Below are 130,052 nucleotides of genomic sequence, written 5' to 3'. Positions count from 1 at the left end.
CTGAGCTTGTCGTGTCTGGACAGTTAAGGCTGCCTGTGTCCAGTTTCTATGTCCAGACTCTGGAAACTGATTCTCTCGTTTCTGGACACTCAGGGCTGCCTGTGTCCAATTTTCTTGTCTACACTGTGGTAAGTGAGCCTCTCGTTTCTGGACAGTCAGGACTGCCTGTGTCCAGTTTCTATGTCCAGACTCTGGAAACTGATTCTCTCGTTTCTGGACAGGCAGGTTTGCCTGTGTCCACTTTTCTTGTCTACACTGTGGTAAGTGAGCCTCTCGTTTCTGGACAGTCAGGACTGCCTGTGTCCAGTTTCTATGTCCACACTCTGGAAACTGATTCTTTTCTTTCTGGACAGACAGGTTTGCCTGTGTCCACTATACTTGTCTAAACTGTGGTAACTGAGCTTCTAGTTTCAGGACAGTCAGGGCTGCCTGTGTCCAGTTTCTATGTCCAGACTCTGTTAACTGATTCTCTCGATTCTGGACAGTCAGGGCTGCCTGAGTCCAGTTTCTATGTCCACACTCTGGAAACTGATTCTCTCGTTTCTGGACAGACAGGATTGCCTGTGTCCAGTTTCTTGTCTAAACTGTGGTAACTGAGCTTCTAGTTTCTGGACAGTCAGGGCTGCCTGTGTCCACTTTTCTTGTGCAGACCATGGTATATGAGCCTGTCATTTCTGGACAGTCAGGGCTGCCTGTGTCCAGTTTCTATGTCCAGACTCTGGAAACTGATTCTCTCAATTCTGGACAGACAGGATTGCCTGTGTCCAGTTTCTTGTCTACACTGTGGTATCTGAGCTTGTCGTGTCTGGACAGTTAAGGCTGCCTGTGTCCAGTTCTTATGTCCAGACTCTGGTAACTGATTCTCTCGATTCTGGACAGTCAGGGCTACCTGTGTCCAGTGTTTATTGTCCAGACTGTGGTAACTGAGAATGTCGCATCTGGACAGTCCGGGCTGCCTGTGTCCAGTTTTCTTGTCCACACCGTGGTATCTGAGCCTGTCATTTCTGGACAGTCAGGTCTGCCTGTGTCCAGTCTTATTTGTCCACACTGTGGTATCTGAGCTTGTCATGTCTGGACAGTCAGGGTTGCCTGTGTCCAGTTTCTATGTCCAGACTCTGGTAACTGATTCTCTCAATTCTGGACAGTCAGTGCTGCCTAAGTCCAGTTTCTATGTCCAGACTCTGGAAACTGATTCTCTCGTTTCTGGACAGACAGGTTTGCCTGTGTCCACTTTTCTTGTCTACACTGTGGTAACTGAGCCTCTCGTTTCTGGACAGTCAGGACTGCCTGTGTCCAGTTTCTATGTCCACACTCTGGAAACTGATTCTTTCGTTTCTGGACAGACAGGTTTGCCTGTGTCCACTTTTCTTGTCTACACTATGGTAAGTGAGCCTCTCGTTTCTGGACAGTCAGGACTGCCTGTGCCAGTCTCTATGTCCACACTCTGGAAACTGATTCTCTCGATTCTGGATAGTTAGGGCTGCCTGTGTCCAGTTTCTATGTCCACACTCTGGAAACTGATTCTCTCGTTTCTGGACAGACAGGTTTGCCTGTGTCCACTTTTCTTGTCTACACTATGGTAAGTGAGCCTCTCATTTCTGGACAGTCAGGACTGCCTGTGCCAGTCTCTATGTCCACACTCTGGAAACTGATTCTCTCGATTCTGGATAGTCAGGGCTGCCTGTGTCCAGTGTTTTTTGTCCAGACTGTGGTAACTGAGAATGTCATATCTGGACAGTCAGGGATGCCTGTGTCCAGTTGCCGTTCACAGTGTTACACCACTGAGCATGTCATCTCTGGACAGATAGGTTTGCTTGTGTCCAGTTTTCTTGTCCACATTGTGGTAACTGAGCGTCTCGTATCTGGACAATCAGGGCTGCCTGTGTCCACTTTCTATGTCCAGACTCTGGTAACTGATTGTCTCGATTCTGGACAGTCAGGGCTGCCTGTGTCCAGTATTTTTTATCCAGACTGTGGTAACTGAGAATGTCATATCTGGACAGTCAGGAATGCCTGTGTCCAGCTTCTATTAGCAGTGTTACACAACTGAGCATGTAGTCTCTGGACAACCAGGTTTGCTTGTGTCCAGTTTTCTTGTCTACACTGTGGTAACTGAGCCTCTCATTTCTGGACAGTCAGTACTGCCTGTGTCCAGTTTCTCTGTTCAAACTCTGGAAACTGATTCTCTCGTTTCTGGACAGACAGGTTTGCCTGTGTCCACTTTTCTTGTCTAAACTGTGGTAACTGAGCTTCTAGTTTCTGGACAGTCAGGGCTGCCTGTGTCCAGTTTCTATGTCCAGACTCTGGAAACTGATTCTCTCGTTTCTGGACAGACAGGTTTGCCTGTGTCCACTTTTCTTGTCTACACTGTGGTAAGTGAGCCTCTCATTTCTGGACAGTCAGGACTGCCTGTGTCCAGTTTCTATGTCCACACTCTGGAAACTGAATCTTTTGTTTCTGGACAGACAGGTTTGCCTGTGTCCACTTTTCTTGTCTAAACTGTGGTAACTGAGCTTCTAGTTTCTGGACAGTCAGGGCTGCCTGTGTCTAGTTTCTATGTCCACACTGTGGTATCTGAGCTTGTCATGTCTGGACAGTTAGGGCTGCCTATGTCCAGTTTCTATGTCCAGACTCTGGTAACTGATTCTCTCGATTCTGGACAGTCAGGGCTGCCTGTGTCCAGTTTCTATGTCCAGACTCTGGAAACTGATTCTCTCGTTTCTGGACAGTCAGGGCTGCCTGTGTCCAGTATTTTTTGTCCAGACTGTGGTATCTGAGCCTGTCATTTCTGGACAGTCAGGGCTGCCTGTGTCCACTTTCTATGTCCAGACTCTGGTAACTGATTGTCTCGATTCTGGACAGTCAGGGCTGCCTGTGTCCAGTATTTTTTATCCAGACTGTGGTAACTGAGAATGTCATATCTGGACAGTCAGGAATGCCTGTGTCCAGCTTCTATTAGCAGTGTTACACAACTGAGCATGTAGTCTCTGGACAACCAGGTTTCCTTGTGTCCAGTTTTCTTGTCTACACTGTGGTAACTTAGCCTCTCGTTTCTGGACAGTCAGGACTGCCTGTGTCCAGTTTCTCTGTCCATATTCTGGAAACTGATTCTCTCGTTTCTGGACAGACAGGTTTGCCTGTGTCCACTTTTCTTGTCTAAACTGTGGTAACTGAGCTTCTAGTTTCTGGACAGTCAGGGCTGCCTGTGTCCAGTTTCTATGTCCAGAGTCTGGAAACTGATTCTCTCGTTTCTGGACAGACAGGTCTGCCTGTGTCCAGTCTTATTTGTCCACACTGTGGTATCTGAGCTTGTCATGTCTGGACAGTTAGGGCTGCCTGTGTCCAGTTTCTATGTCCAGACTCTGGTAACTGATTCTCTCGATTCTAGACATCCAGGGCTGCCTGAGTCCAGTTTCTATGTCCAGACTCTGGAAACTGATTCTCTTGTTTCTGGACAGACAGGTTTGCCTGTGTCCACTTTTCTTGTCTAAAATGTGGTAACTGAGCTTCTAGTTTCTGGACAGTCAGGGCTGCCTGTGTCCAGTTTCTATGTCCAGACTCTGGAAACTGATTCTCTCGTTTGTGGACAGACAGGTTTGCCTGTGTCCACTTTTCTTATCTACACTGTGGTAACTGAGCCTCTCGTTTCTGGACAGTCAGGACTGCCTGTGTCCAGTTTCTATGTCCACACTCTGGAAACTGATTCTTTCGTTTCTGGACAGACAGGTTTGCCTGTGTCCACTTTTCTTGTCTAAACTGTGGTAACTGAGCTTCTAGTTTCTGGACAGTCAGGGCTGCCTGTGTCCAGTTTCTATGTCCAGACTCTGGAAACTGATTCTCTCGTTTCTGGACAGACAGGTTTGCCTGTGTCCACTTTTCTTGTCTACACTGTGGTAAGTGAGCCTCTCGTTTCTGGACAGTCAGGACTGCCTGTGTACAGTTTCTATGTCCACACTCTGGAAACTGATTCTTTTGTTTCTGGACAGACAGGTTTGCCTGTGTCCACTATTCTTGTCTAAACTGTGGTAACTGAGCTTCTAGTTTCTGGACAGTCAGGGCTGCCTGTGTCCAGTTTCTATGTCCAGACTCTGTTAACTGATTCTCTCGATTCTGGACAGTCAGGGCTGCCTGAGTCCAGTTTCTATGTCCACACTCTGGAAACTGATTCTCTCGTTTCTGGACAGACAGGATTGCCTGTGTCCAGTTTCTTGTCTAAACTGTGGCAACTGAGCTTCTAGTTTCTGGACAGTCAGGGCTGCCTGTGTCCACTTTTCTTGTGCAGACCATGGTATATGAGCCTGTCATTTCTGGACAGTCAGGGCTGCCTGTGTCCATTTTCTCTGTCCAGACTCTGGAAACTGATTCTCTCAATTCTGGACAGACAGGATTGCCTGTGTCCAGTTTCTTGTCTACACTGTGGTATCTGAGCTTGTCGTGTCTGGACAGTTAAGGCTGCCTGTGTCCAGTTCCTATGTCCAGACTCTGGTAACTGATTCTCTCGATTCTGGACAGTCAGGGCTACCTGTGTCCAGTGTTTATTGTCCAGACTGTGGTAACTGAGAATGTCGTATCTGGACAGTCCGGGCTGCCTGTGTCCAGTTTTCTTGTCCACACCGTGGTATCTGAGCCTGTCATTTCTGGACAGTCAGGGTTGCCTGTGTCCACTTTCTATGTCTAGACTCTGGAAATTGATTCTCTCGTTTCTGGACAGACAGGTTTGCCTGTGTCCAGTTTCTTGTCTACACTGTGGTATCTGAGCTTGTCGTGTCTGGACAGTTAAGGCTGCCTGTGTCCAGTTCCTATGTCCAGACTCTGGTAACTGATTCTCTCGATTCTGGACAGTCAGGGCTACCTGTGTCCAGTGTTTATTGTCCAGACTGTGGTAACTGAGAATGTCGTATCTGGACAGTCCGGGCTGCCTGTGTCCAGTTTTCTTGTCCACACCGTGGTATCTGAGCCTGTCATTTCTGGACAGTCAGGGTTGCCTGTGTCCACTTTCTATGTCTAGACTCTGGAAATTGATTCTCTCGTTTCTGGACAGACAGGTTTACCTGTGTCCACTTTTCTTGTCTACACTGTGGTAACTGAGCCTCTCGTTTCTGGACAGTCAGGACTGCCTGTGTCCAGTTTCTATGTCCACACTCTGGAAATTGATTCTTTCGTTTCTGGACAGACAGGTTTGCCTGTGTCCACTTTTCTTGTCTAAACTGTGGTAACTGAGCTTCTAGTTTCTGGACAGTCAGGGCTGCCTGTGTCCAGTTTCTATGTCCAGACTCTGGAAACTGATTCTCTCGTTTGTGGACAGTCCGGGCTGCCTGTGTCCACTTTTCTTGTCCACACTGTGGTAACTGAGCCTCTCGTTTCTGGACAGTCAGGACTGCCTGTGTCCAGTTTCTATGTCCACACTCTGGAAATTGATTCTTTCGTTTCTGGACAGACAGGTTTGCCTGTGTCCACTTTTCTTGTCTAAACTGTGGTAACTGAGCTTCTAGTTTCTGGACAGTCAGGGCTGCCTGTGTCCAGTTTCTATGTCCAGACTCTGGAAACTGATTCTCTCGTTTGTGGACAGTCAGGGCTGCCTGTCTCCACTTTTCTTGTCCACACTGTGGTAACTGAGCCTCTCGTTTCTGGACAGTCAGGGCTGCCTGTGTCCACTTTCTATGTCCAGACTCTGGTAACTGATTGTCTCGATTCTGGACAGTCAGGGCTGCCTGTGTCCAGTATTTTTTATCCAGACTGTGGTAACTGAGAATGTCATATCTGGACAGTCAGGAATGCCTGTGTCCAGCTTCTATTAGCAGTGTTACACAACTGAGCATGTAGTCTCTGGACAAGCAGGTTTGCTTGTGTCCAGTTTTCTTGTCTACACTGTGGTAACTTAGCCTCTCGTTTCTGGACAGTCAGGACTGCCTGTGTCCAGTTTCTCTGTCCATACTCTGGAAAGTGATTCTCTCTTTTCTGGACAGACAGGTTTGCCTGTGTCCACTTTTCTTGTCTAAACTGTGGTAACTGAGCTTCTAGTTTCTGGACAGTCAGGGCTGCCGGTGTCCAGTTTCTATGTCCAGACTCTGGAAACTGATTCTCTCGTTTCTGGACAGACAGGTTTGCCTGTGTCCACTTTTCTTGTCTACACTGTGGTAACTGAGCTTCTAGTTTCTGGACAGTCAAGGCTGCCTGTGTCCAGTTTCTATGTCCAGAGTCTGGAAACTGATTCTCTAGTTTCTGGACAATCAGGTCTGCCTGTGTCCAGTCTTATTTGTCCACACTGTGGTATCTGAGCTTGTCATGTCTGGACAGTCAGGGCTGCCTGTGTCCAGTTTCTATGTCCAGACTCTGGTAACTGATTCTCTCGATTCTGGACAGTCAGTGCTGCCTAAGTCCAGTTTCTATGTCCAGACTCTGGAAACTGATTCTCTCGTTTCTGGACAGACAGGTTTGCCTGTGTCCACTTTTCTTGTCTACACTGTGGTAACTGAGCCTCTCGTTTCTGGACAGTCAGGACTGCCTGTGTCCAGTTTCTATGTCCACACTCTGGAAACTGATTCTTTCGTTTCTGAACAGACAAGTTTGCCTGTGTCCACTTTTCTTGTCTAAACTGTGGTAACTGAGCTTCTAGTTTCTGGACAGTCAGGGCTGCCTGTGTCCAGTTTCTATGTCCAGACTCTGGAAACTGATTCTCTCGTTTCTGGACAGACAGGTTTGCCTGTGTCCACTTTTCTTGTCTAAACTGTGGTAACTGAGCTTCTAGTTTCTGGACAGTCAGGGCTGCCTGTGTCCAGTTTCTATGTCCACACTCTGGAAACTGATTCTCTCGTTTCTGGACAGACAGGTTTGCCTGTGTCCACTTTTCTTGTCTACACTATGGTAAGTGAGCCTCTCGTTTCTGGACAGTCAGGACTGCCTGTGCCAGTCTCTATGTCCACACTCTGGAAACTGATTCTCTCGATTCTGGATAGTCAGGGCTGCCTGTGTCCAGTGTTTTTTGTCCAGACTGTGGTAACTGAGAATGTCATATCTGGACAGTCAGGGATGCCTGTGTCCAGTTGCCGTTCACAGTGTTACACCACTGAGCATGTCATCTCTGGACAGATAGGTTTGCTTGTGTCCAGTTTTCTTGTCCACATTGTGGTAACTGAGCGTCTCGTATCTGGACAATCAGGGCTGCCTGTGTCCACTTTCTATGTCCAGACTCTGGTAACTGATTGTCTTGATTCTGGACAGTCAGGGCTGCCTGTGTCCAGTATTTTTTATCCAGACTGTGGTAACTGAGAATGTCATATCTGGACAGTCAGGAATGCCTGTGTCCAGCTTCTATTAGCAGTGTTACACAACTGAGCATGTAGTCTCTGAACAACCAGGTTTGCTTGTGTCCAGTTTTCTTGTCTACACTGTGGTAACTGAGCCTCTCATTTCTGGACAGTCAGTACTGCCTGTGTCCAGTTTATCTGTTCAAACTCTGGAAACTGATTCTCTCGTTTCTGGACAGACAGGTTTGCCTGTGTCCACTTTTCTTGTCTAAACTGTGGCAACTGAGCTTCTAGTTTCTGAACAGTCAGGGCTGCCTGTGTCCAGTTTCTATGTCCAGACTCTGGAAACTGATTCTCTCGTTTCTGGACAGACAGGTTTGCCTGTGTCCACTTTTCTTGTCTACACTGTGGTAAGTGAGCCTCTCGTTTCTGGACAGTCAGGACTGCCTGTGTCCAGTTTCTATGTCCACACTCTGTAAACTGATTCTTTTGTTTCTGGACAGACAGGTTTGCCTGTGTCCACTTTTCTTGTCTAAACTGTGGTAACTGAGCTTCTAGTTTCTGGACAGTCAGGGCTGCCTGTGTCTAGTTTCTATGTCCACACTGTGGTATCTGAGCTTGTCATGTCTGGACAGTTAGGGCTGCCTATGTCCAGACTCTGGTAACTGATTCTCTCGATTCTGGACAGTCAGGGCTGCCTGTGTCCAGTTTCTATGTCCAGACTCTGGAAACTGATTCTCTCGTTTCTGGACAGTCAGGGCTGCCTGTGTCCAGTATTTTTTGTCCAGACTGTGGTATCTGAGCGTGTCATTTCTGGACAGTCAGGGCTGCCTGTGTCCACTTTCTATGTCCAGACTCTGGTAACTGATTGTCTCGATTCTGGACAGTCAGGGCTGCCTGTGTCCAGTATTTTTTATCCAGACTGTGGTAACTGAGAATGTCATATCTGGACAGTCAGGAATGCCTGTGTCCAGCTTCTATTAGCAGTGTTACACAACTGAGCATGTAGTCTCTGGACAACCAGGTTTCCTTGTGTCCAGTTTTCTTGTCTACACTGTGGTAACTTAGCCTCTCGTTTCTGGACAGTCAGGACTGCCTGTGTCCAGTTTCTCTGTCCATATTCTGGAAACTGATTCTCTCGTTTCTGGACAGACAGGTTTGCCTGTGTCCACTTTTCTTGTCTAAACTGTGGTAACTGAGCTTCTAGTTTCTGGACAGTCAGGGCTGCCTGTGTCCAGTTTCTATGTCCAGACTCTGGTAACTGATTCTCTCGATTCTAGACAGCCAGGGCTGCCTGAGTCCTGTTTCTATGTCCAGACTCTGGAAACTGATTCTCTTGTTTCTGGACAGACAGGTTTGCCTGTGTCCACTTTTCTTGTCTAAAATGTGGTAACTGAGCTTCTAGTTTCTGGACAGTCAGGGCTGCCTGTGTCCAGTTTCTATGTCCAGACTCTGGAAACTGATTCTCTCGTTTCTGGACAGACAGGTTTGCCTGTGTCCACTTTTCTTGTCTACACTGTGGTAACTGAGCCTCTCGTTTCTGGACAGTCAGGACTGCCTGTGTCCAGTTTCTATGTCCACACTCTGGAAACTGATTCTTTCGTTTCTGGACAGACAGGTTTGCCTGTGTCCACTTTTCTTGTCTAAACTGTGGTAACTGAGCTTCTAGTTTCTGGACAGTCAGGACTGCCTGAGTCCAGTTTCTATGTCCACACTCTGGAAACTGATTCTTTCGTTTCTGGACAGACAGGTTTGCCTGTGTCCACTTTTCTTGTCTAAACTGTGGTAACTGAGCTTCTAGTTTCTGGACAGTCAGGGCTGCCTGTGTCCAGTTTCTATGTCCAGACTCTGGAAACTGATTCTCTCGTTTCTGGACAGACAGGTTTGCCTGTGTCCACTTTTCTTGTCTACACTGTGGTAAGTGAGCCTCTCGTTTCTGGACAGACAGGATTGCCTGTGTCCAGTTTCTTGTCTAAACTGTGGTAACTGAGCTTCTAGTTTCTGGACAGTCAGGGCTGCCTGTGTCCACTTTTCTTGTGCAGACCATGGTATATGAGCCTGTCATTTCTGGACAGTCAGGGCTGCCTGTGTCCAGTTTCTATGTCCAGACTCTGTTAACTGATTCTCTCGATTCTGGACAGTCAGGGCTGCCTGAGTCCAGTTTCTTGTCTACACTGTGGTATCTGAGCTTGTCGTGTCTGGACAGTTAAGGCTGCCTGTGTCCAGTTCCTATGTCCAGACTCTGGTAACTGATTCTCTCGATTCTGGACAGTCAGGGCTACCTGTGTCCAGTGTTTATTGTCCAGACTGTGGTAACTGAGAATGTCGTATCTGGACAGTCCGGGCTGCCTGTGTCCAGTTTTCTTGTCCACACCGTGGTATCTGAGCCTGTCATTTCTGGACAGTCAGGGTTGCCTGTGTCCACTTTCTATGTCTAGACTCTGGAAACTGATTCTCTCGTTTCTGGACAGACAGGTTTGCCTGTGTCCACTTTTCTTGTCTAAACTGTGGTAACTGAGCCTCTCGTTTCTGGACAGTCAGGACTGCCTGTGTCCAGTTTCTATGTCCACACTCTGGAAATTGATTCTTTCGTTTCTGGACAGACAGGTTTACCTGTGTCCACTTTTCTTGTCTAAACTGTGGTAACTGAGCTTCTGGTTTCTGGACAGTCAGGGCTGCCTGTGTCCAGTTTCTATGTCCAGACTTTGGAAACTGATTCTCTCGTTTCTGGACAGACAGGTTTCCTGTGTCCACTTTTCTTGTCCACACTGTGGTAACTGAGCCTCTCGTTTCTGGACAGTCAGTACTGCCTGTGTCCAGTTTCTATGTCCACACTCTGGAAACTGATTCTTTCGTTTCTGGACAGACAGGTTTGCCTGTCTCCAGTTTTCTTGTCCACACTGTGGTATCTGAGCCTGTCATTTCTGGACAGTCAGGGCTGCCTTTGTCCACTTTCTATGTCCAGACTCTGGTATCTGATTGTTTCGATTCTGGACAGCCAGGGCTGCCTGTGTCCAGTATTTTTTATCTAGACTGTGGTAACTGAGAATGTCATATCTGGACAGTCAGGAATGCCTGTGTCCAGCTTCTATTAGCAGTGTTACACAACTGAGCATGTAGTCTCTGGACAACCAGGTTTGCTTGTGTCCAGTTTTCTTGTCTACACTGTGGTAACTGAGCCTCTCGTTTCTGGACAGTCAGGACTGCCTGTGTCCAGTTTCTCTGTCCATACTCTGGAAACTGATTCTCTCGTTTCTGGACAGACAGGTTTGCCTGTGTCCACTTTTCTTGTCTAAACTGTGGTAACTGAGCTTCTAGTTTCTGGACAGTCAGGGCTGCCTGTGTCCAGTTTCTATTTCCAGACTCTGGAAACTGATTCTTTCGTTTCTGGACAGACAGGTTTGCCTGTGTCCACTTTTCGTGTCTAAACTGTGGTAACTGAGCTTCTAGTTTCTGGACAGTCAGGGCTGCCTGTGTCCAGTTTCTATGTCCACACTGTGGTAACTGATTCTCTCGTTTCTGGACAGACAGGTTTGCCTGTGTCCAATTTTCTTGTCCAGACTGTGGTAACTGAGCTTCTAGTTTCTGGACAATCAGGTCTTCCTGTGTCCTGACTTATTTGTCCAGACTGTGGTATCTGAGCTTGTCGTGTCTGGACAGTCAGGTCTGCCCGTGTCCAGTTTCTATGTCCAGACTCTGGTAACTGATTCTCTTGATTCTGGACAGTCAGGGCTGCCTGTGTCCAGATTCTAATAGCAGTGTTACAACACTGAGCATGTAGTCTCTAGACAGCCAGGTTTGCCTGTGTTGAGTTTTCTTGTCAACACTGTGGTAACTGAGCCTCTCATTTCTGGACAGTCAGGGTTATCTGTGTCCAGTATTTTTTGCCCAGACTGTGGTATCTGAGGCTGTCATTTCTGGACAGTCAGGACTGCCTGTGTCCAGTTTCTATGTCCAGACTCTGGAAACTGATTCTCTCGTTTCTGGACAGACAGGTTTGCCTGTGTCCAGTTTTCTTGTGCAGACTGTGGTATATCAGCCTGTCATTTCTGGACAGTCAGGGCTGCCTGTGTCCAGTTTCTATGTCCAGACTCTGGAAACTGATTCTCTCGTTTCTGGACAATCAGGTCTGCCTGTGTCCAGTCTTATTTGTCCACACTGTGGTATCTGAGCATAGCGTGTCTGGACAGTCAGGGCTGCCTGTGACCAGTTTCTATGTCCAGACTCTGGAAACTGATTCTCTTGTTTCAAGACAGACAGGTTTGCCTGTATCCAGTTTTCTTGTGCAGACTATGATATATGAGCCTGTCATTTCTGGACAGTCAGGGCTGCCTGTGTCCAGTTTCTATTTCCAGACTCTGGTAACTGATTCTCTCGATTCTGGACAGTCAGGGCTGCCTGTGTCCAGTTTCTATGTCCAGACTCTGGAAACTGATTCTCTCGTTTCTGGACAGACAGGTTTGCCTGTATCTACTTTTCTTGTCTAAACTGTGGTAACTGAGCTTCTAGTTTCTGGACAATCAGGTCTGCCTGTGTCCAGACTTATTTGTCCAGACTGTGGTATCTGAGCTTGTCGTGTCTGGACAGTCAGGTCTGCCCGTGTCCAGTTTCTATGTCCACAATGTGGTAACTGATTCTCTCATTTCTGGACAGACAGGTTTGCCTGTGTCCACTTTTCTTGTCTAAACTGTGGTAACTGAGCTTCTAGTTTCTGGACAGTCAGGGCTGCCTGTGTCCAGTTTCTATGTCCAGAGTCTGGAAACTGATTCTCTCGTTTCTGGACAATCAGGTCTGCCTGTGTCCAGTCTTATTTGTCCACACTGTGGTATCTGAGCTTGTCGTGTCTGGACAGTCAGGACTGCCTGAGTCCAGTTTCTATGTCCAGACTCTGGTAACTGATTCTTTCGATTCTGGACAGTCGGGGCTGCCTGTGTCCAGTTTCAATGTCCACACTCTGGAAACTTGATTCTCTCGTTTCAAGGCAGACAGGTTTGCCTGTGTCCAGTTTTCTTGTGCAGACTATGATATACGAGCCTGTCATTTCTGGACAGTCAGGGCTGCCTGTGTCCAGTTTCTATGTCCACACTGTGGTAACTGAGCCTCTCGTTTCTGGACAGTCAGGACTGCCTGTGTCCAGTTTCTATGTCCACACTCTGGAAACTGATTCTCTCGTTTCTGGACAGAGAGGTTTGCCTGTGTCCACTTTTCTTGTCTAAAATGTGGTAACTGAGCTTCTAGTTTCTGGACAGTCAGGGCTGCCTGTGTCCAGTTTCTATGTCCAGACTCTGGAAACTGATTCTCTCGTTTGTGGACAGACAGGTTTGCCTGTGTCCACTTTTCTTGTCTACACTGTGGTAACTGAGCCTCTCGTTTCTGGACAGTCAGGACTGCCTGTGTCCAGTTTCTATGTCCACACTCTGGAAACTGATTCTTTCGTTTCTGGACAGACAGGTTTGCCTGTGTCCACTTTTCTTGTCTAAACTGTGGTAACTGAGCTTCTAGTTTCTGGACAGTCAGGGCTGCCTGTGTCCAGTTTCTATGTCCAGACTCTGGAAACTGATTCACTCGTTTCTGGACAGTCAGGGCTGCCTGTGTCCAATTTTCTTGTCTACACTGTGGTAAGTGAGCCTCTCGTTTCTGGACAGTCAGGACTGCCTGTGTCCAGTTTCTATGTCCACACTCTGGAAACTGATTCTTTCGTTTCTGAACAGACAGGTTTGCCTGTGTCCACTTTTCTTGTCTAAACTGTGGTAACTGAGCTTCTAGTTTCTGGACAGTCAGGGCTGCCTGTGTCCAGTTTCTATGTCCAGACTCTGGAAACTGATTCTCTCGTTTCTGGACAGACAGGTTTTCCTGTGTCCACTTTTCTTGTCTACACTGTGGTAAGTGAGCCTCTCGTTTCTGGACAGTCAGGACTGCCTGTGTCCAGTTTCTATGTCCACACTCTGGAAACTGATTCTTTTCTTTCTGGACAGACAGGTTTGCCTGTGTCCACTATTCTTGTCTAAACTGTGGTAACTGAGCTTCTAGTTTCTGGACAGTCAGGGCTGCCTGTGTCCAGTTTCTATGTCCAGACTCTGTTAACTGATTCTCTCGATTCTGGACAGTCAGGGCTGCCTGAGTCCAGTTTCTTGTCTACACTGTGGTATCTGAGCTTGTCGTGTCTGGACAGTTAAGGCTGCCTGTGTCCAGTTCCTATGTCCAGACTCTGGTAACTGATTCTCTCGATTCTGGACAGTCAGGGCTACCTGTGTCCAGTGTTTATTGTCCAGACTGTGGTAACTGAGAATGTCGTATCTGGACAGTCCGGGCTGCCTGTGTCCAGTTTTCTTGTCCACACCGTGGTATCTGAGCCTGTCATTTCTGGACAGTCAGGGTTGCCTGTGTCCACTTTCTATGTCTAGACTCTGGAAACTGATTCTCTCGTTTCTGGACAGACAGGTTTGCCTGTGTCCACTTTTCTTGTCTACACTGTGGACCATGGTATGTACTGCCTGTGTCCAGTTTCTATGTCCACACTCTGGAAACTGATTCTTTCGTTTCTGGACAGACAGGTTTGCCTGTCTCCAGTTTTCTTGTCCACACTGTGGTATCTGAGCCTGTCATTTCTGGACAGTCAGGGCTGCCTTTGTCCACTTTCTATGTCCAGACTCTGGTAACTGATTGTCTCGATTCTGGACAGTCAGGGCTGCCTGTGTCCAGTATTTTTTATCTAGACTGTGGTAACTGAGAATGTCATATCTGGACAGTCAGGAATGCCTGTGTCCAGCTTCTATTAGCAGTGTTACACAACTGAGCATGTAGTCTCTGGACAACCAGGTTTGCTTGTGTCCAGTTTTCTTGTCTACACTGTGGTAACTGAGCCTCTCGTTTCTGGACAGTCAGGACTGCCTGTGTCCAGTTTCTCTGTCCATACTCTGGAAACTGATTCTCTCGTTTCTGGACAGACAGGTTTGCCTGTGTCCACTTTTCTTGTCTAAACTGTGGTAACTGAGCTTCTAGTTTCTGGACAGTCAGGGCTGCCTGTGTCCAGTTTCTATTTCCAGACTCTGGAAACTGATTCTCTCGTTTCTGGACAGACAGGTTTGCCTGTGTCCACTTTTCGTGTCTAAACTGTGGTAACTGAGCTTCTAGTTTCTGGACAGTCAGGGCTGCCTGTGTCCAGTTTCTATGTCCACACTGTGGTAACTGATTCTCTCGTTTCTGGACAGACAGGTTTGCCTGTGTCCAATTTTCTTGTCCAGACTGTGGTAACTGAGCTTCTAGTTTCTGGACAATCAGGTCTGCCTGTGTCCTGACTTATTTGTCCAGACTGTGGTATCTGAGCTTGTCGTGTCTGGACAGTCAGGTCTGCCCGTGTCCAGTTTCTATGTCCAGACTCTGGTAACTGATTCTCTTGATTCTGGACAGTCAGGGCTGCCTGTGTCCAGATTCTATTAGCAGTGTTACAACACTGAGCATGTAGTCTCTAGACAGCCAGGTTTGCCTGTGTTGAGTTTTCTTGTCAACACTGTGGTAACTGAGCCTCTCATTTCTGGACAGTCAGGGTTATCTGTGTCCAGTATTTTTTGCCCAGACTGTGGTATCTGAGGCTGTCATTTCTGGACAGTCAGGACTGCCTGTGTCCAGTTTCTATGTCCAGACTCTGGAAACTGATTCTCTCGTTTCTGGACAGACAAGTTTGCCTGTGTCCAGTTTTCTTGTGCAGACTGTGGTATATCAGCCTGTCATTTCTGGACAGCCAGGTCTGCCTGTGTCCAGTTTCTTTGTCCAGATTATGTCACACAATGGCCTGAGCAAGGCCAAAGTAGGACCGTTTTATCTCAGACTGGCTCCGCCGCAAAAGCACCCAAGCAAAACAAGTGCAGTCTATTCACATGGCTCCCAGTCCCCCACTCCAGAAAACAAAACCCCCCAAAAAGAAACAAAACTAATTATTCAAATAAAGGTAAATCCTCCTTACCTACCTGTTCTCTCTCTCTGTTGATATGCCACTACCTAACCACCAACAACCAACAAACCGTGAATAACATCCATTTTGAGAGCGCTCTCCATTCACACCACAATACTCACTCATACCTGTTTTAAGTATATGAATGTGTATGAAATTAGGTATGTTTATGTACGTGAATGTATATGAAATTAGGTAATAGCAGTTACTAGTCAAGCCCTGAGTGTGCACCCTCAGGGACTTATCTAGCAACCGCTCAATGGAAGGTGTATGAATGTTGTATTTTCTGTGCTACCTGTACCCCATGACAGGCTCCTCTGTCACACTATGCTATTTGAGTCTGTCGTTTCTAGACAATCAGGGATGCCTGTGTACAGTTTCTATGTCCAGTGGTAAACCACTGAGCATGTCGTCTCTGGACAGACAGGTTTACCTGTGTCCAGTTTTCTTGTCCAGACTGTGGTAACTGAGCTTTTAGTTTCGGGACAACCAGGGATGCCTGTGTCCAGTTTCTATGTCCACACTTTAGTAACTGATTCTCTCATTTCTGGACAATCAGGGCTGTCTGTGTCCAGTTTATGTGCGCAGTGTTACACCACTGAGCATGTCATCTCTGGACAGCCAGAGATCAGCCAGGTTTGCTAATGTCCAGTTTCTATGTCCAGTGTTATACTATGTCCGTTTTATATTTCCATTTCAACTGTGACTGTGTCCAGTTTCTATGTTCAGCATGTTCAGCCTTTCTGCATATCTACATCCATGGGGGCAATTTGGTTTCCATCCGGTCACAGCTGAAAGGTTTTTTTTGTTGCTAAAGTCAGAGTTTTAGCGGAGAATGCAGAGAACGGGTCCAGTAGGTCGTGGTGCTGTTTCGGTTACCGTGTTCTGGGCATGAGCATGGCCCAGGAGGTAGCGATGGTCAGCTTTGTGTCTAAGGCAAGTACCAAGGTGTGAGCTAAACTCAAAAGCATAAAATAAAAAAATATCATACCTTGTATCTCAGCTTTGTCTTCTTTCCATGGATTTTCAAGTGCTTCTCTCTTCTCTGCCTGTGTCTCTGCCTGCCTGTGCTGTCGCACCTTATTTAAGCTTCTGTAAATCTACAGATATTGACCTCGTCTGATCTGTTACACTTCACAACAGAGTCTATTCATATGCATGTTGTAATTATTACTTTCCTACCTGTGGCAACAAAGACCCCAGTTTTAACTCCTTCAATTTACAGTAATATTAATAGTCGTTATTCCCCTGAAATAATTATACAACAACAATCAATGACCTTGTTAACTAAAATGAAAAATATTTTTTTTGTCCTGTTCGTGGCATCTTTGTAATGACCATCGGTGTACCTTATCGATTTGTATTGAATTTGGTGTGGACACTGGGTCCTGTTTCTACATCTATACATAAATATAAATAACAAAATTTAATGCAAAATACCAATGAAAACATATTAAAACTGTATACATCTTACCATGTTCCCTAAATCATACTTTATGTAAGGTTCACTAAATAACTAAAATAAAGCTTATACATGGCCGCTCCTTTGTTTCTCTGTGTTAACTATAGTGCACCTTGGAATTAAAGTATAAACTTTGGGCTGCCTGCTGAAAGACTTACTACAGGATTAATACAGAATAAAAAATCAAATGTAGAAAAAAACAAACCCTCTTGACCTTTATTTCCCAATACTCTTGAAACTACTTGTGTTTTAGAGAACAATACCATTACTAATGTCTCAGTCTGCCTGTAAGGTCCAAATGCTTTATGCCGTAATTCGTGGAAACCTGCCCTCTGGCTCGTGGTGAGACCAGGGGTTTGCGATCACATGGTGATTTACAGTACTTTCACAAAGTTTGTTCTGAGGGTTTTGTGACATCTCACCAGCAGCATTCTTAGGACTGTGAACTGTCTCTGAGATCACCAGCAAAGTCCTAAAGGCTTTGCACTGTCTCTGAGACCATCACCACTGTCCTAAGGGCTTTGTGCTGTGTCTGAGATCACCAGCACTGTCCTGAGGGCTGTGCGTTGACTCTGAGATCACTTGCTCTGTCCTGTGGGCTCTGTGCTGTGCTGAGGGCTCCATGTTGTGATCAAGATCTGCTCCACCGGTAGGGGGCTGTGAGGAGGGACGCGCCTCTCCTCCAATCAGCACTGCTCCACCGGTAGGGGGCTGTGGAGGAGGGACGTGCCTCTCCTCCAATCAGCACTACTCCTCCGGTAGGGGGCTGTGGGGAGGGACGCGCTTCTCCTCCAATCAGCACTGCTCCACCGGTAGGGGGCTGTGGGGAGGGACACGCTTCTCCTCCAATCAGCACTGCTCCACCGGTAGGGGGCTGTGGGGAGGGACGCGCCTCTCCTCCAATCAGCACTGCTCCACCGGTAGGGGGCTGTGGGGAGGGACACGCTTCTCCTCCAATCAGCACTGCTCCACCGGTAGGGGGCTGTGGGGAGGGACGCGCCTCTCCTCCAATCAGCACTGCTCCACCGGTAGGGGGCTGTGGAGGAGGGACGTGCCTCTCCTCCAATCAGCACTGCTCCACCGGTAGGGGGCTGTGGAGGAGGGACGTGCCTCTCCTCCAATCAGCACTGCTGCTCCGGTACAGGGCTGTGCTGCCTGTGATGAGTGGCTGGAAGATGGGTGAGTTGGAGGAGTTGTGAAAAACACACCGTTGGACACTTTTTTGTCCCACAAACCAGTAAGTAACAAAACAAGATCAGTCTATTCTTTATTCAGACCATCAGGTTGTGGAGTTTTTAATACCAGATCATGTAGAATCACACAATGCAACGATTGCCCCTCGATGTTATATCCCTCTGTGAGATTGAGGTACTTTACCAGGATTACCAGGATTTTGAAGAAGAAGTTAAGGTGCTGACTTCATATCACAGAGTCATAATAAAACTGTGATATACAGTAAGCTTTTTTACTCACGCGTCAGCTGTACGGATCTGCTGTGCTGTGTGAGTTGGAGGCGAGAGGACGTGGGTGGTGTGGAGATCGAGGTGGACACAGTCCATGGCGAGTGGCCATGATCCTCCAATCTGTTCTGCTCTCCGACAGGTTGATCCCATGCTGACCCCCGCGGAGCGTCACCTGAGCAGGATGCAGAACCACAGTTACGAAACTCCCACCTGCAGGGCCCTGGAGCAGATGCACATCTAGCCCGGGCCGGCAGGGGGCGCGGCGGAGGCGAGAGAAAATACTCTCTCTCATCCTAGCGTTAATCCCGCATCAACGGGGCCCGCTTGTCGGCACGCCCGTCTCCATTTGGTGGTTTGAACCAAATCTTTGAGCTGACGTTGCCATTAAAGGCGACCGAGAAATACTGCAACCGGCGCGTCGCTCCGCCCGCCGTCGGAGGGGGGGAGGAGAGCAAAGTGATGTAGCCAATTCATAGAGGGGGATTATGAGGAGGCATAGGACATTTTTGGCCAGGACGCCGGGGTTACACCCCTACTCTTTTCGAGAAACGCCCTGGGATTTTTAATGACCACGGAGAGCCAGGACCTCGGTTTTACGTCTCATCCGAAAGACGGCGCTTGTTTACAGTCCAGTGTCCCCGTCACTACACTGGGGCATCAGGACCAGGCGATAGAAAACACGACTGTCCGATAACGGAGCTGCAAAGGTTTATTCCGCGCTGAGAAGAAAAGCAAAAAGACACAACTTGTCGCCCCTGAAGAAGGCTCCGCAGCCGAAACGTTGCGTCTCTTTTCTGTTCAGAAAGGAATAAACGGACTTGCTCCTCTGCGGTCTGCGCAGGCTGACGCAGCTCCTGACTTGAGCTTCACCAGCGAACCCGCTCGCCTCAGAAACAGCCCTCTTCACACATCGGGAACACACAGTCCGGGCTCGTCTAAAATATTTAAATAATGATACTACCTGCTACAATTGTCCTCTAGACCCGAATATCGTTTCTTTTTACGTGCAAACAATCATCTGGATAGAGCAATATAACATATTTAAAATTACTCTGGAACACAAACGTCAATTATTTCAAATGTCGAGTTATGACTGAATATGATTTAGTGTCCTGTTCTCGTGTGGCGGGAGGGCACTCGGTCACAGGGCAAAGCAAACGGAACAGGAACGAAATTTCGTGGGTAAGAAAAACAAAATTGCCGCTTTAACGTTTCACCTCAAACCTGTTTTCCAAATGACAAAATATATATCAAAAAGATGTCGATTTTTTAATAGATTAATTGTGTATGAAGATTCTTTGTACCGATTTTAATGTGTAGTGAAACAAAAAATTAGAAAGGAAAATGACTAATAACCCGATGATGAAGGTTTTCCGTTCACTGTCACAAACGCGAACGGGAGGAAAGGCGGTTTTCTTCGGAAATGTCTTTACCTGTTCCGTTGCTTTCCAGAGAAAACCCGGCTCAGGACGATGAGGGCTTCCCGGGAGCTGAGCGGGTCTTTTTCGGGCGGTTTTGGCGGCGGCGAGGCAGCCCTCAGGGCTCGACGCTCGGCGCCGGGCGGGAAGCGCTCCTCGCCCTCCTCGAGCTGCCGCCGCGCCTCTCGCGCCTCCTCGAGCCGCCGCGCCTGTGCCCTGTCTCGCGCTCGCTCTGGAAGGTTCGGGAACGCCCCCTGCCCGGCCGGACCCGGCTCGCGCAAGTGGTCGCGCGCACACAGGACTGCGGTTCCTAATGAGGGGGGGAGGCGCGCGCGGCGGGAGACATTGAGGTTGTGTGGTTGGGGGGGGTGTTCTGGTCCCCGGGCGCCTGTGCGGTGCGGTTATTGACTACAGTGATTTACAGTATATTAAATAACAGCTTCTCTAATACTAATCATAAGGAGCGACGTGTTTCCCCATTGACTGCAAAACCAGTCATCACAGCCTCATCACTGTTCTGTTTTCTAGGCATACAGCAGTTCACATTCTATTAACATGCGTCGCTTTTGATTTTTTAAACTGTATTCTTAAGCACTGAACTTCTGTGTGGAATCGCGTCGAGCGCCCATGGAAATACAGTATATCACGCAGTGGCACGTACTGGTATAAAGGAACTGAAGTGATTCTCTGCCCAGACACCAGCTGGAGTATAAAACATTTAGATTAACTGAATCGTTCGTGTAGTTTTTTTAAAGTTGTCTTTAGAATTTTGTCTTAAAAAATAAGAAACATCAACATTTTAACTTCTCAGACTTCACGTCTGACACTCGAAATACACGACATACAGGCTCCCCCAACTCTACTGCTCATTTTGCTTTATTTTTCCCTGTCATTCGAAAAGATGAACAAGTCATGTCAAGTCGTAAAAAAAAGGCTGGACAAACGCTTTACAAAGGCGTTTCAGTAGCTTTAATGCTTGAAATGAGAGTAAACAGGCGAACCGCCTGGTCTCGGGACTGTGACATGGCTTTAGGCTGAATAAGAGATGTACATGGCCGGTATTTTGTGTGGCCGGCCTGGTGGCTCCGCGGGCTGAACCATCGGACACGTCTAAAGTTCAGAGAGCAGATCGACTCCCGGAGAGTCGTGTGAGTTGAAGTCGAGCCCCGAGCCTCCCCGTCAGTCTGAGATCTCAACCCCGGGTGAAGCTCTCGTGCTGTCAGGGTGAGTTTGTAAAGGGGGCTGTTCTCTACCACGCCGGCCGTTTTGGGGGGCTCCATTTTCGGGGCCTTCCAAAACAGGGAAAATGGGGGGTTTAAGACCTTTATAAATGCATAGATCGGAATTCAATTCGAAAAAGCAGCCCCTTATACCACTGAGACACCTTCAGGACAGGTGTGGCACTAGCAGTGCAAGAGAGGTGCAGTCCTAACTAGGAGCGACAGGGGTCTCTCTTCGACCAGCTGGCCGCAAGCTAAACGAGTCCGGCGAACAGTTTTGTAGGGGAATGTCACTGAATTGGGTTCTCTGAAAATCCTTAGCCGTTATATGCTTTATGTGTGATTTGGTGAGTTAAATTTTCTATTTATCTTCAGAAGCGTGAGTGTTGAGCCCTTGTAACCGAGTGCAGAGCTGTCATTCAGGAGCCGAGCCCGCCCCCAGAGTGACCTTCCTCAGCGGACACGCCCCGTCCACCTGTTCCACAGGTGCGCCCGGCAAGATGGCGGCGGGGCGAGTTTCTGCGCCGTGAGGTGCGTTTGCGTTTTATTTCTAATTTTCTTATTTTAACTGCAGAAAACTCAAATTTCACTTTGAGGAAAGTTAGACAAAAATATATTGCTGTTGCAACTTTTGTTAATTCCATTTGTTCCTGTTTAATTTGTGTTTTAGGACGCCGAAATGAGTGTTCTGTTTGAGCGTGCTCTCGAAGTTTTAGAAGTCTGCGGTCTCATACTATCTTTCATGTAAGTATGTTTTTATTAGATAAGGTCTGGTTCTTTTAACGAAAAAAGGCTGTAGTTAACCTTCAAACATTTGCTTTCTAAAGTTAGTAGCTGTGAAATCTCCGCTTGTCGGATTCGGGCTATAATAACGGTTTCCGCTCCGAAATAATAAAACATTGTGATGGTTTAATATACTGATTCGTATGTTTTTGTATTTCTCCAGGTGAGAAAAAAATTTCAAGAACGAACCTCCGGTTATGAGAGTGTTTTTTCCAAGGTAAGTTCTATTTCTACCTTGCACTATACTGTTTGAATTTGTGCAACTCGACGTGGCAACACGTATTTCCCAACGTTTTAACGCCAGAACGGGTTTATACTACCTATATAACTTCTGCTCCTTTCATTGTGCTTTTGTTGAATCGAAATTGAAACTCTAAGGCGCTGGTTCTTTTATTTATCTATTTAATCCATTGGGTAAAGATGGATAATACAAAGTTTTTTGCACGATGGTTTTCAATGCGTGGAGTTAAATCGAATATGATAAACGTGACTTGTTATAGCATTTTAACATGTTTGAATATTTCTTTATTCAGGCAGCTTATTTAAAAAGTGAATAGACTTCAGAGCGTCAAGTGAATCGATTCTGCAAATCCGATATCTTGTTGACTTGATCCTTTTTCTTTTGCCTTCAGTTCTGCGGCTCCTGATCCTCTGAGCTCCGACGATCTCCTTTCCAGCTCCACTCCAGCAACTCGACGAGCGTTGGCAAGTTCTCCTTGACAACGTGTGCTTTTCCTTGAATTTTATTTTGATACCCGTGGCTTGATCTGTAGTGTACCTTTTATTTACCGATTTGCCTTATTCTTAACCTGCATGTTTCCTGTAGACTGCTGCTATTAAATTTGTTGTGCATTGTGAAATAAAAACTCTTGATTTCACAGGTGCGCCCGGCAAGATGGCGGCGGGGCGAGTTTCTGCGGCGTGAGGTGCGTTTGCGTTTTATTTCTAATTTTCTTATTTTAACTGCAGAAAACTCAAATTTCACTTTGAGTTAAGTTAGACAAAAATGTATAGTTGTTGCAACTTTTGTTAATTGCATTTCTTTGTTTAATTTGTGTTTTAGGACGCCGAAATGAGTGTCCTGTCTGAGCGTGCTCTCGAAGTTTTAAAAGTCTGCATTCAGCGTTCTTATACTACCTTTCATGTAAGTATTTTTAAAGACAGTATCTCAAGCTCTGTTTCCTTTAACGAAAAAAGCTGTAATTTATCTTCAGTCATTTGCTGTATAAAGTTAGTAACCGTGTATATCTGCTTTTCCTAATTGGGTTATATTTTGTCTTTCCGTTCCGAAATGATAAACTTTTGCAAAGATTAAATGTACTAAATCGTATGTTTTCTTATTTCTCCAGGTGACAAAGGGATTTCAAAAACCGGCCTCCAGTTAGAAAGTTTTTTTTTCCGAGGTAAGTTTATTCTTATCTTACGCTATACTATTTATATCTGTGTATGAAAGACGACTCGTATTTCATAGCTTTTTAACACCAGAACGGTTTTATTTAACGTTATCACTACTTTTCGTTTAGTTGTGCTCTTGCTGAATACAAATAGGAAACACAAAAGCGCTGGTTGTTTTTTATGGCTTCTTTTATTCATAATAGGCTGAAGCTACTTTCTAAATATTGAAGTAGTGGGACTGGGATGTATCTGTGATTTCTCATGCTGTTACCTATTGGTTTCTTGTTGAATTTGAGCGTGTTTGTATGTTTCTTTATTTGGGCAGTTTATTAAAAAAGTTAAAAGACTTCAGAACTTCAAGTGAATCGATTCTACAAGTCCGATATCTTGTTAATTTGATCCTTTTTCTTTTGCCTTCAGTTCTGCGGCTCCTGGTTCTCTGCGCTCCGACGATCTCCTTTCCAGCTCCACTCCAGCAACTCGACGAGCGTTGGCAAGTTCTTCGTGACAATGTGTGTTTTTCCCTGAATTTTATTTTTATATCGGTGGCTTGATCTGTTGTGTACCCTTTGTATACCGATATATATTATTGTTAACCTGCATGTTTCCTGTTGACTGCTGCTATTGTATGTGCTGTGCCTTAAGTTCTTCGGCTCCTGGTTCTCGGCGCTCCGACGATCTCCGGCAATTTATTGACAATGTGTGCTTTTCTTACATTTGATTTTTGTTACCAGTGGCTTGATCTGTAATGTCCCGATTCAGTGCTGTATTTTATTCTTGACCTGCATGTTTTCTGTTGACTGCTGCTATTGTATGTGCTGTGAACTCTGCAATAAAAACTCTTGATTTCATTGTCTGCATTGTCCTGTATTTTCGAAGGTGCGAAGGGTTGTCTTGCAGTGTGCGCCACGCACCGCACTACTTTGACTTGGAAAAGTGCGAAGACTCCCGCCTTTTTAGATAGCCTGTGGGGGAAAGGGTCCCTAGGAGGGAGCCTGGGTATAGCCCTGGGGGGAGGAGAACTGAGGATAGCTCTAGCCAAGCCCCCTCACTCCCACCAGGAGGGGAAGGCAGGCTGGAGATGGCCTCGGCCCGAGAGAGAGGAGGCACCCAGGGCGGACTCAGCCTATCAGTCACAGCTTGCAACTGACAGCTTTCTAAGTCCACACACCAGGAGACCTGCCTCTCTGCAGGGACCAAAGCCACCACCAGCCTGCCATCCTCTCCTGCCGGGAGCGAGTGGGCTTGGCTAGAGCTGCGGTCAATCAGCCAGCCCCCGCCTACCCCTCTCCAATGAGGGGGGTGGGCGAGGCTCGGCTTGATTGCTACCACACCCCGAAGAAGACCCCAGATACTAAGTTTTTTGGCGGGAAAATCTGGACACGCTTAAAAAGGGGGTAGCCTTTGACCTTTTCAAGTCAAAAAGCGATAGGGGGTCCCCTTGCGGCCACAAGCTGTTAGCAAAATCTCTCCGCCAAAAAACTCACCAACATCGGGGTTTTTCAGGGCCAAGGGGGTACAAAACTCTGCACAAGAAATGAAGGAACAAAAACAAGGTTCAATCAACAATTTATTGAGAGAAAATGGCATACAAAACAAAGCATTGCAATACGTCGGATGCACAAGCTTCGAAGTGAAAATGAACATGCATTTCAATTACAAAGTGTCAAAGCACGGCTACATTAACGCTAAATTCTGTTACAAATCAACAGAGTAAGAAAACATTTGCAAGCAACTACATGTTAAAACAGAAACATACAGCACGTTACTGTTTGTCCGAGGCTTCTGTCGAGGTAGCGACCGGAATGAAGACTGGAACTTCGTTGCATTTCCTGCAAAACAACAGAAACCAGTATTAGCTGTGCTTTCTCTTACAAACAGGATCTCGGAATTATCCCAGATAGATTGAGCTTCTGTATCGACTGACATGTTCAGAAGATGAAACGGTTTTAAAAGATTTACAGCTGGAATAAAGCGCTTAGGCTGGTGTAACAGGTATCGAAGTACTCAGGCTTAGATTTTAAGTGTGAATACCAATGACACAACAATCAATACAGCTACAGTGAATCGATTAAATAGAAACCCCCACATTATAATATTTTTTTCCTATTTCCATTTTAATCAGCACATTATTTCTCTGTAACAACTTAGCTAAAACATGAATAATGAGCCTAAATCTTTCTAGACTCTTTGTTTTAATTGTAGTGGTGCAATTTGGAAGCCAAAGCGGTTTCTTATTTATCTATATTATGCGCTTCAAAAAAGCGAAAGTAATGGCAACTTTAGTTGAAAAAGATTTCTATGAACATCAGGCCTACAGTGTTGTCGTTAAAACCACTTCTGCCCTGGAGAAATCTAGTGTCGCCTAGTTTGAGTCTTTTCACAAGGCGCGCTTCAATATGATACGTGTGAACGAATAAAAAGGTTTAAACTTACATTGGTAATTCCAGAAGCTGAGCCAAGCATGTCCTGCCCGCAGACACCAAACTGGAAACACAAGAACACAAGTGTTTAGACCACAATTTAAAAATAATTGAAACCAAAGTTTGTTAGTAGCAAATGGCGTTTTCACCAGGGTAGATAGCGCAGAAAACATTTCCAAGAGATACGTGTAAAGAACTGAATAAAACTTTTATACTTACTTAGATAATTGCATGTCCTGCTCGAAGACACTAAACTAAACATTAAACTAAACTAAACACAAAAAAGCAGAATTTAGAATTTAAGACCATTGAAACCAATACGTATTCGTTGCAAGCGAAATTTCTACCACGAATATAAGAGCACAAACACAAAATGCTCTGGGAAATAATGAAAAAACTATTTTGGTTTGGATGGATGCACACGCTTGATTTTGTGAACAAAGACTTACAATAAAAATGTTATTTAGCTCCCAACGAAAAGTCGTGTTTTAAACCTTTTGTCTGTGAGGTTCAGCCTATATAGTTACACGAGTTAAATTTTATCTACATTCAAACAAAGGAAAAATAGAAAATAATCCTAAAAGCCGCGGAACAAACTCACTCAGCTCCGCTCTCTCCAGCAGAACCTGGCGCACAGGTGCGCGGGGCGTGGCCTGCGAGAGATGTCATTCGAGTGGGCGTGGCTACAGCCTGACGGTGCAGGCTTCTTTTTTTCTTGGCTCCTCCTGAAAACTTGTTAAAGATATCGAGCCTGTTTACAGAAGCCCCCATGAGTTACAAGTTTCAAAATCTTTTTTCCCATGGCCATCTGAGTAATCACAGCGCATTTAATCCCTGTTAGCATTCAAGAGCTACAGGAATGTGAATGAAAGAATTTAGCAATATGTAATTCTTTGCACTTACTGTTTTATAACTTGATTTATCTTAAAGCTGCATCAAGAAGTCACATTTTTCATGTGTAAACTTTTATCAAACACCATCACTCAATTTACTACCTCATACATCATGCTGCTGATGTGCTGATTTAAGAAGTTACAAGAACATTATAAGGTTCAATTCAGAGGACAGTTTATGATCCATGTAGCCCTTTTGGTTACTGGTATCAGTCTGATTCAATGATCTCATGCAGCCATTGCTTGAAAGTAGACGGGCTGTTGGTCTCAACAAGGCGGGTTACACCCTGGACGGGATGCCAGTCTATCACAGGGCACACACAGAATTTCCCAGAAGCCAATGAACCTACAGTACCCGCATGTCTTTGGACTGCGGGAGGAAACACCCAGAGGAAACCCACACAAAAATGGGGAGAACATACTGTATGAAGTCCACACAGATACTGTAGCACTCCAGGAACTGGACAGAGGGCCCCTAGCAATGTTAACCACTGCACCAGCATGCCTCCAGTCTGTAATAATCCGATACATTAAAAGTATGATTACTGTAAAAGACAGTAATGTTCTAAGAATGACAGAAAAGCATTAAACAAGGTCAAGCATTAAAGCAGTTACAAATCTGTCCAAAAGATCTGGTTGGGTTCAGTTGTATTATTGAAAACAAAAAGCATGTTCTCATTAGTTTTTGCCATTTTTATTACTCATTTTCTGAAATAACGAGGACAATTTTGTGTCTTTTTGGCAACATGGTCTTCAGTATGAACATTCATAAAAGGTACAAGGAACTGATAACTATCATAACAACGAGAACCTGCTGAGGAGGAGAATTTCTACAAAGTTGATTGCAGAGCGAGGGGTGTGTCCCGTGAGGACTACAAATGCCATAACCTTTCACATAGCAGCTTCTGAGATTCGTGATCCCAATCAGTTAAAAAACAACAAGAGAAAAGTCAGTTATCGCAATCAGTCCTTGCTGCCTGTCCATGAAAACACATGCACTGACAAAATATCGCCTGCAGTGTTCTTTTAAAGTCAATTGAAACATCTAAGATTTTTTTAGAAGACAGCATTTGCATTCTGCAAATGTGTTGGTTTTGTTTCATATTTTCAGTCCGCAGATGCAAAATGCATTTGCCTTTCATTTATATTTGGTTTAAACTTAAAATTTGATTTAAGAATTCTCACTGTATTATTTTAGTAGGTTACTGGATTACATTTTTCTGGAATAGGATCAAATCAGGAATTAAATGGCACACTAATGAGCAAGCATGTCCCTCTTGGAGCACGTCTGGCTGGAATGCCTGTATGCAGGTCCAGTGACAGGAATTGGATGTGGCACATGACCGTTTCAGCTTGAGTTTGAAAACAGTGATTTACTACTGAGTCAGTAGCAGCTGTGCTTGTGAAAGCTCCTTTTATAGATTTGATTTGATCAGAGAAACAGACAAATAAGATGTTAGGTTGGTTGAATTCTGTTAGAGAGAAACATGATTCTAGTCCCAATTTGCCCACTGGAAGGCAAAGCCAGGATCAAGTGGAAAGAAAAATGCCAACCTAGGAGCTGAACTGTGTGTACTTCAGCTCAGTAAATAAAACATATATAGAATACTGTAGCAGATGTTTTGTTTAGAAATTAAAAAACAGGCCTTATGTATGCTTAAGTTTACCCAGGCTGTTTCTGAAGTACCTGAAGTGTTTGTTTGTTTTGTTAATGGCTACCAAATCAATAGCAGTTTCCAATCACCAGAAGGCCACACTTACAAGCTTTGCCTGTGCAACCTGCAACAAATTGGTTGGCTGATCAACACTAGAATCAAATATTAACACTCATTCCCATGACTACTAAACATAGGGAACAGATTACCAAAGGCAGACAAATGAAATTCAGTTCCAAAAATCTTTCTCCGACTGTCATGTTGAACCTAGGTTCATAGGGAGGTTTCTTGGCAAAGCAATTATATCTTTAAATAAAGCAATAGTCCAACATTGCATTAAATATAGCACATGCCATCATATTTATTCAGTAATTGTAATATTGTACTAAAGTGTTTCATTCAACTGCATGATTAAACTATCCTCACCCACCTGTTTGTATATACTGTATGTTGCTTTCCAGTTCTTCGGCATTAGTCTATACACAGTTGTGTAAAGACTATAATGCAGTTTTCCATTTTTCTTTATATTTAAAAAGATATTCTTGAAATGAGAGAAAATGTAATAGTCAATCAATTTTTTGGCATCCAAAGTGGCTTGAAAAATACTGAAAATCACAACTCCCTTCATCACGATTTCAGTACTACCATCTTCAGATGATCTCAGTGTTTGTATACTTGCATCATCTTGTGCAATTAGATGCATCTTATGTGAGGACAGCTGTCCACCACGGACAGCTCACCCAAAGTGTTTCCTGAAGTGTTAGAAAATTGGACTGCTAACTGTGGAAACCTGGTGAATTTCATCCACAAGCTGTTGCAACGTTCTCAATATTTTAAAAACATCCTTAAATTCTACTTAGAGATTTAATTTGCTCCCTTTCAACTGAAAAGCAAAATCATATAATCATATATTTCATTCATACTTACACATCCTTCATATGTATAAATACAGATGCTGGATTTTTCATCTTTTTAAAGCACACCTAAAAACCTTAACATATTTCAATAAATAACAAAAGTGGCAAATAGTTTTCAAGGAACAACAGGATTAAGTTGTTTCACAACTTATGACAACAGGTTATAATTTCAAGGTTATGACATCTCAGTCCACTCTCTTTAAATGGTTTCCTGCCTTTCAATTCTGGGATACAAAACTTTCTACTTTACATTGACATCTGGAGAAAAAAAAGACATTAGCAGAAACATTTCCATTATGCTCCTCTGTGAAATACCTTATGGCTTCTAATGATTAGGTAGAAAGCAATGCTTTGGAAATCATGGGAAATAAACAGCTTTCACGGTGATTCATCCGAAGATCCATAATTTTAAAGAGACTGTTTATGTAAATGACATTTACTGTTTAAACTAAAATACAGTAGGTGGTAGAGAAGTTGCACATGTCAGAGCTGTAGAAAAGGTATTCCAAGTCAGTTATAAAGACAACTGCTGTGCAGTGGGGATTTGCTCATTAAGACCAATAAAAGAATATCCCACCATTTAAATGGCTGAGCAAAAGAAAATCTTGTATCTAAAGTTGACAGCACTGGTCAAAACCTCGACCTGCAGGATAACGTGCCCCAGTGTTCCCACTATAAACATTTCTATGCTTTTAGGCATATGTAATTATATTGAATTACTTGTTACAATCACTTTTCAAGTCACATCAATATTATTAGACAACATTCATTAAAGGCTACAGTTCACCACAACAATGATGGAGGTACAGCACATCACATAGGCACAAACTAGCAGGGCATCTTATCCCTGTTCCGGATGCTCAGTCTGTTGCTCAGATACCGTCCCTTTTTCTCTCCAATGAATTCTCTTTTGCTTTAGGTGTGAGACAGATTCAAGTCAAGTCATTTTTGGAGAAGACAATTCACCGCAAACGTCTTTATTTGCCATGAAGGATGAGTGAACTGCTGTGTCTTTTCCGCCTGGCCTGTCGCCAGTCTTCTGGCCTTGACTGGATGAGTCCCCCTTACGGTTTGTGTTTGAAATGAGCCTCCACTGGAAAGAGAGGAACAGGGTGATGAAGATCAGTAAACCCCGGGTATAACAGAGTTCGCTGTAATGGATGTCAGATTCAACAGACAAAATCTGCAAAAGGGGAATTATGTCTGCAAAATCAGAAATACCAGACTATACCCGCAAAAACGAAAGCGAAAAACAGCTGGTGTCTGTACAAGCAGGAATGAGCATCAGTTGGCTCTGGAATGGAGGAATCATACCTGCGTACTCCTGTGGTAACATTGGCCTGTGGAGGACTTTCTGAAAAGCAGCTATCCACTCCTGCTGGTCCTGTTCAGTCTCACATGTGAAGAGAAATTTTCTCTCTGGAGTGACTATAGTGATGCCATACTGCCAGTGATATCCCTGGGTAGACGTTGGGAGACCAGACAGCACTGTGTAATTGTTTTCCTTGCTTCCAATAAATACTTCTCCACGGGCATAGGCATCCTGGAAGGGACAGGATATGGGTTACCAGAGCGGACTTATAAACACTTGGCCGCCACAGGCTAGTTATCTCTACATTAATGTTTCTGGTTCCTCCTGCTTGCAACCCCCAAAGACAGATTAGGTGAGACCCTGTTTTCACGGTCTCTATTTCTACTGAAAATCAAAGATCAAGCACGTTTGCCTGCACCTGTCTCTGGAGTGGGTCAGACAAAAAAAGAGTGTGTATGTGAACGGATGATTCTGTAGAAGATGTCTAGACAGGCTTCTACAGCGGAAACACGATCACAGTATGTATCCAGGAGCGATCAATTATAAAGTTTATTGTAGTGGCCCCCAGCTAGGGTTGAAATACTTAAATAGACTGTTCATCAGTAGACATAACAATGAAAAAGACAATTGAATGTATCTTGATGTAATGGATAGTCCTGATAAAAGTGGAAATAAAAGTCATTTTCTAAACTAGCACACTGTTGTTGTTTTTTTAAGCTTGCATTCTCATACTCCATTCTTATTAATTATATAATTGGTATATTTAACTTTTTTACCAGGTGACTCACCAGCGGGTCTTTGAAATACATTAGTCTTCTGTCATCCATGGTGAACCATCTTCTCTTAAAGCCTTCTGTGTGCTGGAAGGAAACGCACAATTACCCAGCTATTTGCTTTCAGATTTTACTTTCAATTGCTTTCGGGCTAACCCTAGCGCTGAGTGACTGGGTGGGTGAGTGGGTGAGAAACTGCAGGCAGTTATCAGAACGCAATCATCAGGAATAAAAAAAATGACATTTCTTCATGTGCAATTTGTGTACTCAGTTTGACTCAGCTTTTTCACAGGACTGAGATATTAGGGTTAAAAAAATATTCCTGCATCATCCAAAAAACTGTCTTGGTGTTGAGCTGAGAATGGTTTTTAATTGGAACAAACCTTTGGACCAGTTTTCTCCATGTAGCCCTCTTTCAGATAGTTCCGGGTTAGTTTTGGCACCAACTAGGAAGAAAAATATACAGTACAATCAAAATTGGCACAGCACAATAATGTGGCCGTGAGTGCTGTAGTCTTCCAGATGCTTTGTGTGTTGAGCTTGCATGTTTATCCCATATTTGCAAAGGGAGTTCTCAATGTGTGCTGGTTTCCTGCCACACTCCAAAAATGCAATTGTCTGTGTGCCCTTCCAGGGAGCAGTGACACCTTTTTCCCTGTGTTTCCAGGATAGGCTGCAATCCTCACCAGGATAATACATCTGCTAATGGATGGATATTCCAGTTTACAAGTACAGTGTGACAGGAGTACAGACATTCAAAACCCTGAAAGAAATATGTGATCAGTCCTAATGGCAACTTGGAACAACCTTACTAAGCCTGTTGTTTGGATGCAGATTCGCTGCCACCCTTCAGCGATGAAGCCTGATGAGGCTGAGAGATCACTAATCAATTAGAAACCCCTCCTCATTCACACAAATTCCTGTCTGGTTCCTTTTACTGATAAGGGTTAACGAAAACAGAGATGATTATACGACATCACTTTATACATAGGGTAAATCAACTAAGATTATTTGAATAAGACTCGTCTTTTCTACTGGTAAAATCTGTACTGAATACTTTCTTTTAACTTTGCATTTCATTATGGTCTAGATAAAGAAAAAGCGTAGAGCAGTCGTAAATTGAGCATTCAGAACAAAACAGTGCTGTTGGCTTTAGAACTTCCCGAATCATCCTTGCGTGTATCTACACAAGAGCAACGCTAGATGGCAAACGTGAGCAGAAGCTGATGACTCGATCCATCCAAATAACAGGTATTAAAGAAAAACATGCCGCTGAACAGCTGCCTTTGCTCAGTTATAGCAAAACGTTTATCTTTAGTTCTAATTTCAGTTCAATTAAAAAAAATCTGAAACAGGAACAACAAAACTCAGACATCTGGCACATATACTCACATCTGCGTCGTTAGCTCCCGGAAAAGCCACCTGTAAGTAGTGGAATCTTGCAGCTCTGATGGCATTAAACCAGTCAGTAATTTCCTAGGAAGGACAAAATACATCTGTGAGTCAGGAGATTGCTACAATTTCTGGAAACCAGGAAACTGTGACCAATGACAACGAAAAAAAAAGTTAATTTATTCATTGCTGTTTATTCCCACCTTGCTTCCCAGCCCCTGAAAATAAAATAATAAAGATGCAAATCTAGTAAGAGTGAGACAGACCACGCATGAATATCTAAACCAATTGCATTGCTGTAAAACGCTTTCAAAAACGACCTCAGCGTTCTGTTCTTTGGATACAAGTCGAAACTAAAATTTCATACTCTTACTCTACAACCTTTCAGAGGTTTGTGTGCAACGTAAGAATCCTCCTGAGCAAAACACAAGCAGATCCATCATGCTTCACTGACTCCAGCGCTATCTCCTAAATCAATAAAGGCCAGTAGCGCCCTCTACTGCTGAAGACGAATACCACCGGAGCAGGAAGGTATTCCATTTCCTCACTTCTGTTGGTACTGCTATTGGATCTTCTTTTGAACCTACATTTTTAAAGATCCGACAACATTATGAAGAAAAAGAAAATAGCAACAAGTACAATGACCGTGCTAAATACAAGCTAGACTTCACATCAGCAGACTCTTTCATTTGTACTCTTGTGGACCACATTTCGGGACCACAAGTGATAAACTGTTGTGGGAGCCAGCTCACTGAGGCCTGTGACCTGATTCTAGCTGCTGCAGGAAACCAAACATGCAAATAAAAAAAAGGCTGAATGACTTCCCCTCCTTTGTAACCTCTGTTAAGTGTCATGATCTTTCTCTGCTTCCCCTGGAAGAAAGCAGAAGTACGACAAACCTACTCTTATATATATAACATTTCTTATTTTTGCGTCTACAGTTGTGCAGTACTGCGGCGCAGCGCTGGGGCCCACGGGTTATATCGCCGGGGTGCTGTCTGTGTGGAGTTTGTATGTTCTGACCATGTTTGCAAGGGATTCCTTCCACATTCTGACGAGACACTGGTCGGTTAAATAGCTTCTGGGAAAACTGGCCCTGGTGTGAGTGTCTGTGCCCTGCACTGGACTAGCACCCCCTCCAGGGTGTATCCTGCCTTCTGCCCATTGGTTGACGAGACAGACTCCAGCTCCCCCAAGACTCTGTATTGAATACACCGGTGTGAAAATATATATTTTGTCATTATTCTGAGCACGACGCCAAGACACAGACATCAACAGTAAGGTATTACGATTCCCTCTCTTCAGTTGCACTTGTGAAAAACACTCCTTGCTACAGCCTGGAGGCATCTTTTTCGTAGAGTTAGTAATTGTCTCTGGCGAAAGCTTTAGTGCTGGATCCCTTTTGGATTTACTCTGCCATTGAGCTTTTGAAAGTCCTGCGTTTTCTTGTCTCCTGATCAGACTTCTAAAGAATGCCCATGACATTTGCTGTCATGGCAACAGGTGTCTACCAAAGGTTAGGGCAGGAAACATACAGTACATACACTGTATTCCTCTAACATACAGCATACAAATTTAAAGCGCATGCAGTACATATTGGCTCTCTTACCCTTTACACACATGTCATCAAACCACCAGATGAACTAATAACAGCGACACTCATTTGTAATTAAACACAGTGAATGAACCATGAGGTAGTGGTTACAAACCTGCCTGCTCTTCAGCTCATCAGTTTTGCTGTGCATGTGAAACTACCTCATCCCCATCCGGTTCAGGGGTAGAGAGGGCTGACTGATCCTGCGACTGGAGCTGTGCTGCTGATCAGAAAGTTAAGCTTTGAACGGTTTGATCAGAGGGCAGGGGTCCCTAACCCTGGTCCTGGAGGGCTGGTGTCTCTGCAAGTTTCCAGTGCAGCTGGGCTCAATCAGCCCCTTTTTTGGTTTGTTTGCAGCAACTTCTCGCAGTTCTTTAAGGGCTTCTACTTGGAACAGACCTGGAAAACCCACAAACACCTGCCCTGCAGGATCAAAACTGGGAATCCCTACCTCAAAGGCTGCGGGCTTGGGTTTAAAAAAGGTTAAAAATATCAAAGCTTAATTACTTCCTATTCACAGGAGTTCCTCTGCCTGAACTGTTTTTTTATATTCCATAGTTCCTTTCCAAGTGCAAAATGCACACCATGATTTCTGTTACTTGTCACAGATTCACAAAATGATCTTGTTAAGTCAATATAATGTGCAATTTCAACATAGTTTTCCTCTTTTGGCACTTCTGAATTTGTTTTCATCAAAAGACCCACATTCCTACACTGCAAGACTGTCTTGCCCAAATGTTTGCTGCATTGTTTCTGTGATCGTGATCAGGAGGTAGCATACAGCCGTGACACACACGAGCTTTAGCTTCAGAACTGCTCTGCATGTTATTAATATTCCTAACCTACTATATACCAGTCTTTTATAAAAGTGTTTTTTGATAATGGTCCAGATTTTAAATAGAACACCATTCACAATTGATCATCTCCATAGAGCTGGCATTAAAGCTCCTATCCTACACTGTCAGGCTGAAGGAAGTGAATCACTTAAGACTGGAACAGAGAGCACCACAAGGAGACCTGATACAAGTATTCGAAACTCTCAGAATGAACTGAAATACAATTCAGAGGGAAAAAATGGAATGTGTGTGAAAGTGCATTTAAAAGCAAGTGTACAGGAGACATGTGTTTACACAAAGGGGTTGAGGGAGTGAGGAACAAGCTACCAAGCCATGTGGTTGAAGGTGATACCCTGGCTTCTCTCTAGGAACAGCTGGATGAAGATCATTATCTACCAACTACCAGATGGTCAGGCTGGGAAAAATGGCCTCTTGTTTGTAACCTTTTCTATGCTCTTATATTTTATGGCACTTCTTGAAATTGCGATATGACCCCATTGACTTGGCTAGATTCTACACATTTGGCCTCATATTGATTCTTTTTTAAAAACTTTTTATTTAACCATTAAATAATTTACAAATACAACATATACAAAGTAAAATAATTTACAACTTTCATCTTTACTTTTTTGCTAATATTATTTTTTTTATATAATGAACTATTTACAACTAGAGATATAATCAGCAAAAACACAACAAATAACCAACAGTCTGGACAAAACACAGTTTCATCCTCTTTCACAGAACAAAAGCAGGTCTCAATGGGGCCACAAACCCAATCCAGGCTTGCCAGCATTTGCAAAACCTTTCTGCTTGTAACCCTGTGATCTTTTCCATTATATAAATCTCCTTCGCAACACTGATCCACTGTTCCGGTGCATTAACAAGGACATTTCATCTCAAGAACTTGCTGTGAACGCATTACTTAACCACTGAGGAACACTCTGCAGTCTCATCCCCTTTAAGTGGATGAAAACCACAGTTTGCAAGCTTGCTCTATACAGGCTGTGCCACACTGCAGTCCTGTCCTGCACAGGTGCATAAAAACTGTATTTGCAAGATCACACTGTGCAGGCTACGCCACCTGCTGGACATTTCCTGCTGTGCAGGGAGGATTACGGATTGCACCCAGGCCAACATACACTCTACGTTCAAATCACAAAAAAATAAATTCTATGCATAGAAACCAGGAATCACATTGTAGGAAGAAAGACTTAGTTTCTGCACTGAAGTCATTAATACCAGCATTCTGAATACACAGTAAAAACATAGAACACAAGTCAATGGAGAGCAACAAGTTCAATCTAGTTAAAGCAAGCACTGTATGCAGTCATAGTAATCACATAGAAAATAACCGCCTCAGAGGAAGTTCAAAGAAGAGTAATCAGACTCTATCCAAGATTTAAAGGCAGATTTAATTTAATCCATTCGGATGTAGTAAATGATGGGTTGGGGGAAGATTTGATTAAGTCTTATAAACAATTTCTGAGAATAAAAGATCACCCCAACCGATCCTTCTAACTAATTCTGTGCTTTAAAAAAAAAAGGTTTTACATCACAGCATGCTTTGGAGTATAAAATATTCAGGGAGCGGGATTATTTTAGAATCCATTTTCTATCCAGTATTTCGCCAATTGAAAGAGCTGCAAAATAACCAGTACATGCTACAATTAATGAAGGAAAAGAAAAGCACACAAAAAGGACTAGTAAAATTAAATTAGATATTTAATCGTATTTATAAAAAGAAGATGAGCAAATCTAAATTAGACTGCAGTGGAGAAGGCGCTGTCTCCCATTGTGTGGAGCCTGGGACTGAATCAGCAGATCTCTGGTTAAGAGCTGGACGACGCTCATCAAAGAACCCATCCAAATCAACCTCTAGATCATGTGGAGCTAGACTGTGCAGAGCCTAATGAGTGATCTAGGGAACCATAAAGTAGAGGACAGCAAATGTGCAAATAGAATTCATTAAAAATATTAAAACAGAAAGAAAGCATGCTGTCTTAATAATTTGAAGGCAATGCAGTATTAAACTGTTGAGAAGCACACTGCAGTCCTGTCCTGTTTAGGTGCATAAAAAGCGGCAGTTGCACGATCATTATGTACAGACTACGTCACCTGCTGGCCGTTCCCTGCAGTGCAGGGAGGATGGTGGGTCTTGCCCGGGCTCTTGCAAAATTGCAAAACGCTCAGAACTATACACAGACACCACAAATCACACTGTGAGGAAAAAAAAAATAGACTTCTACAGTTTGCATTTCTTTTTGTGGAGACAGGAGATGAAACAGGGTGGGGTAAAAATATACCGAAAGCTCAGTTTATGTACTTAAATGACATATTTGGACTTCTGCTGTAAATGCTAGACTCATTGGACATTAAAATCTGGAGAGCGACATGTGCTGTGACCCAAATCAATCCACACTAACTCCTGGCACAAATTGATTTCTACCCCCTGATTTAGAAATCAGAGTTTAACGTACCAACAATCATAAACCGTAGTCCTGGTATGTGACCATGGCTCTCTATATTAATCAGAGGCGTCTTTCTTATGTCTAATGGAAACTCTCCACGAATTTATCAACTAACAGATGGTGAACGGGATAAAGTTTTCATATCAATCTGGGTCCTACTACTGTTTCTGTCCCTTTGTGACAGTTACCTTTCCATCTTCATGGTAAACAAATATATTCCTAGTGCTGTTGTCCTTCAGGTAGGTGATCTGCAGGCCATTAGGGTTTCCTATTTTTGAGGGCTGAAACGTCGCATTCAGAGTTTCAATCTTCATGTTGGCCTTTGGTTCTCTTGCCTGCATGCGAGACATGAAAAACTCAGGACAGTTAGACGTGAAAGGTTAAGGTTTACACCCTTATTCTTCAGAGCCTGTTAAATTAAGGTGGTTTAGAAGTACCGATTAACTTAACTGACACTGCTTAAAAGACTACATATGCCAAGCATCTCATCTGTTTCTAGTGTTCAGATATTAAAGAATAAAAAAAATAATCCTGTGTCCCTGTTGATCTAATGTGGATCTACAAGAACTGCTTCAAGCCTATTTAAGGCCAGGAAATGCAATTTTTCAACCTCAGCTACCTACACTACATAGCCCTACAAATATACTCTGATCTTTAGGGATCATAAGTATTGGGGAGCATTGTGTGCGACTGCTCCAGCAATTAGCGGTAGCGTTACTAGAAAATATCATTTACATTTCGATCACTCAAAATTGTAAACCAGTGTCTCTAGCTGAGGAATCAATCCAGGTACTTGAATGTTGCTTTTCTCGGCCTGTAAAAAGAAAATGAACTAAAATGGTTAAGGTGATAGTCCTAGGGAGAAGTAGACTGTGCCCCTTTTGTCTGCTATTTATCCCTATTTTCTCTACAGGTGTATTGCAGGTGTTGTATATCAGTTCAGAATCGCTAGGTCTGAGGAGAGGGTGAAGTGCACAAGCACAGGGAAGCCTTCTGCTTCTCCGCACACGGTGAACAGCAGGACCTCCTTGTCAGGCAGGGCGTGGAGTCTGATCTCCCTGATGACACAGCAGACAGGGCTCCCCGCACTTGGCCCTGCCCCTTCGTGCCACCACTCAGCCAGTCTTCCTGCCGCACACTGGACCATGTTGCTGTCAAGCTGGGCCTGAACTGGAATAGGCCAACTCGGAGGCAGCTGGGCCCATCTTATTCTGTGCAGTCGAGGCTTTCTCTGGACATGGCACTGGGTCAAGAACAGCTCCTACAGTACAGTTCGGCACAAGGCTCTTTCCAGTAAAATATCGCAATTCATCTTGACAGGGGACAGCAGTAACTGACAGAGAGCAAGATCTGACCTGCCCCTTTAACTAAAATGCTTTTTCACTTACAGAGCTTAATAAAAAGTATATTTACGATTTAAATTATTGCGGGTGTACAATGCCACACTGTGGATGGTGAAGGTTCTTGTAGTCACCAGACAAACAAAGAGGACTTAAATAACTTTGTAGTCATGGCCTAGTGTTGTTCACGCTGTGTCTTGAGGTCAGAGGTATGCTACTGTACAAATCCAAAAGACTTTTATGTTCAAAAGGTATTGTGATATGCTTTGCAGTTAGCACTTTACAGACAACATAATATTATTAGCACATCATGAACACCAGCCTGCCTTCTTTTTTCTGCTGCCTGTGGTTTCCTGTTTTTATCACTTAAAATCTCATGATATTTTAAACTAAGCATGCTTATTCTTCATGCATCTGAAGACGCACAATAGCTTGTTTGGCACAGTATTATACCCTGATAATTTGGTCTGTTCTCTTTTTTAGACCTTTTAGACCCTCAGAGAGAGTTACAGAAATAGCCTTCATATAATATTCTTGTTTAGGTTCCTCACAGGTTCACTTCATTGGAGCGCCATGCAAGGCAGTAAAATAAATCACCTCGGTTTCTAATTTCAGAGCCCACACTGGTAGTTCTTTTTTTCATGTCATTTTTCAGAACTACGGTGGAAATTGCTTTTCGAATAGAGACTGGCACACAGCCCTGCGAAACAATTAAACTGCATCAGTCTGCTGGTAGATAAATCTGCCATCTTTGGGGGATTTCTACCAATGACTTGTGCTAAAAAGGTGAAACAAGGATAAACTGCCATTATGGAAACTGCTTTGATACTGTACAATTTGCATACTTACATCATGTTTGTTAAAGTACTTCAAGGCTCCCTCGCGCTCAGACAGAATAAATTTTCTGCTTAAAAACTGTCCATTGTCTCTCCCTCGTTTCCATAGAAACCCTTCTCTGTATCCTGCAAGGAAATTAACAGCAGGGTTCAATTTAAATACACATGCATAACAAGGAAAAACAGAGCACATTCACTGAGCAAAATAATATTTAGATCTTGAATAAAGGGGCATCTCAATTTACATTACAACATTACATTTTAATTTTAAAAAAGACGTTTTAATCTATAATCTGTTCCCAGTGGACATTCATCCATTGTAAATGTTAGCCCTGAAGGTGCAGTAGTATATTTTTACGTTGATGAAGTGACATAACACTGGAGTTAACTTAAAGGCGTAGACTATAAAACATAAATTATATCCCACCTGTCTGCATGTTAATGGTGAACTACAGTGCTGAGAATGAATCTTGTCTTCTATTTTTGGATCCACACCAAGTACTTCATTAATTAAAAAAAAGTTGCACAGCACAGTACGCAATTAATTATAATAATAACATCCTCTCAAATCTGTGCACACGCCTGCCTCCTTTGGCAGGGATGAGCTCTCTCCAGTAAAAGGAAATGAATAATTCACCCCAGATTATCTCACCAATCAATACCCTCTGAGAAACTAAATCAATTCTGAAATCAATCTCCTCCCTGGCTAAATCCTCCGACCACCACTTTTTGCTTCAAATATTTGCTTGAATTTGATTTTTGCCTACCTGCGATGTCACTCAGATTACAGAAATACCAACCCGTATAAAGTTGTATTGCCCTGCAGCTCTCTCACAATATTTTCTCGGCCCTGTCATGTTAATAATGCCTACATGACTTTAGGAGGTGAGGGTCATGGGAAAACTTGTTTCATAAGTGCTTGACAAAGTTCTCACCACAGCTGATGTGGTTTCTCACATTCTAGTCAGAAGTCAGAAGAGGAGAGTCCATTTTGAAGCTGGTTGACTTTTGTTCATTTCAGGTTCTGAGAGAAAATACAGCCTCAGAGACACATCCTGTGCTAATTCAGATAAGGAAGCCTGAAATTAGCACCTTTATCTGAATGATCTGTAGAAGCAGGGCATTCCCACTATGCAGAATCAGTTTGTCAAGTTTTCTGCCATTACTTTTTTGTTATCTCTTGCACATTTTGTGCTACTGTCCAAATAGGCCTAACACACCAGCCTACAAAATTCTGATTTTCAACATAAAATTATACTAATTCTGATATACTTCTGAGGAAGTATATACAGATGAATTTGTACTAATTAACTTGTTGGCTTTCATTAATTTTTTGATCATCAAGTCAATGCATGATTGGATGTATTGTTGGCTTTCTGGGAATTTTCTGAATGTCTAGCTGCGTCATCATGCGTAGGCTGCAAAGGAACAAGTAATAGGTTTATTCCATGCTGAAAAAAAGAAGAAAAAAACACAACGTTTCGGCCATGGAGCCTTCTTCAGGTGTGAGAGACAGGGAAGTAGGCAAAGGTAATGTAGCGGGAGAACAAAGGCTGGGAGAGAGGAGGAGCGAGAGGCGGGAGCAGGGGACAGAAAGAGAGGCCAATCAAGAGGTGTTAGTGCGATGTCTGTGAGATGTTTACATGATGATAATAATGAAATTGCAATGGTATTATAAAAAAATAACCCAATCTATATTTAGGATGATGAAATGTACCAACAAATATATTCAGTCCTGAACATCCAGCGTGGGGGTGTGCTGCGTGTGATGTGTTAAGAGGTGAGAGGCTGGAAGGTGGGCTGGTTGATGCTGGAGGGCAGAGTCTATCTCCAGTTCCTCATTCTCATTTGCAGTCATGGGGTTTGTGAGCTGAGATAATGAGCTATTACAAAAATCAGGTTCTTACAGTATAACACATACAATATACCATTATAAATAAATAAAAATTCCAATAGGCTTTTCTTGTGAATTGGTCTGAACAGAAGTATAACAAAAGTTTATTGAGGCTGATGTAACACTGTTGCTGTGTACATCGTTCAATAAAATAAGCTCTCCAGCATTTTACAGCATTCATTTTTACAGCATCTCCAGCATTCTTTTTTAAACTGACCTCTGGTCTGTAATAACTTTAGACCACACAGAAGTTCTCTCGAATAATTTTAAGATATCTTTTAGAAATTTTAGGAACATTCTTTCACCCTCGAAGCTACAAGAGATTAACCTGGACTCTTTCCACAAGTATGTTGTCAAGGCTTAGACAACTTCATTAATATTTCATAAGGCCAGCCATTATAAAGGGAGTGAGATCACTTAGTGGTATTGATGACAGACACAAAAGCCATTGTCTATTTGTCCTAAGGAATACCATTATCTGCATTACAGTCTCATGCCTCTGGCCTGCACAGATTTACATTACCTATATGTCAATGAGTTGTTCACCGTATTTCATGAGGGGCAAACACTTCAGCCTTCAAGAAGAAAAAATCAATCAACTATTAAAAATTCAAGGCGTTACTGTCTGGTAAGATAATGAGGCATGTACAAGTATGCAGGGGTCTCCGTTTTTTTTCTTTTGAGGTTTGTTTGTCTTTGGTGCTTTTAAAACACTCATTCTCCATTTTGGGTGCCTGTTGTCATAAAGTTATCGTAAATTCAATTCAATAAGTTGATTGTCTTCAGCAAATCTTCAAAGTGAAACTGGTATCAGTTAAGCTGATATCAAAGCCAATCTAGGTGAGATGGCACTTTCAAGTCTGATGTCATGTTTATGAGTTTAAGGCAGCCTGCAAATGATTAGCCAGCAAAAGCCATAAACCTGGGGAGGACAGTATCCAATCTTTTCTGTTGAGATATTGTCACTCTTTAGATACAGACACATGCAGACTCCTCTACAGACACAGAGTGGACTCCGCCATTGTTACCTGCTTCAGCTTGTCATTAATCAAGTAATGATGGAAGTGGTTGAGCTGTCTTGCCATCCATCACAAGAAAACGTCAAAGTTGTCCATGCTGTGAGCTCCGAGAGCCTGATTTATTGTAAACAGCTCTTCCTGTTTTAAAACACTAATATATGTAATTTAGCTTTGTGGAATGCATTTCCATTACATGCTTTAGCTTAGCAGAGTCATTTTGAATTTTGGTTCCAGAAAATCAGCATCTTTTTATTCTCCTCTCAGCTGAGCTGAGTGACCTAATTGGATTATTTGCTTATTATTATTAGCTAACATTCTCCAGGTGTCGTCAGATTGCCTAGCTAATATTTTTAAGCAGCACTGTGCCTCTCCAGAATTGTTTGACACTGCATTGTTTAAAGTTTTTTTCAAGAAACCTTACAAATGTGGCACAGCATAAAACACACTTCTAAACACTGATAAAAGTTTGTATGATCTCCCTATGATCATGTGGGTTTCCTCCAGATGCTCTGGTTTCCTTCTACAGCCCTACCATACTGATGGGATACTTGGCTTCTGTGAAGACTGGCCTTGGTGGGAGTGTGTGCATGTCTGCATGTGTGTCTGTCTGCCCAGCAGTAGACTGACACCCCATCCAGGATGTACCCCATCTTATGCCTACTGCTTGCTGGGATAGGCTCCCCGCCCCCAACAACAATGAATTGGATAAGTGGATTAGAAATTGTAAATGGAGGTGCAATATATTTAAACACACAAAATCGAACAATGAAAAAAAAAAAGGATTGCACAAAACATCCTGCATGTGGCATTTATGGCAAGTTTTGCAAGCAAGAACCCTCTTCTCAGCTCACTCCATCACAACTGTCGGACAAAGGCTCCACCTCCCCTTCCTGCACTGCCTTGAATCAGCTTCTGTTGGGAAACTGGGCCGAGGGCCAGCAGGCAGGCCAAGTGGTTGTGCAGCCTGGCGCTCTGCTGTCACAGGCTGACACCACCACCCAGAGATCTCCCAGCACCCACGCACAGCTACTGCCAGATGCTGAAAATCCAATTAATCTACAAGCTTGCTGGTTGCACAGCGGTCAGATCCATCACCCATTTTCTAACCACTTCTCTAGGACATACCCTGCCTTACCCTGGGACAGGCTCCCGTGACTCTGAACTGGATGAAGCCGGTGCAAAACGGATGGATGGATAGATGGCAGACGGCAAGCAAGTTCAGAAACGAAAGTAACTTTCCCTGACCGCTGGTACAGGAAACATGGTATTCCCAGTGTGAATGGCAATACTGTATGATGGTCATCAATATCGGAACGGAGATGTAGTTTTATTATAGAGGCACACTGACGTTTCAGTAAGTGATTACGGATTCGGATTCTGGCTATAGCTTGTCTAAGACCTGAATGTTTCCTCTGACTTCCAAATCTACAAAAAGTCTGATTTTTGAAGGAAATGCTGAAGTGACAGGTTTAGACATGTACTTTACACATACTGCTAATGGCACCTGAAGAGAAAGTTTTTTTTAACAGGAAGCCGAAAAACACCTACAGTATTGTGATGCGTACTTTGACATTTTGCATTCTTTCGCGTAAACAGTACAAGATTAATATGCTTTGCTTACAGATCAGCCTTCAGAAAAGCATCTTTCCAAAAAAAAAAATGGCTGAATGAGATATTTGGATTAACTGCTATTGTACAGTACATACCACACAAGCAAAATGATCCAAATGGTCTCTTCCTTATGTTCTTACAATAGGTTTTTTTTAAAATATACAAATATAATAAAACGAACCGCTTAAGTTTCATGCACTAAAAGAATGCCATAGAGGGGCTAACAAAAGTTCAAGGGCAACTGCTACCAACGTGCCTCCTTGTGTCACCTCAGAAAAAGACTTGTTGTCCATTTAAGTTATTAACCAGCTCAGTTATACATTAAGAGAAGGATTCCATTGTATTCCTCCTCCTGCCGACACAGTACCAAACTTTCTACTGCAAAGGCTTGAAAATAAATCTGTTTCAGAAGAAAACAAAGCACATTTACACTCTGAAAAGCAGATGATCTGGCTCCAACCCCAACTTGGCACCACGTTCCCCATGATGACCTATAATTCAGACTGGACCACAGCCACCATTCTGCTCCCCTTCATAATGTGATTATAATCAAACACTGTGAAAGTGGCTTTGAAGGGAAAAAAAATAACCACCAGCTTGACTGTTAAATTTTTATTAGTAACTGTAAATGTTACAAAATACTATCCATATCAAATTCCCTGGGGTCTACTGACAGCAGAATTAGTTCCCAGAAACACTCCAGAATCTCCTTCTCATTTAATAATGATGTCATCAGGAACCGGACACTATTTCTAGAGCAGGCTCTGCTTGTCTCATCCATAATAAATAAATGCCATGCAGGCAGCTGCACTGTTACAGCAAACAATTTCAGCCCAAGGTGCACAGAGTGCCACTGTTTCTTGTATTAGATTTTAAGGGTTGCTGTCAGGGATAAACATCACAGCTTTGCACATTTCCACCTAGTGTAAGATTCATTTATTTTAAAGTTGAGCCCACTATTACACTTTCCTGCAGAAATAATGTTTAGTGCTTGTGTAGTGCTTGTAATGTAGTTTATTACTGGTATATATACAGTATAAATAATTTACAGTGATATATTTCATATACACACATCCTTTTGATTTTTATTACAGTGAATACACATTCTTGCTTATGCCTAGTAAGGAGAACCAGAAACCAATTTAATCAGTCCATTATTTCTTAACTGTGAACTATCACTTTAAACTCCAGCAATTCATGTCTGTCCTTGAGCAGAATGTAAGCAGGAGGCCGTTTTCACACTATTGTTTCGTTACTTATCAGTCTAATGTTTTCAAATTTCCTTAAGACTGACCAGTTCTTGCTTTTTTCAGTTAATGAGCCCACTGTTCGTAAAAATAATCTACAGTGAAGGAAAACTCACAGTTATACCATCTGTTTCTTTTAGGCAGTAAGGAAATAAATTCGTCTGTCCCCTTCGGAACGAACTTGGAACGGCATGTGGCTGAGAAGGCCCGTTTGGGAAATAAAGTGTGTTTTTCTAACCCTCCTTTGGACAACCCTCTATTCATTTAGAGCCTCCCTGTCCCAGAATAATCACCCGTTCCTCATACGCCAGCACACGGTCCATGACAAAAGAAAGTTGTCTTTCAGGAGGAAAGCAGTGACATTCACCAAGATGATTTTCTACACCTTCAGCCACAACATGATGCTGTGACAAACCCGTTTTTTAAGGGTTTTGCGGGGGAGATGAACCGGAGGGAACAAAGATCAACAAAATGCTATTTGTTCACTAAATGAGTTTTATTGCCAGGCTGGGAGGGACCGATGGCAGAAAGTCTCCCCACCAATTGAGGAACACTGTAAATATGAATAGCTCTGGCCCATCACTGCCATTGCATTCCAGTCAATGTGAATCTTATAAACAGCCAAAGGCCATCTCAGTCAGAGTCTCAGTCAGATTCCATCATTTTGATGATTCACGTCAGAGCCATTTGTGCTAAAACTGCTGGGGACGCCATTCTTCAGATGAAAAGGTTACTAGCAAAGCACAAATTGTGGAAAATCCCTTGTTGTTCTAATACATCTTATTCTGCTTATTTTATTTATTTATTTTTTTCGAAACCAGGGGGTTTTAACTGTTGGTCCGGTCCAAAGAAAATTTAATTGACAACGACTTTTCACATTCCTGATAAAAGCAAGTGTCCATTTCGTTTGCTCAATAGTTCAAATTGCTCAGACATTGAAAAGCTTTGCTAAAATGTTGTTTATATGTGTCATGTGAGCTCGGGTTTTCTAATGCCAGAACATCATGTTTTTTTATTGTCAGCTACTGTATCTGGTGCTGTGCCCCAATTTTGTCTCTCACAGTCCAAAGACCTACTGGTAGGTTAATTGGCTTCCTGGGAAATTGTCTCTGGTGTGAGTGTGTGTGTCTGTGTGTGCTCTGCAATGGAGTGGCATATTGTCTCGGCGGTACCCTGCCTTGTGCCTGTTGCTTGCTGGGAAAGGCCCTGGCTCCCCTGAGACCCTGAACTGGATGAAGTGGGTAGACAATGGATGGATTTAACCATGCTGTTTGTGTCAACAAGGAGTAAAAGCATCCAATATTTTTGTATAAATAGTCTGCATTGTTTATGAAATAGAAATTAAATTATTTAATACCTATTCCTTCTACCACTCACAATAGCAGCCAATGTCTGCACACATTAGCCACACTGAATTCTTACATTCCTACAACACTTTTCATCCCAAAAGGTTTAAGAACCTCTTCAAGCAGCAAGAACAACATCTGGAATCTGTTCATTTAACTTTGTTTCCCGTAAGCCTCAAAGGAGACTAGCAAGCTTTACGCATTCTTGTATCTGCATTCTCAACACCCCAGGCTAATTGAAAATGTAATTTCTTTATTGACATGAATGAAATTCATTTTTTGGACACTACTTTTTAAAATGGGGGAAAAAAAAAAACATGGACTCAAACTCAAATGCCACAAAAGCACACAGGGTGAGGTAACTATTTTGGAACTGAATTGATCTGACATTCAGATTTTTTACATTTCTTTCTTGATATTTAATTGATCCTTTTAAGATGAGCTATTGGGTTGGGGTCAAGACATTTGTAGGCTGAAGTAGCAGGGAAGCAGCAAAATTAAGTTAACCTCCATTGATCAAAACTGTCTGCTTCATAGTCCTGAAGATAACTCAATAGAAGGAGTTCAATGCATTATCGGATCATCCATCAGCACTGCGTGGTCAGGAAGATGCAAATCGACTGTTTGTTAATTGTCCAAAAAAACACCATTTGAAGTTTTGTCTGAAAAAACATTGATAAGGCACAACTATTCAAAAGCACAACATTTGTAATGTAAGCACAAGGAAAAAAAGCTTACTGGCTGTTCCAGATCAAAGCTGTCTTATGTTCCCCCTAATTTCTGCTTAACATCTGTGACTACCTATAATGAAAGTCTAAGGACCCTGCAGTTGGACACTGCTCTTAGTTTTTTGTATTTATTGGTTGTTTCATGCAGCCCAATTACTATTAACCCTGGGTCACATAATGTTTAAACAAACATGTGTACAGTAGGACTCGTCAGGGTCTGCCCTTAAAGTGTATTCTTTGAATTAAATTAAATATCTCCAGTTTATCGGTGCTTGAATACTAAATATTTATGTGTATTTGAGAAGTCTGCTAAGCATACTGTGCTGTTAGGTCAGTATCTTTATACCACAGCAGATTTCATTTTAAGTAATATCAAACAAATGCATATTCTGGAGCACAATGATATAACTATTAACAAAGCCCTTTGTCTTCCTAGTACTAGATCTTAACGTGACACTTATGGACTTAAGGGTCTTAAGGTTACCGCAGTTTACAGGGAAACAGTGCACACTCTCCAGATGGCATAATTATTTTTCCCATTAGTAATAAGAGAGTCTTAAATCCTTCCATGGCTAATAAGTATTGTCTGAGGAAGATCCTCGGCACCCCTTTTCATTCTGCAGCTGGTGATGCATTTATTACACACGAAAGTGTCAGACATCCACTTCATTTTCCCTTTTCTCTTGAAAGTCTTGTAACCCAACTCAATTTGCAAGAGTCAATTTTCAGTTACCGTGTTTCCCCCTGGGCTTTCCCGGTTTGTCCGTTGCTAAACTTTTTGGATACCGCAGAAAAATAAAAGGACTAACGTCTCAGTCTACAATGGAAGACAACCTCTGAATACTGAATAAAGGCTTTTGTAACATGGCGAATGAACTACCACTGAATAAAAAAGGTCCATGTCCACCTGTCTATAAATTCTCAAAGTTATGGATGGTTTTGGGTGGCATGAAGGCATGGCATAGGGGTTAGCATTGCCGCCTCACACCACTGGACCCCCAAGTTCAATTCTGGAACTGGGGTGCTATCTGCATGGAGTTTGTATGTTCCCCCCATGTTCACATGGGTTTCCTCCAGGTACTCTGATTTCCTCCCACTGGACACACTGGTAGGTTGACCGGCTTTCGGGAAAACTGGCCCTGGTGTGAGTGCGTGCATGCCCGTGTTTGTGTCGGTGTCTGTCTGCCCAGTGATGGACTGGCATATCCCACCTCACGCCCTTATCTTCCTGGAACAGTCTGTGGCTCCCCTGCAACCCTTTGCTGGATCGAGTTCTTTGAAAATGAATGGATGTAAGACTTGCCTTCAAAAGACAGCATGCTCTCCAAGGCTAAGAAAGGTTGGAAAAAAGGGATAAACAGACACTAGTACCTGCCAGAATCTGGTTTTGTACCCTAATCTCCAAAGTCAAACCCACAGAGAGCACAAGAGAGCAGGACAATGCATCCAAACTCTTCTGACAGGCGTCTCTTAGGAGGGAACCTTCCCTGACCTCCCACGCTACAGCTGACTGCCTTTTGAGGTTCTGGCTTGAAACAAACCTAAACACTAAACCTTTAATCAGTCTGTATCGGTGCCAGAAACACTACTCTAAAAAATGTGAAGTAAAGCATTCAGTGTAAGCATAGATTTATTCATAGAAGACTAATCGGAGAAAAAAGACACTCTGGTTGCCATGTAAATTTGACTTAAGCAATGTTGGTCTTTTATGTTCATACTATGTTGCCCCTTTTTTAGAGGGAGGGTCACGAATTTCCAAAAGCCTTATTAATATTTAGGGTATTTGTCAGTACGATTCACTTATGGTAGACATCCTAAGAAAACTGGATTTTTCACTGGATGAATACAGAGATGGGACGCTTTCATCAGCACAGTATTTTCCTCGCAGCCATAAAATAACAAATACAACTTGCATTGAAAGGCAGACATTTTAAAAAGGAGAACATGGTAGGGGGGTTTTCTAGAAGATTATGAAAAGAAGTACCACAATAGTAAAATATGTGGAAAATGACAGTAACAGCTCCACTGTTCGATCCTGCAACACCAGAAACATGGTTTGCCGATTTCAAGAAGCACCAGAAGTTTTTAGATTTTTTTTAAAACAAAGCAGCATCTTCCCCTAACAGGTGTCTGCTGGTAAAGGAGAAAAAAAACTCAAGGATGGGAATGGGGACATGTGACCATGACCACTGGATCAGGAAAGTACTGAGATTTTACACCAAAATCATCAGATAATTCTCTTTTCTTAAAATGGTCAAATCATTTTGTTTCGAAGTGCCCCCACATGACCACCATCCCACAGAAACAAAAACCCATTAATTTTCTCACTAATGATATGTCAACATAGTGCAACATCACTTAGGAAATAAGAAGATGAGCCAAAGAGCAGAACTAACAGAAGGCTTCTTAAGTCTCTGTCTGAATAGTTAAGTCTTGAGCTCCAAACTCTTTTTTTTAAGTCTATTGGTGTGAGAATACAGAATTCACTCTAAAACAATGTGGGGAAAAAACAGAATGGAATGCTACCTGTGAAATGTGTTTAAAACACAATACATATAACTGAGATTATGGAAAATAAAATAACTGAGAATACTTCAAAAAAGCCTGTGCTTTTCAAAACATAAAACCAGATATTACATGAAGATACAACTATTTTGATACTGTTAGATGTTAAAAATGCAGCTCTTTCACAATATTACATTTTCTGCAATTGAAAACAACCTATAAAACTGTCAGACAGCATTTGCTTTGCATTTTATGCCTCGTGCTATAGTGTTACTGCTCTAGATTGCGATTCTGTGAGCCTTTTAGTCTAGAGTTGAAGAAATGAGATATCTTTGAGAAAACAGATTTGTCTTTCTGTCAGCCAGTGTAATCATTCCAAGCTCCCCGCCTTACAGGAAGGGTCACGATCTCTGCGGATCTCCCAAATAAATCCAAATCCAAGAATCCTTCCTACCTGCAGAATAGGGCTCTTGTTTTTCGACGCAGACAAACTCATTTCTTTCGTATCTGGCGCGAATCCACTGTTCCCTTAGAATCCTGGAAGGAAACAAACAGCAGAGGTGATAGCCGAAGGTCACAGGTACTGGTAGGTGCAAAACGAGACACTTTTACAGGTAATATTTGTGAATAAATCATCCATTAATTTTGTAATCTCTTTATCCAATTCAGGGTCACAGGGCAGCCAGACCATATCCCAGTAAACAACAGGCACAAAGCAGGATGCACCCCGAAAAGGACATCAGCCCATTTCAGGGCACAACCAGACACAAACACAGACATTTACACACTCGTAACAGGACCGATTTACCCTGAAGCCAACTAGCCTACAAGTACATTTTTGGACTGTGTGACAAAACTGGAACACCTGGAGGAACAAGGAGCAAGGGGAGAAAATACAAAATCTCCATGCAGACAGTACCCCAGTTCCGGAACTGAACCCTGGGCCACAGCGCTGTATGACAGCAATGATAACCACTGCCCATAAATAGAAATAGATCAATTGCATGCATTTTCTTAGTCATCCTAAAATCTATTCTCACATAAACACGTGTACACCAACAGACACCCACACTAATATGGCCGGTACAGTATAATCTTCAGATCATTTAGAAGGGCCTAGGAAATGTACTTCAGGTATCAGAAATGCAGTGATGCAGGAGATGCATTAGATAGCCTCTACACAGCACTCTGGTGTTGGCTGATGTATAAATTCTGAAATGGCTCAGTCATTTCATTTCGGTTACCCAATTACAGATAATCTCAAAATTGTGTCGTCATGTTCAATGTGTATAGGAATTTAGTTTTTCATAAAAATTGAAATGGCTCAAACTAGCATTCTCTCCATTTCTGCAAATTCTAAAACTCACAATGAAGAAGAGGTGTGCAATACAGTTCTACAAAGTATTTGTATGCCAGAATATTACTGGGATAACTGCAAAAGCAAAGTGATCATGTTATGTGTCATATGGTTGTTTAGGGCATATACTTTGCAAAAGTGATGAAACGTTTTCTGCAAATTATTTAGGGCAATATTTTCTTGGCTGTTGGCATTTATCTCAGGGTTTTCCTGGAAGACATCAAGGAAACATTTACAACAGCACAGGGGGGTGGGGAGTTATGCACAAACAGTTCAAGTTCAAAATGAGACTGTAAACCTATGCCGTCAATGTTGTACAGGATCTGCATAATGGATGACTAGTTCAATAAAACCTGCCATCAATAAATCTCACAAATGCACACTGACATCTTGTTGAGGATGCACATGGATGGGAGACGTTATGAGTAATCTAGATGAACCAGTGGAGTAGGATTAAAAAGCCCCTGGAGTCTAATTTATCAGTTCATAATAAGACACACTGACCGTATCAAACATTAAGAACCCAGGGCCATTAAGAGGGACTTTTGCAGTTCTCTACATATAACTCACTCATCTGCTGTCTGTTCTATTTACTGGCATTGCTTTAGCAGCAAAAATTAATGTCAGCACTGGAAAAAAAGCACTCACCTTTTGTGTTGGAATTCTCCAGGTCCATATTCTTGTAAAAGTCTAAACCAAATTTAAAATACAACAATCCCTATCGTTTACCTCAAAATTCATTTGAGAACTGAATGTAACGACACAATTTTCTTGCAATACAATGGACTGCGTATTAAAGAATACTTTGTTTGCTTTTCTGAATATTTTAATCCAATTAATACCCTAATGCATCTTGGGCAACATCCTTTATTGCATTATTCATATGAGGGATAATAACCTCCCCAAGGGACTGGTGGATGGTATTTCTCTTCCTTGATGAAACACAGAGCCTTTCTGCACGCACAGTCACACATTGTATTGGGAGCTGAAAGTGTATCTTAGAGTACCACACTTGTTTAGGTCACTTCCAGTACAAATTAACTAGGCAGTAATCCTAACCACTAAGCCACTGTCCCTTTTTGAGTCCCTTACATGTCTTCCAATAGCCCTCCTTCATTGCACACGGTAAACTATTGTAATTACTTCAGACACATCGAGAAACGAGATGGACTTCACCTGGTCATGGAAGGGTCTTCACTACAGCTGTGAGCCTATAATGCTCTTCGGGGATTTTGTATCAATGTGCCTCAATGTGATAAAAGCAGGTTTTTCACACGGCTTCTGTCCCATATTTCTCACCTCCATAAGGCTCCAGGACACTCTGCAAACTTGCTTTGTGGCTGTGTTTGATGGACAACTACCAGATTCCACGTTAATTAATAAGTTGTTTATCCAAATGAAATGATATGTGGTGAATCAAGGAAAGAACTTTAGAAGAGAGTATTCATTTGAACATATCATGGAAGGATAGGCTTCGGGATCACTTTAACATGGAAAAGACTCCTCCACAAGCCCTAGACACCCAATCCACAGACACGAATGCTTACAAAATATTCATGTCCCCAGTGGACTTTAAAGGTGTTGAAAACCTATCAGCTACAGTGTGGCGTACCACAGTGTGCCCCTGAACTCTTGCTGGAAAAAGGCAGTTTTTTTTTTGGCTTGATGTTAATGTGTTGAACTGTGTCAAGTTCTTAAAAGACAATTACTGCTGTTTTTTCGATTAATTCTTTATGCAAGATCAAACGACCATATAAATGTTATTAGTTTCGGTCATCTTTGCAAAATACGTATAGAATCACGGATCGCCATGAGTCATACATTATTGGAACTTATTGTGCTATTTCAAACTTCCAAATACATTTCAGGACAAAGAAAGTGGAGCTTTAATCTTGAATTAAGTTTATGAAAATCAGTTATCAAAAAATGAATAACACTTCTGGTTAAAAGCATGTATTTTTCCTGTGAACATTTCACACAAATAGCTAAGCTCAAGACATTGCAGTAAATTTAAGCACTGCTGTAGGTCTATAATTTGAAATTTAACGAGCTTCATTGGCACATTTTAAATCCTGCAAGGGAGCCAGTGTACAGAACACAAGACAAAATGTTTTTGTGACATCTGACTGACTGAGCTCTCCCTGTTGATCAGTAATACAAGCCCAGCAAATAGAAGCTCACAGAAAAAACAAGACCCAATTGCTTCACAGGAAATGTGAAATTAAAAACGCAGAAAATGAACAGTAAATTAAAGTGTGAGGATCAGATATATAGTACATCCCCAGCAAGCACTCTGTAGGGAGAGAAAAAACAACATGAAAAAGATAAACCGATTTTAGAACACAAAATCCAGGAGGGATAAAGCTGGGGGGAAATCTGTCTTCGTGCTGCTGCTGAAAATGAAAACAAGTAAACCCCTAAGGAAGGTGACAGACTGACTGACGTGGGATGCTAAAAACTGAAAGCTTAAGAAGGAAAAGCGTCAACAAGAGAACATAAAAAAGCTCACGCATTCTGGATGACTGGGATAATTCCTGGTATGGAGAGACAGAAAAAAGAGCAAATATGAACGCAGAGCATCTGCCAAAAGACCTTACTCAAGGGATTTTGTACGAGTAAACTTAGGATGTTGTTTTTAAGGGATTTGACTGAGACACTTCAAACAACGCTAAGAATTAGCGAGTCAAATGGTGGAGGAAAAAAAAGCACTGTCGGTACTGTAATATTTTATGTGGATTTCAAACTACCCAGTGGATTTCCCTGCCTGGTTAGATGTTTAGTTCCATCGCTAAGCATGCGAGGCAGCTCCAGTTACAAAGGCACACTATGAATATTAATCATCAAGAGGCAGGCTGTGGCAAAGATAAGCCACAGGACAGGAGTGGAAACCACAGGGAAGTGCATTTAATACCAAGAATCCTCTCTGTACAGTAAGGGTTGTGGGAGTGTGGAACAAGCAACCCAGCCATGCTGTCGAAGCTCACAACCTAGAGTTTTCATGAAAGGCTTGACATCTTCAGATCACTTAACACTTAAGTAACAGCAACCAAACAAGCATGAGCAAAGTATCTGCTTCTGGCTCATATTCTTTCCAATATACCTACCTCACCTTTCCTGTCCACAAGAGTTGTAGGTGAAGAGAAAAAAAAACTTGTCAAGAGAATATTTGCCCTTTGACCTCTCTAACAGCCCATGTTACATGTGTTCAAAAGCTCATTTGGAGTATATCACTGTACAGTAACAGTCTACAAAATATATGAATAATTCCCAAATTGTAAAGAGATTTAGGTCCCAGGATATGTGGGAGGTTTCAGATAGAAATTCACTAGATTTTAAAGTAAGCTTGACATGTGCTCTGAAAGATGGCGTTTCAAAGCTAACTCTCCTCAAGACATTCAGAATCTTTACTACTTCCGTGAAACTAAGTGGTTTCACAAGGTCTTCTGCTGAGACCTTTTCAGTTTTGTGTACATTTCAGTTTTTGCATAGATGATGGAAAGGTCTAAGATCTGAACAAATGCTACTTGTTTGTTTGAACTGTTTTGTTTCTGCTGAGCTCTACCAGAGCAGGAGGGAGCTGAGCATTGCGAGACACTTCTCACAATATGGATTCAAATCCAATACTGAAGAACAAAATTCATTCCTCACTTGGCCTTTTTGCATCTGCCATCTTCTTCCTCCTTGAAAGCTCAGTGCATTCTCTGACTCAGCCCTCCAGGGAACTTCGCCAGTTTAGCCTATAATGTTTCCTTCGCTTTGCATGAATGTCGGAGAAATGAGAGGGCAGTTTCTGAAACCAAGGAAGAATTACCACAGATTTCCTTTAAAACAGCAATCCTTCATTGCCAGACACCACCATTCTCTTGCCTGCACATCCTCACACAAGCCAAAATATTCCTGCAAAAAGTAGCAGAGGTTTTTCTAACAGGGATTCAACAGACATTAAAGGTACTCAGAAATTAATTAAGATGCCTCTGGCCAGAGGATAACATTGTCTGCATTGCAACAGCTAACTTTTTTTTCAAGCAATCTGTGGTGGTCTGACTGTTGGCATTTCATGTATTGTGACCATTTCAGCTCATCGGACCTGCAAACAAATTGAATTCAGTTTCATCTCCATCGTCAGGCTTCTGCTACCAGGAACAGCTGACTTAAGCGAGCATTACAGGAGAGAGTGACTCAGCACTGTTCAAATTGTTATTGTTCTGTGATGTCTCAACCACTTTATTCAGCTAATTAGATCAGCCAGCCAATGCCCAGAAATCAGCAGCTTCATTTCTGCAAGGAGATACTTTTATGTCCAGGCTCATCAATCTAAAAACTGGAAACTACTCCTGTCACCTGGTTCAGATTGAAGCGGTTCTGTTCAATTTAACTTGCTGGCTTTAGCACTTTGTTTCTGACCCAGCCGACCAGTCAGCACCACTTGCCTGTGGAGTGGAATTGATTCAAGGCTGTTTCGCCAACCTCCAGTAAATTAACAGGCTGTCAGTGAAATCACACTGGTTGCCGAGATCTGCAGATACGCAATTAAGAGTGTCTATTTAAATTAAAAACCGGTTTCCGTTGTTTTAATTTTGTCCTGGCTCTGGGAGTGACTCTTTTGCATTAAAAAGGACAGATGGTAATATCTCTGTGAGATGACATTATTAATTTCTATGATGCACTGACTGATTAAAAAGCAAAGCATTTGCCAATCCAATAGCCATAGAGTAAGGCACGCATATACAGCGTGGTGAAAAAGTACACTCCCTTAACATATCAACATATCTAGACACACAGTATTTGACCTTCATCTGGTCCTGGCAATAGATAGAATATCTAGATAGACTCATTGGATAAATAAGACACAAAAAATCTACATTGCCATGTTTAATGTGCATCCTTAGATCCACCATCTGATTAAAGACATAATGTAGAATCAGGTATACCAAAACACATGCAAATTACTAATCGATAATCAGAAAATGAGTCTACAAGTATAGAAAATCTGAAGCTTTGTCATTTTGGCCTTAAGCACACAGTTTTATGGTAACACTTGATGCCCATTTCAACAGAATTTTGGGACAGTCCTGTATCCTAAATATGTTAAACCATAAAATCTTAAAGGTGTGTACCTCCCTTTTTCACCACACCACCACAATGTATGATAGTGTCTCACACAAGTGCCAAATGGTGGCAAAATACTGAAATTAGCTTATACCCAATTAGGAAGACAAGTACAGCAGAATATAATACAGACGTGATACAACACATCCTACACTTTATACAACAATCAGCAACTTTATTAACAAAGGTAATATAGTGGCACAGGTGACACGATGGCACAGTGGTTAGCCTGGCTTACAGCACTGGGACCCTGGGTTCAGTTCCAGACTTGGGGTGCTATCTGCATGGAGTTTGTATGCTCTCCTTGTATTTGTGTGAGTTTCTTCCTGATGCTCCAATTTCCTCCCATAGCCCAAAAACATACTAGCAGGTTAATTTGTACTGGAAGTGACCTAAACAAGTGCGGTTCTCTGAGATACACTTTCAGCTATCAATGCACTGTGTGACTGTGCATGCAGAAAGGCCCTGTGTTTCATCCAGGAAGAGAAATGCCATCCACCAGTCCCTTGGGGAGGTTATTATCCCTCTTGATATGAATAATGCAATAAAGGATGTTGCCCAGGATGCAGTGGGGTATTAATTGGCTGAAAATATTCAGAAAAGCAGACAAAGTCCGTGCAATGGACTCACGTCCAGTCCAGGTTGTGCCCTGCCTTGTGGCGCTGCATGCCGCGACAGGCTCCGGCTCTCTTGTGAAAGAAGGGGTTGAGAACAGTTGGAAGGATGGATGTTTGGCACTATTAGCATCCATCAAGAGATGAAATTAGAAAAGCACAAGTAAGGCTTCGTTCTGGATAAGGTGTACAATTTTGAATTACAGTATAGATGACGTGTTACTGCTCAGAAATCAGAATCAGTCGAAAAAAGAGCAACCAGATGCACCCGGGTGCTACTAAAACCACCCAGCCATCTCGGTGAAGTGAATAATCTTGCTTCCTTCAAAGAAAATGGATGAGATCCATGTAAACATGCAAGATTCCTGTGATCATGTATGAGATCCAGTGATAAATGAGTTCGTATTGTAACTACCACACGGGCTAGATCTGTCTTTCCCAGGTCCAGTAAACACCACAGAGAGGACAAGGTAAAATGTACTCGAGTCATCTATTAGCCTTAAACCAAGCAGCTCAAAGTCTGTCCCTCTGATATTCTTTGCCTGTGATCAGGCTACATGCGGAGATATTCAGAAAGGAGTGCAAGTGATGGCACTGCGCAATAAATGACTGCAAAAGTTGCTCATCTGGCATTAAAGTACTTTCAAACCAAGATACCCGGAAATCTTTAAAAGCAAACATTCATAAAATTCAATAAGGAATTATTAGAAGGTAGGAAAGAAACATCACTTACTGGCTGTCAGCAAATGTCGGTCTGTAATAAAAAGGTGGCACCTTCTGTTCATATTTGGCTTTAGCAGCATTGTTTCCAGTAGAAGCCATGAACTGTTAGGAACAGAAGGACATAATTAGCTTTTGAGGTCCTCTTCAGGGCCCTGGTTGGTGCAATTTCACCCACCAAAACCCCCAAAGGGTGTTATGACAGCTCTGTAGGTAATGATTGTATATTTGGAATGAAATATGACCTCTCTTACAACTACTCGTGATAATTGATATTCAGAAGAAATCCTGGTTCCTGTGGCAGTGAACACACCTTGGGAAATGGGAACGTCTGTTTTCACCTTGAACGTGAGGAGCTCTACCCAGATCAGCAGCAGGACACAGGGGGAAGGCACTCATTCCGCTATTCATAGCAATTACAGGACATCAGGCGTATGCACAGAGGGCCTTGAAAACTCAAATGAATGCAAAGGCATGGTAATCCATGCAGTTGAACAACGTCCGAGAAGGAACACAGCGATCGACAAAGTAGACTTGGCCTTGCAGAGAATTGGGCAGCACTATCTCACAGGACAGCACTTCAGCTCTCTGATTACACACACAGAGGCCAGGTGCGGCAGTTAACCTGGCAAATCCGTCCCCTTTGCAACAGAAATGAACTCAGGGAAAGAAGCCAAACAAAGCAGCACCGGAAATTCAAAAGGCCGTGGAGCAGATCCAGAGCCCAGCCAGAGATGAGGCAAATAAGATGTTATGAGAACAAACACCAATTGTGAGGACATGCATTAAAAAAGACATCAGATGGGTGGGAAAGAATATATGGAGTTGTTAACGTTTACTTGTCGGGATGGAGGAGTTAACCTCCCACACCCTGCAAAGGAGGAACAGGGAACAGAGGAACTGCGGACATGCCGGTTACTTGGGAGGAGGGAGCACCCAGAAAACAGAAAGACTCCCCCGACAACGGACCACTGTTACTGATGAACCGCGGTCGAGTCCTCACCTTATTCGCTCAGAGAGCGAGACTCTGAGGTCTCCGTGCACAACCCGCAGAACAGCACTCACTCAGAGTGCACGTGATGCTGAATACGCCACCGATGCCTCTTAGGACCTGCTTGATTATCGTGGTTGTTTTTAGAAAGACATATTTGCATGTATACAAACCCTCCATCCATCTATGAAATCTCTAGGTCTGTCCTCAGGGTCCAATGAAGGGTAACGGGTGTCTTAACAGCCGACAGCAGAGTCCAATCTGGCTACAATTAAAACTAACCTGCCTTAATACATGCAAATTGGTAGTAGGAAATGACAATGTAACATGCGACGGGACAGCTTGGTAGCACGTGCTCAGGGGCTGTCAGTCACCTGTTTGTTCACCCCTCTGATGAGCTCGGTCTTAATATGTGGCCGATGGGTAGCATAAGCAAAAGCGAGGGCTTTCCTGCCAATGTGTTCAGAAACGTTTCTAAAAGCTTTTACAATGTGAGGGAGAATCTGGACAAGACAAAATTCACTCTTCCAGTTTAGAACACCTATTTTGCTTAACTGAGTCAGTGGTTTTCCGCTTTCAGACAGTTCAGCTCTCGTTTATTACCGAGAGCTGTAACGAAACCACCCCCTGCCTTCATACTGCTCAGCTCGTAGGGAGTCACTGTTATTTAAGGACCACTCAGCACAGCACTGAAGCTGTTCCTATTTCCCTTGTTCAGATTTCAAGAGTTTGACTCAAGCAGATGCAAGGGCTGTCCTGACAGGCCCCAATTTAGTTTTTTCTTCCTCTCAATGTTTTAATGAAAAGGGATCTCCTGGTTGTCTTCATCAGGCACAAGGGTCCCAACAGCTCGGCAAGGGTCTGTTTTGCAGAGCTCGTCGACAGTGCAGATGATCAGCTCGGTGGTGTAATGAGTGCAGCTCTTTTGGGTGCCGAATCCTAGACAGCAGTGACCTCCTCTGGGTCTTCTGCCCTGTGTGGGTTTCAGGGCAGGGAACTCACAGCTGTGCCATGCTCACTGCACTGAGACCTGTTACAGTGACAGAGATTTAAAAAGGCGACCAACGGCAGCGATAAGCAAGGGAAAGGGGAGATTACCTCGACTTCGGCCTTCTGCCACATGTCCAGCTGGACGGACTTCACTTTGCTAATCTGGGGAATGTTCCTGTGAATCGCAGAGCAGTTCTGACAGATAAACACCCCCAACGTGAACGAGGCCCAGTCAGGATCTGAAAGAAACAACAAGACGAGGTGCCTGTGAAGAACAGATAGAAACACAACAGCTTGGCTGATGGGTGGAGCGATGGCACAGTGGCTGCACTCGCAGTGCTGGGCCCCCGGATTTAATTCCTAAGGGTGCTGTCTGCACGGAGTTTGCATGTTATGCACATGTCTGTGCCAGTTTCCTGCGAGTGCTCTGGTTTCCCCCAGCATTCAAGAACTCTAGGTTGGAAGAAACTGGAGCATCTGGAGGTTAATTGGCTTCTGGGGAAATAGGTCCTGGTGTGAGTGTGTGTGTCTGCCCTGTGATGTGTTGGTATCCCATTTAGGGTGTACCCTGCATGCACTGCATGCTGGGATAGGTTCTGGCTGACTCGTGACCCTGAATTGGAAGAAGCCATGAGATACTAATGCAGATAATACTACATACTGTGCAGAATACCACACCATCTAAACCATCATGAATGTCTAACTTTTAAAAGAAATATTAAGATACAGTCCAAAAAATTGCCTTTTTGTATTTATATTGGACATTTACATTTAATCAAATATAAATACATAGTTTATAGCTTTTTGAACAATACTGTGAAAAGTACATGTGATGATAATTATTCATTAAGTTGTTTGTAATTAGACCTTTGAGGTTTCAGTTGCTGATATAACCTAATAAAAAAAACAGCCCAAGTCAAATGTTGAAATAGCAATAATACTTAACACAATAATATTCATCTATTCATCTATACTCATCTATTTTAAAATGGATGCCTTATGTCTTATGCACTTGACTATAGAAAGTATGGAGTTCTACTGTATGTGATGCTTCATCAGAAGAAAAGTGAATTTCCGGCTGAGATGGAAATATACAGACGGGCTGTGAATTTGAAGATGTCGATGCCTCATCCTTGGCCAGTGATGTTACCTGCCAGCTGAACTGTTATCTACTGAGGCAGACTTATCAAGTTCCTCCCGGGCTACTGATGGAGGGCAGGATGCCGGGAGAGGAAGGAATCTTCCCCACACAAACCCACAGACAGGAAGAGCAAGCGCTCACAGAGGGCACAGCTGTCCAAATCAGATGACCTTTACCCTCTGGGTACAGGCACAAGACACATTCATATTAAAAATCCCCAGGTGCTAACACCTAAAGCTAAGCTTTTTCTTTTTCCAAAGTAGGACTTGTTCCTAATTGCCTGAGGGTCATTGAAATGGCAACAAAGCTGGAATAACAATACAGGTGTTTGGGGATTTAAAATAGTTTATGTTGACTTACAGAGACATAGCACTTGGTACATACATCTGAAACACTTTGAAAGCTGTCCTAACAATTTAACATTCGGTTTCTACAGTTGTGCTGAAAGCCGGCACTTCAAATAATTAGAAGCATCCCTGCTGGCACAATCCCACAGCAGTCAGGAGACTAATCCCATCAAACTGTGCTTGAAAACGAGCCTTCAGATTTAAAAAAGGACCATTTCACAAACATTGGTTTAGTTTCCTCGAAGGTGGGAAGTACAAGCTGTGTCTCAAACTCTCCACCAAGTTCCTCACTTGCAGCAGGAGTTTGGACTCATGCTGGGTCCAAATGTAATAATGACTCATTGTCAGCTGTCACTTTTAATAGAGTTAGAAATAAATCAGCAGGTCACACCCTAACCTCTACTCATATATCATTCCTGACACCCCACCCTCCACCCCATCTTCACCCTCAGCGACTCATAGTGGTGGGTGGGAAGAGGGTGGTGTCCAATGACCTGTGGTGCCCTCAGTCAGGCAGATTAAGTCAATAAATCAATCTAATTCAATTACGTCTGTATTCCATCTTAAAAAGCATTTGTCCAAAGTACTGAGAGCTTATGAAGGTAGCTTTACTTCCTGTTTCCCCAAGAATGATGTAAGCTCCAAAGTGTTGTGCTTCCCTAGAAGAATTACAGAGGTCTTTTGCTTTCGAATAGCCAGATCAACCCCAAACCACCATCGGAGACAGAGATGGAACATCCTGTCTCAGGCGGTTGTTACTATAGTTCATTATTCTTCACACAACTGTGTGCTTTCACACTCAACAGGACACAAAAATCAGTTACAGTACCTTGTGGTGAAAGTGACAGATTGTGTAAACACTAATCTCGACATCGTTTTCTCAAATGACAAACCGTTATGTAAGCAAGTCAGGGCTGAAACAATCGCCTCTGGAACACAGTTGCATACAAGCAGACTTGCATAGTCATGTAAGATGAACTGAGAGTGGAAACACAACAAAGGCACCACAAAAACTGCAGTTTACATTAACCCACAATGTCGGTTTCGGTCTTTTAGAAGATTCAGAATGGATTTTCAAAGTGACTTTTTAAAAGCATAATGAAAATAAGTGCTAAAAATGAGAAAAAAAAACAAAATTATTTTGCATGTAAGACGAGAAGAAAAAAAGCATGCCGACGAAAATGTGGAAGCCTTACTAAAACAGAAGTAACGGATATTTCACATTGGTGCAACTCAAGGTAACATTTTGAAATGTGCTTTATGGTCACGAATAAGCATTTCCACACAGTTAACATCTTGGGGAAAAAAAAACAAAGCAGAGGCAAATATCTGAATTCAATTGAAATGCCAATACACTGAGTGACACTGTCATCTCTTCGATCATGTAGTCCATCCATTCATTTTCTAACTGCCTGCTATCCCAGCAAGCAATTGGCACAAGGCAGGATACACCCTGGGCAGCACACCAGTCCATCACAGGGAACACACAAACATATGCACACACTCACACCAGGCCAGTTCCCCCAGCAAACAATTAACCTACCAGTATGTTTCTGGACTGTGGGAGGAAAACGGAGCGCACGGCCAAAACCCACACAAACACAAGGTGAACATGCAAACTCCACACAGAAAGCATGCCAGGAGTTGAACCCAGGGCCCCAGCCCTGCCAGGCAACAAAGCTAACCAGTGGACCACCATGCTGCCCCTCTTCCTGCTAGTGTGCCACGGAAACACATGGGCACTGTTCCAGACATTTCTGCTAGTCTGGCTATGTTAGGGCTGCAATCCTGGTCCTGGAGGTACCACCATGTCTGCTGGATTTATTTCCAGCCAGGCCCTTAAACTGCCTGTGCCAATGGCTGCCAGTAAATGATCTGCATTCTAGCTTAGACTTCTTTTCTGTCTTTGCTTTAAAAAATGCCCAAATTAAAGTGCATTGTTTCCAACAGGACACAGACGTTTCTGCAGTCTTTCTTTAACTTGTAAATTGAGATTTTGCTCATTTATTTCTGACTAAAGAGCTCTTGAAAATAGGCAACCAATTGATGACGAACAGACATGGGTAGGAATGACTCTACCAGACCCACCTACTGTGAATGAGTGGTTTTCCTTCCTTTCATTTTATAACCAAGATCAACTGGTTGCTTTTCAGTTAGCAGAGCAGGAGAGCAGTGCAGAAACATACTAATTAGCACAGGATTTATACTGATTTCAAATCTAAGTCAGCATTTTAAGAGCTGAGACCAGTTTTTGCTTTAAAACATGGCATCAAATAGAAAAATGTAAATAAATTACCCTGCGATGAAGAACTCATTTCTACAGTAGCTGTATAACCTGCAACTCACGACTAGCAACCCACTGAAGCTAAACAGGTGTGAGTCTGGCCGGTGCCTGGATGGGGGACCTCCTGGGAAAGCTAAGCTGTTCAAGATATGGTAAAGAGGTGTTAGAGGACCAGTAGGGGGTGCTCACCCTGCAGTCTGTGTGCGTCCCAATGCCCCAGTATAGTGATGGGGACACAAATACTGCAAAAAAGGCATCACCCTTCTGATGACCCAAAAAACCAAGGTCTTGAATCACTGTGGTCATCAAAAATCCCAGGACATTTAAAAAAAAAAAGAGTAGGGGTGTTAACCCTGGTGTCCTGGCCAAATTTCCCATTGGCCTTTACCAATCATGGCCTCCTAATAATCCCCATCTATGAATTGGCTTCATTACTCTGCTCTCCTCCCCACTGATAGCTGGTGTGTGGTAAACATACTGGTGCACTATGGCTGCCGTCACATCATCCAGGTGGGGCTACACACTGGTGGTGGTGGAGGGGATCCCCTTTATCTGTAAACCTCTTTGAGTGAAGTGTCCAGAAAAGCGCTATATAGGTGTTAATAATAATAATAATCATAATCATAATCATTATCATAATAATCATAATCACAATATAGGATTAAACTGGAAGTTTAGAACCACTGTACCACTGTATTTTTTAAACCAGGGTGTGAATTCAGAATAAAAGAATGTAAAGACCTCTATGCAGCCAGTTCTTTACAGCAGACAACTGATCTCCTGATAAGGACTATCTGATTTCCTTTTACAGCCCTTCATGTTGGTGCCTTTGTAAAAAGGAAATTGAAACTGTGGTTGGTCATTTTTGAAAAGAAAGAAAAGATCTATTTCAGTTTGCGATGCCTCATAGGACAACAGACTGCAATCATCTACAGAGAGATAATGACATTAAAACCACCACTTCCCTCACAAATAAACCACACGTCCACATAGAAAATGCCACCCCACCCGAGCACACACACCAGAAACACATTTGCACTATCATTTTGTTTCAGCAAAATATTGCCACCTTTTTCTTTCCTTTATGAACATGAAGGCCTCCAGACCTCATTAAGGAATTAAAATCATTTCAATTCAACTTGTACAAAATATGAAATCAAACAGCTATCAGAAGCAAGTATCCTTCAGATCTCAATGAAACAAAGAGAAATGCTTGGGTTTTTCATTTGGTCTCCCATTTCTTAAGTTCAGCTTTGCAGAGCACGAGTCATAATGACACTGTCATCAGAGGACCCGGTCAGACTGGAAATCCCACTCAGAAACCCAGCAAGTAATGGATTGAATTTCTTCCTCCAGGCATCTCATTTATCTATGTGGTAATCTGAAGAAAAGGCAACTGTCTTAAAGAGAAAACTGCAGCTCCGTTTTCCAGGTGACCTTTTGATGACTCAGTAATATTTCTGCTAACTCCTCCAACACAGCACCCAGGGATCTTAGGGGTACTCTAGGAGCAATTTAAGGTAAATTAGGATAACACCCATGTCAATTTCCACAACAGCTTCCTTATCCTTTCTTTCAAGCCATGGATTTCTATTAAACTAAAATTTGCGTAAGCATCATCCAAGAACATCTGTAGTGTTTTTTACTCTGCTGCTGGGACACATCAGAAAAACGTTAACCATCATCTCTGCTGAGTGGAATCAAAAGAACAGATCTTTGCTGCAGAACAGGATTCTTCTGCGGCAGTTTGATTACACAAACAGCCATCGAGGTACATTTTTGTGGAAGCAAAGGTTTTTCAGTTATTTTGTAAATAATCTGTTTTTGTGTCGCTCCAGGAATCACCTGGCCACAGCTGACCAATGAACCTAATCCCAAAAGGGGAACCTGCCAGTCCCTGGATATCTCCAAGCTCTTTATAGCCAATTTTCTGCCCACCAGTAAAATTTCTGTTTTGTCCCTATTTGGCTCCAGGGAATTTGATGTCATCCAGAGTTTGATGTCACGCAAACAAGAGATAAGTGAAGGAGTGGGGAGACCAGAGGGGGGAAGAAATTTTGACATAAATCTGGGTATCATCTGCATTATCAAGACTTTCAAAAATGAACTGAAAGCTACTGTATCTAAAACAATGCTCATTATACATCTGGGGTATCACCCACTACTATGAAACAAAATAGAGCAAAATAATTTCAAGGCAAGACATACGAAGGATTCTGCTAAAGTGAACAATAATGCAGGGGAAGTGAAAGTCTTCTGCAGGAAAGATAAAAGAAAAGATTGAAGATCAGATACAGTATCCATTACATGATTTCCCTCCTTAGTAGGACTTTGATACTACTGGATGTTATTAATCCATTTCATCATCATGTAAAAAAGTTGATAATTTCCCTAAGAATAAAAAAAAACAGCTTCTTTCTGGTGAGAGAGAATGAAACCTAGACTTGTGATAACAAGTCTTACAACCCAGGCAGTATTTTTGGACTAGCCTTCTTCTTTTCTTGGCTCACATGTTACTCGCCATTAACCTGTAAAAAGAGACGCCTGCTGAAATCTATTTCATCTATTTACATGTCGAGGATGTGCCTGTGTGGTTTTGCTTGCACGTTGCTGATGCATGAAAGATCTATGATCAAAGATGTATCTCTGTTCAAAACTATAATATGTCCCTGGATTAGAATTTTTCTATTTTAAATTTCAGGGAAGCACTTTTTAAAAAACATGATTCCCTGAGGGTATTTGCCCAGCAGACGACAAGTGCCAGCAGATGTAATCTAAGCTGTGTGCAGGCTTAGGACTTCACCCCATGAACCTGTTACAAGTAAACGATTTGATCCCTTTTCCTAAGACAGGTGCATAAGTAGCACAAGCCCTGACCTACAAGAGCCCCCCGCTAAAGGAGCACAAATATCACTGGAGGGACTTGCCAGGATCACACTTCATCCTGCTATCTCTCCTCCTGGTACAGTTGCTTCTGCACTTTGAACTACAGAGGTGTGGCTCAGCGTCAACATACACAGGCTCAGTTTCCCAGGGAGCCGGTGACAAAAGCTCCTATCCCTATACTGAGCACGCGAGTCCTTGAATCTCTCGCCAGCGGGAGAAACCAGAGGTGGGGAAGCATGCTGTTCTCTTTTGACAGCTTCCTGCGTTCACTGCATACATCTGGAATGATCACACGCTTTACTGCCCTCCTCCTTGAAAAAGGAAACAGCTTGTTACACACTAGGGCCTGATCAAAGCCTTTTAGCAACGCTTGGATTCCCAACAGTCACCTAACTGCATCACCCCTGTGGCGTCAATGTCAGTTTTCTCTCCTCCCTGATGCACTTATCACTGCATCATCGCTTTGACAACTCCCTGCGCTACCTACTGAGCAAAGCGTCCTCTGTCCTTCTGCAGGTTAGGTCACTCTGTTGGCCAAATACAAATTCTTGTATTAGGAATTTGTCTTTTTCACATTCCATAGTAATCGATCTCCATACCACCAAGCCTCGGAGAGCCTTTGGAAGTGATAATTAGCAGGGAAAGCATTATAATACAGGTGATAGAAAGTGTGGTACAAGGATAGGAACCACTCAAAAGGGAAAACTAGCAACACTGAAAGGAGAGCATTACACAGAGGGGAGAGGTAGAGGACAGCAATTGTAAATGATTTGCAGATGGAGCGATAAAAAGGTCTTTTCTAGGGGAAGGGATGGACCCGACAGTCTCACATTTTGAAGCCGCTAGTATGTGGAGCATAGAGCAGACATCGACAGCTCCCACAGCTCCCACAGGGGGACCGCTGTTCCTGGTTAAGGTTCATTAGAGAAAAGAGGTCAGGCTGTTTAATCTCGCCATGACTCGTACACTTCACAGTCCGGCTTCGCCCTGCAGGGAACCTCCGGGATAGAAACGTGGCCAAGGGGCCGAGGGGCCGAGGGGCCGAGCTCTGCTCTGCCCCTGCCAGGATGTGACCACAGTTGCGCACAGGCTCAGATGGGACACAGTGCCCCTCCCATGAATCCCTGGTCCTTCCTCCACAGCAGAATTCTGCACTTTGTTTGAAGGGGGATGACCTCACTTCTGCAACTTGCTCTGTGGCACTTAGCCCTGGTGCAGAAGCAAGCCACCAAAAATATTCTGGACAAGAGCACCGAGAGATGTGCATGGCTCGTACTGTACAGAATACGTACTGCATTCTCAATAACACAGATACAGAAGACTCAAACAGCGGCCCCCATGCAATACAGGAAAGACTTCATTGCATTGCTGGTTATTGGTTACCAAGTGGCAACACTAAGGTCAATTAGTCATTTTCTAAACCTTTCAGGGTGAATTTTTTTTTAGCATTGTCCTTTTTATGAAACTCCGCTTGCGCCTGCCCTGCTGTTGTGCACATTGACCCACTTTACAAAGCGATATAAAGTTCATTCAGGAGCTGAACCTAGCCTTCACTCTGTCGGTCTGAGTCAATGAGGCCATTAATTGATTAATTAATGTCAAAGGCTTTCAAACTGTCAATCTCACGGTCCCACCTCACTCCACAACAGCCAGTGTCTGGGGGAAAACAATACTGCATGAAAATGGTTTCATTGACAAGGGACAGCTTGAAGGGTTTGCAGAAAACAAACGAGTATATAAGTCATTAATTTGTATTCAGTCACTTACAAATAGTCTCAGTGCTTTTCCTGTATTTACCTTCCACTACAATGGTGTACAGTTGAATCACATTCAAACAGACACCCACCAGGCAAGGAGAGATATAATTGCATTCTGCCATTAGGTAAACCCTGGTCATAGTCCACTAGTGACATGACCCAATAGATTAGATTATTTAGCTGCAGTTAATCAGATAAGGCCTGAATATCATCAGTACTCTGTCACCAAGAAAGAGGTCTATGCTCAAAGTTGACAATTTGAGCATTACTGTGTAAAGACATTAGACCTCATGTACAGAAACACACTGGCCTCCAGCCTCTCTCCTCCAGCAGTAATAAAGAGGGGTCACCAGATTTCTTAACTGTTTCAATTTGCCATGAATAAAGTTACATAGATAGATGCAAAATTTTAAAACAATATTCAAAATGTGGATGCATTTTTTAATGCCAGTCTCACCTGCACAATTCTTCCCGGGGACTGCACTTTGATAGCACACTTTTGTTGTTATATTATTACACAGATACATTATCAGCAACAATACAATGACTAATGAGATTTAATATATCAGAAAGTTCAGATAGAGATCTGCAACCAAATCATGAATAATTACACAGTCCCAGCTGCCAGGATTCCTAGATCCAGAAAATGTGATCAAATTAACTCATGCCTACAATTCAAGATATTCAAGTCAAGATAACATTTGGAGGCTATTGTACATATGTTGTAAATACACTGTGAGGCATTAAAAATGCTTTTGGTGCCAATAAAATTTTCTTGCATTTTTTATGCTTCAGTATATATATACAGTAGCTTCTGTGTCAAAGACTATGCTCCTTTCTCTTTGTTTTCCTTCTTATTTACACTTTGATCTATCCAGATAATCAAGAACAGCAAATTTACCAGCTATGTCACCAGTTTTGGTGCTGATCTGGGGGCGACTTCAAGCATAGCACATCCATTAGGCCGCTCTAGCACTTAAAACTCACACAAGAAATCAGGCAGCTCTTATCACTTACCCACATGGTCCAGATGACTTCTAATAAATATTTAACAAGTGACTAAATGCTACTATGAGTCACCATTGGCGTTTTTTAAGACTCACCCTTCAAACTAATTAAACAGCATGGGGCTTGTCTAATGAATTAAATAAATCTAACACAATGAGTTAATGTGGGCAGCTGCATTATTCTGAGAGTTGTGAAGGAACAAGTAGAGGTTAATTCCATGCTGTAAAGTAACAGAGTTCCTACATACATTCCTTATTCATGAGGAACAAATGCAGCCTTAGTTACACTAATTTGTCAAGTGCAAATGTTTATCTATGATTAAAGAAAACTGAGAATTATGTATTTTAACCTTAGCATGAGTTCTTTTTAGTGCCTATATCAGCCAAGCATGAGAGCAGCATGATGCCTGCTACTGCAGATTTTACAAAAGATCTAAAATGCCTTACTGTTACAAATATATTAATAGCATAGTTTTTAGAACATTTCATGCACCAGTCAAACAAATTCTCCAAAAGAATCGTTAGGCTGCACACAAGGTTTAAACGATAATTTATTAAAAGATAATTTATTGTGAGTAAAAGTACTTCTTGAGATCTTTAGCAAGAAATCTCATTTCAGCTGAAGCAGGACTTTTGTTTGAAGCATCCTGAAACAAATTCAATTATGTACAGTAAGTGTGTGTTCTGTGCTCCAAAAACAAATGATTATTAATTATTATCAGGACGACACATCAAAAGGCATCACTACTGAGAGAAAGCAACAGCGTTCAACATCAGGTCAGCGCTGGCACCCATTTAGGTAGTGCACTCGGAGGACACAGAAAATCTGCAATCCCAAAGAATTTATTCAGCATGCACACTTAATTTTGCTAATGTGCTGAACACTTTGGGAGCTAAGCAACAAAATTCACTGCATTTTCCCCATATACGTCACTGTACAGAGTCACTGAGAAGTATAGGAGTGTGAAAGCTGTCTAAAAACTGATGTTTGCCTTATGACAATAATGCTGGTTAGAGCATAGCCTTGCTTGTGAAGGTGGTTCTGAATAGCAGTGCAGATCCCTGTCCTTTTGTGTCACTTTGCACAAAAGGGCTGTGTGATTTGCATAAGAATAAATTAATTTAGAATAAACTGAGAGCTAACATGGCAAGAAACAAAAAGAGAAGCAGGGAAAGACACAAAATTAAAATATCTTCATATGCAATGTGTACTTTGTGTGCACACACCAAATGGCTTGATATTTTGTTTAAAGACAAAGTTGAAGTAGGGGTATTACAAGCATGAATGCTGCACATGCAGAAATGACCAGATGGATCTGAGAATATATTGTTTAATATCTAACAGTCAAGGTGGTGTACTATTCTACCAAGATGCTCTAGATCTGTAAATACTGATACCTGAATCAGGAAACAAAAAGAATGTGCAGTAGTTTCAAAACATTTCTCTTCTAATACAGAGTTCCTTTCATGAAAGTCGAGATTATTTCCCTCGCCCATTTGCAAAACAAATGACCCCTAAAGTATCCAAAAAGATGCTCTTTCTCCCGCAAAGAGTGGCTTAACACCACACTTCACTCCATCTCTTCCCACTCACTCCACACTGACAGAGGGAATGATGACAGGCTTGAAATGTACCACTTTTTGATTGAAAACAAACAGCCTTAGGGGACTTAAAACATATAGATAAAGGGTAGATTTGGTGTTTTTTAGAAAAGTTGCCCCTTCTAATATATCCCCCAATGGTGATTATAACTGGAATTAAACATAACTCACCAACATGAAAGCTACATATCCTCTGAGTACTCAGGCCAAATCATTGTTGTTTCAGGGACACAAAGCGAGCAATATTTTTTAGTATAAAGCCTTGTACTCATGCATGATGACACTGTGTGCATACACTGACGCAACATCAACTACAAGTAGGACAACGCTGCCAAATACCATTGTCCATCTTGTAGCAGTGCTGAAAGGAAGAACTAGTATTTTTAATTAATAATATAATACATGGTATGAGAAAGATGTCATGATTCAGATTCACTCTTATTAGAATTGTGTAATCAAAGCAATGCATCATTATTCTAACTTTAAACACCCGTTCATTCTCAATTAGCTCTTAGTAAGTAAAACAAAGTGAGCAGAGTGAGCCAGAGCTTATAGTAGCAGACTCTGGGATAAAGCAAGGTACGCTTGAGACAGGACCATTCAATTGCTGCCCATGCAATTTTCCAAGTGCATGGCTTGTTCAACACTGTTCACCATCACAGCAGTGAAGCAGAAAATCGCCATCAAGGCAAGTTAACTAAAATAGACTACACAGCTATTGCAAAGCAACGCTTGATCTCTTTGCTACAGGAAACTTCGTCAAGATGCTTCTATCTGCAGACAAATTCTGATTGTAATATATGCAATAGTGAAATCTGCATTGCAGTAGGGAAATAGTGAATTTGTTTGCTTTTTGTCAGAATCAGGAGACTAATGCATCTAAGTTTCGTCGTGGTCACAAGTAGGTGCGTTTAAAAATCTTTCAGTGGCTTTGTTGCCATGAATGCCTATATAAAGAATTTATTCTTTTGAGCTTTCGGGTGTGCTATCTGAGTTCTGTGTGCTTACAATTCACGTTGAAAGTGTCTGCAACATCATGTACATATCTGCGTTCTAGCAACAAAGGTGGATATCCATGAGCTGTCCTAAGTCCTCTGCATCCTTTTCATATGGATCCTCTGTTATTTGTTCAATTAGAAAAAGCAAATATATTACTCTGGCTGAATAAAACAAGTGAGACGTTCCTTGTCCAAACACTACCTGCCCACTGTAGTGCGACATGCTGAACAATGCTCTGTTATAACACAATGACATTTTAGTAACACCTGGAAATTTAAAGAAATTCCTAAGCAACAAGGCAAAATATGATCTCTAGGCTCATAGCTGAAGCATTACCGTATTGATTAGTATTAAGTTATGATTGTTTGGTTTAGTTATATACATGGTACTAGCTTGTGGGGTTTTTTTTTTGCTACACAGGTCTTTTAAAGACTCATTTAACAGGAAACATTTACCTCATTAGGCTGTGTGTGACTGTGGAGAGGTTTCAGGTTTAAAGGGTACACATACCAATGAGCCAGTGCACAAAAGTTGATTGTGTGCTGGAAAAGCCAATCCCATCAGTGATACGGGAAATTAGTGAGAGTGATTGGCATTGCATTTCTGATGGCCTCAGGTAAAATACAACCCACCTTTTTCACAAAAAGTGATACGCCTGATATTTAGATTAAATTAGATGATGAGGAGTTGGTGGATGAGTATTAGCATGAGAAAGATCACATATGTCATTTAATATAACATTTAATTACAATTGACCAGTTACACTTATTTAAATTTTATGGCATCTATTACCGCGTCTTTCCCTCCTACTTACCTAAGCTTATAGAGTTTAATACCTCAGTCTTTTCCATGTTCTGTTTTCACTCCTGCTCTAGTGTATTTGAACAATTTTGAGCGACAATGCATCTGCCCCTACAGCCATGTGGCACTTAATATAGGAGACCCACCCTCGGACAGCCCCTTCTCTTTCCCTGTTACTGGGGGACATGTAACTGGACACTTTCGAGTCAATAAAATGATCTGCGTTGCAACCGCTCGTTGTCACATGACTACATTCAAGACACTATTCCACGATGCATGTTGACTCCTCTGATCAACGTCAGTGCGACGGAATGGCAAATGGATTGCGAAAGACGTAATCAATAACAGCGAGGATGCATAAGAAAACATATCCAAAAGCGCTAAATGGTCTTTGAAAACAAATGAACAAACAGCTTATTCACCCTATTCAGGAAACCTAACATGCTGAAATAACGAAACCGAATCAATGAGAGGTACGTGCTTGAGTATAGTACTGTGCTGCCTTCAGATACGGTACAGCAGATGCACATTTGAATCGCCGGCGCTGGTCAAGCGCTGCCCTCCTTAGTCCATTCTCACACAGAAAAGACCCCCGTACTGCATAACCACGACCTTGATCGGAAGCGACACCGCCACCACATCGCCCTGAAGTTCTGGTTACCTGAAGCACCACAGTCCACACAGCTGCCGTTGCCGGGTCTCTGCAGCAGCTCCAGCAAAGCGACTTTGTTCTTCTCCTGCTCCTTGGCCATGGTAGTTTATGGATCGTGTTACACTTGTTCAAGGGGGCTTTGGGTGTTACAAGCCGCCACTTTTGTTTCAGCTGATCTTTTCCCTCGGGTCAAAAATATACATTTAAATAACAAAGGTCTCCCTTGTAAATCTAATGTCCGGAGCTGCTAGCTTCAATTCATCCTCCTCGGGGTCCCGGCTTGTGGACCGCACGCAGCACGCTGGTGCAGAACTCCCGGCTGACCGGTCTCACCTCGCCTCCGCTTCAGACAGCGCTAGAGCCCACTGACAGCACGCACTGGATGAATGTGCACCTTTTCCGTGTTCCAGCCTTCAGAGAAAGTGAGACCTCCAGCGGTCACACTAGCGCTTTCGTTTTTCAGATGTCCGTCAGAAATGGAGCTGCGCAAATTGCGTCCGCTCCAAGCGTCTCGTTATCACAAAAACGCCCAAAACCTGACCTAGGGCTACGAGGAGAAGTGGGATGTGTACTAAGCTGGGATCGTTCTCAACATCTGATAAAGGTTTTATTCTTTAGCGGTATCTACAGCAGTGGTTCCCAGTTCCTGGTCCTTCTGTTTTTCTAGCTCAGTTTTTAATCACAGGCTCGTTGATTTCAGTTTTCTATTTGGGGTATACAGTACTCGTGAATTTGCTTTCAGCTCTTAAAGGATCTAAGGGGATTTGTAGCTGGCCTCAGCTCTGCACTCATTTCTGAGTTTCAGAATGGCTGCCTACAGTGGAATCGATTGGATGCCTGCAGGAGGAAAAAGCCTCACTGAAGCTGAACAGGTGTGAGCCTGGCCAGTACCTGGATGGGAGACCTCCTGGGACAGCTAGGTTGTGTCTGGAAGAGGTGTTAGAGGGGCCAGTAGGGGGCGCTCACCCTGCAGTCTGTGATTTCAACATGTTGACATTGTTGTAAACGGTACTCTTGAAGTCAGGTCCTTGGGATGTTAAGGACTGACCAAAGGAATAAATAAAAGTCTAAACGAGCAAGCAGATGAATTAAGTCATCGATTAGCACTGGTGATGGAGAGCTTGATTAGAATGAAAGCCAATAAATGGTGTTCCTCTAGGACCAGGGCTGGAAAACAGTACCCTACAGAAAACCTTCACTTTTAATGCATATCAAAGAGCAAGACACAGATTTAACCCTTTGCGCTGCACTGTCTCGATATTAAAAATATCTGTTTGTCTAGAGAATGAAAGTAACTGTACAATTTATGTTCCACAGACACATACTGTAGTAGCGGCTTTTCTGCAGCTAACAGGAAAGAAACACAATGCTCATCTTGTTTTTGTTAAATATAATATTTCCCACAGTAAGCACTCTGCATTCTTCTTAGATTCTCATTCACAGCACTTCAGCTATATTGCTTAAGAGCTAGCAAAACAATGAATCAAACAAGAAAGAGTAAAATAGGTTCACAATGTAAATGATATCCACTCCTTTTTTAATCACCATGAATTTGTGTGGGTCTCTTTAATCAGATCTATTGATCTTGTAGTATGACCCATAAGTGACTTAATTCAATGCTGATCGATCCAGAATTTCAGTATGTATCGTTTCACTCCATCAGGACGATATGTTTGATTACAGATGTTAATGTCAAAGACCATTCATCCCCTGCGACCTGGAATTAGAAGAGGTTAGAACATAGATAACAGCTGATATGTTGTATGTTATTAAGCTTCTCTATGACTTTATAATATCTCTCATCTCTTCTGATTCGTCACATTTATTGTTGCAAACCTTACTGAGAATTTCAGAATTTCCAAAACCTTTGCTCTAGTATGACAAGCAGAGACCCTTTGCTGTGGATGAGACATTAAACTGAGGTCCGGACTATTTAGACATTAAAGGTTCCATGTCCAGGCATATTGCAGTCTGAGCTTGATCCAGAATTCCTCCTTAAATCAATTGCTGAAATAATTCTCCCATCTGTGCATGACCTGTTTTGCAGTAGGGCTGCTGGTTTACAATGGCTGCAGCACTTCAGTAATGGATGGAGTGTGTCCTCTCCTATATGTGAAATGCTTTGCAGCCTTGTGGGATGAAAAGCAATGTACAAATGCAGGCAATTATCCATCCCTCTGTTTTCTAACCACTTCATCCAATTCAAAGTTGTGGGGGAGCCGGAGTCTATCCTGGCAAGCAGCAATTATTTGTAGCTAAATGCGGTAGTACAACAAGAATTGCTCATTTATAGACACAAATCAGAGATGTACTTTTTTAAAGCGACTGTCAATAAAAAAAAGATCTATTGGAGTTTTCATAAAACAGGCCTGTGTAATATTCTTTTTGCACTCGTTTATACTAGGACATACAGTAGTAGAGCTGTAATGTTGTATCAATACATATTCAGGAAATGGTCAGTCAAGATATTTTGCTGAATCTACATCAGAAACTAGCCTCGTTGTACATTTCCAAACCAACTCATCTCCACCAGTCCATTTCAGTTAGAAGCTCAACTTTTATACAAAGAGTGCTTTTCACTGATCTCAGTTATTCAAGTCAGTACTGAGATGTGTAGCAGTCTGTGCTGGGATCAGTGTTTGCATATGACCTGCCTACCCTCCAGTGTTGTGACCATGAATGTAGTACAGTATCCACACAATGTTAAGAGTAAGTAAATGAACATCCCCTTGGTACTTACTGATGCTGAAACTCCTCTGTAACACTTCAAGGTCACAGGGGAATTACAAATTTACTATCAGTTTTACTTTTAAAAATACTAAATACTTACAAAAACAAATAGGATGCTTGAAATCAACTTACATTGAACAATTGTGACCAAAAGTTACTCATGATGTATAGATACTACCTGCAATGCATGTATACTATACCTGATTCTTCATATTATGATCATTAATTCATCTACTACGTTGTCCAAGGCATCGTACATAACAAAGTAATCTATGAACAATACAAAACATATAGTGGGACGATTAGGATATACCTTAAACAAGCTGAGATAATCTTTTTTGATTTCATAGCTGTGAGAAAAATGAAAAATAGTGGTGAATAAGTTCAGACTACTGTAGTAAACAGCATTTTGAAAGAGAAAGTAGTTGTTGTTAAAGTAGGTTTTAAAATCCAGCTACTAGACTATATTCCAGATCAGGGCTACAGAACCTATATCTTGATATAAGCAGGAAAAGTTTAAACACTCTGTTGTAATATAAAACACAGTATACCACTTAATACAATACAATTTAAAAAGGCAATAGGAACATCAATACTAATCAGCCTGAACTATAGTTATGGCAGTCGCACTGCACTACAAGAATATAGTTACGGCTCTAAAAGTATTTCAGAGATCTGAAGTCTCTGTTGCAGTCTGTAGATTGTTTGTGACCAATTTCCTTGTTAACCCATTATCACAGCACCATCATATACTGTAGAACAAAGAGTTGTGTAACCCTGGAGGTCCAGTAGTGGCCATTTTTACATTTTAAAATAAAACCCACATTGAAAGTGCTAAATTCGACTTGGTTTGCTTCCTAAATGTAGTGCTGCAGTTGTGATTAAATACTGCATCATACCCCTATGAACAAAGCACGGCAAAAAAAAAAAAAGACGAATATGGCACTTTTCTTTGTGCTTCAACCAATTCAGGGTCGCAGGGGAGCCGGGGCCTATCCCAGTATACAATGGGCACAAGGCAGGATATACCCTAGATAGGACGCCAGTAGATCACAGGGGCGGACACAGACGCACGCACTCACTCCTTGGTCCAATTTTGCCAGAATCCATTTAACCTACTGGTGTGTTTTTGGCCTGTGGAAGGAAGCCGGAGCACACAGACTCCACACTCCACTCCATTCCCTGGTCCAGAATTGAACTCAGGGCCTCAGCCCTGCAAGGCAGCGATACTAAGCACTGTGTCACTGTGCCATCCCCCTTGTGCCTCCCTTCGGTCATTCACAGAAAGAGGAGAAAGAGGAGACTAAAAATGACAACACGGAAACTAGGATTCTTCCTAAAAATGAAAGCACCGGGGCTGACTGGGTTCCAGGTATCTGGTGTTCCCTGCGTTTGCTTCAGGATAGCGAGCCCTGTGACATACTCTGTACTCAGGATCAGTGAGCGTGCGGTGTAAACAGTGTTGCGTCCTTCCTCAATGCTCCCCCAACTGCTGATGTGAGCTCGCACTCCAAAAAGGAGAAGTGGATGAGCTGACAGTCTTTGTTTCAGAAGACGCGCGCTGTCTTTATCAGCTCCTGTGCTGGGTGGGGTGAGGGCTGGCTGAGAATTGTGAATTCCAAATTTAGACAACCAAACCAAACCAAACAACCAGACAGTCAAAATAGAGGTGATTCTGTTTTCTTTTAAAAAGCATGACTTTGTATGTACTGAAAGTGTAGTTACCCACTCCACAACCTACCTTTTGTGTGCTTTTGTTTTGAGCTTTAAAAGACCAGTTGAAGGAGGATTTAAAACCACAATGCCACATTCTTGCAGTTTGCACCTTAGGTGTGATACCAGCAGGACTTACTCGGATTTGTCAAGTGCACTTTGCAAACAAGATGCCCTAATATCTGCTCTGTAGGGAAGCTGAACTGCCTCTGTTGAATAATTTACATACCTTCCCTCTTTTTCAGAGACGTGTACAATTGGAAGACACAAAGGGAAAGTCTTTGTGTCCCAAATCCATCCATTTTCTACCACCATTAGAAAGTCTTTCACTTCAGGGTGGTGGGAGAAATGGAGCCTATCCCGGCAAGCAATGTGCATAAGGCAGGATACATCCTGAATGGGACGCCAGTCCATCGCATGGCACACACAGACATAAACACACACACACTGTACACCATGGCCTATTTTCCTAGAAGCCAGATAGCCTACCGGTATGTCTTTGAGCTGTGAGAGAAAGCCGGAACATCCAGAGGAGACACATGCAAATGTGGGGAGAACATACAAACTCCACACAGACAGCGCCCCAGGTCCAGAATTGAACCCAGGGCCCAGGCACAGCAAGGCAGTAATGTAACCACTGTGCCACCACGCCACCCTGTTTCCTAAACCTTTCCCAATTTGTGCTTCTAAAACTAGGCTGCTACATTCCTAAACTAAAATGTTTCTTATACACTAGAGACTTTGTTTTGGTACTGCTAACTGCAGCAGCAGGCTACCTTCCACAATTTCCACACAACTAGAATGCAAACAAGATTCCAGCATCTCCCTTTTGGTACTCAACGCAGCAGTGCCTTCACTGCCATCCTGATTCAACAAATATCTACACGAAAGAAAACATCTGGAACAGTCTCTAATGCAAAAGCCCGTTGAGGCAATACCCTAATATGTAACTGGGCCGAGACGATTAAATCTAGCAGAATATTGTATTAAACCTCATGCAATGTTACTTACATAATCCATAAATGAAAACTTAGAGTTTTAGAATGTTTTATGTGGCCTGTTAAGAATCTGTTAGTTAAGGATATGATGAATTTTCACAAGGATTAGGGGTTTTGCAGATACTTTGTACTGATTAATTTATCGACTTTCGCCTCTCCGCTTCTCGACATAATGCAATCGTGCTGTCTCTTTCGCTGGCTGCGTCTCCCATAAAACCTGTCTTGATTGCCTGGACTCCAAAGAGCCGATTAATAATAAAAAATAAGTAACAGCATAGTACACAACATTATTGAATTATTTCAATTAGGCTTTATCGACTTCCCGTCTCTAGCTTTTAAATATTGATGCTCTGTGCATTACTGAGGAACTCACTGAGAAAGTTTTTTTTAACTAAATGTGACTTATATACTGTAATTGCAGTACATACATCTACAAATGTATATTGACTTACACCCCCAACACAAAACTAGAAGAAGTGACGGAGTCACGCAGATATTAAGCTATCTACAGCTACTGAATGAAACTTCTGACAGATTTTAAAAAGCTCCATATTGTTCGAAGAATTTATTAGCCACGTCTTTGTAGTTATCTGCTACTTTTTCGTAGTATATTGTAATCAAAGCAGTACACCTTAATTGCTCGAGTAAGCTGCGGAAAAACACAGGATAACCTCGCTTAAACCTAGGTCACTTTCTCTGAAGTGAGGCTGCAGTAAACTACGATCGCGATTGACTCAGGTATACACAAAAACACTGGTGCACATGTAAGCACTGGCCCTTTAATGCTTAATGGATTGTCGAGCAAGTGATCGAGCAATCGAAAATCTACTACAAAGGCCTGGATGAAGAGGTCATGGCGGTACATCCGGTGTAAGCAGTTTTCCTCCTCCAGGTATCAGAACTGGAAATTAACAAGCTGTGGCAATGTCGACTGCAATGAATTTTGGGACAAAATCTTTTCAGCCCCGTCCGCCGGACAAAGGGTCTTTTCCTTTAGATCACTTTGGTGAGTTACAATGTGGATGGACATTTTTTTTGTAAATCAAAATCAGTTTGAGACAACCCTCCTCCCTTTTTGCAATTGTTAAGAATTGTTTTCTTTATCCATGCATCAGCAGTGCAGAGCTTATATGTACCCAGGTGCAATTAAATGATTCATTGCATGTTTTCCTCACACGACAAATGACATAAATAACATCACAGTTCTTGGAGACGTGAACAGGGTAGAAGCTATACTTTAAACCAGCATTTAGATAGCAGATGGGTGCAAAATGCATCAGTGACAGTAGTTGCAGCCATATATCTAGCATACTCTGTTTGCTAGGGATTAGGGACCGTATATTAATGTTAAAACCTTCTTTGGGCCGTGGGATCCTGTTTGAAAACCTCATATTACAGGTACTGCTCATTACAAATTATGACAAACCAAGCTTTTGCAGTGATATACTGCACTTGTTAATAGAATAAGGTAGGCCAGGCAGTGTGCTTTTAATTTCATGTGCATTAAAAATTGGTTATTTTAATACACACACACAGGAGTCCCTTGCTACTGCAATTAAATACTTTGGTAATTGTCAATTAAAAAAAAAAAGTTTGCATTTATTTCACATTTCACAGAATGTTTAAAGATTTGTAGCCCTGGTGAAGACGACCTTGTCAGTGAGCAGCCTAATACTAAACTGAATTTTGCACTCTGCTTTTTTTCAGGGGAATGCAAGGATTTCAAAGAGAAGTTTATGAATTGCCTCAGGCAAAACAACTTCGAGAACTCACTCTGCCGGAATCAGTCAAAGGAGTATCTTGAGTGCAGAATGGAAAGGTGCGTGTTGAAAAATGAAGACTGATAAAAATAAACCCCACAAGACAAGCGGCGGATGTGGTGTTCGTTTATGAAAACACGACAACCTGGCTATCTTGACACTTGGTGCAGCTCACAGATATTTCTGCAGCAGAGACTGAACAAAACAAACCTGAGCACACACTACCCCACACTGGTGTTAGTGACTACCATTTTGACCTGACCCAAAATAAAACTAACCAGATGATACCTCACTCTACATCTTCCTGTGCATTTAGTAAATATTAGAATCCTTGCTCAAAGATTTAATATTTTAAGCAACCAATTCTTTTTTACTTGTAAAGTATTGTAAACAGTAATGTAGTCACCTAACAAATACTTTTAAAGCTCTGGAAAAATAGTCCATAAGGTCTTTCTCTATAGTGAGGGTAACTTCCCGACTGCTGACTTCACTGGATAGAGGTGAAAGGCTAGCACTTAATCGTCTGGTTCTTCTCTTCCTAGGCAGCTGATGACAAAAGAGCCACTAGAGAAACTGGGATTCAAAGATATAATGGATCAAGGGAGCCAGAAGTCAAAGGAGGCAAATGTCTAGAAAAACAAGGAAGTGAAAACGACAGCACAACGTCCAGCAGACATGTATATAATGTACATTTACATTTGTGCTATAAAAATGTGAATACTGGAAATAAATATTTTATATGTGCTTTAAATCTTTTTGTACTCCTTTGCATGCGTCTTCTGCATTCTAATTTATTGGATTGTACTCTACCCACTAGGAGCCTCTTTCAGGGATATATTCCATTTATTTGTATTTGCAACATGTATGGCCGTGGATGGTACAGGCCAAGGGAAATTTGGCCAGAACATCACGTCACACCCTTACCCTTTTCGAGAAACGCCCTGGGATTTTTAATGACCACGTAGAGTCAGGACCTTGGTGTTGCGTCTTATCCGAAGGACAGCGCCTTTTTTACAGTACAGCGTGCCCATCAGCACGCCAGCAGCAATCCTAGATTTGCCAGGTCACCCATCAAGATCCTGCACACAGTTAACCCAATCACCTTCAAACCCATTAAAGAAACCAGCTCCAGTGGTCACAATCTGCATTCATCTGAGTTCATGTAGGCTTACATGCAAATGTAGTTGTTTAGAACTATTTTCCAATTAGTGCTTAATTGGAACCCTGAAATAAATTGAAATGCATTTTTTACAAGAATGCCACACATTAGAAATATTTGTCTTCTAAGTTTCTGTGACTGCCAATCTTTCTCTACAGCACTTTTCTATACAACCCATTTCAGAAATTCAGAAATGAAACCACTGTTTCAAGTATTTTCTGTCTGCACACTGTAAAACACTACTGTTTTTCCATGCATTTCACAATCATTACTGGTTGTAGTACTCCTTCATAATCATAACATCGCAACAGACCTCCAAAATGTCCACATTTAGCCTTCAGGTCCTCATGTCTTGCACAGGAACTCTGCTCCTCTAAAGGCCAAGTGTAAATGTTGTTCACTAACTTACCACTCAGCAGGAGGAGCTCCTTCAAATCTGTAGCAAAATTCCACCTCTCCACAGTGACTGCACAGTCCATAGTTATTCACAGCCTCTTCTGCTTCCTTGTCATTACAATGATAAGCCTACCATGTCATCATAAGAGCTTTCATGCTTATTAGGAGGGTCTAAAGAAGTTTGCTCCTGTTACCAAAGACATAATTAAACCAGGAACAAGGAGGAAGCGAAGCTTTTTATGATTGTGGGTAGCTCATATATGCAAAGATCTTGTGAATGCTTTTCAGTGGATCCCACCAAATCACACTAGTTACCGACATTAAAGAGTGAAAATTAGCTTCACTTTATTAAATTTTAGAATCGCCAATTATTCTGCCTTTTAAAATCTTTCCAATTTGAAATTCACCAATCATTAATCAACATTCACAGCTAGCTATGGATAAGATTTCAAGTGTCAGAACAAACTAATGGGAAATTGGAAATGTTTTATTACTTCAAACTGCTTTTTCTACCTAAACCTGGTACAGCAAAAAGGAAGATCAACAGACACATGGTTTGTACATACAGCTCCTGTGGTACATTAACAATTTATGAAATGCAGAAAAATCCTGTTTTATTAACAAAATGTAGATCACATTCATTTAAGATTGACAATTTCTCAAAGCAACAGGAAATACTTAAAAAAAAAATCTATAATGAAAAATCAGAAATTTAGGCTCCGTGGGGGTAAAAACATTAAAAAATGTTAACTTGCAATAACGTAGAAATATACACATCATGCAAACGGGAGGTCAATTTCAGCAGTCCCGTAGTACAAATTGCTTAGAAAAATGTGGGGAAAATAAGATCTTAAAATTCACAATTTGGAGAAGCCGAGAACCTGTCAATTAAAAAAAAAAATTGTAGGAGAACAGCGAGGGAGACCAAAATTAATAAAAGCTGACAAAAAGCAATAAAACAGGCGCTTTTGCCTCCAAGATTCTTTAAGAGTCCCAATGCCAGTTTTTTATTTGCAAATAAAAAAGGCTCTGGAATACGAGAATGTGGAGCAGACTGGGTGGCCTAGGACTGCTATTCGGTGTACTGATAACCCCTTTTGGAGCAAAGGAGCCTGCAGGATTCTCACTCAGCTGGTCGACGGCCCAGTGCTCCCCGGAAGGGGCCACCGGCGGGGTGAGGGGGCGGGGGCGGGGGCGTCGGGGCGCACGGTCTACCGCGAGGAGTTGGAGCTGGACCGGCTCCGGTGACGCCGGCGGCCGGGCGATCTGGACCGGGACCTGCGGCGGACCGGCGATCTGCGGCGCGGCGAGCGAGACCTGGAGAGAGTTTAAAGCCCGGTTTACATCGGGATCCCGGCTCCTCGGGGTCGGGACCGAGCAGGTTTTCTACGCGTCTGTCTACACTATTCCGCCTCAACCCTAATGGAGCAGCTTAACCCTTTTCCCAGCTGAAAGACCGTTTGAGACCGAGAGACGGCAATCTCCCTGCTGGATTCTGGCCCCAGCAGACCAGAGCTGCTACAGAACATAATTCATCTTTTAGTCTTTCAGCGTTGTGCTGTCGTTCCCCATTCTACAGTACAGAAAGGAAATCCACATCCAGACACGAGAAACTATTTCAAAGGTCTTAAATGAGGAAATAATGCAAGACCTGTAAACAAGAGGTTTCTAATTAATAAACGTTTATCAGGAGGATTTCATACTTAAAGCCATGTTTCAGCTGGAGAGCCCATTGAGAATTCATGACTTTCAGGAAGTCCTTTGAAAAAGTAATCCTTTTATCAAAAGCTTTTTTTGTGGGGTAGGGAAAGGGAATTGCATTATCAACCCACAAAATAAAGCATGTTACACTCCTTTAATTTTTTTTCTTCCATGACCTTTCTAGAAGTTGCAACTTTTTCCAACTTTCTTAATTTTTAAGCCGTAGAAATTATTCTCTTCTATGACGGAATAAAAACAAACGAAGGTTAAAGAATGTTTGCAACTTATATGTGTACCTTAGAACTTGTGGAGTAGTGTAAAGTTTGATCACTGTGTGAGAAAAGGTACCTTCTAAATTTGGTGAAGCCTCTGTGTATGCCGAGATAGACACCATTTTGTGGTTTTTGAGAAAGAAAGTGACATTTCAGAACAACTGAAAGGTATGAAAAATACCGCTGCATGATGTTGTATTTATGGTGATGTTATTTCTAAATATATTTGCAAGAGTCTCTCTCTTAAACACAACAGCTACGGTAACTTTTAAAGGTTTTAAACTGCTTGGAAATGTCTGTGTGCAGAAAAAGATACCCTTTTGTGTGTTGCAGTTATTCACTCCAAAAATGGTCCTTTGTGTAAAAGCTCGAAACCTTCACAGACATGCGCCGAGACTAACTGCACCCCTACATCAGTCACACAACAGATATGTACCATCGCGGAGGTCGGCAAAAATCAGCAGAATACTCTTTTATCCATTTCTAATCCACACAGCTCTCTCCACGTAGTGGTTTCCTTACTCGGGCCTTGTGTCCAGCTTTTTTTTCTGGAAGAACTGACAACGGTAACAACGCTGGGCTACACAATTCCTAATCCCATCAAGCATCACAGCTCCTGGTGATGGGCTTGGGATGCAGAGGAAAAGCAGGAGAGGAGGGAGAGGGGCTGGCACTGACCTCCTCCTCATGCGGGGCGGAGTGCGGCGCCACACAGGGGGCGGGGGCGGCATCCGGCGAGGAGGGGTCATCCTGCGAGGAGCCGGCCGCAGGCGGGGGGCCAGCACCGCGGTCGCCGTGATCTCCTGGCCATCAATCTGACCTGCAGACAGACAGGCAACGTCAATCTAAGGCTCAAGAGCACTGCAGGGTCCGGGGAAGGACGCAAGGTTATTTCAAGAGCTAACCATTCCAATGAGACAGTAATTCGATCTCACTTTCAAGAAACATCCACCCATCAGATATTCAGTTCTTGTCTGAACACTTTGGCTGGGGCAACGGACACAAGTTATTTACCAGAAACGCAAGGCTTGCTTACCTCCATCCATGTGTCTGAGGGCCTTTTCTGCTTCATCTGCACTCTCAAACTCCACGTAGGCGTAGCCCTTGGAGAGGTGTGGGTGCAGCCTGTCCACAGGCATGTCTATCATCTTGATCTTCCCATAGGTGGAGAAAATCTCCATAATGTGATCCTGCAGCAGAAAGTTTTTTTTTCAGGGGGCTGTATCGCTAGATAAAACACTCCTGAGCTTACAGGCTGATCCCTGATCCCTGAAGCCCCCTACTTATAAAGCAAATTGAAGGCGCAAACTGGCATTCACTGCCATCGACAGTTAACACAGCAAAATTAAGCTTTAAATGCCATGAGCAAAAAACTTGCCTGCTGCTCATGTTTCAAGTCAAATGCAGGGCAAAATCCACAGTTGGCACTGTACTTTAAAATAAATTACATTTAAATAAGCAGAGTGCTAATGCTGAGTTTTTCTACCATACTTCCCCACGAAGTGACTAAAGGCGAAATACTGATCTTTCAAGTGTTAGTTACATGCTGATCAAGGGCAAACCTTGGTGACGTTCCTGGTGAGCCGACCAAGGTGAACCTTGGTGGGCCTGGGACTGGGACTCCTCCTCTTCCTCTCCTCTCTTTTAGGGGACTTAGACCTGGAAAGACGAGCTGTGATTACTGCTCTGGGGGGGAGCCAAAGACTGTACAATGAATAGCTGTATCACTGACTGGGCATATGTTGGCATGCAATACGTACAGAAACCAAGTAAACATTAAAAAAATGTTTTTGTTTCAAGTGATTTAAAAGAACTTAAAATGCCAGGAAATGTCACACGTTTTCCCTTTAACAAACACCTAATCAGAACATGCAGCCCATTCACATACAGGACAGACCCTCTTTCTGATTATCCGAGATTGCTAAATGGCAGAGAATCAAAAGTAACAGATCCCCTTTACACATTAAAATATTATAATGTATCTTTTAATCTCCCATTTCTTGCCACCTAAAACTGAACAATGTTTAGGATGACGAAAAAAATAGCTAATTGCTTAACGTTGTCACTAGATCGTATTAGTAAAAGCATTGGTTCTTAAAACTACGTGCATACAGCCCAATAATCAATTCTAAAGCTGGGTGGTTTGGGCAATAGTTATTGATGTTTAGCTGGTTTCTGATCTGTGCAACAGTGTGCAGCAATTCTAGATACAGGGTATTGGTGCCATCTAGTGAACTCAAAGCACATCTGCTTCTGTAAGAATGCTTTGGGTCCACGTCACTGTCACTCTGTCCGAGCTTCTGGATAAGTGACCGGGAGACTTCTCCCTCATCAGAAAACAGGCAATCACTGAACGCAACTTAATAACGACAGATCCCTTTTTAAGCAGCGGATTGTACCAGCTATACAATATTACTATAAACACCCACTTCACAACTCCCCCCCCCCACCAGAAAACTAAAACAGAAGCACAACAATGGGACTAATCAATGGACACTGAGGTAACAGAACCCCTCAGGTGAGCGCACTATAGACAAGCGTCTATATTTTAATTTCGAATCAAAACAAGGATCTATTCAATCAGCTCCTGCCTCCCCAGTGTGGGTAAGGGGGGGGGGGGGGAAGGAGCTCGGCGTGGCTCTGAACGACACTCGTACTTGGAGCGGGAGCGCCGGCGGTTGTCGTGGCGTCGGCGGCCCGGGCTGGGCGAGCCGGAGGAGCTGCTGCTGCTCGAGCTGCGGGACGAGGAGGAGGAGCCGGAGCGGCTGGACGCCGAGGAGGAGCTGGAGCCGCTGGACGAGCCCGAGCTGGACCCGGAGCTGGAGCTGGAGCTGGAGCTCGAGCGAGACCTGGGCAGAGAGCAGGGACAGCGGCGGAGGGAGGAAGAGGAGAAAAGGAAAAGCTCTTCAACGGAAGCACTCCTTTACACAAAGGGTGGCGGGTGCCTCAGACAAGCTAGTCAGCCTTACTTGCCTACTCTAAGACCCTTCGAGAGAAGGAAGATGGGCTTCCTGGTTTTAATTAGCAACAGGTCATCAAAGGGGTTAAACGGACTGAATGGCCCGCTCTTTTGAGAGAGACTGTATATCGGCCAGAAGGGTGAAGGAAAACAAGCCCTTGAAAAGCCTCCAGTGCAAAGGTTACAGAATAACGGCACAAATGTAACAAAACAGCGAGGAGGCTGTGGAGGCAGAGGCCCCGATCACAGCCCCGACGCTCTGCTGCCGAGCAAGGGTCGCTAGACTCTCCCGGAGCGCCAGCGCTGGCTCACCTGCTGCTGCTGCTGCCCGTGGAGGCGCTGCGGCGCTTGCGGGCCTTCTCCCTGCCGCGGTCCTTGTCCGCCGCCTCCTTCGTTCCCACCTTCTCCTTGCCTCGGTCTTTGGCCTTGTCCTCGGAACGATCCTTCCTCTTCGTGGGTGACGGTGCCCTGTCAAGGAAGGGGGGGGGGGGAACGTGATCAATATCCTTCAAGGGACGACCCGACGGAGGAAGTCAGAACAAGCTGCCAGGCCGGGCAGATCCTCTCGGTAGTACGTAGCTACCGTATAAAAGAAGCACAATGATCACTATTCCCATCCAGCGCACTATTTTTTAACATTCGCAATCTCTGCGTTCACAGAACCACTCTCAAGGGCTCGCCGAGTTCAGAGGTGATCCAAATGATCTCTGTCCTGCACAGAGCTGCAAACTTATAGCCTCTTATTTAACAGCGTGCGTTTCCTTGTGCTCTGACATAACCCTTTCACAGACTGCTGAAGATGAGGTCTCACCTTCATAAACTAGTCAAGAAATTAGTCTTTTCCCATGAGGTCTCTCAAATTCTCATTTCTCTGCAATGGCTGTAAAAAATGGGAAGATGTCTGTGGCTTCATATCTCATGCTATTTCATGATTTATAATGTTGGAAATAAATGAAGAAAATAATCCTGTTCTAGATACCTTACTGAATAATCAGATGATCATAATTATTTTTAAAAACCGTAATGCAGTTTCAAACATTCATTCATGTGGAGGCAGCCAGATGTTACCTCTAAAAAACATCATGAAGAAATGTCTGTGTAAATGACTAATTTACACATAAAAAATGACTTAACAGCCAAAACATTGGTTCTTATTTCTACTTTTCACCATGAAATTAACCGTTAATTGCTCCTTTTTTAGCCAAGACACACACACTTAAGCCAGTATGTTTATCATCTAGCTAGGCCTGCCCTGCAACCCACACTACCTGAGCCCAATCTGGAAAAAGCTTCACAGGGCAAAATACACAAACAAATCACATAAATCCTTTTAAGTGGCAGCCCCACTAGTTCCAAAGACCATCCCAGGGGGGCTTAAATTTTTGATGTGGCAAATTTGCAAATGGTAAAATCCAATATTAAAAACCGAGCTAGAAAGGCGACACTAACTAGAGGAATATTTCAAAACATGTTCCAATACATACTGTTAAAAGCTTAAATGCTAAAAAGAATAAATGCAAACAAAAACGTTATGGCAACGCTATCTATATATAATGAAATATGTTTACAACTATACACGGTATTGCTGTTTGGTCAGCACTTACATATTAACACATTAAAGGTAAGCATCGTACAGTGTCAAACAGTTTTCTGAAGTACAATTTAACAGACTGCGAGTGGCTTTAGAGAATGCTGCTCAGGGAAAATCTGTGCAAAACTGTTTCGGGACAATTTTCCAGGAGGCACTGAAAAGCTCATTCCAAGCTCTCCATCCGCAAATTTCTAGGAGAACAATTTGAATGTAGCGAGATAAACCATCTGTGTGTTTTTGACATTAAACGAAATCCACTATACATATATATCTTAAATGATTATAAACCCATATTGCGTAAATGGAAAACTTACTGAACTACGTACGATTTGGAGAGGGGGGTTATTATATCGATTTCCTTTATAGAGTTTATGTATTTGTTGATCCTTCAGCACATTAATCCACATGATGAGAATTCTGCATTACGTGAACTCTAAAGTAGACATTTTTAAGGTTTAGCTGAGGTTTGTGTACACGAACAACTACTGTGTACGTGAAATAAACCCTCCCACAGTGCAGAGACGTGTTAGGCTTTGTGTTCGTAAAGCTTTTAGTGACTGCCCTACATTTTCATAAACGAAGTTACAATCAACGTTTTATGTTCTTTGTTTCAGTGCGTTTGTGGAAACAATCCAAACCCCCCGTTGTACTCGGCAAACGAACCCAGTCGTCCGCCATTGATGTTTTCATTCATCTGTTCAAAGCTCTGCTTTCAAGCAACACCCCCCCCGCTCCAAAATCAAGCACAATCCCAACACCGCGACAGGAAATATCACTTCGAGATGCATTGCTTTCGACTAAATAATTGATAAAAACAAGATTCAGTGTCCTAAAACTGCTATAACATCGAGGATTGCATTAGATGTTTTCTAAAAAAAAACACACACAAACTTACATCTCCGCTCAGAAAGTCTCCCTCCGCGGCGGGCGCAGACTGATGACGCAGAAGCGGCCAAACTCGTCAGACTGTATCGCCGTGGACTGTGCTGAGAACGTAACTGAATTTCCTCCTCAAGCACAGTAACACAGGCAGCCCACGGAGGTGTTAATAAGCGGTTGGGCACAGGGGGAGTAAAATGTAGGAGCTGTTATTTGTTTTGGAGAAAAATATGTCATGTTAAGTTTCAGCCCCATCCAAAACAATGCTAAAATTACCGTTTGTAATAAATTTAATTATAATGGCACGTTATATACACAAAATGAAGTGGTCTGGGAAGAATCATATGTTTAAAGCATTTTAAAATGGATGTAAAGGAATATCTACAGACTATTTCAAAGTGTAAAAATATGAAAGCGGTGCGGACGTTATCTTTATTTAATTTGTTTAAACTTTTTTTCCATCATTTGAATTTATTTTGTAATCTATACCCCTGACGATGTTTTTTTTTGTCTTGAAATGTTATATGAACTCTTGCTTGTATTTGTATTTTTTGTTATAGTTTATGCATAAATAAAAATTATTTTTAAAAAACTTAGAAACTTCCTGTATTACAAGACTATTGTACTGTTTTATGCAAAGTAAATTCGGAAACGTGAAAAAACCTGGAAATTGTTTTTTAAGGGGTACTATGTACTAAGTTGAACAACATTTGAAACTTTTGTTTCATACATTGCAGACCGAGGAAATATTTGAAAATGTTTATTTTCACCTAAAATAATTGAACATATATACATTATATGTTTAAAAAACGTCATGCTTCAAGTGCAGACAAAAGCTGACAACAATAAATTGTTTTCTTTGGTCAGTTGACTACGGCACTAGGGTAAAAACGCAATCAAATTTACTCCTTCTAAACATTTCATAGCTTGTAAATGACGCGCTTTTCAAGTGTCTTAGCAGTCAAACCGAAACCGACGAGTTTGCACAACATCCACAGCAATCGGAATAAGTACCATTCAATACACATACGAAACACTTTTATACATATCTACATGCCTATAGACACAACGATGCCTGTTAAAGGTGGATTCTGTTGTCAAACATGTTGCTCTGCTCTAACTCGTTTGTGGTCATTATAATGCTAAGAGAATTTATAAAGACGTAAAAATGATTCAGAGGTTAGAAGGTTGCCTATTTAATTTAAACAAAATGTGTCTTTCTGTAATCCCATCTGTTCTAAACTTTCAAGAACTTCGAACATCCTCCTTCATCGACCAGTATATGAAGATTGTCATCTAGCTTTGTCACCGGCTACCTAGAAAATGATATGATTGGCTGCTCAGATCCTTGTCTGACCAATTAGAATTGAATAGACGTTCAATAGGAAATACAGGTACTCCTGTCCCCCCACCACAGCTGAGCTTTGTCCAATAGAAACTCCTCACCTCTTCAGTCAGTTAGCAGATCTGGCAAAAATAAAGTGGCATGACCTCATATTAAGCCACTCTGAGCCCACTCAGGACCGATACAGAGCCTCAAGATCTAGGCTGTTATTGGAAGTGGTGTGTAGGGTGGGAGAGACCTGTAGGTGGTGCTCTTCCATCTTATCCCTCACCATAAGAGGTTCAATCATTTTAATGAGATGCTTGAGAGGTCCAAAAAGATTAAAGTGTAGGGGTGTTAACGCTGGAGTCCTGGCTGAATCCCAGCCTAGACTTGCACACTGGGCTTATTTCACATTCATTTAATTTCTCACTTCTTTACCTGCTAGAGGGTCTGTTGGTGCCAAGTGCTTGGTATGTCTCACCTTGTACTGCTGCATTTCCATGGCAGATGAAGTCAATTCCAGCCATATTGTATAGCACTTCAGCTTGAAAAGTGCTTACACACAAGGACTTTGTCTATTTCCTTGTTGCCTTCTATTTTATTTAAGCAAAACCCGTTCCGTACTTTCAGGAACTTCAAACATACCCCTCCATAGACCACTATATGAAGAAAAGTGGCATCTACATTTAGGGACTTGGTCTTGTTCTCCATTTTGTTGTGCACTAGTGAAATGACTAGCAGGCTACACACCTTCCAGCCATGAAGATAAGACCATTAGGTCCTGAAATGGTAAGCTACAGCTCTGCTCTCACCCCCCCATCTCTACACAATGTCTATATATGCACAACACTAACACAAGCTCTGTGAAACCCCTGCATTAATGGGGGATTACATATCAGCCCCCCCTCCACACCGCTGTATGTGAAGTGGTCATGCAAAAGTAGTAAGGAAGAACAGTAACTACCATGTCCCAGACACCAATTATAGCTAATGAGTTACTTGAATAGATGTACTCCATCCCTGCACTTTTGTAACAGAACTGTATATACTCTAGATTAAGATGGAACTCCCTCAACCTTGCTATTGGAGAGCCTGAGCCCACCAGGTTCTATACTAACTACTAAGTGATTATTTTAAGTTCAACCAGCTTTAAGATCCAGCTTATGTACAATTCTGGAAGTTGCAACAAAAACCAGAATACCCTTCACCTGAAGGAGCTCCTATCATGCTCACATAATAGCATCTCTCACTAACAACTCCCCCCCACTCCCAGTTTAAAAAAAAAAAAACTGAGAAAGCCCAACTCAGTTGGCATTGGTCAGGGTGAGGGCTGGAGATCCATATTTAGTCCAGCTTTTCCATGGAAAAAAAAAACCTTCAAAGAGTTAAGGGTTCCTGGGTCAGCTTCTAGCAGGATTCTTACATTTTGGACATGCCAGTTAGGCTACCCTGCACTTCTGAAAACTGTCCTGCAGCAACCACAGCCAAGGTGGGAACAGGCCAGTTCCTGCCAGGAAACCAACTCCCAGCTTGGCACCTTGGTTGCTGTGCTGTAGCAGCACTGACAAACCTGGTCTTGTAAATCGGAGTCTCCTGCTGTTGCATAGGTTAAATAACCTTAGCCTTCCATTACAGATGTGACAACTGGAGAACTGTAGCTTCTTGGTTAGTGAAAGGTGTGATTTGTTCCCATTAAGACAGGGGCAGTAGGTGTCCCCCCACCCCCCAGCTTCCCCTCATTATACATGTTAAGATACAATTTACTTGCAGTCAGCATTGTTGCTGAAGAAAAGCTAGCCTTGAAGGCATCAATTACTGTCCCCCCACAAATCTTCAGAAGGATAAAAGTATCGGGGGATTGACCCAAGGTACCACATCACCTCACAGAGTTAATGGGTGATTACAAAGACTTCCAGTGACACCTTAGCTTTATTGCACAAACAGGATACAATTCTCAAGATCAGGGCCAAGGACATGACAGAAGGTCAGAGGATCAACATACAGACCAGATCTTTGTTCCACATTACAGATGCAGTGTTGAGGGCGTCTCATTCCTCTTGAAGAGCTTCACTTTCCCCATCTCCATTCTTCTCACATGATCCACAGGGCTCCATTCCCAGTAGGGCAGAAGGAAAGGTTACATGACCAAGTCCTGACACTTGGTTAGACAGCGTGTCATGTTAGCCAAATAACTGTTCAATACCAACAACATTCCTACCTAGACCACTCACACTTTGGACTCCCAAGCTCGGAGAATGAGCTCCTCAACCTTACCCAGGTCATGAAACATCATGGAAAGACCTCCACACCATCCCATAGACTTGTCCAGTGGAGATACTGCCAAGAGGAAGCTCACTTTAGTACAAAAGGAAAGTGGTGTTAGACTGAGGCTTTTATTCAGTGTACCTTCAATCTTAAAGCCAAGTAAAGCAGTGCCCTGCCTGGGATTTTGGTGTCAGGTCTCTGCTGAGCAATAAACTAGGTTTCTGTTTCCCAAAGAACAGAGCTCTCCCTGCTGTATAGCTTTAAAAGCCTACACACCTAGTCCCCTGGAATGGGGTTCTTGTGGAAACTCATTTTGCCAAGACATACAGATTTTTTTAGTGGCCATTTAAGATGGATCAAATCAAGGCATTGTATGCCTCCATTTTGCAGGCAGGTCAATAGTTATGCATTTAAGACCTTCTGCACCAACTCTGGAGGCAATGAGCAGCCAGCTAACTCATCTAAAGCTTGTTTTCACATGCAGTACTATGAACACCTACATTCAGCATTACTAACTAGGAATTCTGCAACCGTAATTTACTCCCAGCATAGCTTACCCATGAGCTGGCACACATCAGCACATTTAGCTATCCCTACATGACAGCATAACTTACCACATCGCCAAGCCACAGCACAACGTGTCAAGTCCCACAGATCAGCCTGCTTCAGGAACAGTGTTTCGGCTGAATTCTCCTAGTCATGGATATTTTTTTCTTCTTACCAAACAAACTCTAAAGCCACAAGAATATTAACATAACATACAAAAAAAAAAACCTCATGTTCTACTCCAACTCAAAACACAAACTAAATGCTGTGCTCCCAGGCTTTGCTTTTATAAGCCTCTTCAGTAATTAAAGGGGCGTGGCTAATTCCATAGGAACCAATCGCAAAAGCCCTAAAATCCTCATGTGGAATGGCCAGGTGTGTGCAGCTCAATGATGCACACCTGTTTCCAGATCCCTGCCTGCTCAGAAGCCATCTTGGCTCAGAGAAGCACCACAGCCTGGGCTTGAGCCAAAATGTAAGATTCTTACTGAAGCCTTCTAGGGACACTACAGCATTGCTTTAATACATTTTCATTGAAGACTATTAGAAGTGTGTTCTTTCTAAACATTTTAGCATAGCCCAATCTACTTAAGAAATGGATTAAGAGAGAAAGATAATGATTTGATTATAGTTATTTTTATATATTCCTTTATACGTATACACCTTTGTTATTTTAACTCTTGAATCACTTCAGCTCCCAATATTATTTCTCTTTCTATGTTGGAACACTGCTATTATTGGAATGGTGTTCTCATTTGACATATCATAAAGGAGAGCTGTAGAACCATTATAAAAACATGCTTTGCTAGTAGAGTCCTCTGTATTTAAAAAGTAATAATGATTGATGAGAGTTTTGTAATTTCAAGTATTCAAGGAGATTGAAGCATCACTTTGAGACAGAACCTGCCTTCCAATATGTTGATTCCCTGTATTGGTTGATGATTGTGTAGCTGTTTTTTTCCAGTTAAACTTCTTCCTTTCATTATCACTAAGAATTAGTCTTGTGGTTTGGTAAGTAGGCATTCAAATAAACAATCAGGGTGACATTTTTAAATCATCAGTAGAATCTGAAATAACATTTTATTTGTTTCTGTTTAAAAACTGTGGCATCATCATCGTCTTCTCCTGGCCTCCCCTTGTTAGGCACAGCCCAATATTAATTACTGCTCTTACTGCATATGCCATGTTGAATAATCCAGGGATGGGAAATTGACCACGAATGTCTTATTCTAAAATGATCACGTCTCCTCTCAGAAGGGCCACTCAAAGGAGACATCTTGTTAGTGTAATCCCTGCCAAAGGAGCATTTACAATAAACTAACACATATGCGAAGACATATAACCCTCCTTTCCTCTGAGATTCACATGATTGTTTCTGGCACATATGTTGTTACTCAGATCCGCTCAAATCAGCTCAGGTCTGTGTCCCTACAGCTTGCTTTAGATTGCCAAAGCTCACTCCTTGTGATCCAGATCCATCTGGATACTGCATTTGCTTGCTCATGGACCTTGGCCACTGACTTTTTCTTTGCTTCTTGTTTGACACCAAGCAGCCCCAGGCCTCTCCAAAGCGACTGTCCCACAAAACCCCTACAGGCAGCTTCAGCTGGGACACTCCATGCTCTCCATCCGTTTTGCTGACACTTGAAGATGAGGGACTGATATTTCCTGAGCTTTAGCTCATGTGCCTCTTCTATCCTCTTCCCCCAGTGTACTGTCAATTCAATGAGAGCTCCCTGCTTTGTGTCTCTAGACTAAAGAATGATGTCTGGCCTAAGACTGGTGCTGATTATTTTCTCTAAGATCTACCTTAATTTCCCTTTGTCCTTTGCCACCGCTACCACACCCTGTCCTGACCTGACGAAGGGGTAAAATAAGGGCCCTGGGGAAGCTGTTTTGGCTTCCCATTGGCCACCTCTAGTCCAGTTGCCAGCTGTGTGAGTATCTGTTCATGTTGCCACCTAAATCTCCCATCTGGCAAACCTGCTTGACAGAAGGAGAGCTCATTCTTTGACTTGCTGGCCTTCTGCACAGTGTGAAATTAGGACTCTCTACCATGTATGGAGGCCTGTTGATGTGGGCAGAACTTCATAAACTGAGCAAACAGAAATTTGATCCCTTGTTCTCCCATGTTCCAAATGTCTTTGCCAGGTCAATGATCACTCCCTTATACCCAGTGTATCCAGATGCCCTGCATCTTAATTTCCACTGCTCTAACTTGTCAGCTATTCTCAACCACCCTATCCTCCCTGTGCACCATGCCCTGTCATTCTTCTGGGTCAGCTCTTTTCCAAATGATGCTAGCATGTTCCCAGCAGCCAGACACTCCTGAAACGCCATACTTTTGAACAGATGTATCAATAGAATTGTTGTTCAACATGAACCTAGTCAACCCACTTACCAAAACAGCAAAAACACATTTTACCTTCCACATAAAGAAGTGAAATGTTTCGGAATTGCTTGAGATTTGCTGAGTTCTGCTCTTTTGGAATGAAGCACCTGTGATGTTATATGGGGTGCATTTGGCAGGGAGGCAGAGCTCTCAATAGAGAACTATGTGTGACCACAGCTGAAGAATGTTTGAAATAACTGGAGCCTACTGGATGTCATTTGCTACACCTTTTCCACTGCTGCGTTCATAGAATGTTTAATACAGTGCATCCAGTGATGATGCCTACCTCCAACCTCTGCTAGGCTGTGAAAAAGTCCTTGCTCTTAACTTGTATGTTGAAGCAGTATAAGTAGTTTTGAAGTAGCTCTTAAAACCTAGCTGGAATGTGGTACAGGAGGTCTTTAACTTGGTGACAACTAGCTTGTGAGATACAGTATAGTTCCATAGGAATTGGCTAGATCTAACCATAGGACTGCTAGGTCTCCTTGATTTTGCTTTGCACTTCCTCTGATCATCGAAATGATGTCAGCATGTTCTAGGCAGCCAGACTAAGATTCTAGATTTTGCAGGATTAAACTCCACCCTCTTGAACAGATGTATCAATAGAATTGTTTAACAAGAACCTAGTCAACCTACTCTGCAGATTGCAAAACAAATATTACCTTATGCATTAAGGTGTGAAATATTTCTGAATTGCTTGAGATTTGCTGAGTTCTGCTCTTTTGGTATGAAGCACCTGTGGTGTCATACAGGCTGTTTAGCAGAGAGGCAGAGCGGCAGAGCTCTCAATAGAGAACTATGTGTGACCACAGCTGAAGAGTGTTTGAAATCTCAGGAGATTCAGCTGGAGATGGGATTTTAAGACCTGGCTGAAAACTTCCCTGGCAGTGTTGAAGCCAGGATGTCAGTCCTGAGTTAGTGGCAGACCAGAGGAGACATGAGATCAGGTCTCCTGTTAACATGCAGGCTGAGGCACAGCACTGAGAGTCACCAGGCCGAAGCTGTGTCTAAAAATAACAGCTGGAAAGAACAGGTCTGTCAGATGTGAGAGCAGAGTGGCAGCTGCAGTTTAAGAAACCCAGATAAGGGGAGAGACATGAGAGTTACGGTGTCAGAGAAGACTGTGGAGAAGAATGTCCAAGGAATCCTGGAAGGGACCGCGTGGGAGCAGCTATTCCGGTGTGAAAGATGTTATTATTGTTGGCAGTGGTGGCTGGGCACAGGAAAGTTGTGCCGGCAGCTGCATGTACACAGTCTAGGACACGAGAGTGAGGCACCGAGAGGTTGCGTGGTTCTAACATGAGTGTGTCGAGTCTCAGCCTGAGAGGGAGATGCAGGAGACTTGGTGTAAGGAGTGAGTTGAGTCTGAGTGTGAGAGTGAGACGCTGGAGACTCTGACTTGTGTGAGACACAGCCCAGTGGTGCCGGGAGATGATGTCAGGGCCTGAAGTAGACCTGGAAGTCCAAGAGCTTGGCTGGTCATGAGAGAACCAGCAGCTACAGTGAGGGAGCAGGAGGTTCCAGATCAGGGAGGGAGCAGGAGGTTCCTGGGGGGGTTAGCTAGGAGCAGTGAGGCTCCTGGAGAGATCAAGTAGTGACATTGAGACGCAAGGAAGGTCTGGAGGAGTAGCAGCCTGTGGTTATTGCTGTGTCGACCCGCCAGTAAGGCAAAGAAGGTGATAGTCTGGTCAAATGGGATTTGAGAGCATTCAACTGCTACTCCCTGACAGGGATGAGCCAGAAGGTGAGAGCTAGAGGTGAAGCTCATCTAACTTGGGAAACCATGAGCGAAGGGCGCGGCGATGCGAGACAGCTAAGACATGATCTCAGAGGGTCTGGCGCTGATCCTGCTCTTGACCTTTTCAGAAAATTATTCATCTCCTGCCAGGTAGGTTCTGACTCTTCAAAAGCACTGGTGGGTCCATCTGGTTTAACGAGTGTTAAGCCATCGCCTCCAGCTCCTCCTCATGTCTGGGGTCACTGTGGGTTCGAACAAATATTCTTCCACCTCCTCTTTTGTAAACTCCAGCTTTCCTGGTCTTTTATCCATGTACAGTGCACTACTGTTGGAAAATTATGCCAAAGAGTTAAGAAGTTACTGCAATTAACCAATTAAATAAATTACATTGCAGTAATAAAGTGTGAACTACTTTGACGTGAACCAAGGGAAACATGAAAGGATGGCATAGGGAAGTGTATTTGAAAGTTTTATACACAAAGAGTTGTGGGAGAATGGCACAGGCGATCCAGCTATTTTGTTTAAACCAACTGTCATCATTGCTGTCATTTTTCGAGCAATGGCATCATAAAATTATCTAATCAAATTGATATCAGTAACCCACAGGGCCACATGGATCGAATACTGCCCTCTCATTTGAACCTAATAATGTTCTTGAAACGTCTTAAATCAACACATTAGCTGCATGACTAATAAGGGGAACAAAGGTAGTAAACTGAGTGTATGATAAATGTTTACAGATGAAACATATTACATATTGGTGCAGCGTTAAGATGGATCAGGTTCTAAAACAGTAAGTGTCCTGCAAAGAACTTTAGACCCCACAGCTCGCCTGCATATTTCTAAATTCTATAATTCTATAATTCACACTCTTGTGAGTATTAAATACTAATAAGGATTAAATGTACTAACTGCGATTACACAGATGGCCATGGAAAAACAGACTTTGAAACTTGTAACACATGTACTGTAGACTTCTGAAAACATGCTCGATTTCTTTAACACGTTTTCAGGTGGAGCCAAGACTATGCCGTCAGACTGTAGCCACGCCCACTCGAATGACATCTCTCGCAGGCCACGCCCCGCGCACCTGTGCGCCAGGTTCTGCTGGAGAGAGCGGAGCTGAGTGAGTTTGTTCCGCGGCTTTTAGGATTATTTTTTATTTTTCTTTTATTTGAACGTAGATAAAATTTAAATAATGTAAGTATGTAGTGTAAACCTCGCAGGGGGAAAGAGGTAAAACACGAATTTTCGTTGGGAGCTAAATAACATTTTTATTGTAAGTCTTTGTTCACAAAATCAAGCGAGTGCATCCATCCAAACCAAATTAGTTTTTTCATTATTTCCCAGAGCATTTTGTGTTTGTGCTCTTATATTCGTGGTAAAAATTTCGCTTGCAACGAATACTTATTGGTTTCAATGGTCTTTAAATTCTAAATTCTGTTTTTTTGTGTTTTCCGTTTAGTGTCTTCGAGCAGGACATGCAATTATCTAAGTAAGTATAAAAGTTTTATTCAGTACTTTACACGTATCTCTTGGAAATGTTTTCTGCGCTATCTACCCTGGTGAAAACGCCGTTTGCTACTAACAAACTTTGGTTTCAATTATTTTTAAATTGTGGTCTAAACACTTGTGTTTTTGTGTTTCCAGTTTGGTGTCTGCGGGCAGGACATGCTTGGCTCAGCTTCTGGAATTACCAATGTAAGTTTAAACCTTTTTATTCGTTCACACGTATCATATTGAAGCGCGCCTTGTGAAAAGACTCAAACTAGGCGACACTAGATTTCTCCAGGGCAGAAGTGGTTTTAACGACAACACTGTAGGCCTGATGTTCATAGAAATCTTTTTCAACTAAAGCTGCGATTACTTTCGCTTTTTTGAAGCGCATAATATAGATAAATAAGAAACCGCTTTGGCTTCCAAATTGCACCACTACAATTAAAACAATGAGTCTGTAAAATATTTAGGCTCATTACTCATGTTTTAGCTAAGTTGTTACAGAGAAATAATGTGCTGATTAAAATGGAAATCGGAAAAAACATTATAATATGGGGGTTTCTATTAAATCGATTCACTGTAGCTGTATTGATTGTTGTGCCAATGGTATTCACACTTAAAATCTAAGCCTGAGTACTTAATTACCTGTTACACCAGCCTAAGCGCTTTATTCCAACTGTAAATCTTTTTAAACCGTTTCATCTTCTGAACATGTCAGTCGATACAGAAGCTCAATCTATCTGGGATAATTCTGAGATCCTGTTTGTAAGAGAAAGCACAGCTAATACTGGTTTCTGTTGTTTTGCAGGAAATGAAACGAAGTTCCAGTCTTCATTCCGGTCGCTGCCTCGTCAGAAGCCTCGGAGAACCAGTAACGTGCTGTATGTTTCTGTTTTAACATGTAGTTGCTTGCAAATGTTTTCTTACTCTGTTGACTTGTAACAGTATTTAGCGTTAATGTAGCCGTGCTTTGACACTTTGTAATTGAAATGCATGCTCATTTTCACTTCGAAGCTTGTGCATCCGACGTATTGTAATGTTTTGTTTTGTATGCCATTTTCGCAAAATAAATGGTTGATTGAACCTTGATTTTGTTCTTTCATTTCTTGTGCAGAGTTCTGTACCCCCTTGGCCCTGAAAAACCCCGATGTTGGTGAGTTTTTTGGCGGAGAGATTTTGCTAACAGCTTGTGGCCGCAAGGGGACCCCCTATCGCTTTTTGACTTGAAAAGGTCAAAGGCTACCCCCTTTTTAAGCGTGTCCAGATTTTCCCGCCAAAAAACTTAGTATCTGGGGTCTTCTTCGGGGTGTGGTAGCAATCAAGCCGAGCCTCGCCCACCCCCCCTCATTGGAGAGGGGTAGGCGGGGGCTGGCTGATTGACCGCAGCTCTAGCCAAGCCCACTCGCTCCCGGCAGGAGAGGATGGCAGGCTGGTGGTGGCTTTGGTCCCTGCAGAGAGGCAGGTCTCCTGGGGTGTGGACTTAGAAAGCTGTCGGTTGCAAGCTGTGACTGATAGGCTGAGTCCGCCCTGGGTGCCTCCTCTCTCTCGGGCCGAGGCCATCTCCAGCCTGCCTTCCCCTCTTGCTGGGAGTGAGGGGGCTTGGCTAGAGCTATCCTCGGTTCTCCTCCCCCCAGGGCTTTACCCAGGCTCCCTCCTAGGGACCCTTTCCCCCCATAGACCATCTAAAAAGGCGGGAGTCTTCGCACTTTTCCAAGTCAGAGTAGTGCGGTGCGTGGCGCACACTGCAAGACAACCCTTCGCACCTTCGAAAATACAGGACAATGCAGACAATGAAAGGAGAGTTTTTATTGCAGAATTCACAGCACATACAATAGCAGCAGTCAACAAAACATGCAGGTCAAGAATAAAATACAGCACTGAATCGAGACATTACAGATCAAGCCACTGGTAACAAAAATCAAATATAACAAAAAGCAATAAAATATTGTCAAGAATAAAATGCCGGAGATCGTCAGAGCGCCGAGAACTGAAGGCACAGCACATACAATAGCAGCAGTCAACATGAAACATGCAAGTTAACAACAGTATATATCAGTACACAAAGGGTACACTACAGATCAAGCCACTGGTAACAAAAATCAAATGTAACAAAAAGCACACATTGTCAAGAATAAAATGCCGGAGATCGTCAGAGCGCCGAGAACTGAAGGCACAGCACATACAATAGCAGCAGTCAACATGAAACATGCAAGTTAACAACAGTATATATCAGTATACAAAGGGTACACTACAGATCAAGCCACTGGTATCAAAAATCAAATGTAAGAAGCAGCACACATTGTCGAGAAGAACTTGCCAACGCTCGTCGAGTTGCTGGAGTGGAGCTGGAAAGGAGATCGTCGGAGCGCAGAGAACCAGGAGCCGCAGAACTGAAGGCAAAAGAAAAAGGATCAAGTTAACAAGATATCGGACTTGTAGAATCGATTCACTTCAAATTCTGAAGTCTTAACTTTAAAAAAAAAACTGCCCCAATAAAGAAACATACAAACACGCTCAATTTCAACAAGCAAACAATAGGTAACATCATGAGAAATCCCAGATACACCCCAGTCCCACTACTAATATTTAGAAAGTAGCTTCAGCCTATTATGAATAAAAGAATCCATAAAAAACAACCAGCGATTTAGTGTTTCCTATTTGTATTCAGCAAAAGCACAACTAAACGAAATGAAGTGATAACGTTAGTATAAAACCGTTCTGGTGTTAAAATGCTGTAAAATACGAGTCGTCTTTCATACACAAATATAAATATAGCGTAAGATAAGAATAAAACTTACCTCGGGAAAAAAAAAACACTTTCATAACTGGAGGCCGTTTTTTTAAATCCTTTTGTCACCTGGAGAAATAAGAAAACATACGAATTAGTACATTTAATCTTTGCAAAACTTATCATTTCGGAACGGAAAGCGAAATTATAACGCGATTCCGAAAAGCAGATACTATCAGTTAGATACACAGTTACTAACTTTATACAGCAAATGACTGAAGATAAATTACAGCTTTTTTCGTTAAAGGAAACGGAGCTAGAGATACCATGTCTTTAAAAACATACTTACATGAAAAGTAGTATAAGAACGCTGAATGCAGACTTTTACAACTTCGAGAGCACGCTCAAACAGAACACTCATTTCGGCGTCCTAAAACATAAATTAAACAAACAAATGCAATTAACAAAAGTTGCAACAACAATACATTTTTGTCTAACTTTTCTCAAAGTGAAATTTGAGTTTTTGCATTTAAAATAAAGCCTTACAGAAGATCCATTTTTGAAATTCTACTTCTAAATTTAAGATCAAGTGCCACTCATAGCGTTTATCATATTCGATTTAACTCGACGCATTGAAAACCATCGTGCAAATAAGTTGGTATTATCCATCTTCACCCAATGGATTCAATTGATAAATAAAAGAACCAGCGCCTTAGAGTTTCAATTTCGATTCAACAAAAGCACAACGAAAGGAGCAGAAGTTATATAGTTAGTATAAACCCGTTCTGGCGTTAAAACGTTGGGAAATACGTGTTGCCTCGTCGAGTTGCACAAATTCAAACAATATAGTGCAAGGTAGAAATAGAACTTACCTTGGAAAAAACACTCTCATAACCGGAGGTTCGTTCTTGAAATGTTTTTCTCACCTGGAGAAATACAAAAACATACGAATCAGTATATTAAACCATCACAATGTTTTATTATTTCGGAGCGGAAACCGATATTATAGCCCGAATCCGACAAGCGGAGATTTCACAGCTACAAACTATAGAAAGCAAATGTTTGAAGGTTAACTACAGCCTTTTTTCGTTAAAAGAACCAGACCTTATCTAATAAAAACATACTTACATGAAAGATAGTATGAGACCGCAGACTTCTAAAACTTCGAGAGGAGAAACAGGAACGAATGCAATTAACGAAAGTTGCAAAAGCAATGCATTTTTGTCTAACTTTCCTCAAAGTAAAATTTGAGTTTTTGTATTTTAAATTAAGAAATTAGAAATAAAACGCAAACGCACCTCACGCCGCAGAAACTCGCCCCGCCGCCATCTTGCCGGGCGCACCTGTGGAACAGGTGGACGGGGCGTGTCCGCTGAGGAAGGTCACTCTGGGGGCGGGCTCGGCTCCTGAATGACAGCTGTGCACTCGGTTACAAGGGCTCAGCACTCACGGTACTGAAGATAAATAGAAAATTTAACTCACCAAATCACACATAAAGCATATAACGGCTAAGGATTTTCAGAGAACCCAATTCAGTGACGTTCCCCTACAAAACTGTTCGCCGGACTCGTTTAGCTTGCGGCCAGCTGGTCGAATCAAGAGAAATGTGCTGGAGAGAGACCCCTGTCGCTCCTAGTTAGGACTGCACCTCTCTCTCACTGCTAGTGCCACACCTGTCCTGAAGGTGTCTCAGTGGTATAAGGGGCTGCTTTTTCGAATTGAATTCCGATCTATGCATTTATAAAGGACTTAAACCCCCCATTTTCCCTGTTTTGGAAGGCCCCGAAAATGGAGCCCCCCAAAACGGCCGGCGTGGTAGAGAACAGCCCCTTTACAAACTCACCCCGACAGCATGAGAGCTTCACCCGGGGCTTAGATCTCAGACTGACGGGGAGGCTCGGGGCTCGACTTCAACTCACACGACTCTCCGGGAGTCGATCTGCTCTCTGAACTTTAGACGTGTCCGATGGTTCAGCCCGCGGAGCCACCAGGCCGGCCACACAAAAGACCGACCATGTACATCTCTTATTCAGCCTAAAGCCAAGTCACAGCCCCGAGACGAGGCGATTCGCCTGTTTGCTCTCATTTCAAGCATTAAAGCTACTGAAACGCCTTTGTAAAGCACTTTTCTAGCCTTTTTTTTGCAAATTGACATGACCTATTATTTTTGTGTGACATGACAGTATAAAAATAAAGTTTCAAAATTTGCAGTACAGTTGGAGGAGCTAGTATTTTGTGTGTCAAAGAGGTTAAAGTGTTGTTTTTGCTTTTTAAACAAAATGTCTGAAATGATTCTTAAAACAACTTTTTTATAAAACTACATGAACGATTAAAATTCATCTAAATGTTTTATACACCGGCTGGTGTATAAAAGTATCCCGGCAGAGTATCCCTTTAGTTCCTTTAAAAAAGTAGGTGTCACGAAATTATTTATTTCCATGGGCGTTTGACAAGGATCCACAAAAAGTTTAATCCCTCAGATTAAAGATGTAAAAATCAAAAGCGATGCATGTAAATAGAATGTGAACTGCTGTATGCCTAGAAAACAGAATAGCGATGAGGATATAATAACTAGTTTTGCAATGAATGGAGCATAATGAATATTTAATTAATTAATAATTAATATTCTATGAGATATTAAAGTTACTGTAGTCAAGTGCAAAGAGTGCGGGTGGTAAAAATGGTGTCTATGACTATGAACTAGTGGAAACACCGTGCGACAGGTATTTAGGAGCTTTATATGAACTCATAATTGTCATCTCTAAGAGAGAGATGCAACTTCATTTAGATGAATTTAAAAAGTCATCAAAATTCCATATCGTATCATACAGTGCATACAGGTTATACAGTGAAAAGTGTTGGGGTACCACCGTCAATGAGTGACGTTCAATAATCACAGAGGACATTGACTAACAGACACCAACAGTTTAATAACTGTTACACCTTAATCCAAACTCAAAATACAGTAATTCTGAAACAGTTTCTGACACAAAGCTGACTCTTATTTCTAACCTTTTACTCTTCGTGAAACCCTGGGGGTGAATAAAGCATTTTGAATTCAATTTAACTGAAAACAAATCCTAAATATTCAATTGAAGTCTCAATAAGGTTACCTCATCAGTACTTCAGTACAAAGACGACGATGGTTAGCCGACGGTTATAGTAAGCAGGCATAAGTTTTGCTGTCAAGTCATCTTAAATGTATTCCATTCGATGATCAACCTGTGTAAAGTACATGTTTCTACAGTTTCACATATGTTTGGAAAGCCGCGTCATTTCTAATTGTCACAGAAACGGCGACAACAGTCCACGTTTAACGCTGCAGTGTTCACTGACAAACAAGATGTTCTACTGGATGAATAGAAAACACGTGCTCCTTTACATTTTTTTTCCAAAACGAGGAGTGTGACGATATTCTTCTGTTGTTAAAGTCAATGCTACTTCTACTTGTACAATGGTACAATATTATCGCCGATATAAGACATTAATATAGTACATAATGTTCACAAATTAACAATCGCGTTTAAACGCAATTATCTCGGATAAACACAATATTGTTCGCGTTTAAAAGCAATGCTGTCTCCTTTAATTACGGAAACGTATTATCACCTCAGAGAAAAAAAATATGTTTTGCCTGTAAACGCAATGAATATTTCTTATTGGTGGCGTTAATAAGCTTCTGTAGATAGTCGTAATAAAAATATGTATAAATGATGTCATTATTAGATGACATCTGAAGCCTTGGTATGCACATGTAAAATGGTAAAGTGATGCTCCTATCAGGAGTTTAGGACCATGCCCAGGTACACATACAGAGTATGAAGATTACTGTATGTGCGTAGAGTTGTCAAAAGTATGCAGTCCTAGAAAACGGTCTATTGAAAACTGGTGCATCTAGTGTCCATTTCTGTGACTTCAAGGGCTTTTCTCCAGGGACACACAGAGACATCATGAGTTTCATTCACTTTTCCTTCCAACTTCATGGACAATTCTCCAGGAAACCTTACAAATTGTTACCAATATGTTAACCTCAGAGTTTAAAACTATATGTCGGCTATTTATAATCAGATTCATGATTTACAGATGGGCAATTCAAGGGCACTTCAACCTTTGTAGCAGTAATTCACGCATGGAATGTCGTCTACAACATCATATGCACCGTCTTCTTCCTCATTCCAAGTCTGACGTTTATGAAAGCAAAACAAATCTGTCCTGTGATGGCATGTATTATAATCATGTGTCTGCACCGATACTTTGGCACAGGAATCTTAACATGTTAAAGCCTGCTAAATCCAGAACTCTCTCAGCTGCTTCTGCCAAAGCTTCTGCGCCTCTGAGGGATTTCAGGAACCAGTATCTCATTGCATCTTTGGATTCCCAAAAGGTCCAGGACAGCGTTCAAAACATAGTTCATTGGAGGGGTGCATGGACCAGAGGAAAGAACCTGGGTGCCTGCTAGGGAGCTACATGCTCCTGACCCAATGCTCTCTTTCCATTCCTGATGCCCTATCAAGCCCTGGTGCTCATAGTCACTCCTTAAGGGAGAGGTACTGTAATACTCACCCACGCTTGATCACTGGAAGACTCTCCCGAGGAACAAGGTAACTGCAAATCAACTACCATGACACTGTGATCTGGTAGAAAATCAGAACTACCTGTCAGATATTAACTATTACTCACCTCAGTCCCTCAGGATATTTCAGACCTGGTTTCCCACCCCTTGATCACTCAGCCTTAGAGAGTCCTATCTCTGGCCTTGGTGTTCGTTTCCGTTGCTTCACTGTGCTTCACTTGTCCCTTCTCAGTTTCAGACTGTGCCTGTGTGTCCGACGACACCTTTGGATTTTCCCTGCGCTCTCTTTGGCTTCACCCGGGTTTGAACTGCTCTTGTGTTTTTTTGGTTATGTCTCAGGATTCCTTCTGGGCTTACTTGTCTCTAACTGGCTACGAACTCTGCTTGCCCCCAACTACGGCTTGGATTGTGCATTCAGTCTGCATGCCAATATTTGGAATGATTTACTGCATACTCAAGCAAGCTTAAGTAGTCAGTACGACGTTGTTCCACATGTAGATGGTAATAGTTAAAAGCTGACCTAAACTTCTGAATTGCAGCTCTCCAGGAATAGAGAAATCTTCCCAAAGCATAGCCTCAGAATCATACAATACCCAGGGTTGCAGTTAATGATTGTGAGGACATGAGCTCTGCATCTTCTTCATCTGTACCACAGAAAATATCTGTACACCAGTACTTACACTATTTAAATCAAACTTAATTCATCAAGATTTTCTGTTATACATCCATTCACTGTCTAACTGCTTCCTGAAATCCAGGGAGCTGGGAGCTGGCATCTATCCTGACAAGCAAGGGGCCCATAGCAGGGTACACCCTGGACAGGACACCAGTCCCTTGCAGGGCAGACACACAGACACAGACATGCACACATCTGTAATACCGTCACAGAAAATATTCTGTGAGTATTTTGTTGTGTATCAGATATCAGAAAGCCACATATCGCTTGTAAGGATTGCAATCACCTGGTTAAAAAAACACTTGGATTCAAGGAGAACATACAAACTCCACAGAGAAAGCATCCCAGACTGGAACTGTATCAATGACCCAAGAGCTGTGAGGCAGCAACATAACTGCCTCTTCCCAGTGTCCTTTGCATTTTATTATACCTAATTATAAATACTGCTCCATAAAAGCAAAATGCTTATAAAACTAAACCTATAATACAGTGTAAACTCTTATATCAAATGAATAGACACAACCCCAGAGAACAGTCAGTTGAAAACATGACCAGCTGGTCCTCCAGTGTTTATTTCTGTGCCAGGATGGGGCTTTCTTCAGGGACGCACAGAGCATCATGAGTTGCCTTCAGTTTTCCTTCCAAGGTCAGAGACACTTTTCCAGGCAACCTTACAAATTATTACCCATATGTTAACCTCACAGTTTAAAACAGTTTAAATGTGTGCTATTTAAAATTGGATCAATAACTTATAAACAGACAAAAGCACCTTTCAATTCAAGGGCACTTCAATGTTTGCAGCGCAGATTAATGCAAAGACTATGGTAAGCACATAATATTGTTTCAAATAAAGCACAAGCATGTCAGTACTGTTGGCTACAATATCTTATGCGGTATCTTCTTCCTCATTCCAGGTCTTAAGCTCATGAAAACATACAGTATCTGTCCTGCGATGGCATGTGTGATAATTATATGCCTGTACTGAAACTTTGGCACAGGAATCTGGGAATGTAGACTGGTTATCACACTAAATTTAGCTTTAGCTGAGTCTTTTATTTGGAACAATTGAAGATTATTTATTTTGCTTATACTGTATCAACAACATAGGACAGCAAACCAAAAGCCTAGCTTTTGAGTGACAGGCTCCTTCAATGTCCTCACTTCACTCACTGGACAGTTAAGCTGCTTATCGGCTTCCCAAACAAAACGCTCTCTCCTGGATACTTCTCTCAAAAACTCCCTTTGACTCCAGTCGGTCGCATCCTTCTTCCTCTTTTGAAATCACACAGCTTAGGATCAGCCCTCTATCTCCAGTCAGCAGAACATGCCAACTGTGGTAGATGTTGGTTCCTGGTTTTAATACTGTCACCTGATCATCTGTCATTTTCCAGGTGGCAATTTCCAACATGCAGCAGACACATCCTAACAGCATCATATGGTTTGGACAGGAATCTCTTTCTTATTTGGTTCACAGTTGTTACAATTTATAGACAAAGCTGGGCAAATGACTCACTTTAAGAGCAAATAAGCCAAAGATTCAGACCACATGCATTCATTGGCACTTTATAGATAGTAAATATCCAGAGTTGGAAAATTCCTTCAATATATATTTGAATAAAATAGTTCAAACAGGAAGAAGAGTACAAATCAATACGTGTGGCTCGAGCACAGGCTTCACTGAGCATACGATGAAGCAATTGCATTGTATGGGTTTAACTAAGAGTCTCATAGACATTCGAACATAAGAGCTGGTGCCCTACCCCCGTCTCAGAGCACACAGCTGGTGAGGCAGTGGGTTCAGAGAGATCCGCATAGTTGGAGTGAGGTCCAGTTCAGACTCCTGCACTCCTGGAGGGGGAGTGAAGGTGAACTTTTGCAACAGCGAGGTGAAGAACAGGAACAGCTCCATCCTGGCCAGGCTCTCTCCGAGACAAGCCCTGCGTCCTGGGACAGCAAACACCATAGATTAGCCCTCCTGTAAGATCCTGTACTGCAGCATTGGGTGTCACTGATTTTGGGCTGCATTGCTCACCCACCACGTCACTTGAAACATTCGCACAAGACCTATACCTTCTATTTAAATGTTTAGACCATATGTTATTAACTCTGTTAAATGCAGGTGTCATTCATATTAGATGCAAAATAAAATATAAATAGTGTCTTTTGCAAATGAGCTGCACACTGCAGCCCTGTACCTGCAGAAAACGCCATGAAGGCGTCCTTCTTCACAAACTGGCCCTCAGGGTCCAGGAAGTGAGCAGGGTTGAACTGATGAGGCGTCTCCCATTGGGTCTCATCCTGGAGCACTGAGGTCAGCAGAGGAAACACAGGGGTCCCCTGGAGTGAGCCAATGACAAGCAGAAGTTTGCTCGCCTTTCATTCATAAGAGCAAAGATTCTCACTTCCAATCCAGAAGTAATTCTGGATCTGCTGGGTTTCACTCCACTAAAGGTCAAAAAAATATTTAAACTATGAGTATTTTCACTATGACCTTTACCATTGATGACCTCTCCCAGAAATTTGGCAACTTCTATTTATGGAATTATACAGAGATAAATCCTTTTGCATTGTTCCTTTATCAAGATTTCTGGTTTAGAACCATCAATCCCCTCCTTATATAACATTTTAGATCAGGTCTCACTACTTCACTAAAGCTTTGTATTTTACTCACTTACTTCATATGGTAATTCTTCAAATAAGAATTTCTGTTAATTCTGTTATATACCACTGAAGACATGGAGCTGGCACTATCAATCCCAACACACACCTGATCAGCAGTATGAGACAGAGTGACGTCTACATGCCTTTTTGATGAAGTAGCCCTGGAAGTGAACATCTGCCGCTGTCATGTGAGGAAGGTTCAGTGGAATGACATTTGCCAGGCGCTGGATTTCATGTATCACAGCATCGGTGTAGGGCATGCTTCTCCGATGTTCAGCCCTCGGCTGCTTTGTGCCGACGACCTTCTCAATTTCCTCCTGAACCTTTTCTGTGTGAGAAAAGACAGATAAACACTGCTGTCCAATACATTACTGTACAACTCCAGGCCCTGTGGGTGTATCCTTTTTGTCTGTTCTTGATGCCCACATTGAGCTCATTATTAGACCTAGAAAACATGCAGGGTTCTGGAGTCCTGCACATCCTCTAGGATGCATGCATGTGGAGTTTGCATGTCCTCTTGGTGCTCTGGTTCCTCTCAAACCTGCTATTTAAGGTAGTTGGTGTCTTGAAACTGCCCCTGTATTTGTGGGCCCTGTGATGGATTGGCACTCCAATTCAGAGGTAGCCCTGCTGTTTTTTTAAAAAATCTTATTGTTTAACAATGTTTAAAGCTTGCCTGGTAATCCAGAGTGTTGAGAGAGTCAGCAGGGGGAGCTCTTACTTTGGATGTGGGGATATTTAGCCATCAGCAGCAGCCCCCAGCAGAGTGTGGTGCCTGTTGTTTCAGTCCCAGCAGCAAGTAGGGCAACAATTGTGTTTATCAGGTTATCCTCTTGAAAATGGGAATCTGTCTGTCCTGAAACCTGAATTAAAATAAAGAAATTGTTTCATGAGGATGGTGATTTATAACTCAGCTATCAGTAGTGTAGCAGTGATACTATGTATTATTATTTGTTGTGTAACTTGACTGAGCTCTGCTGTGATGCCTTCTTTAGCTGTGTTAAGGGTTAACACCTGATACAGGGTTTATTGGCAGGCGGTGATATCTGAGGCATCATCAGTCATGTTAAGACCTGTAATACAGACAACATAGGACAGAACTCTGCAGATCTCTTCAGTTTTGCATGACATAATGTGAATTTAATAAGCAACTTTCATTAGTGTAGAAATAGAAGACAAATGTTTTGCTTACAGGAGAGATGACGTTATCCCAGTGTTCATGAACACATTTTGCTTTTGACCTTCTCTGGTGTGTTCAGTATATTAAGTCTCAAGAATATTGACATCTTAAACAGGATTAAAAGTATCCTTGGACCTTATTTGGATTTTTAAACAATTTATTTCTTCAGGTATTCTAAACATTTTTAACAAAAATAAAACCACAAGTCTGGTAGGGCCTGGATTTCCAGAGCAGGCCACTTTTAAGCATAAAATTCCTTAAATTACCTGGGACTTCGAACACACTGGAACCCTGGAATCATAATTGATAAGTGACACAAGCCTGGCTCATTAAAATAAACAAACTATTCTCTTCCCAAATTTAGGTCAAATGAAATATCAATTTGACTTTTCATTCTCTAGTTAGAGAGGAAATCTGACCTGTATTTACTAACCAGTCTCTGGAAAGACAGACGTCCACAGAAACGGATCCCCTCAGTTCTCTTACCTTCTGTTGTTTGATCAAAAACGCATCAATAAGTCCCCTCTTATCGTTCTCTTGTAAGGTCTGCCGCAGCTGCCTCACAAGTTGGTTTATCTCGGCCATCATACTCGCAATGTTCCTCATGAGCATCCTTCTAGATTTCAGTAAAACCCCAGTGAGAGGGAAGACATTGTAGATCTGTGTGGAAAAGAAGAAACAGAATATTGTTTTATTATATGAAGATATAAGTCTATGAAGATAAGTATGTTAAAACTTTTGTTCCTTTACATTAGGACAGCACCAGACACAGCTCTTCCAATGTATTCTTACATTAATTCATTACTTTATTATCATCACTATCAAAACACTATCAGGAGTGTTTCCATATAAAGTAAATATTACCTAAATAATATAAACCTGCTTTTTGCACAGGACTAGTTACCTAGTTGTTTAGTTGTTTTGATCTTCATTTTCAGTTCATTACTCATTTATTACAGGAAGAATTAAACAGTGGAATTACTTTTCATCTTGCTAGAATGCCATGTATAAGTAAGAGTTTGCACGATAAGCTAAATATAACATGCTAACATTTAACAGAAACATTTCACTTGCTGCTTATTACAATGGATAGAACAGGGACTAAACAGTTTTATCGTATATCTGATGTTAAATTGGCTTCTGTCCTAATGATTTATTTTGAACCAGGTTAATAATCTAGGTTACCTGGAGAACAGGGGATCCGGTGAGTTTGAAATTGTGAATAGACCTGTTCACCATACTGTGGAAGACAGGATCAGCATAATCAAACCTGTCTCCATACACTAAGGTGGCTAAAATGTTGGAAACAGCACAGTATACAGGTTCCTTGGTTTCAAATGGTTTACCTGCCAAAGGAAAGAATAGATCATCAATCTAGATTAACTCCTGCAGTTGTGTCTCTTTATACCACCACCCTTGTGTGCTCCCAGTTTCACCTCTCGAACCCCAGTTCACCAGTGCTCACTAGAGCCCAATTCCACTTCTCCCTTCCTGACTCTGTCCCTGATTACTGTCACTGTCGAGGCCTGTTCACAGCTCAGGGGCTCCTGGAGAGAGGAATGTCTCAGCCCTCCATTAAACTGAAAGACAAGATTTTGTCCCTAGACTCCAAAAGCGACAATCTTAAAAGAATCTGAGAGAAAAAAACCCTGGAAAACACATGACAGAAAAATAAAAATAAAACACTTAATTCCTTCTACCTCCATGTGCTTCAAACACCTCAGTGAGGTACTGGATTTCCTCGATGATCTTTTCCTCACTCCCTTTCCTTCCCATTCCAAAGTCCCGCAGATTAGACAGAGCAAACCTCCTCATCTCCTTCCATGAGTCCCCGTTTGCAAAAACGATACCTGTATTCGAGCCAAACATGAATGGGAACAGTCAGATTGATGACAAGATCTACAAATGAGTGATAACACTGAATATTGTCTCTACAGTGGACATACTATCCAAAAAGACCTGACAGAGGGAGTTGAACAAAGCAAAAGGTAACACTTAAACTTGAAAATTGCAAATGAAAGTTTAGAGAGAATGAAAACGTGTATTTGGGGCACTATGAATATAGAGTACTTTAGATTTTATTTAAAATAAAGTACAGTATACTTCAATTAAAGTTTATAGAGACTGCAAAACATGTATTTGGGGCACTATGAACATACTTTGGATTTTATTTAAAATAAAGTACAGTAATAAAGTACAGTAAGCTTAAATTTGTATTTGAATTATATACAAGTCATCCTGTGGTCCAGGAGAAATATTTTTACCATGTCCGTGACTGATATCATGAAATATCGGTGTGATGAGCCTGTTCCCAAACTGCTCAGGGTAGTCAACAAGCGCCTCCTTCACTGTCTTGTAACCAGCCAGAACCACTACTTTCATGGGGCCGAGGTGCACAGTGAAGACACTGCCATACGTCTTAGACAACTGGGGCACAGAGAGACAGAGAATTGCACAGCAACATTCAGCAGTTTAACTACCATCAATAATGTACACAGTAGCAAATTCATTCCTGTTTATCAATATATTATTAATTAAAAATTTCTAGTTAAAAAATTCAGCTGTGTTGCACTACACTCCACATGACTACGTGACTACAGTCACACAACTATTTTGAAAAGCTTGTTCAAGGCTGGAGCTGACTATAAATCACACAAAATAACATCCATTCCATCGATGACTCTAATGGCAATAATAGCAACCTACAGTAATGGAAGTTATTAACTGAAGTTAAGAGGGATAATAAAGACAGAGAAAGATTCGCACAGCAACACTCACCATTTTAACTACAATCAATAATGTATAAAATAAAAAAAATCATTAATTCATTCATAATGGAAGTTATTAACTGAAATATAGGAAGGATAACAATGACAAATCAATCTCACACAGTTTCTAATCACCAACATTACAAAAACTGTCTCTATACAGTATATCGAACACAAACACTTCCCTTTGCTTTTGTCTCAAGCTTCCCATCTCCTTGAAGCCACCCTGGGTTAACTTCTTTCTGAATGGGAGTCCTGTGGCCAGGAGGCTACCCATTAACCATGTGGTTTAAGGCAAACCTATCTTGCAAAATATTCCAAACATTCACAAAGCATTTAATTCTTGTTGTTATCCCTAGTGAAATATTAATACATCTTACCTCCACAAGAGACAGATCCAGCCTCTTCAGATCGAGCGAGAGCAGGTTTCCTAGGAGTGGCAGGGCTGGGGGTCCTGGAGGTGTCTTGACAGACTCAGGTGTCGACCCCATGAAGATATAAACCACAGAAATCACTATCACAGCAGCCAGAAGCAGTGCCACAGTGGAGAGTTGCAGAAAACCTTCTGGAAGAAACATAGCTCGCTGGTCAAGGTGACACCTTGGAATATTTGAAAAACAGCAGGATATAATAAAGCACCACAGAACTAACCAAGTACTAAGAGTACAGTATGTACCTTTCAGTCTTCTGCATGTTACTGGCTTACAAGTTTATGCCCTGCCCTTTTCTTCTGCAGTTTCACATTTGCTGGTCCAACTGTAATGAAATGCAGGTATTCCAAATATGAGACCCAGATAACGCCCTTTTCCCAATAAAATATGTATTTTTTATTAAACGTTTTCAAATCTAGTGCCTTGTCACTTCAATAGCACTGCCTACTTAGCTGAGCATTAAGTGTAAGTTTTGGAATATTCACCTGCGCAGAGCAATTCATTTTTACCATTTTGTCAGAGGGTTGTAAGTAGGAAACATGCAAAAGGAAATAATACATTGTGTAGAGATGGTTGAATAAATCAATGATTTTTGCATTGCCAACGTACATTTCATATATACAGTATTACGGAGAATGGCCTGCACCTTGAGTTGGGAAAGTGAGAAAGGGAAATAGAGAGATACCCACTGTCTACCCTAGCAAGATGTGGTGAAGGAGAAAGAGAAGATGGGGGGTCCTCCTCATGTAGGATAATGCAGGAGGAAACAGATGCAGTCAGGGCCAAGACTGAGGAGTTAAGTGGCCCTGGGAGTTAGAAGGGAAGCTCTGGCTGGGGTCCTAGCATCAGGGTTCACTGAATGTCTCAGGTGGGCCAAGACCAGCCTCTCCAGAGTCTTCATAATGTGTGAAGTCAGCTCTACTGGTCTGTAGTTTTTGAGGATGATGGGGTGCCCTTTGTTTGGTACTGGGACCAGTCATGATGTTTTCCAGAGCACGGGGACTCTCTCCAGGCACACACTCAAGTTGAACTGGTGCTGGAGCACTCCACTCAGCTGATCAGCGCAAGCCCTCAAGACTCTGGGACAAACGCTGTCTGGTCCTGGAGCCTTGCCCTGGTGGAGCCTCTTCAACTCCCTCTTCACCTGTTTAACTGTGATGGTTAGCCTGGCCGAGGGATGGTGCTCATAGCACTGTCAGTGGTGCTAGTAATCAAAAAATATATAATTTTGCTAATCGTGGTTAATTGGATTGTTACAAATTAACCATATATTATATATAACCATATAATATATTAACTATACACTGTATAGAAATATTAGCTTTAAAAACCCTGATTAATCATATTATCCATGACTCATAGATCATTATGAATACTGAACATTAAAAAGCTTAATAAACTGTGCATTTTGAATGTATTGCACTTAAAGAAAACTTTCTAGTATTTGTTGTGTTCTTTAAGCCCATTCCAAAGTTATTCCAAGGTTTCTCTTAATGTTGTTTTCATAACAAACTGTTACCTGGATAGCAGGAGATCCACTGAGCTTGATCATGTTACTAGCCCTATTCAACATAGCCTGGAAGACTGGGTCAGCATAATCAAACCTGTCTCCATACACTTTGGAGGATATAATGTTGGAAACAGCACAGTTTACAGGTTCTGTCTGTGAAATAGTTTACCTGCCAAAGAAAAGAATAAAGCATCAGTGTGGAATAACTCCTGCAATAGTGTCTCTTTATACCATCATCCTTGTGGAAAGAAATAATTTAAAAAAAAAACATTAAATGAAACGTGGAAGAGAAAAAAACTATATGCCTTCAATCTTCGGTCTTTTGAAAGGGCAAGAAAAGAGTATGAAAAGTGAGAAAAAACTGCAGGAAAGCATCTTTAGAAAACCCAGTATGAACTGTGTTAAACATAAAACATTGTTTCAAGTAAAGCATTTCAGTACAGTTTTCTACAACGTCATATGCAGTATCTTCTTTCTCATTCCAGGTCTCAAGATCATGAAAGCGGAATAGATCGATCTGTCCTGCGACGGCATGTGTGAGAATTATGTCCCTATACCGATACTGTGGCACAGGAATCTGGAAATGCAGACAGATTATCACATTTCTTTGTTTCAAAGCTGAGTCTGTTTTCACATGCCCTAAAGAACACCATGCTGCTTGCAGAGTTGCTTAGTCTTAATCCTAACTGCTTTAACAGTTAGACTTAAATAGTCACTAACTGATCTGATACGAAATGCTTACAGCAGAGTCTCTGATGAGTAATGAGTTTCTACATTGTTTATTACTTGCCAGAACAACATGCTCTTCTGCAGTTTGTAAATAAAGTATTTTCTTCCTAACTACTGTGTTCTTTAACAGATACTATCTGATATTAAAGCAGTCCCTGATGAGTTTCAACATTGTCTTTTTAAAAACATTTCATTCAACTGAAATAGCATGACACAATTGGATCATAGAAGTACATACTGTACTTTAACAGACTGTTCAATCACCTCATATATTACATTCATTGCAGAGCACACAGCTGGTGAGGCTGTGGGTTCAGAGTGAAGCCCACAGCAGGAGTGAGGTCCAGTTCAGACTCCTGCACTCCTGGAGGGGGAGAGAAGGTGAACTTCTGCAACAGCGAGGTGAAGAACAGGAACAGCTCCATCCTGGCCAGGCTCTCTCCGAGACAAGCCCTGCGTCCTGGGACAGCAAACACCACAGGTTAGTCCTCCTCCTCATGGACTGTGAGTGTCTGTGCTGAATCCTGCACTGCCATCATACTCGCAATGTTCCTCATGAGCATCCTTCTAGATTTCAGTAAAACCCCAGTGAGAGGGAAGACATTGTAGATCTGTGTGGAAAAGAAGAAACAGAATATTGTTTTATTATATGAAGATATAAGTCTATGAAGATAAGTATGTTACAACTTTTGTTCCTTTACATTAGGACAACAGAAGACACAGCTCTTCCAATGTATTCATACATTAATTCATTACTTTATTATCATCACTATCAAAACAATATCAGGAGTGTTTCCATAAAAAGTAAATATTACCTAAATAAAATAAAACTGCTTTTTGCACAGGACTAGTTACCTAGTTGTTTAGTTGTAGGACTAGTTGTTTTGATCTTCATTTTCAGTTCATTACTCACTTCTTACAGGAAGAATTAAACTGTGGAATTACTTTTCATCTTCCTAGGATGCAGTGTATAAGTAAGAGTTTGCACGATAAGCTAAATATAACATGCTAACATTTAACAGAAACATTTCACTTGCTGCTTATTACAATGGATAGAACAGGGACTAAACAGTTTTATCGTATATCTGATGTTAAATTGGCTTCTGTCCTAATGATTTATTTTGAACCAGGTTAATAATCTAGGTTCTAATCTAATCTAATCTAGAAAAATAAAAATAAAACACTTAATTCCTTCTACCTCCATGTGCTTCAAACACCTCAGTGAGGTACTGGATTTCCTCGATGATCTTTTCCTCACTCCCTTTCCTTCCCATTCCAAAGTCCCGCAGATTAGACAGAGCAAACCTCCTCATCTCCTTCCACGAGTCCCCGTTTGCAAAAACGATACCTGTATTCAAGCCAAACACGAATGGGAAGAGTCAGATTGATGACGGGATCTACAAATGAGTGATAACACTTAGTATTGTCTCTACAGTGGACATACTATCCAAAAAGACCTGACAGAGGGAGTTGAACAAAGCAAAAGGTAACATGTATTGGGGCACTATGAATATACTTTGGATTTTCGTAAAGCCAGTCCTGTAACCCTTTCTGTAGATGGCTCTGTACTTGAGGTTCAATCAAAATTGAAAAACCTTGGGGTTATATTCGATTCTGGCTTAACATTCGACCCACATGTGCAGCATACTATCAAAACATCTTTTTTTCACCTTAGAAATATCGCAAGACTACGCCCTATGCTATCATTAACTGTGGCTGAAAAGCTGATCAACACATTTGTATTCTCTCAGAATTGACTACTGTAATGATCTACTCGCTGGGGTATCTAAATCTACTCTGAACAAACTGCAGTATGTCCAAAATTCAGCAGCCAGAATCCTGACCAGGTCTAGTGCAAGTGTTCACATTACTCCTGTCCTGGAGTCCTTGCACTGGCTTCCGGTCAAATTCCGTGTAGACTTTAAAATCCTCATGCTCACCTATAAGGCTCTGCATGGCTTGGCACCTCAGTACCTGTCTGAACTATTATCGCCCTACTCCCCACCCCACAACCTCTGCTCTTCAAATTCTGCCCTCCTTACTGTCCCCCAAGCCTGTCTACATTGCATGGGTGACAGGGCCTTCTCCTGTTATGCCCCCAAGCTCTGGAACTCTTTGCCCAAGGATATCAGAGAGTCACCTTCTCTAAACTCCTTCAAATCCAGACTCAAAACCCTCTTCTTTAGAAGAGCCTTTACTGAACTGGTTCCATTCTTCACCCCTCTGCTCTTCTTAGTACCACCATCCACGGTCTCCTCTGTATATTGTAATTGTGTCTTATCTTGTGTATTCTCCTTATTTATTGTTGTATTCTTCTTATTTATTGTTATTGTCATCCTGTAAAGCGCTTTTGAGAAGCCACCTTTAAAGGCGCTATATAAAATGAAGTTTATTATTATTATTTATTTAAAATATAGTACAGTAATAAAGTACAGTAAGCTTAAATTTGTATTTGAATTACAAACAAATCATCCTGTGCTTCAGGAGAAACATTTTTACTGTGTCCGTGACTGGTATCATGACATATCGGTGTGATGAGTCTGCTCCCAAACTCCTCAGGGTAGTTAACAAGCGCCTCCTTCACTGTCTTGTAACCAGCCAGAACCACTGCTCTCATGGGGCCGAGGTGCACAGTGAAGACACTGCCATACGTCTTAGACAACTGGTGCACAGACAGACAGAGAGCACAGCAACATTCAGCAGTTTAACTACAATCAATAATGTACACAGTAGTAAATGTATTCATATTTATCAACATACAATTCATCAAAAATTTGTAGTTAAAAAATTCAGGTGTGTTGCACTCCACTCCACATGACTACAGTCAACTATTTTGAAAAGCAGTTGGCCCTCTGGGAGCAGCCTGGTCCAGGCCTGGGAGACTGGGACTCCTGACAGGCAGTCGGAAACACAGCCAACAGGGAAGGCTCCCGGGACCCTGCGGACTCCAGGGAAGCATCAGATGGATGAGGTCGGGCTGCAGGAGAGTGCAGGGTGGCCCCAGCCACTTGGCTTCAAGCTCTCAGCAGTGCCCACAGATCCGACAGATGTGCTCTCCTGGACACAAGGGCTGGACGTCATAGCTCCTCTGGTAGGGCTGTCCCACTGCCCTCGACTGCTCTGCTGCGAACACCTTTTTCCTGTATAACCATGTATTTTTAGGGAATTTAGCACATTGCCCCTGCAATAGCACGGGCTACTTGTCTGTGCATCAAGACTGAGTTCTTGGGCATTCACCTGTGCAGAACGATTTGTTATTTTACTATCTAGTTAGTTGTGATTTTTTTGCGGTTTGAATTCGAATACCTCCCCGGTTGTATACAATACTTTATTCTCCTTTACCATGAGTAGGAAGCACGGAAAATGGAATAGCAGTGATTATACAAATAAATTCACTAACATCAGGAGAGTTTTTACATCATAAACCACGTAGACAGAGGAACTAATCAGCGATATTGGCATTGCTCTGACCAGCCCACCAATGTGTACATTTCATGTGCTGTATCTGTTGCAGCAACAGCTCTGCACCCTGGGTTCAGCGGCTGGCTGCAGCGCAGACCGCTCAGGCAGGAGGCTTAGTTTCAACAGAGGGGGTTTATTGCCCTTTAGGTTACAGTGGGCGTGATCGGAGGGGTGAGGGAGAGTGGGCGACCACAGTCTCCCACAGCAGAGCTGCTGAAGAAGAAAGACAAGATTGGGGGACCTAGGAGGAAACAGAGGCAGTTCGAGCCAAGGCTGAGGGTGAAGTGGGAAAGTCCAGCACCAGGGAGCGGTGGGACACCATAAAGCCCCCCAGACGAGTCCTCACTGCCTGTCTTCTCTGCCTCTGGGAAAGACGAGGTCCCCTGCCAGGGGGCGCTCCGGCTGGGGTGCAGACGTTAGAGTACAACTGGAAGGACAAGGCCGCGGTGTCATACAGCTGACAGCCGAATGCGGTGGGTTTCATCGTTTCTGCCGTTGAAATCGGCGTTTGTGCTGCTTTCGTTTCCGAGCTGAAACGCCTTAATTCTTCAGGGGGGTGACGTCACTCTGCCCCCTGCAATGGCGCAGGAGAACCGAACCGGTCGGGTTCGTAAGTGCGGCGTCTGTACCGATGTGTGCCATTGAAAGTAACTTCCCAGCTGCTCTCGTTCCCGAGATATAGCGCCTTTTGTTGGGGGGGGGGGGAATCACGTGTTCATGTACGGCGACTCCAGTAACACCGTCTGGACATGTCAAACACTCTACGATTGGTATAAGGATGAGTATGTCTGCAGTTTTGTTTATCTGTGGTGCGGTTGATTTTGCATTTAATAACTAAGTTGTTGTTTTATTTGCGTTTGTGTGAACAGGAAAGTTTGTCTCTTAAACCATACAGTAATCACAAGCTGCAGGTTGAACCCTAAAAACCGAACATTAGCAAACAATTGTATGTTCTTTAAAAGGCTTTGACTAGCATGTCTTTATACTTCGTAGCTGTGTCACCATTTGTTTTTAATTTGAAGAAGTAATCAGTTTCTCACTGTGTCCATTTTAATTATGCAAATCAAGGGATTGTTAAAGATTCGACCCGTCTTTGGAGCCACGTACTTAAAAATACTAGAATTTGTTAGAATTCACAAGAATTCCTGTGCTAAAGACCATAATTGTAATATTTGTTTTATGCAAAGCAAATTCAGAAACGTGATAAAGAAATAGGAATGTATGTTTTAAGGGTACTAAATGTATCTAGGTAGTTCGTAATACATCAGCAAAACAGCATTGGAAACTATTACTGTCTCACATGCAGATTTCGGAAATATTCGAAAACATTTTCATATAAAATAATTGAACATGTACTGTATCTATTAAAAACGTCTTTGTATTAAAGCATTGATGAAGTAGAATTATTGAAACTTTAATTGAACATGGATTTGTTTTCAGTTGAATTAAATTGAAATACTTTATTCATCCCCACGGATTCAGATCATGAATTGGAAAAGGGTAGGAAGTTGTTGGTTTAGTTTTAATTCAACGTTTCATTGAAAGCTAGAAGTCATTTTCTCAATTCCAGTTAGTGGCCGCGTCAAATTCGATTTTGGTACTCTGAAGCTCTGACGGGTGCTCTCTTCTCAGTTTGAACTCTTTCTATACTAATAAAAAAGAAACTTTGTTCGGACATCTGCTACCCAAATTAAACGAAACACACCGGAATAATTTTCCTCCAGGTGCAAGGGCGCTACTACAAACACGCAAAAACGCTGCTAGAACCATTTTTAAAGGAGACTAATTGAAAGGTTGATATAAAATTAACTAAACCTGCCTTCTATCTTTTAATTATTTAGACATGTCTAAAACACGGACTGGAACCCGGAGTTGGACTGATCCCACAGTCTTTCAGATGTACGTAATGTGGAGTACAATCCCACTCCATACTTTTAACTGAGCCTCTGATGAAGCAAACTTTTTGAAACTTTAATTGAGCATTTAATTGCGCACGATTTGTTTTTATTTCAATTCAAAATACTTTATTAATCCCCAGGGATTCAGATCATGAATATTAAAAGGTTAGACAATAGCGTCAGAAAGTGTTTCAGAACTTCTGTCTTTGAAGTTTAGATCCAGCAGTGTGAAATATACTGTTAGTGTCTGATCGTCACTCTCACCTGTAAATACTGTACATCACTCATCGACTGTAGTTCCTCAACATTTTTCACTGCATAACCTGTGTATACGGTATATAACAAGATAGAATTTCGATTACATTTGTAAATTCATCAAAATGAACTTGCAACTCTCTCTTTGAGCCGACAATTATGAGTTAATATAAAGCTCCTAAATACCTGTCGTACAGTGCTTCCACTAGTTTATTGCCAGCCGTTTGATCATATTTTTTTACCACCTGCACTCTTTGCTTGAGTACAGTAACTTTCTTATCTTATTGTATATCAAATCTCGCAATAATACGGAACTGTGACGCTCCGTTGATCGCGGAGCAAGTTGTTACATCCTCAATACTATTCTGTTTTCTGTGCATACACTAGTTCTCATTCTGTTTACATGCATCGCTTTTGATTTTTAAATCTTTATTCCGAAGGATTAAACGTCTATGTGGAACCTTGTCAAACGCCGTAAATCATGTCATGACACCTACTGATATAAAGGAACTAAAGGGATACTCTGGCCAGATAGCAACTGGGGTATAAAACATTTTAATTACTTGAATCGTTTTTAAAAATGATGTCTTTAGAATCTTTTCAGGCATTTTGTTGAAAAATAAAAACATCAAACTTTTAACCTCTCAGACTTCGCGTCTGACACATGACATTCAGGCTCCCCAACTCTACAGCAAATATTGATACTTTATTTTCCCCTGTCAATCGAAAAGATAAACAAGTCATGTCCAGTCACAAAAAAAGGCTTAAAAAAGTGCTTTACAAAGGCGTTTCGGTAGCCTTAATGCTTGAACTGAGAGTAAACAGGCGAACCGCCTAGTCTCGGGGCTGTGACTTGGCTTTAGGCTGAATAAGAGATGTACATGGCCGGTATTTTGCGTGGCCGGCCTGGTGGCTCCGCGGGCTGAACCATCGGACACTTCTAAAGTTCAGAGAGCAGATCGACTCCCGGAGAGTCGTGTGAGTTGAAGTCGAGCCCCGAGCCTCCCCGGCAGTCTGAGATCTAAGCCCCGGGTGAAGCTCTCATGCTGTCGGGGTGAGTTTGTAAAGGTGGCTGTTCTCTACCACGCCGGCCGTTTTGGGGGGCTCCATTTTCGGGGCCTTCCAAAACAGGGAAAATGGGGGGTTTAAGTCCTTTATAAATGCATAGATCGGAATTCAATTCGAAAAAGCAGCCCCTTATACCACTGAGACACCTTCAGGACAGGTGTGGCACTAGCAGTGAAAGAGAAGTGCAGTCCTAACTAGGAGCGACAGGGGTCTCTCTCCAGCACATTTCTCTTGATTCGACCAGCTGGCCGCAAGCTAAACGAGTCCGGCGAACAGTTTTGTAGGGGAATTTTGTTGTGTTAGGTTGTCGGAAAATCCTTAGCCGTTAAATGTTTTGTTAAAATTGACTTTTATCTTCAGTAGCGTGAGTGTGGAGCCCTTGTAACCGAGTGCACAGCTGTCATTCAGGAGCCGAGCCCGCCCCCAGAGTGACCTTCCTCAGCGGACACGCCCCGTCCACCTGTTCCACAGGTGCGCCCGGCAAGATGGCGGCGGGGCGAGTTTCTGCGGCGTGAGGTGCGTTTGCGTTTTATTTCTAATTTTCTTATTTTAAATGCAAAAACTAAAATTTGACTTTAAGGAAAGTTAGACGAAAATGTATTGTTGATGCAACTTTTGTTAACTGCATTTGTTTCTGTTGAATTTGTGTTTTAGGACGCCGAAATGAGTGCTCTGTCTGTTTGAGCGTGCTCTCGAAGTTTTAAAAGTCTGCATTCAGCGTTCTTAAACTACCTTTCATGTAAGTATGTTTTTAAAGACATGGTATCTCTAGCTCTGTTTCCTTTAACGAAAAAAGCTGTAATTTATCTTAAATAATTTGCTGTAGAAAAATTAACTGTTTATCTAATTGTTAGTATCTCCGCCTTTCGGAATCGGGCTATAATTTCGCTTTCCGTTCCGAAATGATAAACTTTTGCCAAGAGTAAATGTACTAATTCGTATGTTTTCTTATTTCTCCAGGTGACAAAAGGATTTCAAAAACGGGCCTCCAGTTATGAAAGTGTTTTTTTCCGCGGTAAGTTTTATTCCTACCTTAAGCTAAACTATTTATATTTGTGCAAAATTGGTGTAATAAAGACGACTCGTATTTCACAGCATTTTAACACCAGAAAGGTTTATACTAACGTATCACTTCTTTTCGTTTAGTTGTTCTTTTGCTGAATACAAATAGGAGACACAAAAGCGCTGGTTGTTTTTTTATGGCTTCTTTTATTCATAATAGGCTGAAGCTACATTCTAAATATTGGAGTAGTGGGACCGGGGTGTATCTGGGATTTCTCATGATGTTACTTATTGGTTTCTTGTTGAATTTGAGCATGTTTGTATGTTTCTTTATTGGGGCGGTTTTTTTTTAAAAAGTTAAGACTTCAGAACTTCAAGTGAATCGATTCTACAAGTCCGATATCTTGTTAACTTGATCCTTCTTCTTTTACCTTCAGTTCTGCGGCTCCTGGTTCTCTGCGCTCCGACGATCTCCTTTCCAGCTCCACTCCAAGAACGCGACGATCTCCAGCAATTTTTTCTTGACAATGTGTGCTTTTTGTTACATTTGATTTTTGTTACCAGTGGCTTGATCTGTAATGTCTCGATTCAGTGCTGTATTTTATTCTTGACCTGCATGTTTTGTTGACTGCTGCTATTGTATGTGCTGTGAATTCTGCAATAAAAACTCTCCTTTCATTGTCTGCATTGTCCTGTATTTTCGAAGGTGCGAAGGGTTGTCTTGCAGTGTGCGCCACGCACCGCACTACTCTGACTTGGAAAAGTGCGAAGACTCCCGCCTTTTTAGATAGCCTGTGGGGGGGAAAGGGTCCCTAGGAGGGAGCCTGGGTATAGCCCTGGGGGGAGGAGAACCGAGGATAGCTCTAGCCAAGCCCCCTCACTCCCAGCAGGAGGGGAAGGCAAGCTGGAGATGGCCTCGGCCCGAGAGAGAGGAGGCACCCAGGGCGGACTCAGCCTATCAGTCACAGCTTGCAACCGACAGCTTTCTAAGTCCACACCCCAGGAGACCTGCCTCTCTGCAGGGACCAAAGCCACCACCAGCCTGCCATCCTCTCCTGCCGGGAGCGAGTGGGCTTGGCTAGAGCTGCGGTCAATCAGCCAGCCCCCGCCTACCCCTCTCCAATGAGGGGGGGTGGGCGAGGCTCGGCTTGATTGCTACCACACCCCGAAGAAGACCCCAGATACTAAGTTTTTTGGCGGGAAAATCTGGACACGCTTAAAAAGGGGGTAGCCTTTGACCTTTTCAAGTCAAAAAGCGATAGGGGGTCCCCTTGCGGCCACAAGCTGTTAGCAAAATCTCTCCGCCAAAAAACTCACCAACATCGGGGTTTTTCAGGGCCAAGGGGGTACAGAACTCTGCACAAGAAATGAAAGAACAAAATCAAGGTTCAATCAACCATTTATTTTGCGAAAATGGCATACAAAACAAAGCATTACAGCTCGTCAAATGCACAGGCTTCAAAGTGAAAATTAACATGCATTTCAATCACAAAGTGTCAAAGCACGGCAACATTAACGCTAAATACTGTTACAAGTCAACAGAGTAAGAAAACATTTGCAAGCAACTACATGTTAAAACAGAAACATACAGCACGTTACTGGTTCTCCGAGGTATCTGTCGAGGCAGCGACCGGAATGAAGACTGAAACTTCGTAGCAATTCCTGTAAAACAACAGAAATCAGTATTAACTTTCGGTTACAAACAGGATCTCGAAATTATCCCAGTTAGATCGAGCGTGAATACCGAAGACAACACATCTAGAGTATATCGATTAGAGACTAGCACATTCTGTTTTCTGAAACAACTTATTTAACACACAAATAATCAATCCATATTTTTATAGGTTCCGTTGTCTTAATTGGAAGCTAAAAGGAGTTCTAATAAATCTGTATAATGCGCATTAAAAAAGCGACATTGATCGCAGTTTTAGCAGAAAATGATTGCTATAAATAATATAGCGTTGTATATATAACGATATATAATAACGATACATGTGAACGAATAAAACGTTTTATACTTACATAGATAATTTCAGCAGCTGAACCAAGCCCGTCCTGGCCGAAGAAACCAAACTGGAAACACAAGAACACAAGTATTTAGACGGTTATTTAAAGATAATTGAAACCAAGGTTTCTTAGTAGCAAACGGCGTTTTCACCAGGGCAGACAGCGCAAAACATCTCTTAATGAGATACTTGTAAAGAAATGAATAAAATGTTTGTACTTACTTTTAAACTCCCATTATTCAGTGCGAATCTTGTCCTTCTCGAGGACACTAAACTGGAAACACCAAAAAGTCGAATTTACAATTTAAAGTCCATTAAAAAGTATTAGTTGCAAGCGAATGAAGAGCAGAATCACACAACAAACTCTGGAAAATAACGAAAACTTTACAAAGCTACTTTTCAAAGTACTTCCCAAACGTAGGTTTGGATGAATGCACACGCTTAATTTTGTGAACAAAGGCGTATTAAAAATGTTATTTAGCTCCCATCGAAATTATGTGTTTTACCCTTTTCTCATGTAAGGTTTAGACTACATAATTACATGAGTTACATTTTATCTACATTAAAATAAACGAAAAAAAAATAATCATAAAAGCCGCGGAACAAACTCACTCAGCTCCGCTCTCTCCAGCAGAACCTGGCGCACAGGTGCGCGGGGCGTGGCCTGCGAGAGATGTCATTCGAGTGGGCGTGGTTACAGACTGACGGTGCAGGCGGCTTTTTTTCTTGGCTCCACCTGAAAACTTGTTAAAGATATCGAGCCTGTTTACAGAAGCTCCCCTGACTTACAAGTTTCAAAATCCTTTTTCCCATGGCCATCTGAGTAATCACAGTGCATTAAATCCTTATGAGTGTTTGAGAGCCACAGGAACGTGAATGAAAGGATTTAGAAACATGCAGGCGAGCTGTGGGGTCTAAAGTTCTTTGCAGGACACTTACTGTTCTAGAACCTGATCTATCTTAACGCTGCACCAATATGTAACATGTTTCATCTGTAAACATTTATCATACACTCAGTTTACTACCTTTGTTCCCCTTATTGGCCATACAGCTCATGTGTTGATTTAAGACGTTTCAAGAACATTATTAGGTTCAAATGAGAGGGCAGTATTGGATCCATGTGGCCCTGTTGGTTACTGATATCAATTTGATTAGATAATCTTATGATGCCATTGCTCGAAAGATGACAGGCTATTGGTGTAAACAAAATAGCTGGATCGCTTGTGCCATTCTCCCACAACTCTTTGTGTATAAAACTTTCAAATACACTTCCCTATGCCATCCTTTCATGTTTCCCTTGGTTCATGTCAAAGTAGTTCACACTTTATTACTGCAATGTAATTTATTTAATTGGTTAATTGCAGTAACTTCTTAACTCTTTGGCATAATTTTCCAACAGTAGTGCACTGTACATGGATAAAAGACCAGGAAAGCTGGAGTTTACAAAAGAGGAGGTGGAAGAATATTTGTTCGAACCCACAGTGACCCCAGACATGAGGAGGAGCTGGAGGCGATGGCTTAACACTCGTTAAACCAGATGGACCCACCAGTGCTTTTGAAGAGTCAGAACCTACCTGGCAGGAGATGAATAATTTTCTGAAAAGGTCAAGAGCAGGATCAGCGCCAGACCCTCTGAGATCATGTCTTAGCTGCCTCGCATCGCCGCGCCCTTCGCTCATGGTTTCCCAAGTTAGATGAGCTTCACCTCTAGCTCTCACCTTCTGGCTCATCCCTGTCAGGGAGTAGCAGCTGAATGCTCTCAAATCCCATTTGACCAGCCTATCACCTTCTTTGCCTTACTGGCGGGTCGACACAGCAATAACCACAGGCTGCTACTCCTCCAGACCTTCCTTGCGTCTCAATGTCACTACTTGATCTCTCCAGGAGCCTCCCTGCTCCTAGCTAACCCCCCCAGGAACCTCCTGCTCCCTCCCTGATCTGGAACCTCCTGCTCCCTCACTGTAGCCGCTGGTTCTCTCATGACCAGCCAAGCTCTTGGACTTCCAGGTCTACTTCAGGCCCTGACATCATCTCCCGGCACCACTGGGCTGTGTCTCACACAAGTCAGAGTCTCCAGCGTCTCACTCTCACACTCAGACTCAACTCACTCCTTACACCAAGTCTCCTGCATCTCCCTCTCAGGCTGAGACTCGACACACTCATGTTAGAACCACGCAACCTCTCGGTGCCTCACTCTCGTGTCCTAGACTGTGTACATGCAGCTGCCGGCACAACTTTCCTGTGCCCAGCCACCACTGCCAACAATAATCACATCTTTCGCAACAGAATATCTGCTCCCATGTGGTCCCTTCCAGGATTCCTTGGACATTCAAGAGGAAACAATGAAGATGACTAATTTTGAGGAGAATGGAGGATTTACAGAAATCAAGGGTTGAAGGGGTGATGGGATTGATTGAGTACATGAGGAAAAACCAAAATCATAGGAAGAAACAAATAAACTGTTACTTCAGACTCTAGCTTTGATTAAAAAAAAAGTGACCCTACTAGTTTATTTAAAGGCGTACTTACCAAACCACCAGACCAATTCTCAGCGAACATACAGTAGAAGCAAGCTGTTCGATAGGAAAAAAACAGTTAAAAATTAATCAGCTGATGAGGGGCATCAAAAATATTGTAAGTCTAATTCGATGTCTCAAAGTAATGCCTCAATCTTCTTAGTTAACTATTACGACACACTCATCGATCAGTATTATTTTTTAAATACAGAGGATTCTATTAGCAAAGCATGTCTTTATAATGGGTCTACAGCACTTCTCATTTGCAATGCATCAACTGAGAGCACCATTCCAATCATACTACTGCTCTGCTAAGTGTTCTGACGTAGGAAGAGAAACAATATTGGGTGCTGAAGTGATTTCGGAGTTAAAATCATAAACCTGAATATGTATAAAGGAATATATATATATAAACCATAATCAAATCATTATCTTTCACTCTTAATCTATTTATGGAATATTTGGAGGTATGCTGAAGGGTTTAGAAAGAACACACGTCTAATAATGTTCAAGGAAAATGTATTAAAGCAATGTCTTAGTATCCCTAGAAGGCTTCTGCAGGCACCTTACATTTTGGCTCAAGCCCAGGCTGTGGTGTTTCTCTGAGCCAAGATGGCTTCTGAGCAGGCAGGGATCAGGAAGCAGGTGTGCGTCATTGAGCTGGACACACCTGGGGCATTCCACATGAGGATTGTAGGGCTTTTGCGATTGGTTCCCATGGAATTAGCCACGCCTCTGTAATTAATGAAGAGGTTTATAAAAGACAAGCCTGGGAGGAAAACATTTAGATTGTGCTTTGAGTTAGACAGGAACATGAGAATTATTTGTTGTGAGTTTTATTATTAATGTTACTGTAGCACTGAAATCCATTTGGTGAGAAGAGCAAGATGTCAATGGCTTGGAAAATTCAACCAGAATAGTGTTACTAAAGCTAACTAATCATCTGGGAAGTTGTGAAGTAAGTTACTGCATCATTGTGGAACTCCTAGTCTGTGATGCTGCATGTAGGTGTTCAGGGTGCTGTGAAAATAAGCATGGCTTTAGATGAGGGTTAACTCTTCTGTAGTAACTCTGGAGGTAAGGCTTAAGCACAGGACTATAAAACTGCCTGTTAAACTGAGGCTTTGGGGGTAAGTACAATACCTTGCATTGATCCATCTTGTTTGTCTTGGCAGCATGCTGTTGCAGCAAAGAGATTCCACAGGAACCCCATTCCAAGGGACTAGTTTGTAGGCTCCTAAGAGAACTGGGCTCTTCCTGGTATACAGCTCCTGTTTCTTTGGAACACTGAAATCCAGCTTGACTCTGCTGCACAGCCAGTGAGGAGAGATCCCTACACCGAAATCCCAGGTAGGACACTGCTGTACTTGGCTCAGCTGTTGAAATGGGGAGAAATTTCAGGTACTCTGAATAAAAGCATCAGTCTAACATCCCAGTCTTTTTGTATTGAAGTGAACTTCCCTATGACAGTATCTCCACTGGACAAGTCTGGGGGATGGTGTGGATTTTTTTCAATGATGGCTCACGATGTGGGTAAGGGTGAGGATCTCCAAGATTGGGAGTCCAGTGTGACTGGGTTGGAGTTCTGTTGGTATTGAGCTGCTATTCGGAGACAATGCTACAGTGACCAGCAAAGTGTCAGGACTTGGTCATGTAACCTTTTTCCTTTCCCCATGCT

The 130,052-nt window shown here is 42.3% G+C and overlaps 4 protein-coding genes and 2 long non-coding RNA genes across 7 annotated transcripts; 2 read left to right on the top strand and 4 right to left on the bottom strand.

Moving 5' to 3' along the window:
- The first annotated feature begins 21,269 nt into the window (after nucleotides 1-21,269).
- Nucleotides 21,270-23,739, top strand: LOC148818667 (uncharacterized). The gene is made up of 7 exons (XR_016094457.1): nucleotides 21,270-21,292; nucleotides 21,432-21,505; nucleotides 21,708-21,761; nucleotides 22,177-22,249; nucleotides 22,426-22,470; nucleotides 22,894-22,947; nucleotides 23,360-23,739. It is a non-coding gene; the product is annotated as an uncharacterized LOC148818667 (long non-coding RNA).
- Nucleotides 23,740-26,931: 3,192 nt separating this feature from the next.
- LOC148818666 (arf-GAP with dual PH domain-containing protein 1) lies at nucleotides 26,932-73,383 on the bottom strand. Of its 2 annotated transcripts, XM_088936793.1 has the most exons (12): nucleotides 72,998-73,380; nucleotides 59,621-59,751; nucleotides 57,545-57,636; nucleotides 50,186-50,268; nucleotides 39,395-39,507; nucleotides 37,394-37,540; nucleotides 36,853-36,954; nucleotides 32,305-32,388; nucleotides 31,296-31,358; nucleotides 30,928-30,999; nucleotides 30,142-30,370; nucleotides 26,932-29,920 (listed from the first exon to the last, which is right to left on the bottom strand). In XM_088936793.1, exons 1-12 carry the CDS (start codon nucleotides 73,086-73,088, stop codon nucleotides 29,892-29,894), a joined length of 1,236 nt encoding a protein of 411 aa, XP_088792919.1. In that variant the 5' UTR covers nucleotides 73,089-73,380; the 3' UTR covers nucleotides 26,932-29,891. The 2 variants fall into 2 exon arrangements, with proteins under 2 accessions (XP_088792919.1, XP_088792920.1); XM_088936794.1 differs by lacking the exon at nucleotides 36,853-36,954 and having other exon boundaries at nucleotides 72,998-73,383.
- Nucleotides 73,384-79,264: 5,881 nt separating this feature from the next.
- On the top strand, nucleotides 79,265-80,940 carry cox19 (cytochrome c oxidase assembly factor COX19). The gene is made up of 3 exons (XM_088936588.1): nucleotides 79,265-79,435; nucleotides 80,137-80,248; nucleotides 80,732-80,940. The coding sequence occupies exons 1-3, from the start codon at nucleotides 79,354-79,356 to the stop codon at nucleotides 80,820-80,822; spliced, it is 285 nt and encodes a 94-aa protein (XP_088792714.1). The 5' UTR covers nucleotides 79,265-79,353; the 3' UTR covers nucleotides 80,823-80,940.
- Nucleotides 80,941-82,213: 1,273 nt separating this feature from the next.
- rnps1 (RNA binding protein S1, serine-rich domain) lies at nucleotides 82,214-89,214 on the bottom strand. The gene is made up of 7 exons (XM_088936423.1): nucleotides 89,163-89,214; nucleotides 86,989-87,144; nucleotides 86,375-86,566; nucleotides 85,280-85,376; nucleotides 84,754-84,907; nucleotides 84,396-84,537; nucleotides 82,214-83,061 (listed from the first exon to the last, which is right to left on the bottom strand). Coding segments are annotated over exons 1-7 (849 nt in total). The 5' UTR covers nucleotides 89,165-89,214; the 3' UTR covers nucleotides 82,214-82,955.
- Nucleotides 89,215-100,728: 11,514 nt separating this feature from the next.
- On the bottom strand, nucleotides 100,729-102,785 carry LOC148818663 (uncharacterized). Its single transcript, XR_016094465.1, has 5 exons — nucleotides 102,768-102,785; nucleotides 102,512-102,565; nucleotides 101,989-102,069; nucleotides 101,710-101,768; nucleotides 100,729-101,301 (listed from the first exon to the last, which is right to left on the bottom strand). It is a non-coding gene; the product is annotated as an uncharacterized LOC148818663 (long non-coding RNA).
- A 5,859-nt stretch (nucleotides 102,786-108,644) lies between these two features.
- LOC148818662 (cytochrome P450 2K1-like) lies at nucleotides 108,645-114,075 on the bottom strand. Its single transcript, XM_088936530.1, has 9 exons — nucleotides 113,878-114,075; nucleotides 112,994-113,156; nucleotides 112,430-112,579; nucleotides 111,915-112,075; nucleotides 111,216-111,389; nucleotides 110,271-110,412; nucleotides 109,693-109,877; nucleotides 109,084-109,225; nucleotides 108,645-108,832 (listed from the first exon to the last, which is right to left on the bottom strand). Exons 1-9 carry the CDS (start codon nucleotides 114,073-114,075, stop codon nucleotides 108,645-108,647), a joined length of 1,503 nt encoding a protein of 500 aa, XP_088792656.1.
- Between the last annotated feature and the right edge of the window lie 15,977 nt (nucleotides 114,076-130,052).

Source organism: Atractosteus spatula, chromosome 18 (assembly GCF_055471065.1).
Source record: "Atractosteus spatula isolate fAtrSpa1 chromosome 18, fAtrSpa1.hap1, whole genome shotgun sequence".
Taxonomy (NCBI): domain Eukaryota; kingdom Metazoa; phylum Chordata; class Actinopteri; order Semionotiformes; family Lepisosteidae; genus Atractosteus; species Atractosteus spatula.
Note: the sequence above shows the minus strand (reverse complement) of the source record. Positions and strands in the feature narration are given on the sequence as shown.

What these genes read in the sequence shown, in the direction of transcription:
- LOC148818662 (XM_088936530.1), bottom strand. Translation starts at nt 114,075, where the DNA reads ATGTTTCTTCCAGAAGGTTTTCTGCAACTCTCCACTGTGGCACTGCTT. An exon ending in GGTGTTTGAAGCACATGGAG is followed by an intron (nt 112,076 to 112,429) that starts GTAGAAGGAATT and finishes TTCCTTTGGCAG; the next exon opens with GTAAACCATTTGAAACCAAG. An exon ending in CTTCATGGCGTTTTCTGCAG is followed by an intron (nt 108,833 to 109,083) that starts GTACAGGGCTGC and finishes TTGCTGTCCCAG; the next exon opens with GACGCAGGGCTTGTCTCGGA.
- rnps1 (XM_088936423.1), bottom strand. An exon ending in TCACCAGGAACGTCACCAAG is followed by an intron (nt 84,908 to 85,279) that starts GTTTGCCCTTGA and finishes TTTCTGCTGCAG; the next exon opens with GATCACATTATGGAGATTTT. An exon ending in CCGCCCCGCATGAGGAGGAG is followed by an intron (nt 83,062 to 84,395) that starts GTCAGTGCCAGC and finishes AACTCTCTCCAG; the next exon opens with GTCTCGCTCGCCGCGCCGCA.
- LOC148818666 (XM_088936793.1), bottom strand. Translation starts at nt 73,088, where the DNA reads ATGGCCAAGGAGCAGGAGAAGAACAAAGTCGCTTTGCTGGAGCTGCTG. An exon ending in TGTGGACTGTGGTGCTTCAG is followed by an intron (nt 59,752 to 72,997) that starts GTAACCAGAACT and finishes TGTTTCTTTCAG; the next exon opens with ATCCTGACTGGGCCTCGTTC. An exon ending in TGGAGAAAACTGGTCCAAAG is followed by an intron (nt 31,000 to 31,295) that starts GTTTGTTCCAAT and finishes GTTTCCTTCCAG; the next exon opens with CACACAGAAGGCTTTAAGAG.
- cox19 (XM_088936588.1), top strand. Translation starts at nt 79,354, where the DNA reads ATGTCGACTGCAATGAATTTTGGGACAAAATCTTTTCAGCCCCGTCCG. An exon ending in TTTTCCTTTAGATCACTTTG is followed by an intron (nt 79,436 to 80,136) that starts GTGAGTTACAAT and finishes GCTTTTTTTCAG; the next exon opens with GGGAATGCAAGGATTTCAAA. An exon ending in CTTGAGTGCAGAATGGAAAG is followed by an intron (nt 80,249 to 80,731) that starts GTGCGTGTTGAA and finishes TTCTCTTCCTAG; the next exon opens with GCAGCTGATGACAAAAGAGC.